At 38.0% G+C, this 144,179-nt stretch overlaps 2 protein-coding genes and 1 long non-coding RNA gene across 4 annotated transcripts in view; 2 read left to right on the forward strand and 1 right to left on the reverse strand.

Annotated features, from left to right (window-relative positions):
• Window positions 1-25,838: 25,838 nt before the first annotated feature.
• LOC116411060 lies at window positions 25,839-45,178 on the reverse strand. Its single transcript, XR_004222796.1, has 2 exons — window positions 41,073-45,178; window positions 25,839-26,259 (listed from the first exon to the last, which is right to left on the reverse strand). It is a non-coding gene; the product is annotated as an uncharacterized LOC116411060 (long non-coding RNA).
• Window positions 45,179-45,764: 586 nt separating this feature from the next.
• lin28b (lin-28 homolog B) lies at window positions 45,765-104,535 on the forward strand (the record flags this gene model as incomplete). Its single annotated transcript, NM_001142018.1, is given in 4 exon segments — window positions 45,765-45,939; window positions 46,624-46,820; window positions 77,178-77,362; window positions 103,382-104,535. Coding segments are annotated over 4 exon segments (762 nt in total).
• Window positions 104,536-136,781: 32,246 nt separating this feature from the next.
• The window catches only part of hace1 (HECT domain and ankyrin repeat containing E3 ubiquitin protein ligase 1), a 63,672-nt gene continuing 56,274 nt past the window's right edge, over window positions 136,782-144,179 (forward strand). The window contains exons 1-3 of one of the 2 annotated variants that reach the window (XM_012963123.3): window positions 136,782-137,080; window positions 139,146-139,200; window positions 142,016-142,105. In XM_012963123.3, the coding sequence (XP_012818577.2) occupies window positions 136,801-137,080; window positions 139,146-139,200; window positions 142,016-142,105 (425 nt within the window). In that variant the 5' untranslated portion in view covers window positions 136,782-136,800. 2 annotated transcript variants of the gene reach the window in all.

Below are 144,179 nucleotides of genomic sequence, written 5' to 3' on the forward strand. Positions count from 1 at the left end.
AAATTGAACTCAGGAGTGATAAACCACAGTTAAGTTATTTTTTAACAAGGGGGGCAATCACTTTTTCACACAGGGCCATGTAGATTTGGAGTTTTTTTTCTCCCTTAATAACGTAAACCTTCATTTAAAAACTGCATTTTGTGTTCAATTATGTTATCTTTGACTAATAGTTAACGGTTTTTGATGAGCAGAAACATTTAAGTGTGACAAACATGCAAAAGAATAAGAAATCAGGAAGGGGGCAAATAGTTTTTCTCACCACTGTATATATATTACCCCCATTAAAGTTGGTAGAGGGTTTATGTTTCACCCCCTCCCCCCACACTCACCCAAAGATAGGGAGTCCTCCTTATTTAAATAAAGCAAAATTATTCCATTCAAGGCTTAGTGTAATTACATATATTTTAAACGAATATTATTTGTTTACATTTTGCCATCGCTTACCATTGTAAGTAAGCATTTCAATGTATTCTCTTTTGTTCTTTATTGCATCTTCTCCATTGTGAACATTACATCAAGAAAAGCTCTCTAACTAAAATGCAGTGAAATACATGGTCTGACACCTCATCTCAGCATATTTTCAAAAGAAAAAAAAATCACTAGACTTTTGTATTCTCTCACATTAGGAAGCCTTTCTAACAGTCAAAATTAATCAGTTCTTGGGGGAAGAATAATAGTTAATGATACCTTAGGGAGCTTCACTTCTGTTAAGAATGCAAGGAAAAATATATTGTCCATACATATATTTTAAGAGAGGATGTCTTTCAAAGGTTGCAGAAAAGAGATTTTTGCTGAAACAAACAATAACAATAGTCTTCAAAATGTTTAATTTAGTCAAAATACTAAATAATAAATGTTCCATAATGAAACCAATGCAGATACACTCACAAAGATTCCCTTACAAAATAAACAATGCATGACATACTCACATAAGAAAAAGGAATATGTCCTATGCAAAATAGGTAAAAAGTAAAAGTAAAATATGTGTTTTATTAATAGAAACAACACCATTTTTGCAAGGTACCTGATCCCCAGTGCATATTTGGACCTTTAGTGGATGCCCCCCTGTTAGGAAAAGTAAAGTTTTATCAAATCTCCAAATGTTAGGCTGTTATGCAACAACCATGAGCTCCTCTAAGCAACTCAGTGAGATCTAAAAATGAAGTTAATTAATGTCTCAAAAGCAGAGGAAGCCAAGGAAAGATCTTAAAAACCAAGGAAACTTCCAGAGAAATCTGCTAGTATAGGAGGAAAACACTTATATGACTACAAATGACCTTTAGGGAGGTTTGGCTGACACCAAAGTGGTTGTTGCACTGTTCCATGGTGCCACATTGCTTTCACAAACATGATCCGTAGGGAAGAGCTCTCATTGTAATAATAATTGTCAGCTCCTGATTAATATAAATAAGGAAAAAAGCTAATTTAGTTCATACAGTTTCTAACAACTTTTTAATTAAATATCTTTTTACCTGCAATTAAAAGTCTTTCTGCACTTTAGCAGTCCTCTTCCTTTCTTCCCCTCTCCCCCTTTCAAGGCATGACCCAGTGCAATGAAAGTCCCATTGCCTAGTTCTGTTTAAATAAATCTGCACCAGCCCAGGAAATACAGCTATTAAAGAAGCAGCATTTAAAGTAATGACCAGATGGTATATTACCCCAGAAAGGAAACGAATGGGAACAAATTTGATACTTCTACCCCCTCAACTTGCTGGAATAAAAATAAATAAGTGCTGGAATTTTTTTTTAAAAACTGGAGATGCCCAGTAGCAGTTTAATATTGGAAAGATATCTTCCAGATAATACACTGCATTGTTAACAAACCTATAAAGATCCCTATTTGCTCTACCTACAACAGAATTAAATAAGCCATTAAATAATCTCTTGGCGGACATTTTAGCAGTGGCAAGAATCAATTGGGCAAAACATTGGTTGTCAAATACAATGAAGATGAATGGTACAGTAGACAAAATAAACTCAATACAGAACCTTTTATATTTAACAGCTTTATGAATGGATTAGGTTAATAAACACAAAGAACTATGGTCACCGTGGAACACCTATTGCAAATCTGTAGAACAGACATTGGATTGTTTAGATTAGAACATAAAGCTATAGTACCACTTGTTCTTTTTCCCTTATTGCAACTTCCTATACTAACACTACCCATCCCCATCCATACATTAAAGTGATACAGACACCAAAAAACTACTTTTCAACATATTAATGTACATGAAATGTTACCTATAGGTCATGTGCATTATTTGTCTCTGATAGGGCTGCTTTTGTAAGTAATTGTTACTTGAAATTCCAAAACCTGACTGTTATGCTACCTGAGTGTCCCTTCTCAGCCTGTCATTTATAGCTTCTAATGTTAATGGACTCCTGCTGCACACATATGGCAGCCCTTTCATAAAGGAACATAGGGTCAGATAGGTCATGTAAAAGCAATGGGCAACTATCTTTAAGGCAAAATTATAAATAGCATGCAGCCAGTGTTATATAAAATTTAAAAAAATGTTTAATTTTTGGTGTCGGTATCTCTGTAAGACACGTATGCTATACATCATCTTGAAGTATGATGCTGTATTGACATCTATGTCTGACTGATGGTTGTATTTTATTGCTTGAAAAAATATGCAGCGATATATAAAGTACACTAAGGTATAATAGAGGTGCTACTATTGTGAAAACTTAACATGAAGGGCTGGATGTAGGAAGCAAAGCATAACGGTGCCACACATGTAAGGTTGCCACCTGACAGGTAAAAAGGGTGCTTGATGCCACTGTTACTAATAATAAAGAGAGATAAAAATAAAGGAAGGCTGTTATTTTTTTCCATAAAAGGAGGCAACCCTACACATATAGCATTTGTGTTGTGTGGAGTTTTATTGTCATGGATTTAATAATGGATTGGGCTGACCATCCCCATAATATGTTTTCACATGAATGGGGAAGGAGCCCACAAATCACTGACTGACTGACACTGATGCCATTTTCTGCTTGCCATCTGCATTTAACTGCATTGAGACTGCCTAGCACTTTAAATGTGACTACTCTGATGCTTGTCTCTTGTCACTCCCACCTGCATCCTAATTCCCACAATTAAGGAAAGAGCTGTATCTTTTTCCTCAGTTATGGGAACAGATAACAGATAAATGCAGCATTTAGACATCCACTGTGCAGCTACGCTCTAATATCTCATTCCAAAAAAAATACTGTCTACTAAAAGATGTCACATCTAAGGAAATAGCCACATTCATCTTGTTCAGGGCTTGACTAATGCCACTGGGGGCGCTGCCTGATGCTGTACAGGTCCTGCCAACTGACCGGCCGCTGTCCTGCTGTGTCCTGTTGAGTACGTGTGGCCCACCCTACAGTCTCATTTCTTTGAAAAAAAATCATGATGGTCATGCATTTAACCATAGAATGTATGGCCATTTTATGTTTTTTGCAGGAGATTCAGCTATGCAGGATACAGAGTGAAGCAAACATCATTGAAGAAGAAAAAACAATTGTTGTAAACTGTGTGGGTGAGCTAATGCTTTCAATTATACTTTTTCTTTTGTGGTCTTACTGGCATGTCTGTGGTTAATATAGTTATTTTCCATTTTCTGAAGTGATCTTACTGGCATGTCTAGGGTTAATAGGCTCATTAGCCATTCTCTGCAGTGATCCTTTGCAAAGGGCCTAAAGTCTTTAGCATGGCCTGAATTTTGCAGAGACACCCCTGCTCATACATAGTGTCGGATGGGGGGAAACAAAAGCTGTCAGGGTTTGTGGTGATGACTGAATTTATGTGTGTGGTGGGCCCCAGGTACCCCAGTTCAACACTGGGTAAATGCAAACGATTCATTCAAAATCATTATATCATTGTCCAAACCTTCAGAAATGAATTATCTCAGACCCCCCAAAACAGACAGCTGCAGACAATATAAACCCAATTCTTTATTCTTGCATACAATGCCATTATTGTCTGTCTTTTCTCCCCAAAAAAATTGGACCCTACCAATCTATTTGCAGAAACCAGCATGGGCTGTGTCTAGCATTCAGATTGTGGCCTGGTATTGTTGGAGGCATGGGCATTAAAAATAGCTGGACATGGCAAAGAGTAAGTAAAGCAACAACAGGGACAACCCATAAATTATACTCATAGCTGTAATAACAGAAAGTTTTTATATAAGGCAATGCAAAGTATGCTGGTAAAATAAACAATTACCTTTATTTGTTTTCTTTGTAATAATAAGACTGTTCACTAGACTGGATGTTAACTTTCTGGAATATAGATCCCATACCAAGCATCTCCCTGTAAAAAGAAATATGAAAAACTATGAAAATCTAACATATGAATGTCCCTCTGCTGAGACCTGCCAGGGCTATCTGATCTTGCTGCACCTTGCATTGCCAGACAACAACTGCCACAGTACAGATCAAAAAGCAACCAAAAATGTAGTCAGGTCCCCGACAGCCAGTCCTGTATAATGTATGATCTGCAGCAGGCAAATGGTCAAATGCAAATATTTGGCACAGGTATCCCTTTCAGCCATTTAAAAACCATGGGTGTCATATACAGACATGCATTAGATGGCATTTTCCAACAAGATTCCATTTTTGGCTTCAGGAAGAACCCAATAATTAATAGGTCATACCTGGCCACCCTAATCTTTTTATAGGACATAATTTAATACACCCTAATTGTATTTTTGTCACTTAAAATTAGGCAAGCAATAAATGTAATGTTTAAATCAATGAGAGATTGTGTCAGAATTGTGACTTGTATTACTGTACACCGAACTCTGCATGTCCATAATGTGAATCACTAAGCAGCCTACTTTTCAGGATATCTTCAAGTGCAAAACCATAAGGCCTTTATAAAGGGAACACTGATTAATAAATAAGGGCTATTGTGTAGAGCTGGTAGTGGCTCACAATATGTCTATGGAAGTGATCTGGAAATTCAGAGCAATTTTACACTGAGCCTATGAAAGGAAATGGGTTAAGTTGGAGAGATGTGGCTGTTACCATAGCAACACAAACAGGCCCCCTCTTGCCTTGTGATGAACTGAACTGTCGATGCTTATAGATTGGCTACGGCATGAAATAATGTAGCTTAGGAGAGGAGATAGCATAAAACACAGAAATATGAATGACATTAATACTTCGGCCATGAATATCAAGGTTTTTATCTATTATATCTATCAAATTTTAAAGCAAAAAAAAATTCTGAATTAATAAGGAGCTAGGTAATAATTTTGTAGCTATGTAACTCTGCATATGCTCTGGCAATATCATAATTATTGACATTGTGGCATATCTGTTGTTTATTTGCTTGTATGGTTTTGTTCCTGAGAGCAATCATTTGATTAAAAGCACTGGTAAAATAATGGGAACAAAAAAATAGAATTCTATACCAATTTAATATTAGTTTAATGAAATTCGCTTCAATAAAGCATGGCATCTCTGAACAAGCATCGTAGCACAAGAAAGCCCTTCTATGTCCTTTAGCGCCTTTTGTTCTTCAGTCATTGATTGCCTGCTTCAACTACTATTGTTCCATATTAGCGCTTGCTCACTGATCCAGCCTCTCAAGGGGAGCCTGTGCTTACACAGAACAACATTATAATGGAGACGAGCCAACACTCACTAAACATGAGGATTTTGTGTCAATGCACCTTATTAGCACTTTCTCATTTATAATCTTCAGTATAAAAATATTTATAAATGTATGAAATACATAAATGCAGAAATATTGTAAGCTTTTCCTGCACTACATACATGTTTTAGAAAGTGGAAAAATGGATGAATTATCATCTATTTTATTTCAGCTCAAATAAAAGGTAATTTGGTATAATACAATATTCCCTCCATTAAATCAAATACATATATACCTGAAAATAATGGAGTCTGTTATGTTTGCCCTAATTGACATATCCTCTATAGACTTCAGGCCACTGGCCATTTGGATGTTCTCCCCATACAGGCAGGTTAATTGCTTTCTGATTAAATGTGACAGTTGTGTGTGTATGTGAATATAAAAAGGACCTTAGATTGTAAGCTTCACTTGGGCAGGGACTGAAAAAAACAACTTCTGCATACAAATCTGTCAGTGCCAGTGTCAGATAAATGTGTCAGTGTGATATATATATACAGTACATATATATATATATATAAATATATATATATAAACACAAACAGAATTGTGGTTGTATAGCTATACAGGTATAGGACCCATTATCCAGAATGCTCGGGACCAAGGGTATTCCGGATAAGGGGTCTTTCCGTAATTTGGATCTCAATACCTTAAGTCTACTAAAAAATCAATAAAACATTAATTAAACCCAATAGGATTGTTTTGCATCCAATAAGGATTATATATATCTTAGTTGGGATCAATTACAAGGTACTGTTTTATTTCCACATAGAAAAAGGAAATCAGTTTTAAAATTCTGAATTATATGATTAAAATGGAGTCTATGGGAGACGGGCTTTCCGTAATTCGGAGCTTTCTGGATAACGGGTTTCCGGATAAGGGGTCCGATACCTGTAATACGTACCTCACCCAAAACCAGAAATATGACAGCACCTGCTACATGTAAATACAAATACAGTACATTGCCAAATACAGTATATGTTTTGCTAACAGTATTCAAAATTTTTTTTTTTTCATTTAAACTACATATTCTATGTATTCTCTAGAAGCAGCAGAAAAACTATGCATATTGAGCATAGGGTTTTGTGAGTGATGATTTAAACAATGTATGACTGCCCCATCTTCTTTTATTAATACACCAACCTGTATAATCTTTCTTCTCACTACTTGTTTGTGAGCTTTGTTATATTACAGGTCAAATAATGATTCCCATAGTTCTCTCTACAGTGATGATCTTGATGACATTGCTTTTAACCCGTCTACTGTGTTTAACGCTGTGTTATATTTTTGTGTCCAAAGATGACTGGAATTGAACTTAATGACACAAGACTGGAATTGTCACACTAATTTAAGTTGTTAAATATAGCTTATAGGATTTGTATTCCCTTTTTAATAAAAAAAAAATCTATACAATGTAGGGATCTTAAAATGGGGCCTGCAGTTTCAAGGGAATTATATTTCATATATTCCAAAGTGTGCTGTCTGTCTTGGAGCACAAATTAGTTTTTGATGCTGTTCTATTACAAAGATAAGAAAAAAACTTGCCAGATATGGCAAAAAAGTGTTACTTCTAACTAATAAGGAGTAATTTACAAAAGTGCAAGAGCACTAAGGGGAATATACAGGGACCACTTCTGCCCGGCTCTGGTTGTGCTTTTCAGAAGAGGGGATGCCTATAGGGAGGCCTAGCGTAGCCACATACCTCGCCGACATCTTCTTACCAACTGAAGACTCTTCAGGTCTTACATTTGTGTTAGTAGCCACAGAATGACACTGCCTGGAATTAGACAACTTGTTATCTACAAAACCCCCCAGATCCTTATCAGTTAATGATCCCCCCAAAACACTACCATTTAGTGTATAACTTTATATGTATAACATTTATATGATTTCTGCCAAAGTGCATAACTTTGCAATTTTCAACATTGAACCTCATTTTCCATGTTGCTGCCCAGTTTTCCAATTTTGTCGCTCTGCAAAGTGACAGCATAGCGCATGAAACATATAGTTTTGCAAAGTGACAGCATACTGCACAGAATTTGTAGTTTTGCACAACAGTATTAGAAATAGTACTTTCTATGCCCACTTCCAGGTCATTGATAAACAAGATAAAAAGTAAAGGATCAAGGACAGACCCCCTGCGGTACTCCACTGGCCCAATTAGAAAATATTCCATTTACCACCATTCTTTGCAGTCTATCCTTCAGCCAGTTCTCTAGGCAAGTACATATATGTTCCAGGCCAGTATTCCAAGTCCAAGTAGATGACATTCACTGCCATTCCAGTGTCGAGATTCCTGCAATCTGTGATGAACAGATTTTAAAAAACATATTTTTTAGCAATTTATTTTTGGGGAATTACATGTGATTTGCAATTATTTACTGTATTTAATTCAAAATGTAAAAATGTTGGGGCTCTTTTTTTAACTGGACCATGTAAAAATGTTCCATGAAACAAGGTAAAGGGGCTGTGTGGACATTATACTTTGATTACTGTACAAATGATTGGAAACCTCTTTCTATCTCTGTAAGATAAAGGCAATCATTTTAGTGGACAGTACAGAACAATGCCTGTTTTAAATAAAGCTTATTATAAAACAGCTGCTTGAATCAAGTTAACATGGCTGCATGACTAAGCGGCATTTAATTAGTTCTTTTTTTTGGGCATTATTCAAATAGCCTCCTGTAAAATGTTCACTGAGGATTATAGGTACCTGTCTTTGCTATCTTCTGAGTAAATGGCTTTTCTTAAGAGGGAATCATAAAAATATTTGAAGCAGAGAAGCAAGATCCTTTGGTGTGTGGAGACAGAGGGAAGTACAGAATCTGGAGGCACCTCACACTAAATTTGTTATACAATTCAGTGTAAAAATGAAACTTGATAGACAGGCTGTGCAAAAAGTGTTTTCAGTATATTTAGTTAGCCAAAATTGTAATCTATAAAGGCTGGAGTGAATAAATGCCTAATGTAATATCCAGAACACTACTTCCTCCTTTGCAGCTCCATTCAGTAACCAATCAGTGACTTGAGGGGCAGCCATATGGGACATAACTGTTTACTTTTGAATGTGACCTGCATGTTCACACCTTAGATTCAGGCTGTAATCCCCTGTATTTATGGCACACACAGACAGCATAGGGCAGGCAGAGTATGGCACACATAGGCAGCATAGGGCAGACAGAGCACTTCCTCTGTGTACCATACTCTGCCTGCCCCACCTTGCCTATGTGTGCCATACTATGCATGCCTTACCCTTCTTGTGTGTGCCATACTATGCCTGTCCTGTGCTGCCTGGGTGTGCCATACTCTGCCTGCCCTATGCTGCCTGCATATGCCATACTCTGCCTGCCCTACCCTGTCTGTGTGTGCCATACTTTCCCTGCCCTATGCTGCCTGTGTGTGCCATACTCTGCCTACACTATGCTGCCTGTGTGTGCCATACTCTGCCAGCTTGTGCTAGGATCGGTCTGGAAAACCATCAGTTAAAGCTGGTCAGAAGGAGCCAGGGCCAGATCACTATATGATAATTCTCCTATGCCCATTCTGAAATGCCATTGTTTTCTGTAAGCAGAACCAGCATTTTATAGTGTCCTCTCCTTTGATGGGAACACAGTTGCGAACATGACGACCAACATTTGAGCTCTAGAACTACATCATTGTAAATCATGGCTGGTGTTAAATGTTATTTGCACACTAACTTAGTCAAGTGGATAACTGTTCAGATTTCTATGTGTGTCTCCATGGCAACTGAGATGCCTGCATTCCCAAAGGATGTATGTGACGAGGGGGCAGGTAGTTGAGGGTTAGTTATTACCACATGACCATACGCATCATCAGAGCAGAGGAAAATTTTAAATAATGATACATGCACTTTCCAAGCCCAAGCAGAGAAAGCTGAAATTGATGTCCTCCAACCTGTGAATGGAAATGTTCCAGCCACAGCTGCTGGGAAAGTATGCAAGATGGACATGCTGTGTAAAAATGTACAGATTCATATAAAAGTGCCTATAATACTAGTTGAGTTACAATCAATTGCAGGAGACATTCTGGACTGAGAACTACTGCAGAGGGCAACTGGAGCTGCAAAAGTAGGTTAGTTACAGATTGTTTGAGTGTAAAATGGTATATAATTTATTACCGGCCTCATATACCAGCACTGGGCATTTTTGCACCTGGGCACTAACTACCAATCAGTAGGTTTGTTTATCCAGTTGTTGGAAAACAATAAAATCAAACATGGGTTGCCATGGGTTACTGCCCAAGGGCAATTTTCCCAGAGTAAGTAAATAAGCTGCAGAAGCAAGTGTCTCTGGCCTGAGAAGGACTGCAGAGGAATAGCGGAGTTTATACAGAAGTTGCTTTTTGCATGTATGTATGTATGTATATCTTTATTTATAAAGCGCTACTTATGTACGCAGCGCTGTACAGTAGAATTCATTAATGCAGACAGGGGGGTTAAAGATAATGGATAAATACAAAGTACAACAATAAATACAATAAATACAAAGTGCAGTTGCAATAAGAGTCAGAAACACAAGATGAAGGAGGTCCCTGCCCCGTAGAGCTTACAATCTATATGGGAGGGGTAACTAACAGACACAAATAGGCAAATATAAGTGCTATAGGTCACAGTGGGTGACATTACAGTATAAGTGCCAGTTTCCAGATCAGGTGCTGGGCGAGTGCTCCATAAGGTAGTCTTTAAGTTTAGTTTTAAAAAGACTGAGGGAGGATTCTCTCCGGAGGACATCAGGGAGGGAATTCCAAATGTAAGGGGCAGCAAGGCAGAAAGGTTTAAGGCGGGAAACAGCAGTAGTAGTGGGGGGTGCAACCAAATGGTTGCTCTGCGAGGAACGAAGGAGTCGGCCAGGAACGTACGGAGACACCAGGGAAGAGATGTAGTGAGGAGCAGAGGAATGGAGGGCTTTGAAGGTTAAGAGAAGGAGTTTGTAAACTATTCTTTGTTTAACAGGAAGCCATGATAAGGCCTTTAGCAGGGGAAGGGCCTGAACTCTCCTGGATGAGAGGAGGAGAATTCTGGCAGCGGTGTTTTATATAGACTGTAGGGGGGAAAGATGGGAATTAGGGAGGCCGGTTAGCAGCAGGTTACAGTAGTCAAGTCGGGATAGGATGAGGGCATGCATGAGCAGCCTAACTGTTACAGTAGAAAGAAAGGGCCGGATTTTGGCAATATTGCGTAAGAAAAAGTGACAGGTTTTGACAGTGGTGTTAGTATGGTCAGAGAAGGAGAGACTGGAGTCAAAGATCACCACCAAACAACGCATGGAATTGACAGGGTTGATGAGGGTGCCTTCAATAGAGATAGAAAAGGGGGGAGTAGGACCAGGTTTAGGCGGAAAGATCATTAGTTCAGTTTTTGTTAGGTTGAGTTTGAGGTGGCGTTGGTTCATCCAATTGGAGATAGCCAGGAGGCAGTTAGAGATTTGAGTCTCAGTTTCAACTGTTAATGAAGGGGTCGAAAAGTAAATTTGGGTATCATCAGCATACAGATGGTATTTGAAGCCAAATGAATGGATAAGATCTTCCAAAGACAGCGTGTAAAGGGAGAACAACAACGGCCCAAGTACAGAGCCTTGGGGTACCCCCACATTAAGAGGAACTGGAGATGAGATTTTGTTAGCGTAGGAGAACGGTTAGAGAGGTAGGAAGAGATCCAGGATTTGTTCCAATTACAGACTATTAATCAAGTAGCATAGGTTCTTTTGCAGAAAGCAATTTATTGACAAAAAGGGGCTCAGACAGAAGCCTCCTTAGCAGGTAAATTACACATTTTTCTGATTGGAAACTGGTAAGTAACGTACTACACTCTTTACCTCTGTCCTGCAGGAAATCAGTCCCAGCTGAAGGACAACCAACACTTAAGGATATCAATCACAGCTGAAGAAGGACCAACAAGGAAACTGATAGGTACACAAATTGTGACCACATTGTCCTAGTATGTGACCGAAACGTTGATTTTGCACAAATAAACAGACTTTGACTATTTTTTTTTTTACTATTTTTTTGTGCTGGTTTCATTTTTTCTTTATGTTCCACATTTTTTACATGGCGCTCAAGAAATAACTTTTATGGTGAGTGCCCTCCACGACTATGTTTATATATATACATAGTGCCCACACTTTTCTCCAAATGTTCTATCAAGGTGCACTTTCAAAAAAATGCATATGTTTGGTAAGAACCAGCATTCTCAAGTATAAAAACAACAAAATGTCTTTATTTCACATATCACTTGTGACCAACGTTTCGGTCCACATTAGGATCCTTGATAAAGGTGAAGATGCCTAAAGAACAGGTATCTTCACCTATAAATAAAAATAAAATCCTTTTTTACCCTGACCAAGATAAAAACACACTTAGCAGCATATATTACCCTCTGGAATAATAAAATTACATTTCCGCATACACATTTTTTCAAGAATTGATCAGCCAATTCTCCTTGAAAAAGCGATTTTGCACAAAACACATAGGAGTTCTGATAGAAGTTGTGATGTTCCTCTTTGTTTGTCCTTCACGTGATCCATATTTTGGCAGCATTTTGGATATACAGAGCAGCGATCAGGACGATCTGCTGCTAACCTGCAGGAGGCTCTACTTGTAGGCTCTAACTCCAGGCCAGATATTTTAAAATGAGCATCTACTTTGAGGCCACTGGGAGTAAGCAACATATTGCTCATGAGCCACTGGTTGGGGATCTGAATGAAAAATTAGCTATCCAGGGTATGAAGGACAGTAAAAACCTTATTGCATGAGCTTTCTTAATTAGGTCTAGACAATGCATTGTAGCATGTTTATTACTGCAGGAACATACCTTGCCATAAACAGGATGCTACATATATTTAAGGACTATCTCTTAATATTGTGATAACTAGAGCTCATATTGAGGCTAACTTTTTATTTACAAACACCAGACTTAAGCTATCTGTTCAGAATGTAACTGGCTGGTTAGCCAACTGATATTTCCATAAAGGTAACAGGTCTAACAGTATCATGGTCCTGCCAAAGCCCTCTGATTTCAATATTTGGAGCCAATGGTCAGCACACCACTGTCCCTAAAATAACCACCCTAGCAGACTGATCCTGAAGTACCTGTAAAAAGCTGTAACTGCTAGTTTATCTTGTTTTTTTTGCATCTGATCCCATTAGAGGGCTGCAGCACATCTCCAAGTCTGCTGGACCCTCTTTCCATAGTCCTGCCTCCTTTATGTCTCTCCTGGCTTATATTATTTTGCCTTTTCTCGCCAGGGGCTTTCTGGTGTTCTTTGGAGAACTGGCATGCCTTACGGATGACCATGTAGGGTACTTTTGGAGTGGTATCTTCCATCTCCTACTTTTTGTTTGGTACTCCAGTGATTTACTGACTTAGAGCTGTACAGGCACCTCATATCAGGTATGATTTCACCATTACGCAGTGCTTCCCAATGAAATGGGGACTGGGAGTGGGACAGAGAGGAACTAGAAGGCCTGCCTTGTTTTAGGAGAACTAAAGATTGAACTGATAAAGCTACAGCCTAGCTTGTGGGAGAGCAGGAATGTGATGGAGTGCAGGGGTGCATTAACTTTTGGAAGGTTACTGAGGGAAGAATCTTGCCAATGGCTTAGTGGTTAGTTATTCTGCCTTGCAGTGTTGGGGTCTTGTGTTCAGTGGTATGTTCTCCCTTTCTCTGTGTAAGTTTCCTCTCACATGACTAAGACATACAGATGGGTTAGCTGACTCCTATTAAAATTGGCCCCAGCGTGTGTGAATATTATAGGGACAGGGACTGATGTGAATGCTGAACAATATATGTAAAGCAATGTTCTGGGCTTTATAAAGATTTAATAATAAATAGCATCTCTGGCTTGTTGATCATCCTGGCTGGCATCCCATAGTGCCCCACTTGTGCTCCGACTGCTTCCTTTGTTCGGCAGTGATTATTAGCTGCTGGTTAGTAGGGTTTCTTTGTTCAGGTAGCATCTCTAAAACCCTTAAGCCCACCAAGGTACTCCACACCATTTTCCCAACTCCTTTCGCTGGTAGCTGTCCCTGTCCTGCAAGTTATGTCTATTTTTTAGGCCCCCTTTTGCCTATTGATCCTGCCTAAACTAGTTCTGTTCAGGGTTTCTAAACCCTCTGCCCATTATCAGCATTTGCCGAGGCTGCTCCTTTGCTCATAGTACAGCCATTCTATTCCCTGGAGTGTGGCTGTCCCTCTCCTTCAGCTGTTGTTGTTTTTCCGTAGGATCCTCTCAATGGTTCATAGCTCCCTCCCCCCTCCACTTGTGGGGTAGAAGCCGCGCTCTTTATTAAGAAAACCAATAGAGAGCTCTGTGTTTGTCCTGTCCATTCTGTGAGGGTGTAGGGGGCGCTGCCACCCGGGCTCATCCCCACCCCTGTGTCCGCATGCGCACAGTGCAGGTGCACCCCTGTCCTCTCTCTGTGAGATGGTAGAGCTCAGATCATTTGTCCCCTGGGCAGTAAGTAATTCATTTGTGCTTGTCCAGACGTAGCTTCTGTTTGTTGCTTCTTTTGCTTGCTTCCTGTTGTACGACCTTCCCTTTCTATTTCTGCGGCTTACATTGATGCGGGTGTGTTGTCTTTGTATATATATTCTTATTACTTTCTTCTTCTATCACTCAGTGGTTATCTTAGATATTTGAAGCCTGAAGGAAAGCTCATAATACACTGCCTCGCTTTTCAATTGAATGGAGCCACTGTTTGTTACGAATCCAAATCAATACATTCATGCTGTGTGCAGTGGGGGCAGGGCTCTTACAAATAATTCAAGGAAGGACCCATGTGCACAGCTAGAATGTAAGCACTGCCAATATTCCATAAGAGCTGCATTTCTTTGGATGGAGCTAAACAGCATGTTCTACTACAGCCACTCACAGAAGTGGTAGTGTCCAGTCTAAGTCTGGTGATGGGGGGAGTTGTAGTTTTACAGCTAGCCTGTTACAATCTGGACACATTTTATTTATTTTGTTTTAATTTGGAAAGTATAGAAAGCAAAGGAGTACATTATGCATGTATAGTTTATTTGCTGGAGTTTTAACTACTTAACAAAATGAAGTGCATTTTCTACTTATTAGTGGTCCTTACATTGAAACATTTGTGATACAGGCCCTCATTGACATGTGACTGCTAAAGCAGATTTATATGCAAGATTATCAAATTAGAAGGTCAGAGGAGACTAACAAGGCTGGAGGTCATACAGCTCATTTTCAAGCAGTCAGTGGTGAACAAAAGCTCAAAAATATTTGGAGAGGAGGCCTATGTTTTTTTCCACGTAAACACAGAAATACACTTTTTCTATACAACAAAGGGTCTTTTGCGTCCTTAGAAAAAAAAATATTTCTGTGTAGATGTACATTATTATGACTTTTGCTGCAATTGTGTTGATTTGTGCTTTTAGCATACTGTTCAGCTTTCTAGTTATAAATCCATGTTTAATTTGATACTGTTTATCAATTATTGAATAAAATAATCTACTTCTAGTAAATAAGCAGTGATGCAATGTGCAGTATCTCCTAGTGCAACTTTACATTTTAGTTAATGCGGTCTGTGATTGCTTGGAAATAGCACAAGAGTGATGATTAGTTTTCTATAAAAGAATACTGGGCAATGGTATGGTTGCCATATTGATTTTCTCTAAAAACAACTTGTCTTATTTTTATGAGCTTATATTCGTAAATTCGTTTTAATATTATTTCTGTTTTGCATGTTTATTTCTGTTTTTACATGTTCCCTCACAATGTCCTATATTATACCAATTTGCACACATTATATATTTTATATATACATATATATATATATTACACACATATATCTTAAAAAATATTAGTACCAGCACTCCCTATAAAATCCATTTTTTTAATAACACATTGTACAAATGTCTGATGTTACGGTCCTTATTAGGACCTTTTTCAATAGAACCCTTCTCCTAATCATGACATCAGGACCAAAACATCAAACATTTGTACAAATGTGTTAAATAAAGAAATGGATTTTATATGGAGTGCTGGTCCTGATATCAGTTTTTGACACTATTTTTGACTTGATTGTGCACTCTGCTTTTGTATTTTTTTAAACATTAGAGTGCAGGTACAGAATGAACTGATATAATTATATATATATATATATATAATTATATATATAATATATATATATATATATAAACCACAGATGGTAACTTGGAATGACTGTTTGCTGAATTTCTCTCTATATATTTTTGTATGTCTATATAATAGAATATTAATTCAGTGGAGTGTTTCTTTGTCTTCTGACATTCTGGTTTAAAAAGAACTTTTGGGTTTTTATTTTTAACCTTAACATCTACATGGCAATGCATTATTTCAACAGTCAACCTCCTGTTACTTTGCTACCAAACCTAGTAGGGTAGTTAACTGTTGAATGTGATAGTACACTGCTGGCACATAGCTTTGAAAATTAAAAATAAAAGCACAGAAAGATTTTCTTATGCCAGAGCCATCCGCTGGAAGACAAACAAAAACTCCACTGGTAATATCCTATTTTGTCTGAAGGGGGCGGGATGAGATACCTAAATTATATCTGACTTGGGATCTGGATCATTTTAGCTAAATAAGGGCATTTTTATTTAAGCTTCATAAGCATCTTAGCAGCCGTAGAATTAAATCAGGACTGTGACTAGTCCAAAATTAAATGTGCAGTATTATGATAATTAATGTTTTTCATTGTATCCACTTGTATATAACATCAGTGTTAAAATACTTTATTTACACAAGATTATGGAATTTATTAACTCTTGCTTCCTAGGAGTGAAGGTTTGATTCAGAAAGGCAGAAAACATGTTAATCGCTTAATTTAAAAAAACTATGTCATCTAGACTATTTCAAATAATTTGCATATTAAGGCCCACTCATTGTGTGGTTGAAATAAAAGAGAAACATTCTTTGCAGTTCTATCATGTTTATGAAAAGAGCTTATTGTTGTGTCTCTAGCCTTATACTTAATGAGGAATGCAGATCACCTGCTCTAAAGTAAAATTTATTTATAAATAATTGACCCTGTTTTCTTTCTATGAGACAAAAGGACAGGTTTATTCAAATTCAAACTTAGGAATTGTTGATTATCTTCCAGTTTCATCACATTTGTTGACAGTCAGAAAAAATGTTCTAATAAACTGGCACATTTATCAAAGCATTCACTGATTTGATGACTGTCAGTTTACAACAATGCATCAGAATGTGTTTGACTACTTTGAAAAGTTGATGGTCTGTATATAGTTGATAGTCTGTTCCAGAGATGTTAAAGCTCAGAAGCACTGCTAAGCTCTAACACCCTACCAAATCCTCCAGGAAATTAACAAGCATTGAGCTCAAATTAACACAATGTAAGTTAATGGGGGGCATAACAATTTGGAAAAGATCTTATACAAATGAGAGCTTGTAAAATCTTAAGTGATTAGTGTATTTTACAGTGGTTAAAAATAAAAATCTATATTAAATCCTCCTGTAAAGATCTAAACATCATGAGCATGTGTGTGTTTTATTTTTATTGAATTTCTAAATCAGATTATAGATATAAGTTTTATGTGATTTATATCATATATTTGCTTGTAGAAAGTCAAAATTATTTTAAAGATTGGCCTCATATTTTGTGTATATTTACAGCATGATTGTAACAAAAAAAATTGTAGAAATAAACAGAACACCATCACTGGAAAATTTACAGCATAATCATCCTTATTGTAATTCAATTATAAATGATATCTGGCCCATTTGGTAAGATTAGCCGTATATTTAATAATAGAAGTAGACCTTCATATTATTCTACTGACTGCTAAAATAAGATTTATAGAACTTGTGTGGGTTTTTTTTTTCGTTGTTGTTAAATGTGATTGCTCTTAATAAAAAACACACACACACATACACTGACATACTAGGATGGTTAGCAGATTTTTTTTCCTTCTGATTTGTCATTATCATCAATCCGAAATATTACAAAGAATTGTTTTTAATAATAAAAATATAAAAAAAATTGAATAACGGAACAGTGTCATAGTTAATGTAGTTTGTCATTTGCAGAGCAGGAAGGAAGGAAATTGTTTTTCATTTGATAAAAATATTAAATTTTCTGCAAACAAATCAGTGACCCTAAATTGTAGGCCACCTAAATTGATGTTAGTTAAATACCAAAACTTTACGGTTTTACATTCAAGTTTAAACAAGTGTCTTGGAGAATATTTTGGTTGCTTAAATATACAAAGCCTTTCTAAACTGTACTCTTAAAATGTAAGTGTAAAACATTTCATAACAGCAAACCAATTTAGTTTTTAGAAAAAATTGTAGCACACAGCAAAGATTAAAATTGGTTTAAACTTAAAAAGATTTTAGCAAATTGCCTAACTTTGTTCATAATTGTATTTAGCATGAAAATTGTATTGCCTACAGCACTATGAAAATACCCCACATAAATAGGGTGTAAAAAATGTTCATGAACTGAAAATTATTATTTAAGTAGTGTAGATATATATCTATATATTTTTTTCTTGATTCATCTGTATGTTAATAAAAGTTTTTCATGTTTATCAAATTATAATTAACAGGGACTTATGAACCTGGAATATGCAAAGCAGTTTTCTGTTAAATCATATACTCTATGTAATTCCATATAAATAAGTAGATTTTTTATTTTACAGAATTTTACAGCAGTTTAAACCCTCTAAAATGTTACGTACAGATCTTTGAAGCCCAAGTGTATTAATAAATAATACTTTTAAAACTCATTTTCATTAAATGCCCTCTAAAAATAGCTTTAGTAAATGAAAAAAAACATTTTCCTTTTTTCTTATTGGACATTTAAATTTTTTAAAATGACTTAATATTTAAGTTCTGATATGCTGAATCAGTAAAATAACTTTTATAAGCACAATTAAATGTCACCTGAAGTAAGACTTTTTTGTCAGTATAACCAATATATTTTTAATATTTATACTTTGCATATGGTATCATTTCTGGTTAGACAATTCAGGGAGTACCAATGTAATTGTTAACCCTTACATTGTTAGTTTTGCCATTGCGATTTTAAAGAGAAGCAAATGAATAATACTTTTTACTGGACTCCATGATATTACAACCAAAGACATAATTCAACTCAAAAACACTGTACACTGGTGATAAAAACCTCAAATAATATTTGCTAACACGTTTGAAAAGACCCCAGATAAAATCTGATTATTTCTGATCAGTAGTTTGCTTCATGGATGCTTTATTGGATGCTGGCCGACCTTAGATCACATTAAACTACTGAATTAAGTTTTTACTTAGGTGACAGTTTTAAATGTTAAACTCCTGTGTAATTTAGCATTTTTCTTATAAGGTATTTCTGATTATAAACAGCACTGTATTTCCAACAAAAACTATCAGGATTAGAAAATTCTAGTCCTACTTATATTCGAAACACAGATTAAAGATGTATTTTACAACACTAAGAGCACAAGCAGTAAAAGGAATATATTATGTTGCAATAAAATGGCCTAGAAATCTGCACCTATATTTACAAAAAAAATATGTTATATATAAATATATAATATATATTTTTAAACTGTTTACAAAACATTTTTCATATAGCTTCTCAATACTTGACAGGCATTTGGAAATGTTTTCTGTTACCAATATATTTGAAAGTTGCTTAATTTATGTATTATCAGGAGATTATATTATATAATCTATATATATATATATATATATATACACACACATACACGCACACACATCTATATATATATGTCCTGAAGATGGCTTAAGTTTTGAGCCTAACTGTTGAATAAACACCACTTTTTTTGCTTTACATAAGCCCTGAGAGTGCGATTTTGTTGTGCTTAACTATTATATCTATATAATTCACATTAATAGTATATTTCAGACTAATATCTAGATGTTGTTCTATACCAAAACTTATTTTATTTAAATATATAAAATATATATATTCCTAAATTTGTCTATAGCCTGTGACTATTTCTTCACAATTTTCTTGCCAAAACAATTAGAGAAGTGCTGAAAACTGGACAATAAAGAGCACAATTGTTACCTATTTATACTGCATATAACACTTGTAATTACAAGTTTGTAATAACAAGAAAAATAGAAGCACCTGCAATCATTCCAGTATTGGAAACAATTATTAAACAATAATGGAAAAATAAATAATTTAAGATTCAAGCAATTTAATCTTGTTGCTCCTACTAACGTTTAATTTAAAGGGATACTGTCATCAAAATCAAAAGTGTTAAATTATGCCTAGCAAATGTGAAAATCGGGGGGAAAAAATGTTTTACTTTACTGTAGAAGAGAGCATTTCCTGGTTCTCATGAGCCTTCTTTCTAATAAAAAACAAAAATTCCAGGACTCAAGAATCCTAGGTATGCATAGTAAATTTGGGTTGAAAAAAAAAAAAAGACAAAAGTTCATCAAGTTCAGTCCCACCAAATAAACCCCAATGCACATATATACCCATTTTTTAATGCAGACTGATATATACACTCACATATGTAAACTATATACCAATATCTATACTTACTGTAGGTCTTGAAGAGGTACTAAACCATGCGGCACTGCTCAACCAAACTTTACTCAGATGTTGCTGGACTACAAATCCCAGAACATTTTAACATATAATGAATGTTGAGGCATGCTGGGAGCTGTAGTCCATCAACAATAGGGTTATATTCTTTAAGCAATATTGCACAATAAAAATTTTCCAAAACTTTCCCCCAAAATCTCTAGGGCCAGCGGCTGCCTTAAAATGCAAGAAATCCTCCAATGAGAATATCAACTGATCTGTGTAAATCTGGCTCCATGTTCTTTGTTCCTGCAATTGGAGCTGGAAGCATTAAGCACAGTTTCCCAGCACTGAACAAGTCTGTCCTTTATCCCCATGTCTGATTCCAGTGTCATATAATGAAGAAAAAAAATGACATAATTATCTCTATATGTAAGATAACAGCAAGATGCCTGTCATAGTTCTGGGAACCAGCATTCTCATTGGTCACTTGTCTTGCACTTCTAATGAGATTTTTGGTCCGTAGAATGCTCAATGGTGAATTTTCTTGCATCCATAATTACGGTTTTCGGGCAACTTCTATAGCAAAACTAGGGGGCGCAGTGGGATAGCGTTATGATTGGGTTTACAACCCCTTTAAGATCACACTAGCCTTGGACATTATATACAATAAAGATCCCTGCAGGATCAATAAACCTTTGAAGGCTGATTTACTTTATTACACTGTTGCCTGGAGATGCCAGATTCAACCATTAAAGTTGAAAAGATAAGACAGCCTTGGTAAGGCAGTGCTGAACTTTTAAAAACATATTAAAAATGAAGGTAGCAAATAATAATAATTAAAAATAATAATAATAATAAAATATGTGTATATATTAGATTCAAAAAGAAAATGTTGGATGAAGTGTCATAGCAGTATTCCAATATTTACTCTGGATTTTAATATCGTACATAGTTCATGGGTTCATGGGTCCATTGACCCTACCAACATAAAAGCAGACTAAATGTGAGGTAGACACTTTGTTATTGCACTTTTTTTTATTATCTTTCACTATCTTCCATCCCTCTCTTATTTTATAATGTGGTCAATGATTTAGATTACTACCTACAAGATTTTCCAGCAGAATCCTACACTGAAATTTGTTTTTTCAAAAATGGAAAAAAAAAAATGTATATTTAATTTTGAAATTTCACATGGGGCTAGCCATATTCTTAATGTCTCAGGTGCCACAGCCCTGTGACTTGTGCTCTTAAAAACTTCAGTCACACTTTACTTTTGAGCTGCAAGTTGGAGTGATATCACCCTCCTCCCAGCAGCCGATCAGCAGAGCAATGGGAAGGTAGCAAGAAAGTAGCTCCCAGTAGATATTAGAAGAGCACTCAATAGTAAGAAATTCAAGTCCGGCTTGGGACTCCTCTAGTTACATGGGAGTAGTAGAAACAATAGGTTATTTGAAAGCAGTTGTAATGTGTGGCGCTGGCTCCTTTTGAAAGCTCAGACTCAGGCACAATGCACTGAGATGGCTGCCTACACACCAATATTACAACTAAAAAATATACATTTGATGGTTCAAGAATAAAATTTTAATGGTAGAGTGAATTATTTGCTATGTAAACAGTGTAATTTAGAAATAAAAAGTACACCATAAAAATCATGACTGTATCCCATGACAAAACCCATTAAACATTGAATTGCAATCTTACTTACAATATTACTTACTACCTACAATATACTAAAGGTTACATTAATGGTAAATACTCGTAGTGAGCAGTGAGGGTTTTGTGCAATAAGAGTATGATTATGTAAAAATCCTGTTATTTGTGTTGCTTTAGAATAAATTACACACAAATCAAAGAATTCCTGTTTTCTGTTTCTGTCTACTTTCAATAAAATGCTTGGCCTGCTTTGTATTACTAGTTATAGGGTATACATATATTATAAGGCATACCATGCCTACTTTCAATTACGGCATTGGTAATAATTTTTGCATAGTTTGACTAGCACAAAGATCAGATTTTTAGCAAATCTTATTATAGATATCAATAGATTTGCTAAAAAAATCTGATCTTTGTGCTAGTCATACTATGCAAAAATGTTGCTGGTTCACTAACACCTATATAAGAGGGGATGTAAAGTCTTATTTGTAAATTACCAACAATGGCATACAATGTTAAAACAACTATTTTTCATATCTGTTAATAAATCTGTACCTTGTTTTCAGAATAGTTTTCTCAGGTTTTTTTTTTATCTCCCATTTGCACATAGTCCCAATCCTAGTTCAGCAACTTCTGACTGTTCTGCTCACTGGTGATCCCCTTAAAGGGGTTGTTCACCTTTACATTAACTTTAGTATGATTGTAGAGTACTATTCTGAGACAATTCGCAATTGGTCTTAATTAAAAAAACTGCAAATAATTTAAAAAAAAAAAATAGATTTTTGTTCAGCAACTCTCCAGTTTTGAATTTCAGCAGCTATCTGGTTGCTAGGGTCCAGTTTAACCTAGCAACTAGGCAGTGGTTTGAAAGCGAGACAGGAATATGAATAGATGAGGGCCTGAATAGAAAGATAAGGAATAAAAAGTAACAATAACAATAAAATTGTAGCCTCACAGAGCAATAGTTTTCGGCTTCCAGGGTCAGTAACCCCCATTGGAAAACTGGAAAGTTAGAAACAGAATGCAGACAACGCCAAAACTATACAAAATAAAAAATGACCAACTAAAAGTTAGCCTGAAAGTTATAAATAACTTTATAAAAAATCTTCTTAACTTGACAATATTGGATGTTTAATAAATGTAATATAGGCCACTAACAGGGAGCAAAAACCCTTTGCCCCTCATCTAACCGTAGGATAGAGATGGCACTGGAGCAAGCACAGTATTTTTAATAAAAAATTTTAATGAAAAAGTTATTTTCACATTAACAATTACGCCATCTTCAAAAACATATTAAACATTCGCAATGTGCAATTAAAATACACAATGCAGTAACAGTCTAATGAAGCATGTTACATTGAGAAATGCATTATTTTCTGTTTATGACTTTTATTGCATTCCCCCTAATTCTATGAGTCAATGGCACTTCTCACCTGTTTTAACTGGCTGGATTTTTAATTCACTACTAATATAACCTCAAATGTAAGACTGAGGAAGCACACTAACCAACTATTTTATTTTAAAACTTATTTGTAAATAATAATAGTAAAGAATTATTAAATATCCACTAAAGTAAGGGTACATGCTAATACAAACTTCCTTGGTGTCGTAGCAGATTTACAATAAATTTTGAATCAAACAACTATGCCTAATGAGATCTCAACCCTAACAAATGCAAAATATTTCATAAATTTATATTGTCCTACATACAATTGATGTAATCTGCAATAGCAGTGTTCTGATCCAAATCCCATCTGAAACATTTCAACACTTCAAGTGTTATTGAGTAGTAGACAATTTTGTTACCATTGGAAGCTATTCAGTTAAGGGCTGTTTTCATAAACCTTTAAAAAAATTTCTATGGGACACATTTATTAAAGGTCAAATTGTTTTCAATGGGAAGATATAGTTTTTTTTTTTCTTATGGACTTTTTTTTTTTTTTAAAGTTTTGTAAAGGCTTTTCCCAACATTCTGAAACTTTTCTCCAGAATCGAAGAAAATTCAACAACTTGGTACATTCACCAAGGCATTTCCTTTCTTCACCCATTGTTGTTTTCTCTCCAGGAATGTTCTCCACCTCGGCTAAAAACCTCAAAGACTACTACATATTCAAATCCGTAGGAAAAGTGAAAAGTTGGGAAAATTTTTCCAAGCTCCAGGAAATTTATCACAATACAAGTGTATGGGAACTTCCTGTAACTCAGTAAAACAGTTCTCATGGTAGAGAATATCCAGGAAAATCCTTATCATTGTTTATTTATATAGTGTCTGTAATGCTTTACAATAATATAGAACTGGGTTTATCCAATAATTTAACAAACTAAAGTTACAGAATACAAATAGGATCTGAGGATCATGCTCACAAGAGCTGGCAGCTTTTTTTCCCCCAGGTTTTAAAACATGAAAAATACTTTTTTTCCCCAATGTTTGTTAATCTGCCCCTTAAAATCATATAGATATTATGCAATATTTTTCTTGCATAACTTCTTTGTGTAGTTTGTTTTATTAATATTTAACGTTTTGGGGCAGATTTATTAAAAGTCTAACATTTCTCATTTTTTTTATTTTTTATTTTAAAAATAAACGTTTCCACAAATGTCTTACATTTACTTAAAAATCAGAACTAAAAAAGGATGCACAAGAAAAGCCACGAAAATTCAGAATTTCTCAAGTTGTCGTATGAAAACTAAGACTTTTTCGAGTTGACACACAAAAAAACAGCATCAAAAATCCTAAACCTCTATAGTTTCAAAGCAAAAAAAGGATCCTCCAGGGACAGGGACATCTGCCATTCACTTCTACATGATCTCAGCAAGTTTTAGCTGCCGAATTGTTGGATTTGGATTTTCAGCCGTTTTGATGCATAGTAAATCAAAGAAAAGTCGTGATTAATAACATGTCTCAGTCTGCCTCTTTAGATTATAAGCACAAATTAGTAGTGCCTTCAGTATTTCTGAAGGCATCAGGAGACTTACCTACATGACATTAACACTGATGTCATGTAGGTAAGTCACCTTCAGTATTTCTATTTTATTTGTATGTTTTATGTATAACTCATCTAATGTACACCACTGTGGTATTACTTTTCCTCTTCACCCAGTTTTTTTAGCAGCTGTAGTGCTGATGACCAAGGTATCTTTGAAGACTATGAGAAATGTCCGAACAGAAGCAAGTGACTAAACTCTTTTTACACTAACATACAACACTTTATGCAGAGGTTAATAAAATTTCCTTTTAACATTCATATCTCAGCCGTGAACAGGGCTGCTATCAAAAACAGCTATTTCTACTGTTGCACAGTACAAGTATACAATCAGTCTTCTAATTCCATATTGAACATTACAACAGCAGTGACTGCACCTTTAACCTTTGTACCCCTTGTACTTCCCATGGCTGTCTTGGATGTAAAGTAAAGATTGCAATTAGCATGTGGTTGCAGAATATCCCTCCAGAAGACCTCCATTAATACAAAAGTGCATACAAACTTTTTGTAGAGATTAATATAGTTTCCTGTGTTGGAAATGACAAATACAGGAAAAAATGCTCATGCGTAAGGGCCCGTTGCATTATAGGATGTTATTTTCTTAAATTTCTTAGAAAGCAGTTTTTTATTGTACACATGAAGGAAAACAAAAATGTTCTGAAATTTACACATCCAAACCTAGAAGACTTTGTAGAATGCTTTAGTGTTAATTTTATTTTCTCATGGTCTTATGCACCAAAATTCAATATATATCCAAATAAAAATTATTTTATTTTATATTTAGTATTTATGAAAATTAACATCTATCACTTCTTTTTTAGACTGACACATGTTATAGATAACAAAGAAAAATAACAATATGTTCTGATTTAACAATTTATAAAACATAATTGTTACATTGAGGAAAATTATTATCTGAATTGTTACTTTCTGCATGCAATTTCCATTGGGGATTACTGATTCCAATGGGTGTTAGTGCTCAAACAAATTCAGAAGAATGAATAAATCTCTTTGATAAATGTTTTAATTCTGTAACATTTTTCCTGTTTTTTTTTTAATTGGTGAAATTTTCCTGACAGTCGGGAAAGTGTTGTTAAACAGATTGATCTGTTGGAAACATTCTGGATTCTCTAGTTTAATAAATTTGCCCCACAAGTATAACAACTCCACTGCAATAAATCATAGACAATTCCACTCACTTTTGACACTGTTAAGAGCTATGGTCTATAGTTCTGGGTTAATTGCTGCAGTCACCAGTATATAACAACCACTTGCTCTTCGCTGGATTAATTGGCTTACTTTACTGTTTACCAGTCATTTGTAATACCACATTCGCTTTAACATTGTATCAGGTGCAGGGAAGTCAGGCTTCCAACCCTGTGTTGATCCCTTGAGGCCTTTTAGTATGTAATATGGAAACACAGTACCTGGAAAGAGTTAGAAAAGAAGAACTTAGCTTTAAAATGAAAAGTCTTTCTATAGATAAGCGTGAAGATACGTACTTTGCTATATATAATTCCCTCAAAATCTCCTTGTGGGGTAAAAACACAAACAGATCAGAGTGGAAATTCTAACACTGAATCCTGGCCACAAATAGGTTGAGTTTAAGTATAGCCCCAAGATTGTCTCACAGGCCAGACAGTCAGACAATTATTTGTACAAATTTACAACAGATGTTAATGAGGATATTCATGGCCAAATTGCGCTGATGATTGCTACACAGTGGTGGTCCATGCAGTTCCATTTCAACAGATGATTCCAAACACACTTTGATTTAGGAAATCAGTCGCCCTGGGTTTCTTTTGGCCAATAAACAGTGCTGTATAATTTAACAGAAAATGGACTGAGCATATTGGTTACTGAAGTTCATTAGGATCAGCAAACCATTATGTGTCTACTCAGAACAACACTGATGTCATGTAGGTAAGTCTCCTCACAGTCAGCAGAAATGGTAGATGGCAAGTGAATTATGTAAAATGAGTGTGTGATCATCAGAATCTCGTTCAGCGTGATAATTTTTCTTATTTTGTTCTGTATACATAGATATTATCTTAAATATCTAAGCTGAAACTTGTTTGTGTGATTGCAGCCATATGAGTAGTTCGCATAAATCCCATCATATACAGCAAAGTTGCATATGTGTGTCCACCCTCTTTTAACAGTCCTCTTGCTTAACATGACCATAGAACAAAAATCCAGTTGGAGGGATTGTGATGGATCTGAAGAATTATGCTGTGCAGAGAGTGAATTAAATTTAAAAGTAGCCAAATTAGCAAACACATAATTAGCAAGTAGAAAATCATACTTATTTGCAATCAGAAGGCAAACTAATTTAGGAGCTCAGTGTGGCCTCTCTCTCTTTCTAGTCTGCCTATACCACATCTACAACCCAATAGAAGGCATCATAGAAGCAAATCAGGCTGCCCCCTCCCACATCATCTATTGTTAAAGCACCGTGAGGGGGAGGCAAGCTTTAAAGGTTAGCAGTCTATGCTTTAGAGACTGCAGAACATAGCAAACTATTCACCCATCCCCCGTATGCAAATACAAAAGCTTTCTGAATAAAATCTGCTCTAATTTTATTTACTAGGTCCAGAACATTGCATCCTTGGCACCTCTGCATTATACTGCAAAGCATTCCTGCCCAGAAAACTACAATACAGCAAATGGTCCTCAATGCTTGTTATAATAAACAAAGTGGATTTTCACTTAAACTTGTAGATATATTTACTTGAGTTTTGCACTCTGTAATATATGGATATAAATTTCCCCAAAGGCTGATGCCCCACGGAACGTGTTAGTCGCCCACAATAGTAGAGATCTATCGCAGGCGACTAACACACTCCAAAATGCTTTTCCACAGGCAACAATAGAAGTCAACTGTGGAATGGCTTTGCATTGCTGGAAGTTGCCTGCTGGAACTTCACGCAAATTCGTAAAACCAAAACAAAGTGATGCAAAGGCCTTCCCGCCAGCGACTCCTTTTGTTCCTGGTGCAAAGGCAGTTAGTAGCCCACGATAGCAGAGATCTATCACGGGTGACTACCACACCCCGTAGGACATCAGCCTTAAGGTCCCTCTAATTCTATCCAAGCAGAGACCACAGGTAAAGTGATATGCTTCTGTTCTACATCGCAGACATAAAACTTTTAGAGGCTACAAAACTTCAACTGCTGGATGTCCTCATAAACAGGAAGAACCTGAAATGCAAGTGTATTAGGAAGGAAAGGAAAGTCACAGTGTATGCCATTTCTTACACCATGCCCTCTGCTGGCTGTCTGTAAGGGTACTAAAGCATTGCTATTTCATTTGGATATAAGGAAAAAATACCTTTGGAAGGTAATTCAGGCGACTTCAGAAAACAAAAGTGAGGCATATGTTCTCCCAGTGGCGATTTACATTGTTGCTGATGGAAAAGCATTTTTGGGAGATTTTTAGCCTGCAGTAGCACAGATTTAACTGTTGGTAACAAACCTTCACTTGCACCATCACTGTAACAGATTACCAGTGCAGGTTCCACTTGGCTTTGCTATATGGCACTGTCTCTTGTCTGGCCTTCAATTTTCTTACTTGAATATATTAAATAAAAAATAAAAAAGGAGGTATATTTTTCGCTAGTTCCATAATAGATGAGGTTGAAAGGAATACAAAAGCTTTTTTTTTTTTTTTTTTTAAATATACAATTGTATATTAATTTAACAGCTTATGACCAATGTATAATACAAACAACACCTTCATATTAATATCAGGTATTGTAAAGTGCTAAAAATAGATTTGTTTCTCAGCATAAATATGAATGTCATGTTACATACATTGCATACCTCACATTATCAGGATGATCAAGCGCATATTGTACTCTTTTGAGAACATGCTTCAGGCAGTGTATTTCTATTTGTGTAGATAAACATGATAAGAGATTTATCAATGCTGGCAGGATTTTTGTCCTAGGCAACTATCAGACAAAGTCATAACGGCATTCAGATTAACTGGGAATGCAGACTAACAGGGAATACAGCCAGGATATATGCGGCTGCAGACACCAAATTTTGGACTGGCTTTTAGTATCACCTGGAAGGTAGCACTACCCGAGGAGCTTTTAATTCCTGGCTATGTTTTATACACATGGCTGTTCCTGGTTTAACATGGGGGAAATTAGATAATTACTTATTGTTTCCATTTAAAATTTTCACCATTTATAAAGCTCTCCTTGTTGAGAATCTACTAGTTATTATATTGTCATATCATTTACATGAGAGGGAAAGTTGTTTTAAGGTAGGGATCCCCAAACTTTTTTACTTGTGACCCACAATACATATAGATGTAAAAAGTGTTGGTGAGCCACACAAGCTTGAAAAATGTTCTGGGGATGCCAAATAAGGGCTGTGACTTCTATGGCTATGGTAGCCCCATGTGGACTGCTGGAGGCTCTGCTTAGACTACAACTGCAAATTCCATGCCACCAGCTACAATGTAAATCGCCGGTGGGATGGCATATGCGGCGGCAAGATTTGCCAAAGTCGCCTTGAGAGGAAACTTTGGCGACTTTGGCAAATTGCGCCACCGCCTATGCCATCCCACCGGCGATTTACATTCTATCCGGTGGGATGGCATTTCAGGGATATTAGTCACCCGCGACAGGGAAGATTTGTCGCACAGCGACTAATCTCACCATGTGTCACAGCCCTTAAGGGGGTGGTTAGCAACATGTTGCTCACAAGCCACCATTGCTCGGTATGTACAGTACACAGCAGTGTAAAGAGTAAAAACATTAAGATTATTAAGACCTTAAAAAAGAGTTTTGTTGCTTATTTATTTGACTTTGTGATGTACTAAATTTGCATTAAGTGGATAGGCTATAATACTGTATTGTATTCCAGGCCAGTTCAACTTGAAATAAAGGAACTCAATGTGATAAATGTGATCCCTAATTTTTTAAATGGCCACTATTACTTTCCAAGTGTTTTTTTTTTTTTGGGGGGGGGGAGGATGCATGACACTAAAATATATAATCTGTCTACTTCATGTATGTATTCAAACATTCCTGATCTTAATGATCTCTGAAGAACAAAAGAATGCTAATATTTTGCCAACACCTGCTCTAGATCCACATTTCTAATTTAAGACATTTGTAAGGAAATTAATACAGTCAGGCCAAGAAATTTCCCACTCCCCCAGCATAAGGGCACATATATCAATATACTGATCATGCTTTTGATACTTTATCAATGATGGATTGGAGGGAAGGGGATTAATCAAGAGCTATCAATAATTCAACAGATCTGCATCCTTTCTGTCACAAAACTTGCTGGGAGCGATTGATTTGAAATTTGAGCACTGTACGGTCAATGATATGAAGTACATGTCTCTGATGCAGAGTAGTCTAATTAACCTGATCATCAAGGGCCCATAGTTACTCAGTCATTTCTATTGACCTCTTTGTGCAGTATAAGCATGTCTGAGGTATAATAACTTGTCCTCTGGTTACTTTTTTGCCATGAAATATTAATAGGTGGAAAGAACACCTTCTATTGTACAGGGAATGCAAGGTTTTCTGATGTGATACCATCTATTGTATGGCAGACTGTCAGTGGTTACTTTGCCCTGTCAAAACAGGGCAATGGCCTTCAACTTTGATCACTACTGGATTTCTGCATTTATGATGTTTTAAAATTGGTAAGTTTTTCTTAATTCTAAATAGAGGACATGAAAAAACACCTTGATTGTCAGCTTACCATAATTCTTATTCTGCAGTTTCATGCTAATTGAAGCAATGTTTCACAATTATAAGGTCAAACAGACACAAATGTCCATGGTACTGACCTGAGATCTGACTTCTAGGTGCTGCAGAAGATGATTAGACCTTTCAAGAAACTATCCAAGGCTCCAGGTCAGTTCATTCTGCATGTATGTGTTGGCTTAATTTCCCATTAACCCATTTTCTGGCAAATGCTCTAAATAGAGCAGTGATTCCACATCTCATTTATGAGAAGCTGACAATTTAGTTAGTGGTAGGCAATCTATGCTACTTTTGGGTATATTTAACAATATTCAACCTTCTACTTTTTAAAAGCTGTATAATGCAAATATATTTTATGCTATAAATGTAGATAAGGCAGATTGTTAAAATTTGATATATTTAAGAGTAGAATATTATACAAATTGCTGTTTGGTAAATACACAACAAAAGGTTTTTACAGTATTTCTTGCTTTTTGGGGGTGGGGGGGACCACAATAAAATATATGAGTAAGTATCGGAACCCAAGGTGTCGGTCGAAATTTCACTGCTTTAAAGATGATCATTAGGTCCTATGTCTGGGTCCAGACACAGTAATCAGTTCCTTGGAGTAGCCCAGGTTTTAGCTCTGCTGCAAGTGTTTTAAGTAACAGCAGCCCAATGATACAAAAATCCATTCTTGGTTGTCTCTTTGCAATCTAGTGATTTCAAATTCAGTTGTATATGCACAGGGTTTGTTCATTAGTACATGGCTCTAAATGCATGGACCTTGAATAGAATGAACTGGATAAGGTATGTTGCAGCATCAAGTGGTTACCTGTCAACAGGGCTGCCCCCCAGGTGCCCCTGCTGACCTACCACCCTACCTCCCTGAGTTTGCATATCTTATACTTAAATTTGCTGCAATCAGGGGAGGGAGGTAATCGGGGGAGCAACAATGCTTTGGATCAGGTCTGGGTCGGCGGGGTCCACCGGGGTTTTTTTACAGTGTCCCAAAAGCCCAGTCCTACCCTAGGCATGAAGTACCACACCATTATTCTTGATGAACTTAGTGAGATATAAAGCAGAGCAATATAATGCTAATCACTTGCCGTATAACATTAAAGCTCATTTACAAACACAGCCATCAATGTAAAGCACATTGTTGTGCATATTGACACAGTTCATTAAGGTACTTGCTCCTAAACACATTTCTATTAAAGCAGGGGATCCCTGAAGCTTTCACCACCCTGAAGGTGACAGAAACCCCAAAATTCCAGAACGAAAACTAGATACTTCCCACATGGAAGTGATGATTGCAGAATGTTATTTATGCTGCTCTATGCTGCAGAATGTGATTTATGCTCTATGGTGTAAAGGGAAGTAAGCAACATGGCTGATCATTGGTTAACTAGAAGTAAACACTAAGGACAATTTCCTTAAAAGTTCCTTACCTTCCAGTATTCCAGAGCACCTAGATAAAACGTATTAACACATATAGACCATACTATCAACATTCAGATGCAGTGTCAAGTCAAACCCAAGTACTTAAGGCTACAAGGTACAATGCCAGATCTAAACATCCCCCATATATATCTACACCCTCCCAAACTTGATCAGTTAGGATAAAAAGTATGATTGACATCTTTCAGAATGCAAGCCAGCACCACAGGGGGATCATAGTAGAAAACATGATTCTTGCCTTTTAAAGAACTCCAAGCAGGATTATCATGGGGATCCACAGACTCCATGCAGAGTTTTTCACTTTAACCCTACTGCTGTCAAAGGCACAGAAAGACAAGTTACTTTCAATATATTTTAATCCCTCGTCAAGAATGATGTTACCTAATGCACCACATTGCTGTTGATTATATTCAGTGTGATTCATTAGGAATAGGATAAAACAAAACAGAGAAAAAAACATTAATTCCATTCTTCACAAAAAAATTGTAGAATAGTGTGATGTAAGTCACAACTGTTTATCTATTGTCCTTGCCATTCAGGGGATCGATTGCACTCCAGCTGAGCATTAATGTTCATTGCAGTAAATAGCAGTGACAGCAGGACTAGAACATTAAATAGGAAGTTTGCCTCTAGTACAATATATATGACTGACAAACATGATCACACTCAGATGTTAGGCAGCGACAAACAGTATAATTAGTAGAATGCAAATATATTCATAGTGTTTATGAATTAGTGTGCATTTTATATTTTCTACCAAATGATACATAGTATTATTATAATCAAATTTCAGAATGTACCTAATATAATACAAAAGGTAATAAGTGATTAAGAATGTTTACTGCATGCTTACTGCTTGCTGAGGTACCCTGGAGCATAAAGGGACCACTGAGATCTTGACTGATGTGCCGTTTCATTGTATATCATAGTTACATAGTAAGTTGGGTTGAAAAAAGACATATGTCCATCAAGTTCAACCATAATGCCTATATATAACCTGCCTAACTACTAGTTGATCCAGAGGAAGGCAAAAAACCCCATCTGAAGCCTCTCTAATTTGCCGCAGAGGGGAAAAAATTCCTTCCTGACTCCAAGATGGCAATCGGACCAGTCCCTGGATCAACTAGTACTAAGAGCTATCTCCCATAACCCTGTATTCCCTCACTTGCTAAGAATCCATCCAGCCCCTTCCTAAAGCTATATAATGTATCAGCCAGCACGACTGATTCGGGGAGGGAATTCCAGAACTTCACAGCTCTCACTGTAAAAAATCCTTTCCGAATATTTAAATGGAACCTCCCTTCTTCTAAACGAAGTGGGTGCCCTCGTGTCCGTTGGAAGGACCTACTGGTAAATAAAACATTAGAAAGGTTATTATATGATCCCTTTATATATTTATACATAGTTATCATGTCACCTCTTAAGCGTCTCTTCTCCAGTGTAAACAGACCCAACTTGGCCAGTCTTTCTTCATAACTGAGACTTTCCATACCCTTTACCAGCTTAGTTGCCCTTCTCTGGACCCTCTCTAACTCAATAATGTCCCGTTTGAGCACTGGAGACCAAAATTGAACAGCATATTCTAGATGGGGCCTTACCAGCGCTCTGTAAAGGGGAAGAATAACCCCCTCCTCCCGTGAATCTATACCCCTTTTAATACAGCTCAAAACCTTGTTTGCCCTTGCAGCTGCTGCCTGGCATTGCTTGCTACAGCCAAGTTTATTATCTACAAGGACTCCAAGGTCCTTCTCCATTATGGATTTGCCTAGTGCAGTCCCATTAAGGGTATACGGGGCTTGCATATTTTTACATCCCAGGTGCATGACCTTACATTTATCCACATTAAATCTCATCTGCCACTTAGCTGCCCAGATTGCCAGATGGTCAAGATCCTGCTGCACGGATGTCACATCCTGGAAAAAATTGACTGGTCTGCAGAGTTTTGTGTCATCTGCAAACACTGATACATTACTCATAATACCCTCCCCTAAGTCATTTATTAAACAAATTAAACAAAAGTGGACCCAGTACAGAACCCTGAGGGACCCCATTGAGGACCTTATTCCAAGCAGAGAATGTACCATTAACAACCACCCTCTGTACCCGATCCTGTAGCCAGTTTTCTGTTTTCTATCCATGTGCAAACGACTTCACTAAGACCAATAGACCTTAGCTTAGAAAGCAGTCGTTTGTGGGGAACGGTATCAAATGCTTTGGCAAAATCCAAATAGATTATACCTACTGCATCCCCACTGTCCAGCCTCTTACTTACCTCATCATAAAAAGCAATTAAATTGGTCTGACATGACCTGTCCTTCATAAAGCCATGCTGATTACTGCTCATAATGGCATTCTCCACTACATAATTTTGTATGTGATCCCTTAACAAGCCTTCAAATAACTTGCCCACCACGGATGTCAAACTTACAGGCCTATAATTGCCAGGCTGAGATCTTACTCCCTTTTTAAATATGGGAATGACATTCGCCTTCTTCCAATCCCTAGGTACCATACCTGATGAAAGAGAGTCTGAGAATATCAGAAACAAGGGCCACTGCAATTCTGCCCCTAGCTCTCTCAGTACCCGAGGGTGTATTCCATCTGGCCCAGGTGCCTTGTTTACATTTATCGTGTGTAACCCTTTAAGCACCATATCCTGTGCCAGCCACTGTGTAGTTGGAGCTGAGGCAACAGTGCAGCTATTGGGTGGGACTTGGCCCACTGGCTCCTCTACTGTATACACAGAAGAAAAGAACTGGTTAAGCACATCTGCCTTTTCTGTATCCGCTGTAACCATATTGTTATTATAACTCAATGGGGCCACACCCTCAACCTGCATCTTTTTACTATTAATATACTTAAAAAACTTTTTGGGGTTAGTCTTGGCCTCGGCCACGATGCGCTCCTCATTTTCTATCTTTGCATTCCGGATTGCTGTTTTACAACACTTGTTATAGTGTTTATATTCATTAAACGCAGCTACTGTCCCCTCTGACTTATATTTCTTAAAAGCTTTCCTTTTTTTCCCTATTAACTTCTTTACCTCAGAGTTAAGCCACATAGGGTGATTCTTAACACTTCTTGAATCCTTGTTGTGTGGGCCCCAGCAATGTTTAGTTATCCCACTAGTAGCTGCTGTTGTGACAGTCAGTATACTGTTCTTTAAGCATTATGACGCAATATAGTGAAAGGCAATTTGGCAGCTAAAATTGAAGGTGCAGGAGTCATAATCTCCATTAGGATGCATATAGGATCATAATTTAACAAAACCTACTGTTTTATCTGATCCTTATCTTCAGATCTGCAAGATCAGTACACAAACAGATTAAGGACAAGTTATGGCAATGTATCACAAAGGAAGATCTCTTTAATTTGTAAGATTTTGCAAGCAAGGCCATCTAGTATTTCTGGTTCATTATGTAACTGTTATTTATTAATTGTAACACCCCCGTTATATTATTGTACAGGGCTGCATAATTTGCTGGTGCTTTATAAATATATGATGAAGATTCATAATAACATATACCATTGTGTGTGTGTATGTGTTTTGCCTTTAAGACTGTTATCAATGATTAAAGCACCATGTTTTGGATGGTGGCAAATAGTAACTTTATTAACTTATTGCTTATTACCACCTTCTTCTTCTTCTTTTTTTGTACAAACCTGCACCAAGTATGGGCAAAATGTGTTTTATACGTAATTCCAAATCATCAAGTGCAATATGGAGGTATTCAGTCTTCAACTATCACTTATCTTAGTATTTTGGACTATTACACCAAATCCCCAGTGCACAGACAATTTTTACTAACTTCAGAATAATAAGCATTTTTGGCACATCCATGTGCATTCATTAAAAATCTCCTAAGTGGTAAGATGTTTTACCAAGTGCACTGGCATCCTACTCATTTGCATTAACTCTTTGAATGTATTGGCTGCCATGATTAACACAATGCATATTATTCAGCAAGTGATGGGGTATGTAACAGCAGCATCTAAATCCAGTGTTTCTCTTACTTCTGATGTTATTCTGCCATACTGTGCATGAGCATTCATGAAAAGGGGCTGGAGAAATATGCAATTGAAATGCTAGGTATTTTAAAATGAATGCATATAGAAAAAAATGCTTACTTATGACAGCATTGGTGTGCCTTAATTGAAGGTGAGCTTCACTTATAAATAATAATAATAATAATGCAGAGTTACACAAAAGACAGAATGCTTTCTGTTTTCTGACTTGCATAATTATTTTTGATTTCACCTGATTAGGTTGTTATGTTATGTCTAAATAGTTTAATTGTAAGTGATTCTCTCGGTCTCCCTTGTTAGAGGTTTATGCTTACAAATCTATGCATTATTTTTACATTTGTAATAAATTTATGCTTTTAATAATCGAAGAATGTATCCGCAAGCCCCCTTCTATACATTCCACAGCATTCCCTCATTTAAACCAAAAAATATGAAGTTATTGGTTGACTTTGGCAGAACTGTAAAATTAAGCAAACAAATGAAGCCATGCCTTCAGTTCACATTGCCAACTTAGCAGGGAAACAACTTAGATCTTGCCACACAGGTGAAGGAGTCTTACAATAAACGTTGGCTTTTGTAGTATAGCATATGTAGAGTAACCAAAAAGAAAGAACCAGTAATGTTATGTGGGAGTGAGTGTGTTAAAAGCAGCCCTCTATTTCTGGAGCAATTGTTTTGGGGTATATTTCTTCCAAATTAGGGCTTTTTTAGCTTCCTGGTTACTTTCTAGATTGTATCACAGGCCATTTACAGTCAAAGGCTGTAAAAAAAATGCTTCCTTTTATTTAATAAAGAAATACATTTTGTGTCTGAGGAATTTAGGTTAACCCTATGGAGAAGCCACTATAAGACAAGACAAGAGAGTCATCATAAAGTCAGTAGGCTCTAGCATTTGCCTGGTCTCTTCTTTATTCATTTGAATACAATTAATTCTATCAACAGCCAATAGACCATTAATGCTACACAAATAACTAGGACAGCATGAGCAAAGGAAATATGCAATTGCATGAGCAAGTGCATGAGCAAAGAAATATGCAATTGAAATGCTAGGTATTTTAAAATGAATGCATATAGAAAAAAATGCTTACTTATGACAGCATTGGTGTGCTTTAATTGAAGGTGATTGCATTAATTATGCAATTAAAAAATCAAAATTAATTATTTTCACTTCCCTCTGGCTCCCTCTCTTGTCACTGCTGATCTCTGCATAAGCACTGTACCCAGAATTTGGTGAAGTGCTTAATTGTAACAAATATGTAACTTTTTTTTTGTTTACAAATGTACATTGGAAAGTTACATTTTCTTTATTATAGGAGATCTCCTTTAAGTATGAAAAAACTCAGAAATTATTTACATCTAGTAAGTGTTGTAGAGGGGCAGATTTTTCAACATTTGAATATTAGTTTTTTTTTTACTGTGATTCAATTTTTTTGCAGCAAAAAATGTATTTTCAAATTTGAGTTTCCAAAACTCATATTTTTAAGAAAAAAATTGCAATCTGAACATTAAAAACCTATTAGGCGTTGTATTTCAAGCTGTAAAAGTCAATGGGAGTTGTATTTCAAATTTCAAGCTGTTTTTTAAAATAAGTTTTTAAGAGCAATTGGAAGTTTGGCAGACTCATGAAGGGTAGCATGTGGTTTCACTGCACTAAAGTTGTTTTTTCACAATTCTAAGTGGTCCCAATTTTTTTTAATAATTAATACATAAATGTGCTCTGCTTTTAGTTTTCACCACATCCTCCACTAGCTGCAGCTTACAGAATTTAGATATATCTATACATTAAAATATTCATAATTTATAAAAGAAATTAAGAATTAAATGTTTCAACTAAAACAAAGTAAAATAGTAAATGAAATAAGTGAAAGCTTCTCTTTACTGGTCAACCAATTTCATACAATCTACCATACAACCATTCTGGTTCCAGGCTGTTACAGAAAGAAAAACAAGAATTTTATTTGACATTTATTTAAAGTTTATAATACTTTTCAGTAAATTTTAATTGCTTTCAGTAATCATCTCATATAAAAAATATTTAGATAAACAGACTTTTCATGATGACAATAACTGCTTCGGAAGTTTTTCCACATCAGTTTGTTGGGAAAAAAAGTAGTCAATTTGTTTAGAAAAGATGCCATTGGATTTGAACAAAGCCAGGAGTAATGGCTATACCAGAATCTTTTCTGTTTAGATATATACCTCATATCTTTTGGCTCATTTCACTTCAACACTAGTTTTCTTTCTTGCACAGCTAGACATTGCAGTATATTATGGACACAGTTTTTAAGAATTCATTGTAACACCGATTTTTTTCCTCTTAATACTGGTATATAAATGTATTTTTAGTTGAGATGAATTAAAAGGAAGCCTATTGCTTCACTACACTTCAATGTAGGCACAAGCATTTTGTACCAAAAATAACAAATTTACAAAGTTGGTGGTTCGTGCTGCTTTTTTACATAACACAAATATAGTAACAGCAACAACACCTGAAGACCACACTACTGTTTTTTTGGAAAGGCAGACACTAGTTGCTGCATGGTTCCACACATGCAGCAAACTGTTTCAGGTTCCATGCATCTATGCAGTATCTACATAGAACCTTGCCAACTCATTATGTTTTAAAAATGAATGTTTAAAAAACATAACTAATTTGGGGGCTTCACTGTCACCTGTTGTCTCTGTCCAGCACTTAATATTTAATAGCGAGCTGTTGCTACTTTTCTAAATAATTCTGGGTTTCAAAAGTTGCTGAGAAAACCCTGTAATTTCCACAGCAGTTAGAATAATAATGATCTCCCTTGTTTCCTTTCTGTTGTGAGATATTTACTCTTTCACATTATAAAGGATAAAAAAATATTGATTGGCACTTTGTGGGTGTACATAAACACAAGTTGTTGAGGCATTAAGTTATCTTGTTGAAAAATGGCTACCATTAGTATAGCACTGATAAAAATGGGATTTCTTTTCTTTTTTTATCACAATCCTCAAGCAAAACTTCAAGGTAGGATGTCACAGATGAGTAATAAAGATCACTGATATGCATTACTAACATACATAATGCCTGCCGCATGCTGTGACTTATTTGTATATTGGTCTAATTTAGCTTCTCAGATAAAATCTTTTCAAAAATAACGATTCTACCAAATGAATTAAATTATTAATATTATTTTAATCTTTAAATCGTACATGGTCCATTTTCACGATAATATAAAAACCGAAGATAATTGCAGTCTCAAAGACACATTTAAACTGCACAGAAATTGCAAATGAGGCATAGAAATGTGCAGAAACCATGTAATCTCATGATTAGTAGGTTTTTGTTTTTTTTTAAGAAATGGTTTCATTTGTAAAATATCTAACACCTGTGTAATAGGTGTTTAGTAACATCTGGAATCACAGTTTTCAGTTAAAATCACCCTAACCCACAAACACAAATCTGGTTTTAGTTTGAAAGGCTTGATTTCATTTCTTGTCTGCTGCATAGGGGACAATCAAAGACTGAGGACACACAGGAATCTCCCACTATCACTGATAATTTAACTATTGCTGATACTTTTAGAACATATACTTAATAGTAGTCTTTTCATAGGTAACATTTTGTGCTTTAAAATACACAAATCCAAATTAAAAAAAAAACTGTGGGGAATACACCTAAAGAATTTATTATTATTATATATTAAATCTCTATTGACTTAACAAGAGAAGCACCAAGAAAGTATGGTGTCATATGCAATATGTCAGATGGTGTCAGATGCAATATGTAAATGTGCATTACTGCAGTTAAATACATGGCAGTAGGAAAGACCCAAATAAATGCTCAACTACACTTTTGCTTTTGGTCCTTAAAAGTACATTTTATTTGTTCTACTGATGTTTAAATACCTTTACTGAATTAGTGCCCATCACTTTTACTGGATGGCTATTCCATATATTCATTATCTCATTTAATTCTGCCTCCATCCAACTTCATGATGTGTTCCCTAAATACACAAATAATTCATTAAAAAAGGCAGACAGCAATATATATATATATATATATTTATTTATTATATGCTTTTTAATGCTACACTATACTTGATATGATGTAGAAAAAAGTTCATGAAAGAATGTAAAACCAAAGATGGAAAGAACTTGTACATCCTGCATCTTTCCAATATAAGTTTTTTTTAAAAAAAATTTATAAATGTAATTGATGTCAAAAGCAGTGCTGTTAATAGTAAGCAATCATTACAATGTATTTACACAATCCCAGCATGTTTTATATCAGTTATTGTATCAAACATAAACAAATGAACTAAAACAGGTGGATTAGCACATGCTAAATTTACAATATAGGACATGTAAATATCTGGATAGAAAATTAAAATATATAGCTAGTATTGTTGTGTATTTATGTTGGTAAAATGTGAAAATTGTCTGTCAATGATAAAATAAGGACTATAACAATATTATCTCTATTACTAAATCTAAAACAAAATACCAGTCTACACTAGTAGAGCGGTCCCAGTGTGGATGTACAGAAGAGACAGCCTACAGACCAATCTTAGCAAGCCATTCTGATAAACATCCCACTGGTAATGTGGCTGTATTTCTCATTCGCAAGGAAAGGCTTGGGCAGAAATAGATGCAGGCATGCAGTGGCATATGGATGAATCAGCGGTGCAGGCGCATGGGTACTACCATTTTCTGCTAAATAACCAGCAGCACTAACGCAGGGAGATGAAGTTCATTCTCTTCATGTGACGTGTTTGCTTTTCAGAGCGGCAGCGGGTTTAACCCCATCAGTGCCGCCTTGTATCTCACCCAGCCAGCTTGCATTCATTTGCTGAACAAATGCAAAAGGTACAAGGTCCAGATTGAACGCGAGGGATCCTGGGTAGTCAGAGCCCGACCTCCCGCGCACGCAGTACTGTGCCTTGGCTACTGGCGAGGAATGCCATGTACAGACCGACACGAATTCGAATCCCGTGAAATTATGGGGACATTCATAGCATGTAAATGTCATGGTATTAAAGGAAATCCGAAAAAACTCACCCTGTTCTGTCCAAGGATCTCTTGCTAAAACGTGTTAAAGGATTGAGTCATTGTATATGTACAAGCTAATTTGAGCAGGTCGCCTTTCTATCTATTCTCCGTGTGTAGTGCTAGGGATTATTATAAAACGGGTGATACTACCTTGGCAGTTATTGGCGGTGCCCTGTGATTGACAGGGTGGCGGGAAATTAGTATCCATTTAGGAACGTTTTCAGTCACTAACATGAGAGAGTGCTTACCGGCGCTAATTGTTCTTTCTGACATAATGACACACGTACTTATGATGCGGAATGCTATAAGAGGCTGTATAAACGCACCTCGAGTGGTTTTTTTCCGGCGTAATTTCGGCTTTCTACACAAGGCAGAAAAAGCGGGAATCACCCAGGGCGGGTCACGTGCTTCGCGGTGTCGCACCGGTCCGAGCGTACGCTCACTAAAGCACGCACAAATACCAAACACTGGGGAACAGTGACCGGCTTGGAAAGAGCTCCGGGGCCGATGCCAACCCTTGTGAATACCCAGCGAATTTGTGTCACAGCTAGCTTCTATTTAGTTTGTTTTTATAGGAAACGCTAGTCACTATAGCCTGAAGGATGGCGACCGACAGTTAATTTAGACTGGTTAAATGCATACATATTATACAAAGGAAAGCTCACTTGCCACCATGAGACCAGTCATGTTGAACCAGCGGCTATTGCACTGCAGTTCCCAACATGCACTGAACATCTGAGGTTCATGGCAGTTGTAGTTCCAGCCAACTTGATGTTGGCGTCCTTGTGTTACAGCATGGCGGAAAATGCATAATGGACACCTGTATATCAACTATAGAGTATCTTAAAACGGCACCATCGTGTATGCTAAACAAATGACACCCTTAATGAACCGATCAAAAGAAAAGCAGGAAAAGCGTTGTGAGACTTAATATTTGCTTGCCCTGAGCATGCATTTCCTGATAGGAAAGGTAAAACAGTCTCGCAATAACTGAGAAAACAAACAATAAATTTGAAAGACACACACCCTTACTCTTCTATCCACTTTAAAATCCATGTATTCCAGATAGAACTAAACATGGATAGTATCCTATTTTCCCTGCTGCAAGTACTGGGACTATAGGAAAATCTTATCACATTATACTACTCTCTAAACTTAGGCATTATTAATGCAAACCACAGACCCCCAAACAGTTTTGAAATAAAATTTAAAATCATTGGAAAGTATCTGTAAACATTTTCATTTGAAAGCATCTGTCTGGCTGTTTACATTTTCCACACTTCTGCTTCTGAAACAATGTAGCACCATTGCATTTACATATAACTTTAAAACTACTGATGTAGAACTACATTTTATTTCTAATAAAAAGTGATTGCTCATTCCTTTGTTTCTGCAGCATGCATTGTGTCTCTAATAATTTGAGTGTGATCCCACTAGTTCCATTAGTGGCATTAAATACAATCCCAGAATTTAGAAAGCTTCTTAGCATTTCAAGGGGTCTTCTGCCCAAAACTATTTTTTCTTGATAAAAGATTTTGAAAGCAGCCACTATCCACTATGCATTAAGCATTTTCAGTGGCTTTAAATGTATTCGAAAATATCATTGCTACAAAATAGCAATATCTGCCTTTCTACATCCTGTTTCTGAATCCTGTAACAATGTTGCAAACCAGCTGATAAAAAAAAAAATCTAGAAGAAAACCGACTTCTATTACATTGTTTTAAGAGACTTTAAACAATGAACAAAACAGAAAGAAAAGGATAAAGGGGCAATGGCTTTGCCAGATTAAAAAAAAAAACATTAAAAATCTTTACTGACTCTAGCTGGGATAGTTGCTTAGAATTAAATTTCTTTCATTTGGCAAGAACAGATTTTGGGTAGAGGACCCCTTCATTTTGCATAAAAGGCACATAATATTTGAGTTACACATTTAGCAAAGCTTTTACATATATGTAGCATGTTAAACTACCCCCTCATGTGAAGGGCAATTACTATTTGTAGTAAATAGCTACATGTCCTTGGGAGGACTGAAGATATGACCAGATATGTTTATATACAACTTTGTTTGGTCTTTACGGTGAACGTCTGTTGCAAATACAATAACGTGTTTATATAGGCGTAGGGGTAAGGCACATCCTTTCCTATTGATTAAACGATCAGAAAGGTTTTAGACAGTAAATTCTAGCAAAGATCTATAGACACTTTCTATGTTGTGCTCTTGCACTAGAACAATACATTTACGTTTAAAAACCCTGTTTAAATTTGTTTAATCTGCTACCAAAACGAACATTTCCTTACCGACAGGAAATATTAGTATATAGCTACAGACGATACGATCTAGTCCAATCGACGTCCGCGTTTCGCCAAAATGCGCTCAAATTAACATTTCCAAACTGCTCTAAGTACACTTACACTGCTTGACTCGAGGAATGTTTGAGATATACCAATAAATCTGTATGAACAGGGGTATGGGAAGGGACTGCCGTGGTTTCCTTTCAGCCCCGTGTTTTTCCCAGCGCCTGTTTGATAGCAAATGTGTATTCCACGTGGGAACAGCGCTTTGAGCTCAGGCTCCGCCTCTATATGGGAAGGGCAGGTCATTATAGGACAGATATTGCCAACACAACCTATTGAGAATTTACGGTTCAAGACTGCAAAGGAATTTCGGGATTAGGCTTCTGCTCCACTTATCCAATTGCTGTTAACTTTTTTCTTTTCTTTTTGGGGGGTGGGGGGAAATGTTGCTTGGCACACCCGGTCTCTTCACACATGACTTCTTGAATATAGCCAGCAGGATGACGGAGGCTACCTGTGTGACTGCTTTCCTAGGGGAACCCAACTTTCAGCCCCCAAAAACATTGTCTGTACTAGATAAATAACTGGATATTTACTTACATCCAATCCATGTTAATGGATCCGGTTCTGTAATAACCTGCAGTCGGTCCCAGCAGAGACCTGCCAATGTAACTAGGGTGCAAAGAGGTCAAATGAACTAACAGCTGATAAGCTTCTAGCTACCCACTAAACATGCTTTGGACCGATCCTTCTGACTAGGCTGTCCCTAAAGCAAGACCATCTTTGCCAAGGACAGCTTTAGCGGACATTGTTAGTTTCGACTGCAGAATCGCTACTAGCGGGAGGCAGTTCTCTCAGTGAAGTACTACTTGTGTTCGGATAGAGAATGCCTGGCGTTCTGAAAGGTATTAGCGCCCTTCCCCCATAGTTGGGACTCGCACATCAATTGAGACAAATACCTCCTGGCATTTGGGAAGCAAGCTGTAGTGTTTGACCTCAAACTGGTAGGTCAGGAGCAGAGTTACATGTTCTCATCTTGGCCAGTGTACTTTCTGGGCTGGTTTAACTGCACCTAGAAATAATGGGCTTCCGTTTTGACAAGGGATCCAGCTTGTCCTGAGCTCTGAATTTGATGGCGAATGAATCTAGGTATATAGGTTACTGCATTAAATGATTGGCATCTCTAAAGGATTAACGCCATAAACAAGTATGATAGTTGAAATACCAACCCAGTTTCAGTGCATCTAAGGTGAGCAGGCTACCTTAATACTAGAAGTCTCATGGCCTATAATTTGGAAGAGAATTGTCTCAACATAATAGCAATATCGGGTCAGTGCGTAATAGATGAATGAAGCAGTGGCTAAAGGCAGGCCAAAATATATTGCCTTTGTTTAAAGCTCCTATTTGTAGACGACAAGTAAAACCCTATATAACATACAACATTCTTATTGTATGAATGGGATGATATAGGCACATCTCCAATAGATGGGTGCGTGCTCTGTCGCTCATTTAGCCCATTGTCCTTGCCTATTTCTAGCCCCCCTCCCCTCCGGTGACTCCCAAAGAACAATCCACGTTGATGAAGGCTTTTTCATCCCCCTCTCCCTTTCCAATGCTTGGCTCTTATTTAGGAAGTCATTAATCACATCCCCTCCCCCGGAAAGAGATGGCGGAGAAACCTGTGAAGTCTGATCCAGCACCCGCCTCTTCCCCACCCCCTCCTCTAAAAACACAGGGAAACCTCCACGTTTAACCCCACTGCTGCCACACCATGTGGCCATGGCACGGTGGTTAATTAAGTGCAATTCCCACCAGCAAATCATTGAGTCACCCTTTTCCTGGAAATTTCTCATTCTACATATCACAGATTAAAGTGGGCTATGTGATACACAAATGTAAAGACACGTTTATTGCACTGGTTATTATGTTTAGTAAAGCACACCAAAGAATCAATAACAAAGTATTTATACGTCAATGAATAAATCCCATCATTCCCATGTATTGTCAGCTGATATACACTAGTCATATAGCTGTCAAAAAGCCGTAGTACAGGCGGGGCATTATTTACTATACCAGTAATCTAGCAGCATGCACCGCCGATAAATGCGGGCAAAGTAACGCTACGTTATCTCCATACCGATCGGCGCACTGCAGGCTTGTGCACGAAGAGCAAATATGCACAGCCTCCTTGTAGTAAAATGACTTGGCTCGGCGTGTGCGTGTGTAAAAGCTTGGCGTGTTTATAAGGATTTTTTTCCCTCGTTCATTCATAAATGTTTTCCGTGGCAGCCTCGGTCGAAGTGGTGATTGGCTGCGCCCAGCTCTTGCCAGCCCCTTCAGGATCAGTGCTGAAATTAGCAGCAAGAAGGCATGTAATTGACAGAGTCACGTGTGCTGGAGGGGCCAGCGAGCAGAGAGCCGAGAGAAGGGAGCAACACAAGAGGGAGAGCACGCTAGACCATGCGAGCTAAATTTGGGATCGCTTCAAATCAGGATGCCACATTGATGCTACAGATCACCCCCAGCAAAAAGGAAACTTTTCATCTTTCGTCTCTAGAGCAGGAGGCATCATGGCCGAAGGTGCATTAGACGTATTCATTCCTGCTGTTTTCTGGGCTTTTTCCTTTCCCTCCGCGGATCGGCCGGTAGAGGGGCACTAGATTAGGAGGAGGGGGCACCTTCCAGCTGCTAGCAGATCACGCTTACCCTCGTATCGTGGTCGAGAAAGCAAGCACTGCTGTATTTTTTTTTTGGAGGCTTTTGTTTGAATTATCGGCTATGATCGTTTTTGCATGTATAAGTCATCCTAGGGTTTTTGTTTTCTCCACCTGTAAGGTTCGCGTTTGTTTTTCCAATTAAAGTCCACACTTGCAAGGGATGTGCACTCTGAAAACAATGTGTGATCCAGTGCATGGGCAATAACAAGTTGTGCAATAATCCTCATACCTCGCTTCACCTCCCTCCCTGCGCCGCCCTACACCAGGGCCGTTCTCTTTTTGAAAGTGCTTTATTCTCCTTCCCCTAGTATAGAATGGCTGGAGCACCGAACTGGCTAGCTGCGTTGCAAGCACATGGGTTTATAAATAAACACGCGGCGAGCAGAGATTAAAGGGTTTTTTTAAATGCCCAGTGTCCCAGTGGTGGGTTGCGCACAAGAACTAGAAGATGAATGCAAGTGTTAATGTGTTATAGTGTGCCATATTCTTTATGTTTGCTATGCTTTCGGAACTGATGCTTATTGTTTTCTCCTCTATTCTCTCCCAGGAGGGGCTGCCAGAGGTACAAGAGAAGAGCAGGGGAAGCTGCCAGAACAAGAAGAGGAGGAGGAGGAGGACCCCCAGGTCCTGCGTGGCTCAGGCCATTGCAAGTGGTTCAATGTACGGATGGGCTTCGGTTTCATATCTATGACTAGCCGGGAGGGAAGTCCCTTGGAAAACCCTGTCGATGTTTTTGTTCACCAAGTAAGTCTCTTACCCCCTCCTTACTCTCACCACCCACAAGGAGAGGGGAAAGCCACCCGCTTTGGAGTTTCTCCCCATTTCCTGGTGCAGCAGGAATGTGTGTGCTTAATAGACACTTGCTCTTTCTATGAACTCCACACTTTCATTGCATGCAGACACTGCCTTTACCTTTTTTATGGGCAATCGTTAACTCTGCGCTCCTGTCATTCATTGTATCTGCAGGACTGTTTGCTCTGCCTTCAATGGGTTAATCAGTGCGCCCATTTGTTTTTAAAGGAATCTCTTTTGAGTTCAAGTGAAACAGCCAATGAAGAGCACAGTCTGTGACTCCACCCTTTATCTGCTCTAAAGGGCTTGTTAGTTATCTAATTAAGACCATTAGATGTAAAATATGTTCTTATCATTCTAGCCATAATTGTCATCTGATTGCAGCTGGGTTCAGTGCTCAAGGTTGTTTCAGTGTTCTTTTTTAAAAGGTCTTAGGTAAGGTCCAATTGTAGCTCATTTTGCTTGCCTTAAGCAGTAAGAAAGTAAATAGCCACATTTGTTTAGGGCTGTGCGTTTTTCCTCTGTCTAGATTGGGAGCAGCAGGAAATCTGGTGTCAGCTGCTCTGTCTCTTTAAGGACATTGAAGTCAAGAAAGCATGTGGCCAGAGGCAGTTTATGTTTATGCTTTAACTAAGGAGTTGGCTGTTCTCCTCCTGCACTTTCTCCTGTGTGAAATCAAAGCTGCACTCCACAGTTTGCTCCATAAAAAAACTAAACAAAACCTAGGTTGCCATTTTCACTGATTAGATCTGCATATAGATATAATTGTTTGTGTAAAATGTCATGGTATTAAGTGTAATACCAAAAAAGCAAAAGCGTGCACATGTGATAATCCATTCTCAAATTGTGTCAAGAACAAGTACCTATAAGTGTAATGCCATGCGTTACAGCAGTCACCTGCAACTGTGCCTTTTTAACTGTTGCTAAGTCCAAGATCCCCCTACAACAATCAAATATTGTGATTTCTGAACAGCTGCAGTGACACAGCTTCTAGATTTTAGTTTTGCAATGTGATCTTCGTGTTGTTGACTATTGTTGAAGTGTATTTGGTATTTATTGCAACATTTAGATTTTTCAGTTACTGTTTACCTGAAATTAAACTAAAGCTACTTATAAAAATTCTACAGTGTAATCACAGTTGCTTGTACAACATTGAAAATGAATATGGCTTTTTGTAAGTTAAGCTATTATTGGAACATTAGTAATTATGACCCTGTGCATTAGTTCCCACTGTCATTTTTCAGATTTGCATTTGCAAAACTGATGATGCTGTGATTCTAGATAAAGCAACCCTGAAATTTGTTGTTCTGTCTTTCTATACCTTGAGCACTAATTGTGGGATCTGACAAGGGGAAGCAATCTTTATTGTACACTTTACTTCCTGTTGTGCCATAGACAATAGAATAAGGGCTGTTTGTTGCAAGCAAAGAACAGGGAGCTGAAGTGACAGTGGAACATCCTTGATACGATTTTTTTTTTTTTATCATTGAACCTCTCTTCACCTACATTTTAAATTATGCATTTTACTTCCCATTAAGGAAGAGCTTGTTTTTTGAAAGGCAAACTCTTATTTATACTGCTGCTTTGCCAGGCTTATTTAGATGGTTCAAAATGTCTTTCCATGCTATGTGTTGTAGAGGAGTGTCTTTTTGTGCTCAACCTTGACAACAACCCAGTTTAACACATAACAGTTTAACATATAACAGTTTAACATATATATATATATATATATATATATATATATATATATATATATATATATATATATATATATATATATATATATATGTTAAACTGTATATATATAAATAATTTTTTTTTTTTTTTTCTTTCATTTCATTTTTCCTTTCACCTTGTGTGTTGCTTTGATTGGGGCCACGGTTCAAACTCAAAGAAACAAAGCTTTGGTGACATGGATCCTGATGGGTCACATGGGGACATCTCCCTCCTATTTGCTGTGTAGCATTTCCTCAGGCCCGCTCTCGGTGCTTTGTCTAGTACAGAAAATAATAGGTGTAACGCGTGAAACCAAATGAATGCTTGGATTAATTTTATGGAAAGAGCATGCTGCATTTGTTTTTCCATCCTTGTTTTTTGTGATTTGAATCATATGGTCATATTTTTAATCTCTTCTTAATATTTAGTTACCTAAATTTTTGTCAGATCTGATTGCAATAAGTCTCATGGCTCCTTTATTCATCTGAACCTCTTAAGTCGTTAAATTTTTTTTACGATCTCATAAATTTAGTTTTATAGATGAATAAACTAAAAATGAAAGGAACTTCCTCTCTATGTAATTGTATCTATTTCTTTTATACCTTTTCTCACAAATATTTATATATAAATATTTTTCATCATACTGCTGTAATAAATACAGTAAATAATGACCAAATAATGTTAACTACTTGAAGTAATATAAGTCACAAGTTCTTTTGTACTTTTCCTCCTTGACTTTCATGGTACCTCAAGACCTTCATATCTTTTTCTGTTACTGTTTTAATTATTTCTGCATGAGGGTTCAGATAAAAAAAAAAAAGTACAGTTTATTATGTTTGTTGGTTTATGGCTAAGCTTTATAATATAATGGAAGAGAGGTCATTAGCAAAAACTGTAAAAAAAATTTTAAGACCACTGTAGGATAATGCAGCTACACCATTTTCTAAATGTCAAATTAAGTAGTCCTGTACAAATATATATACTCTCTCTCTCTCTCGCATTTTACAGAATCTATTATTGGGAAAACAATATTTTAGCATTAACTGTGTAAAAATACCAGAATTCTGCATGTAAAAAGACACAGCTTATTTTCAAGATGTTTTGCAGTATCAAGTTCTAATTTCTTTAACTAATTTACTAGCATAGCCCTGAATATTTTATCTTTTACAGTCAGATTAATCTTGTGTATCTTGTGCATCCAGTATATTTATAGAAAGCAACTTTTGTTGTGAACCTACTACATGCTGCTCTAATAAATGCACAAAATTACTTAGTGATACTGTCATGTACTTTTTTATTTCTAAATTACACTGTTTACATAGCAAATAACTTACCATTTAAAATGTTATTCTTGAACCAATAAATGTATTTTTTAAAAGTTGTAATATTGGTGTGTAGGCAGCCATCGCAGTGAGCTTTTAGAAGGAGCCAGCGCTACACATTAGAACTGCTTCCAGATAACTTATTGTTTCTCCATGTAAATGGAGGAGTCCAAAGCTGGACTTGGATTTTTTACTGTTGAGTGCTATTCTGATATCTACCCCTTTTAGGAATACAAGTGTCAGGGAGCTGTTATCACCCCCTCTCCCTTTCCTCCACAGCAACCGATCAAAAGAACACTGGGAAGGTAGCAAGATATCACTCCAACTTTCAACGGATCAGTAAAGGGTGACTGACGTTTATCAGAGCACAAGTCACATGCCTGTGGTACCCTAGGAATATGACTAGCCCCATGTGAAATTTCAAAACAAAATATAAAAAACATCTGGTTGTCCTGCTTTCATTGCAGGATTCTGCAGGAGAATCTCTATTAACTGATGCATTTTGGAAAGAAAAAAAAACATGTTTTCCCATGACAGTATTCTTTTAAGATAAATGGTCAGTATTTGATTTACTTCTTTCATAAAAAGGTTTAAAGGAACAGTAACACCAAAAAATTCAAGTGTGTAAAAGAAATTCCAATATAATGTACTGCTGCCCTGCACTGGTACAACTAGTGTGTTTTCCTCAGAAACACTACTATGGTTTATATAAAGAATGCAGCTGTGTAGCCATGGGGGCAGCCATTCAAAGGAGAAAAGGCACAGGCACATTGCAGATAACAGATAAAACACTATTGTATTCTACAGAGCTTATCCGTTATCTGCTTTGTAACCTGTGCCTTTTCTCCTTTTTTCCAGCCTGAATGGCTGCCCCCGGGGCTACACAGCAGCTTATTATATATAAACTATAGTAGAGTTACTGTAGCAAACACACAACTTTTACCAGTGCAGGGCAACAGTACATTATATTTCATTTACTTTAAAACTCTTGAATTTTTTGGTGTTACTGTTCCTTTAAGTATGCCGTAATCTGTACAAACCTGTTGACAGATGTTGGACATTTTAGTAGAACTGTAGATACTGGTTTTAGGGATAGCTACTAGGGGGGAGATTTCTTAACGCACGAACGCTCCAAATGCGTTTTTTTTGTAATCGTGTTTTTTGCGACAATTTCGTACCTAGTGCGACTTTTTCGTCGCTTTCACAACTCTTTCGTACTTTGCGACAAAATTTTCGCGACAAAATCGTATTGTCGCGATGAGTACGAAAGTTTCGGATTCCTTTAAGCTTCGGTATCGTGACTTTCCTTGGGCCAGGTTGGAGCTGCAGAGTGCCATTGAGTCCTATGGGAGACTTTCCTTGGGCCGGGTTGGAGCTGCAGAGTGCCATTGAGCCCTATGGGAGACTTTCCTTGGGCCAGGTTGGAGCTGCAGAGTGCCATTGAGCCCTATGGGAGACTTTCCTTGGGCCAGGTTGGAGCTGCAGAGTGCCATTGATTCCTATGGGAGGCTTCCAAAATCATGCACAGAAGGATCAAAGTCGGAAAGGTTTTCCTGCATCTTACGATTGTTCGGTATGAAAAGTTCGTGACTACTGTGCATATGCCTGTCGTTTAGTCGTTGCAAAATGAAGCAGGAAGGAGGAAGACCTCCGCTACAGGTACCCCGGACTGGTGCTGTTTTCTCATAACAGGGGCACCAGCCCGGGGTACAAGGTAAGCGATTAAAGTCACTTGGGGGTGCCTAACATTTTGGCACCCCCAAGTGACTTAGCCTTTCCTTGTCCTTTAAGCTCAATACAAAGCTGTTGGCATATCTGAGTGGGCGTAAGGTGATTTGGTTGGGGATTGAACTATTGAGTGACTAGTCATTTAATTACAGGTATGCAATCCCTTTTCTGGAAACCCAGTATCCTGAAAGCTCCAAATTTTGGGAAGGCCATCTTAGACCCCCAAATGTAATGTGCGATCACATGTAAAGAAGTACTTTGGCATTTACTTTTTTGTTGATAGTGTACCTTTTAAGTTGGCTTTGGGGACTATTTTGTCTTATTGATTTTGCTAAAATAAGTATAAAATAATGATGATTTACATACAGATTGCAACTGGTATTTCAACTTGTTAGTTTAAAGTAATGTATTAATTCATTTTATAATTAGTGTGGTAAATTGTAAAAATGTTTTAATGAAACCAGTAAGCAAAATTTAATTTAAGAACATGCCAAAGATATATGTGAAAAAATCACAGAAGCTAGAACAAATTGGCTGCTAAATGTTCCACCGTTTTGATAAAAATACATAAATACATGCTCCTTCCATCTAGCAAGTGAATAATTATATATAGCTGCAATGGTGCTCAATGGCTCCTATATTAAAAATGGGTACTTACATCTATATATGCCGTTGCTTAACATAAGTTTAATAAGCTTGAATGAATTCCAAAACTTTCGTACTCGTTGCGACAAATACAATTTTGTCATACAAGGTACAAAAAAGTTGCGGATATTCACAAAAAAATTGCAGAAAATATGCACAGTTCTAAAACTTAGAAAAAATACCAATTTTTCCCATTCGGATCCAAACTTACTTTGATAAATGTGCCCCTTAAAGTGTTAATTTTATATTGACTTTGAAGTGTACCATAAAAACGGTTCTGGGATTTCTCTTGTGCTAACCGTTGAAGATAGTATTCATTTATATTTGTATACAATATTACAAAATGCATAGATAATATAGTTACAGATCCTGTATGTGTTTGCTGTGTGTTAGGTTACATCACCAATGGCTTTTTGTTTTTTGTAAAAAAAATTTCAAATTGGGTCGTTACTTACTGGGAGGCAATAATACAACAGCCCAAGAACCCATAATAAACTAAGAGCAGTTAACTTTGATCAGTATTGCACAGTTGGGTTGGAATACCTTAGATTTTTAACTCCACTAAGGCAAGATATGGTGTGAAGAGGTGAACATTTTGTAATGGATGGCTTCATATATTGATGCTGTATAAATAGGTACAGTAAAGAATGTGAAAATAAGTCCAGTTTCTGTGGGTTACTGCACTAGTGTGAACTTGCGCCTATATTTGTAGATAAACCTTAGTGTTGTGTGAATACCTTTTTCGTAAACACCAATTACATGTATATATAGTAATAATATACCTAAATATGTGCTGATTGGTTGCTTTGAAGATTTAAACCATATAATGTGAATAAATAAGGTGTGAAGTCAATTATAATGAACTGTGAGTGCTTTTAATTGATCAGAAAATATATAATATAATTAAATACTGATTTCCCCCTTGTTGCCCTTCTGTTCAGTTTACAATGCAAATGGTCTTTGTGGTTTAAAGTGACACAAAGGGGTATATTTATCATGCTGTGTAAAAAGTGGAGTGAAGCATTACCGGTGATGTTGCCCAGGGCAACCAATCAGCGATTAGATTTCATCAGTTGGAAAACGAAAGCAAAGAATCTGATTGGGTGCTATGAGCAACACAGCATGATCAATATACCCCAAAGTGTTTTTCCTTGTCTCTCTAAATTTTATTAATCTTTTAAGTCATTAGTTAGTAACCCATGGCAACCAATCAGCTGTATGTTTTTCAAATAGCTGACCAGTAAAATGCTTTCAGCTTCTTGGTTGCTATGGGGTTACTAGATAGGTAGAAAACTTTAGACCATTTGTTACATTATGCCCTTGCCTCCACATATAATAAAATACCCTACATTTGCCTAGGTTTTGTAAGCCATAGCAAACAAGAAGATGTTTGCTTTTAAACAGGTAACTAGGTGCTGATTTGTTATTATAGGTTATGGGACTTTAGGGGCAGATTTATGAAAATGTGAGGTTAGAGCTCACCACAGAAAAATGTATTCCTATGAGATTTTTAGAAGCATATTTATCAATATGTAAAAGTTAAAGTTCCCCATTTGATAAATGCCCTTCTAAAAATCCCATGGAAATGAACAGAATGTGGGCGATATTTTTCTGCGGTGAGCTCTAATTTCACATTTTGGTAAAGCTGCCCCTTAGTGTAATTTAAATTGTGTGTAAATGTTAAACACAAATGGGGTTGAGAGATATGTGATAGAATTCTGAACAAGTGACCTGCAAATGATGACATTTACTGTATGTTTCTTCACCTGGGCAAACATGGTGCCTTTTATTACATAACCCCATTAATGTCTTAATAAGTTTGGTATACCCAACCGAAACTCTGAAGTTTCTTTGAATTCAGAGTTTATAAAAATGTCCGGTGTATATTATTTCTTGGGAGAAGTTTATGCTAATGGATACTGCACCCTATTAATATATATGTTTGTGCATTGTTCTGACCACACTGGCTTGTTGATGCAGTCCTCTCCCGATGGCGTGCATTGGTCTCCATTATGATCAATCCATGGCTCGACGGTCAAACAGTTGGATGAACATGATATGGTCCAGCACGTAGGTGGCCATATTGAGCAAAGATCTGATTTTATGGTGAAGGTTTATGACCACATGAATACTTGTAGCACTATGGTCTGCTTTGCATGAATTAATATCACTCAAACATGAGGTTCATTACAGATTATGATCATTTAGTGCTTCTTTTTAGGTTGATAGTAATGATCATTGGCATGCAGGAGTTTTGTTCAACAAGTAAATGCCTCTTTGCCAAAGCCCTTTTGGGCTTCCACAATATCCTATGTATGTAAATATCAACTGCTACAGTGCATGTCCTGTGCCTTTCTTTGCATAGTAATAATCTTATTGCCAGCCAATGCAATTAATATTATGCAAATAAATGAGGAAAAAATAGAGTGCTTTAGTTGAAGCTTATACTTGGTTGGTTAATACCCTTGATTTATAATAAAATATGAAGGACAAGATCAGTCAGGTCACAGGTCTTCTGTCCTGTTGACTATTTCACCTGCCATTTTTTTTTTGTTTTAAAGTTGTCTGCAGGTAGAATGTATTTATAAAGCAGATTAAATGTTGTAATTTCTACAGATGATTACATAATTTTTATGTTTTAGTGTTAGTACAAAATGTATAAAAAAAAAATTGTAAAAAGAATTGCATGGCTGTTGATAATGCATATGCAGGTATAGGACCCGTTATCCAGAATGCTCGGGACCAAGGGTATTCTGGATAAGGGGTCTTTCCGTAATTTGGATCTCCATACCTTAAGTCTACAAAAAATCAATAAAACCTTAATTAAACCCAATAAGATTGTTTTGCATCCAATAAGGATTAATTATATTTTAGCTGGGATCAAGTACAAGGTACCTTTTCATTACTACAGAGAAAAAGGAAATCGGTTAAAATTCAGAATTATTTGATTAAAATGGAGTCTATGGGAGACGGGCTTTTCCGCAATTCAGAGCTTTCTGGATAATTGGTTTCTGGATAAGGGATCCCATACCTGTACATTTATCAGCATTAAAACTTGTATTGACTGTGGGGATATGATGATGGCCAAAATTATGTTCCTTAAAATAGCATATTAAAGCAGTACTCCTCAAAGTATTAATTCCCATTCCGATATAATAAAATGGTTATCTCAATGGTTGTATCAATTTATTTATCTGCAAGGAGTGAATGTAAAATGTGTTTCTGTTTTAGGTTCTTTTGTATTTTTTTCTTTTACATTCACACTGAAAAATCTTAATTTACTGCAGTTTATAATGTTTACCTTGGTTACCAGACAAAATAAACGATACAGAATAAACCTCTAACTATTAATCAGCTTTCAGACAGTCTCCTTTTTAAATGTGTTCTGTTAAATTAGGCTTATAATCTTTGTTTCCTCTACCATTATTGCACATTACTAATTAAGTATATTAATAGATATCTTTTGATATTAAGTTGATAAACTGCATTATTGGCTTGATAAACTATATTCCATCAAAAATCTATGCCTTGTTTTGGACAGGTGGGTAGAGCAGGCAGTCTAGCTACAGTGCAGAAAGAGTTAATGTTCCTCCCCCCTCTCCATTGAAGAATTTTGAATGAGAGGAATTTGCACCCTTTGGCTCAGGTTGCAGAAACTCTTGATCAAACCAGGGTAGTGGGGGCCATAGTTCTTCCCAGAATACTGTTGTATTGGGTGTTTTTAAAAACACCCAGGGTTCCACGTAGCGCTTATAACAAACACAATAGGGCTTTAGAACTTTATCATGCACACATGAACATGCCACAACATAACTGCCAGAGGAAACTACTTTACTATATCTGTGTATTAATTTGTTTATAACACATATTACATATCTCTAAATAGAATACAATATTGCTTTTAAGGCACCTTAGCATATCTCATCTCAGATAAGAAAGGAAACACACTGTGATATGCCTTGGTAACAAACATTTTCTTTAAAGTGTTAAGATGATAGAAGGTGATTCTGGGAGTTGTAGTTCATCATTTGTTAATTCCTGCTGTTCTGCAACAGCTGAACAGCTTTATTTTTATCATTGTGCTGAAGTGTTTAGTAGGGTTTCTTTTTAATTCTTCATGTTAATGTAAATTATCCTTTAACATTTTCCTATATTGTTTTAATATTGTGTGGTATATATGTACATCTATTAATGTACGATTGTTGGTATTTTTGTTGAGTTGGGGATGGGTTGCATCTGCATTTATTTACAGAGCAATGTAAACATTTTAATTTACATCTTAGACAAGCTCTACCCCTATATCCCTAATGTACACAGCAGTGATTCAAAACCTAGGGACTACATTAGTCATTTCATTCTCCTCTTTGGCTTCTGAAGCCAATGTATAAACCTGGGGAAAGTGGGGTTAAAGATTACCATTAAAAAAAGGGGCAGAAATAATGATGACTTTAGCCTGACCTTTTAAAGCTGTTAATACCTATGAAATAGACCTAGGTTCTAGAATGCAGTTTTTACATTTGCAGAATGCAGTTTTTACATTTGATGCTCATCTAGTAACAAGTAAGGTTAATTGGAGGGAGTATAATGTATGTGTCACCCATGAGTGGTCCTGTGCAGACAGTACCAAGTTTTTCCTACCAAATGTTTTTCCTTAGAGAAAAGAGGAAAACAGTTCTTTCTGTTTCGCTGTTCTGATCATGTGATTTCCTTTTAGTGAGTCACATATGGGGTTGAAGGTGAATCATAGAATGATTCAGGCAACAAAAATGTCTTTTGCTGTTAAAATACCTTTTCTGGAACATAATACCATTCATCTTTTAAAAATTCACGGGTATTCTTTACAGCCCTACTTCAGTTTTCAAGACCTACTGTAGTGTTTTTTTTCCTTCTCAGTGCCTCTCTCTAATTGTATTTTTAGTATGCATCTGTATCTGTTTATTATGGTAGCCGTCGATTTGGTGTGTGTGCCTGCATGTATGATCGTTTATTCTAATTTTAAAAACAGATGCACTTATGTCTGTATATTTAGAAAAGATGTGTATTCATTTTGTCAGACTAACTGTTTTTCATAGAAAAATTTCAAGGTATATATATCCTCACTCCTCAATACTGTTTTATACTGAGAATTTGGATAACAAACAATTCTGAATCCTGGGTTTGTAACCAAATACAGAGGTGTGTGACTTTTTAAATATAATATATATAAATGTATATATAAATGCACATATATGTGATGCATACACAAACATACACTTGCAAATTCAAGCAAGACTGAATTTATTTGCCTATCCTTTTCACTCTTTGTACTAAAAGCAAACATTTAGTAGTTATGGATAAGACGACACTGGTGTAAATGAGCTATCATTGCTGTCATCTAAAATGGTTTGTTCCTGTTTAATTCCATGTCATTCTAGCTCTCTGTTTTTTTGAGGGTAGTGAACGTTACCATATTTTCTCAGAACTCGCATGGCAACTACAGTGGGGGAGGGGTCCCACCCACCAAGCTCCTGATGGGGGCTGGGATTCTTGCTAGAGAACTGTGGTGATAAACACTTACAATTTTTAAAGAGCACTAACATATCATGCAATTTCTAAGATGTAATGCCATATTGTACAGGATGGCATGCATATCTTGGCAAAGATTATAAGCTGTGGGAAGCCTGAACCAAAATAAAATAAAAAATCATAGATTAATACATTCAAGATTTATTTTGGCATGATTTAAGATAAGATTCAGCTATGCCAGTTTACAAGAAAACGTCATGTTATACTCTTGTTCATGTAAAAACATGTAATTGTGTTTATAATAATTTATTTTATAATTTTGAGTGTGTAACAGGTTAAAATGTTGTACCTCCATCCAATAGTCTTATACTTTTAAAAGGAATGATTAATAAGCAAATAAAAGGATAAGCTTAAATTCTGCTTTCCTCTTTGTAATAATGTAATGCTTTCCAACTGGTTTTGGATTTTTCTTCCCCCTATTTCATGTTAATAAAATAATGGAGAATTCATGTTAATTTAGAACACTTTATTCTGGTGTGTTGTTTCCCAGTGTTAATCTGATAACATAAATTTTCTAAACAAAACTGGGTCATTTGTATTTTATAGTCTGTATTATTCAAATATGGGTTCATTCAGTCTGTATTATTTAAATATTTGTTTGTTTTATTTATCACTTTCATGGTCAATTGCTGGTGTCTAATGGCAACTATAAGTTCAGTTTCTAAATTTGATACTGTTCTTATGCCAAGAGGCTTTTTTTTGTAAAAGAATAAACCAAATATCTTATTCAAAATACATGGAACTTTCCTTTGTGGCTTCTGTTTCCTATTTAATAGCTTAATGCTGTTGCAGCCTTCAAGGTTGAAAGCAATTTGTATGGAATATATAGAAAAAGGCATGTAGAATTATGATCCTTAATTGCAAATGATGCTGCTCAAGGAATTTACAGGTTAGGCTTTGGTCAAATAGTTATTTGCATTGATAACATATGATTCTCTGGCAGACTTATTTGCCACCACAAAATGAAATGCAAATAAGCGTCTGTGTTCACCAGTGTTCTGTAACATCAGCATTGAGCAGGCAGATTTAACACCCATTTTGTCAGTGTCCAGTGTTAAATTTTAGAGGGGGCAATTTCTCTTGTGAAATCTTGCCTATAATATTAACTGATGGCATTCAGTGGTGTCCACATATAGTTACCCTTTTAAAAAAGGTTTGTTTGCAGGGTTACTTTGGGAGATGTTTCGCCAGACTATTTTGTTTTCTAATTTATAACAGAGTGCTATTTCTTGAGCCAAACATAATTATGCATTTCACCTAGTTCTGTCTTTGTTTTGTTTTAAATCCTGAAACAGTAGTAAGTCTTTTAATATTGCTTTTGTGGAGTTTTCCTTATAGTGGAGTGTGGACTTTTTAGCACTTGTCAATGAGACTATAAGGGCATTTTAAATGATGCACTTTGTGAAACCTAATGATGAAGTAACATAAAGCTAATATAACATAAAATAAAGTGTTTGACACATTGACCAAAAAAAAAAAATATTCTGCTATATCATGACATTATGAGGTTTTTACTTTTTGTTTGTGTTAGAACAAGAACTTTGTTTTATGTTCATGTAATGCTTTTAAAAACAAAATATTTTTCATATTATCATTGTGTAGATAATATCACACAGATATAGATATAATACACACTAAGATAAGGTTTGCCAGGAACAAACAAATCTCTTCTTGTACTGTATATCATGATAGAATACCTAGAGGAAATCAGTGCAGAAGTTCTGCTATCACCCCAAAGTTTATTTATTTTATTTTTTGTGTTCATAATTTTAGTGCTGGACAATATTCTGTTAGCGGTGGTCAAAACACATACAGTTGCCTGTCACTGCTTTCCATGGCAAATCAGATCACTCTGGCCCTATCTCAGGGATAGTGCATAGTCGGTGCAAGGCTTTCTTAGGCTTTAAATTAGCTGTTCATGTGCCCAATATGGGTGCAAGGAATACCTGTGATTAGGGAGAATATGGCAGAGCAATCTGCATTTTTGAAACCGGTACAACAATTAAGGAAAAAAGGTAGGATCACTGGGTGGTACCATTGTACAAATTGAAACACCCCAGTATTAAACTTTTTACTTGTTCATTAATTATAGAAAAGGAGCCATAAATCGGTGCCATTATACAGATGTTAAACTCTAGGGCACATACTCTGGTAAGTATTAATCTCCAGGAAAATGTAAAGGTAAAGCTTCTAAAGCTAATGAATGACAGTACATAAGGGACTTCTGGCAGAGATGGGATTTTTCATTGCTACATTCATTTTGCCATTCTAAAGGTGGTGTTTATTTGTTTTAGATTAAAGAGTTTAAAGTAGTATGAGCAGTGTTTGTGTTGATAAAATACAGAAAGCCTCTTAAACATATGCGAAAAAAAATATATTGTCTTCAGATCAAGTAGTGAAATGCTTATGTAAAAATTCAGAGCTTTCTGGATAACGGTTTTCCAGATAACGGATCTCATACCTGTATATTTACATACATAAAAAAAATGTCAAAAATTGACTTCTCTGCTATGCATAAAAGCAGATCTCTCTAATTATGTTTGTGTGTGTGTGTGTGTATATATATATATATATCTATAAAAGCTCTGAATTACGGAAAGTCCATTGTAAAAATGAAACAACACCTTATACTTGATCCCAGCTGATATAATCATTTATTGGAGGCAAAACAATCCTGTTGAGTTTATTTAATGTTTAAATTATTTTTTAGTAGATCTAAGGTATGGCAATCCAAATTACAGAATGATTCCTTATTCAGAAAACCACAGGTCCCGAGCATTCAGGATAACCAATTCCATACCTGTAAATAAAGTCTGAAATTGGTAATATGCTTTAAATCCAAAAACTTTGCAATATGAATGGTTCTGTTATTACATATTTTATAATATATTTTTCTAACTAGAACAAGATCTAGGGGTTGATTTACTAATCCACGAATTCGAATCCGAATGGGAAAAATTCGGATTGGAAACGAACATTTTGCGGCTTTTTTGTATTATTTGCGATTTTTACGTCGCCGTTATGACTTTTTCGTAGCCGTTACGACTTGCTCGAAAAGTCGCGACTTTTTCGTAGCAGTTACGATTTGCTCGTATATTGTCGCCTTTTTCGTATTGAGCAAGCGTAAACGGCGGGCAAAACTTTTTCAGACTGATTTTGCATGATTTTGGAGCCTCCCATAGGACTCAATGGCACTCTGTAGCTCCAACCTGGCCCAAGGAAAGTCACGATACTGAAGCTTGAATGAATCCGAAACTTTCGTACTCGGCGCGACGGATACGAAAAAGTTGCGACAATTCGCGCAAGTCGTAACGCTACGAAAAAGTTGCGACAATTTACGAAAAAATCGCAAAGTACCGATCATTATGAAAAAAACACATTCGGACGCTTTTCGGATGTTCATGGATTAGTAAATGTGCCCCCTAGTCTACTTTCTTGCAAAACCGTCAGAGGCCATACTATCAACTCACCAGAGTAGGAACTCTGGGGAAATAAGTAGGTGTGTGCTTGCAACAGACAAGTTCCTGCACTGTGCTGTATAGACTTGCCTACTTCTTTCTCTTTCCACTCTGGTTTGTAGACCATAGGCCACTAGCAAAGTGAATGGATCTTGTGCTTGATATGGCATAAAGAACAAGATCATTTATACAAAAGAAAAATTAATGTATGTTACATAGTGCTTTTTTTTGAGGCATGCTATCATCAGCAGGGCATTGTGTTTCAGGCTTCATCTTTTACGCGGCAATAGTGAATGATTTGCTTTTAAATAAAAGTATACATATGTTAGTATCCATTTCACTGAATTACAGAGCTTTATGCAAGAACCGTTTTTAACCTCAAACCAATCAAGATCTTGTCTGTCTTGATTCTATTGGTTCTATATAAAATGCATGAATTCTTCTGCCTTGCGGACATTGCTTATCCGTTTTTTTTTTTAATTTTCTCTTTACCATGGCACCTAGCATATTGATTATTTAACTAAATGGTACCTGTGTTTGTGAATCTTTATTTAAATATATTACTGCAGAATATGATCAATCTGTGCCTATCCAATTTAGCTCGGCAAGGATAATGTTTCCTTTCCAAAATCTATTTTCCAGTGCATTTTTTTGTATATGTACCTGTTTAGGTACCTGTCCTGGCATGTTATATTAGTTTCACAAGGGGTTGAAAGGCACTCTAGTGTTCTGTTAGCAATCTTGACTGAGTACAACTGCAGTAGCATGCATGAGGGGTTGCTGCATGAGAACAAACCCTTTCTTCTGTCCCAAGTTTGCCTAGCTTTAAAAAAAAAAAAAAAAAATGTTTTACATTCACAATTTTTTTAAGCACCGTATATACTCGAGTATAAGCCGAGGTACCTAATTTTACCTAAGAAAACTGGAAAAACTTATTGACTCAAGTATAAGCCTAGGGTGGGAAATGCAGCCGCTACTGCTAAGTTTCAATAATCAAATTATTTAATAAGAGGACACTCACAAGTGTCCTTTTATTTTTTTCTGCATTATTGACAGGGCTGCCTACAGCTAGTTTATGTTTTAGAGTCATCAATGATTATGTTCCCCAATGAAACTGAAGATGCGTTCAGATTTGTTTTGTTTTCTCTTGGACAGAGGTTGATCTTAGTAAAGTGTCTTTTCCACCTTCAACTGTTATATTATTATCTATATGTAACAATATTGTGCTATATATATCAAGAAGGTAGGAGTTTATGTGTATTACATAGCTACTTTTATGGGGTTAAATAGGGGCAATGAGTGAGCCTCCATAAAACAACAATAAATCAAAATGTTTGCCACAAGATTCTTTTATACACCTTCATCCCACTACCATTTGGAATTAGCAAAATATTTGTGCAGATGGGGACCTCTCAGGCTCCACGTGCCTGGTGCTATTGCAAACCATATACTAATAATTATAGAGGAAGAGGGCACTGCAGCTCCAAGGGCCTCAGGTGTCAATGTGGCCCATCAAGCCAAAATTAACAAAGAAGTTGAATAAACAAGTAAAACCTATAAACTTCTGGAAGTTTTGGGGTGCTAAAATTAATTTGCTGTGGGAAAGCGTGAAATCAAATTATACCACTGAATGTACCCCCTGTTTTTTGTCCCTGCTACAGCTACATTTCTACATAATTGCTGCTTGAGTCAACTGCAGTCTAAACATTAATAAAAATGTTTTTATACAATTAATCCTATATCTTCAATAAAGTGTAAGAGCTACCTTGTGGTTTAATACCTTACAATAATACCATATGCAAGGGGAATGCCAGCTGCACATGTTCTGGCACAGAAATAATGCATAGCTCATGGACACTAGGGCTCTGCATGCTATACTAACTACTCGCACCCCCCCCCCCCGTGGACGTCTGTTCTGCCCTGGCGGGCGTGCACTCGCTCGCACCCCACCCCCCTCCCCTGCACTCGCTTGCACCGCACCCCCCTGCCCGTTCATACTGCGCAAAATAAAAATAAAAGAATAAAAGCAATATCACCATGGTTGGACGCATCCTTGTTGAAGCGAAGCATGCCTTTGACGCCGAGTATATACGGTATTGATGCCTGCATTATTCCAACTTGAAGTTTTTTGGCCAAATGGCTTCATATCTTTAAATGTAAACCTTTCCACCTAACCAGAATTAACACATGCATGTAAATTAAGGTGATGAGTTGGAAAAGAAGCATCCACATAAATGAAAATATAAATTACCAACCCTATTTCACAAGCCACTGCCATCAGCAGTTTCAGATCCAAGTTTTTGTTCTCTTTGATCATAATTAATTTATATCATCTTGATATCAAAAACAAACAAACAAAAAAAAAAACAGTGGTTGTCTTTTATCTGCAATTGCTAGTTCTTTAGTCACTTATAGTGCCCTCCATTTATATATTGCTTATTATTGCTTATTGCTTATGTTTATTTCACCCTAAATTAAATAATAAATCATTAATCAGTTTATTGAGGAGTACCTAAAGTACCCACAACCCATAAAAACATTTGTGGAGGTAAAGGGGCCCCTTCCTCTAGTCAATTTGTGGTTACCACTTAACACAATGGATGCATTTGGCTTAATGCATACAGATATCTAGCAAATATTAAAAAATATAATATAACGAACATATAAAGAGCATTCAATTAGGGTTGTGAGAAACCATCAACTCTTTTATTTATTTAAATGTTAATGAATTTGTTTCAGGTAGCACAGTTTTATTTGCTGCTATAAGTAGCACCTGTACTCAGCCTGTACTCAGTGCTCAAACTTTCCTTGTCAGATAATATATATATTTTGTCATTGCATCTTATAATGACAGTTTCAAACATAAGTTTCAGCTTCGTCTTTCCTGTTAATAACAAATTTATCAAAGTGTGAAATTAGAGCTCACTGCAGTAAAATTCCTCTACTCATCTTTATCACCTTTTGACAAAAAGAAAAAAATGCTATACAAATAGGGTAGAATATTACTGTAGTGAGTTCTAATTTATTTTACTCAACTTGCACTAATTACAGATTGTCTTCGCTGTTCTAAGTCAGGCTACAACTGGGCTCATAGGCAGGACTATATAATTTTTATATTTTGATTTTTTTATGTATTATTATGTATTATTTTTTCATAATTTTGATATATCTGCACATGTGCTCCATATGTATGTAACAGTCTATTGGTTGTGCACTTGTGGTCATTTTTCTAATGGAGCTACATGTAGGGGTTTGTGAATTGGCCAACAGGTGGGTGCTCCAGGCGCTATTATATAGCACTATTGATTCATTCAGAGGGTTTGGTAGCTTGTGAGCATAAAATGGTTTATGGCATGGTTTACATCTGCCCTTCTTTGTTAAAGGAACAGTAACATCAAAAAATTAAAGTGTTTTAAAGTAATTAAAATATGATGTGCTGTTGCTCTGCAAAAAACTGGTGTTTTTGCTACAGAAAAGCTACTATATAAATAAGCTGCTGTGTAGCCATGCGGGCAGCCATTCAAGCTGGAAAAAAAGGAGAAAAGGCACAGGTTACATAGCAGATAACTAGTAGATAAGCCCCATATAATGGGGGTTTATCTGTTATCTGCTAAGTAACCTGTGCCTTTTCTCCTTTGAATGGCTGCCCTCATGGCTACACTGCAGCTTACTTATATAAACTATAGTAGTCTTTCTGAGGCAAACACACCAGTTGTAGCAATGCAGGGCAACAGTACATTATATTGTAATTACTTTTATACACTTTCATTTTTTGGTGTTACTGTTCCTTTAATAGACTGCTACGTCATACCCTGCACCCGCATCCCTACAAGGGACACAAACTTTGCTTCCTTTCCATTATGAATATACATTGGGCGTACTGCAAGCGGTGTGAGTTATAGTTACACCTCACCTTACTGACTTAATTTGTGAAGTAGTATTATCTCTTGTCATACAGATTGCTATGCATCGGTGCAGGACACTTGAATCTGTCACTGCGTGCCAGCTGACCAGCCCTATAGTATTTCAATCTTGCTTCACACTCGATGTGCCTATATGTCTAATGGATGCAATGTCTTAGACGAGTGCACCCTACAATCCCACACAATTGCTAAGCAGCGATTGTCTTGTGTAACTTCTTGACTTGGTACATCTGGGATTGGGCACTGCTAGAGCAAGTGACGCAATTCGCTCAAAACGATGATTGAGAGACCTCACACTGTTACAGTGTTTCAGACGCACATGACTCTGTTCCTCAGGAGCTTACATAGGTGATTCAATACTGTTCTTCCTGACTTGCTTTGGTGAGTCCTGCTATTGTTGCTCTGTTTGTCCCTGATATGACTTATGAAACTTATTCCCTATACCAGTGTTTTTCAACCTTTTTTGGGCAAAGGCACACTTGTTTCATGAAAAAAATCACGAGGCACACCACCATTAGAAAATGTTAAAAAATTTAACTCTGTGCCCAGCAGCAGTGCCCCCCTAGTACATTGGTGCCAAGAGCAGTGCCCCCCTAGTACACTGGTGCCCAGCAGCAGTGCCCCCCTAGTACATTGGTGCCAAGAGCAGTGCCCCCCTAGTACATTGGTGCCCAGCAGCAGTGCCCCCCTAGTACATTGGTGCCAAGAGCAGTGCCCCCCTAGTACATTGGTGCCCAGCAGCAGTGCCCCCCAGTACATTGGTGCCAAGAGCCAGCCCCCCTAGAACATTGGTGCCCAGCAGCAGTGCCCCCATAATTCAGTGTGCCCCGTGGCCCCCCCTAATACATTGGTGCCCAGCAGCATTTTACTCTTCGGCGGCTTCAGCAGCATCTTCCCCTCACGCGCGCCGCCTCTGCACTTCTGCCTACACGTGACCGCACACAGGCCCTTTTATAACGGTGCGCCCCGTGCGTACTGACGTCACCCGTACACACGGGGCGCAACCAATGACAGGGCCCGGATTTTTTTTTTAAAGTAAAAATTGCGGCCCTGCCTACGGCACACCAGGCAACATCTCGCGGCACACTAGTGTGCCGCGGAACAGCGGTTGAAAAACGCTGCCCTATACTTTAATGTTTAAATGCTTCTCGCAACATTTTGTAATTTGATACGTGTTGAAACCCAATAATCACTTACATGTAATTGTAACACTATAGTTTCACCTATTTTCACTCCATTTTATTATTTCTTTGCCTCTCTTTGCTCCATCTTCTCCATGCTGTTTGTTTACAGTGGTTACCATGGTCACCTTTTGGCGTCATTTTCTGTGGGACGGTTCTTAAAGTGTGTGTTGGTATTAAGTCTTTTGGTTTTTCCCTGCAGAAGAGTACTGTTTGTACTCGAAACATTGGGAGTTTTTTCAATAAACTTTTTTTTCTTTAGCACCAAGTCCCTGATTATATATATATATATATATATATATATATATATATATATATATATATCAATCCAAATGGTGTCCGCACTCCAAGGCTCAATATTCTGCGGGGTGCTAGCCAAAATTATGTCTGTATAGAAAATAATCATCTGTGGCCAGCACACCCTTCAATGTTTCATCAAAAAAATTTTAATTGTAGATATATTGTTAAAACCAACATGTTGGTTTTAACAATAGATCTACAATTAAAATTTTTTTGATGAAACATTGAAGGGTGTGCAGGCCACAGATGATTATTTTCTATATATATATATATATATATATATATAATATAATTTTTTGTCCCTGATGAAAGCTCCATTTAGAAGCTGAAACGTCGGACTGAATAAAAGTTTCACACTTATTTTATGAGACTGTGACTTCTTCATGAAAAACCTGTGAGTGCTGTCATTCCAATCCTGTGTATCTACGCTTTCTGCATGAGGTTTCGTACAATATTATCGGTACGTGTATGGCCAGCTTAATGGTTCGGCTGGCACAACATTGACCACCACTACCTACAGGAAGACAACTGACAGGAACACATTATTGCACCACTCATCTGTAGTAATATGTGTGGCGACTATATATACATACCTGCAAGTGTATGATATTAATATAATTTAATTGTATGAATATACATAGTACACAAGATATCTGTATAGATTTAAACAGTGAGTCAGTCAGATGTTAATTAAGGAGTTGCTTCAGTTGGGAATGCTTTGAAGTACCTTTGTGATGGTTACCTTGGGATTTATTAAAGGTGGGTGATCAACACCAAGATATCCCAGGAAGCTGTCTGGAGGTCCTTTTGCATCTCAAAGTGGAACTATTTGTATAGTTGTTTATGGTGAGACAGCATCCTTATGGGAACTAACTGACTGACTAACACAATAAGATTATGATACCTGATTATCTTGTCAGCCAATCCGAACACATCCCTACTTTGGTCAGTGAGTGAGTTTCTAACAGTATAACTTGTAATGCTCTTATACTCAAGAGTTTTTGATAGACACATAGATTGATAGAAACATAGACACACACACAAAGATTATATGTTCGGTTAGGAAGAATTGCTTTGTCTCTGGGCTGGATAATCAAAATAATTCCGCTTCATCTCTGGAAAAGAACGGTGGTTGTTTCCTTTTACCTGGTTGTGGTAAATATTGGAATCTCCGGTACAGGTATTTGTAATAATATACTATATCTACACTATACAACATCATCTTGCCACCCACCACACCTGTTAGAGTATCCCGTATTCCCAGATGGTACATATGGTTAGGAGTAACTCGGATCCACTCCTATTAGACCAACAACTTGATGATCTGACACATAGCTTTTTACAACGCGGCTATAAGCTTTAAGATTTTCTAACATGCAAAGATAAAGCTCTGTTACTCACACAAAATGATACTTAACGCATCAAGGACAGATCACAATTCCAACCACAGAAAGATAGATTGACTTTCCTCACCACGTATACCCCTGATAAAAAAACGTTTGTTAATTCAATTCTTTACCATTGGTCCATTCTTGAAAAGGACCGCACTCTTCCCCCAGTTTTTAGGACCCCTCCACGCATCGCGTACAGAAGTGGCAACAGTCTACGTGATTTGATTGTAAAAACTGATCCTAGTCATTGTTACCAGTTCAGTACCCCTAACACTTGGCTCCCCTCGACTAGACTTGGCTGCTATGAATGTCCTAAGTATACTACCTGCATCTTCGTAATAACTGGACCAGTCTTCAATCATCTACACACGGGCCGTACCATACAAATCAAACATAGACTTACATGTACCTCAAAATTTATCATCTATTTAATTAAATACCCCTGTGGTTTGCTGTATATTGGTAAAACTATCACCACTTTCAGGGACCGAATGGCCAACCATAGGTCAGCCATCCGGTCTGCAGTCTCGACAGGAAAAGCGGATACCCCAGTTGCGGCACATTTTTTGTCCCATAATCACACACTCGCTAGGTTACGCATGCGATTATTGATTTTGTCCCCCCAGTTCCTCGAGGTGGCGATCATGAGAGATTACTTCTTTAAATTGAACTCAAATGCATAGACTGAACACGATTAGCCCCCATTGACTAAACAAACTGGTTTCCTACTCCTCATTCTATTTAAAATATGTTTCTCCGCACATCATTTATTTTGTAATATGAGTGGCAATATGCCACTATGTTGTTTTCCCCATCCACATATTGTTGCAAATGTAACTTTTACCATATAATTCTTTCTTGACAGCTGCCTTAACTCAGCCTCATATTGAAGATAGAGACCGATACATTAGTTTTTGATACTTTCTTTATTTTTGTGTATGTTTATGTGACGCTTATGTTGCAATTTTCTGCTCACTAAACTTTGCTTTCACTCCACCTTCCTTTTCAATCAGCTGTTTCTATACCTACGGGACCCTCAGCTGTAGTTATGTGCCTGCCTCTGTAGCCTACCCTTTCAGCACCATACTGCCACCTGCTATAATCCCTAACTACTGCATGCCAGCTACTAGCACCCCGCCGCCTAAAAACTCCCGTTGGACCTCCTCCCTGGCACGTGGCAAAGATGGTATACCTAGGAACGCTGTATTGATGTGGGATCTCTGTGACAGGATGAGTGTCCCAAGATCATACACGCTGACCAGCCGTCTTCTGAGGAGAATCACTCTAGCTGACATTTAAACCACTGCATCATTTTCCCCCTATGCTGTGCCTTGCTGCTTTCCCCAATGTGGGTATGTTGCGGATTGGTTCATTCTACACTATTAATTCCAGCTTACAATGCCAGTAATTTGTTCGGGTCTTAGACTTTTGCTTTCAAGCTAAAGATACTGATGATTACGGCTACTGATGCCTACTTGTAAACTTATTTAATTGCGATGCCATACTACTTTTGCTGGTAACTCCGCCTAGCGATGCCGGACTCATACCAAATACTAATGCGGTTCCGTGCCACTGACCCTGCTAACGCGGCATTTTGTGCTGATTTCATATTTAATACCTTTTGCGGGTTTGTGCTTACGAAATGCAATAGCTGTCCTGTTTTTCATGCTATAATTTGACTACACTTTTAAGCACCGATTGGTGAGTTCAGTTCAGCTATGTAGGATCTCCAGCTCCCTTATTTCCTTTCAAACGTATCTTTCTCCCGCTATTTTAGTGCTCTCAATACTCACTCTTACTTTTTTTATTTGTGTTTATTTTTTATATTTTTTTATTTTGATGCTCATTCATTTTTGTCTGTTTTTGACTTAATTAGCTTGCAATTTTTCTCACCTGATGATGTCACTGTTGTTTTCCCGCCACTTTGGGCTTTTCAAGGGGGTGGTTTCCACTCACTGTAACTGTGACAAAGGCTGTGGACACAGCTAAAACGTTAGTTCCACGTCACAATAAGTTACCAATTTTATTTAAGTCCTGTGAGTGCGGAATCTTTATGGTGTATGTGATATCTGCTATACTGCACCCAGGCACATTGGCTCCAGAATTATACGTGAGTGCCTTTATTACCATCCCTATATATATATATATATAATAATACATACACACACACACAAAGGATGGCACACTGCTACATATCATACCTCAGGTGCTCAGTAAAGAGTTCCAATAGTACAAAAAAAGACCAGCAACACTGGGATTTCTTTTGAAAAAAGTGAAAACGTGTATTTAAAATAGTATGAACAGCCGATGTAACATTTCAGTCCCCATTGGGACCTTGTTGTAACACACATCAAGTCAAAAACCAGCAAACCAATAGGAAATTACCTCAAGGTGAACTGCTGCAAGTGGCTGAAGCCATAAAGCAAGTGAAAGTGCTGTAAAGTGTTCAGTGTTAAGTGACATCAGTACAGTAAAGTGGCTCAGTGAAGATCATCAATCTAAAAATCACATGTATACATAGTAATATAATATCATATACAAATTGCAGTGAAAAGTTGCTATTTAGCAAAAGATACTTTTTCAAACATGTATCTACATATATATATATACAAAAAGTGCACGTGCAAGACGTTACCACATTAAAATTCAAAGTTAGATATAATTTTTGTTACGCTGCACAAGCTGATTAGCCTATTAACTAACTTTATCATCCTAGCTATTGGGGGGGTGGGTGCCCAGTCTCATATAGTTCAACTATCTAATCTATACTCGTTAACAAATATCTTCACCCGATATCCCGATATCGGGGAGCGTGTAGGCTAATTTGATCGATTATATTGGCGGCAATGGGGCAGTTGGTTCGGGGATCGCATCAATGAGCTGATGCAGTCCACGATCCGACTAGATTTTCTAACCTGCCCGATAGAGATCTGGCCGTTTTTAGGCCAGATATCGGACGGGCAGGCCCGTCTGTAGTCCCCATACACGGGCCGATTAGCTGCCGAATCGGTCTAAGGGACTGATATCGGCAGCTAGGATCAGCCCTTGGATGGGGACCTTAACCCTTATAAAGCAAAGATACATTAATACGACAGTCGTACAATACAGACCGTATTAAATAGACAGACTTAAAGTGATACTGACACCAGAAATTAAACCTTTTTTTATAACATTGTCATAACATTGCCTTTGCATGCTATTTATAATTTTGCCATAAAAGTATTTGTCCAAGCTTTTACATTCCCTATCTGATCCCCCATGTTCCTCTATGAGGGGGCGGACATATTTGTCCAGCAGGAGGCCGTTACCATTAGAAGCTGTAACTGACAGGCTGAGAAGGGACAGTCAGGCTGGCAAAACAGTCAGGTTTTGGGATTTCAAGTAACAATTACTTACAAAAGCAAACCTATCAGCAAAAAATGATCAACATGACCTATAGGCAACTTTTAATGTACATTCATATTTTAAAAAGTTGTTTTTTCGTGTCAGTATCACTTTAAAATCCATAATTGTTTTTAGCATACGTAAGACAAGTTAGTTCATAAGAAACAGATCAAAGATAATGAGCTATTTATACCTTTGGGGGCCACACAGTTCAGTTCATATGTCCAAAAAGATTAGATACTCTTTGTAGTAAAATCTGATCTATGTCCCCATCTGACACACAATCGATGGACATACACTTAAGGGCTCTGTCACACGGGGAGATTAGTCGCCCGCGACAAATCTCCCTGTTCGCGGGCGACTCATCTCCCCGAACTGCCATCCCACCGGCGACAATGTAAGTCGCCGGTGGGATGGCACACGCTGCGCATGCGATTTCGGCAAATCGCCGAAGTTGCCTCGCAAGGCATTTTTGGCGATTTGCCGGAATCGCGCCGTCGCGTGTGCCATCCCATCGGCGACTTACATTGTCGCCGGTGGGATGGCAACTGATGGCAACTCGGGGAGATTAGTCGCCCGCGAACAGGGAGATTTGTTGGGGGCGACTAATCTCCCCGTGTGCCAGAGCCCTAAATTAGGAAGCAGAGTGTTGGGCTTGAAGCGAGTGCTGTGCAACTCTTTTTTTTTTTTTTTTTTTTTTTTTTTTTTCTTACCCTTCTTTGGATTAGGGTCCAGGGCCTCCCTGAAAGTTGCACAGTTACATACAGATTCTCTCCCTTAATTGTCTACATGTTTTACCGCAATAGAGCAGCCCACATGGACATTTGATAATATACACTAAATTGCAGGAGATACATGTCAGTCTATGCCTAATAGAGAAGGCCTTTCCCGTATGTGGGTGAAAAAATGTATCAATAATCAGAGTGTTGCACATGACACAGTTGCCACATTTATAAACCCCCAGCTTGTTCACTCTTATTTGTGGGGTATATTTACTTACAGGATCAGCTGGAGAAAGGAGTTCCTTGAGTTTCCTATTCCTCCTGTAACCAAATTGAATCCTTTTGTGATTAATTGCCGTTAGCTCAATATCTGATTTCACGAGGGGCCAATGCTGTAATACAGATTTTTTTAATCAACGGGGCATGTGCATAATAAGTAGTCATGTAAAAAATTGACAAGTCATCATTACTATCCTTCTGTATCTTCCTTGTATTACTTATCAATGCCTCCCTATCCAAAGATTTGGCCTATATCATAGTATCCGTAACTAGTTTGGTTGGATACCCCCTCTCCAGGAATCCAGGAATGATGTGTGTTACAAGGCATGGTTGCCTTAAGGAAGGTCCCAATGTGGACAAAACGTTACGTCAGCTGTTCATGCCACTTTAAATACATGTTTTCACTTTTTTCACAAGAAATCCCAGTGTTGCTGGTCTCTTTTTGTACTATGTCCCTAAGGGTGGCATTTACTATGGCTTGTTTATTTATTTATTTTTTCATGATTCACATTCTTCATGGTTTGAGGTTTTCTGTTTTTATTGACGCTTGCATTTGTCCTTGCACCCTTAGGGCTCTGGCACACAGGGAGATTAGTCGCCCACGACAAATATCCCTTGTCACGGGCGACGAATCTCCCCGAACTACCATCCCACCGGCGAAAATTTAAGTCGCCGGTGGGATGGCATACGCTGCGCAGGCGATTTCGGCAAATCGGCAAAGTTGCCTAGCGAGGCAATTTCGGCGATTTGCCAAAATCAACTAATCTCCCCGTGTGCCAGAGCCCTTACTCACCTCACACATGCATCCTTTTGTCCCCCCTGCAAACAGCCGCCTTTTACACACGCCCCCACCCTGGACACAGCAGTCTTTTTCCATTCTTACTCTCGTGTGCAGTGTTTTCTTCACCATATCTTAACACATCCCCTTTTTTCATCCTCCTCAAGCCTGTATATAGCTTCTTCCCCCTTCCTTAGTCACCTTAAACCTACCACTTTTACAAACACTTCAGAATAGGCCCAGAATTGCTATACAGGTATGGGATCCCTTATCCGGAAACCCGTTATCCAGAAAGCTCCGAATTATGGAAAGCCTGTCTCCCATAGACTCCATTTTAATCAAATAATTTAGAATTTTAAAACTGATTTCTTTTACTCTGTAGAAATAAAACAGTACCTTGTAATTGATCCCAACAAAGCTATAAATAATCCTTATTGGATGCAAAACAATCCTATTGGGTTTAGTTTAGTTTATCTTTTAGTAGACTTAAGGTATGGAGATCCAAATTACGGAAAGACCCCTTATCCAGAACACCCTTGGTCCCGAGCATTCTGGATAACGGGTCCTATACCTGTACTTGAATATTTCCGCAACAGAGTTTAACTGCAGGTTTTTTTCAATGTTTCTTTAACCTCTTTTGTGTCTTCTCACATAAGCTCTTCAACTGCAACTGTAAACTTCAAAGATTAATAGTAAACAAGACTTTCTTTTAGTTTTCACCAGTGAAATTCTTGTTTTGTCCCATCCTAAACATTTTCACTTTGTTCCTGAAAAAGAGGTGTTGAAACTGCTACTCTCCCATGAAGGCTATAGTTTGCTATTTGTCTTTATTGCATTCAACTGAACGGTTTTAGTAGTAGTGACAAAAATGCTTAAGGGTTCCTTCCCTAAGGCTTTTTAAAATGTGATCACCTTTGTCGTTTTTTTTAATTAGTTCCACACTGGAACACGTGTAATAACGTGTTCCCATGTGGATCTAATTAAAAAAACGAACCTATTCTCTAATGTGCCCTCGCAGGGCCACGATAAACCACTGAATGCAGGTGAAACTTTATCCATTATCCAGAAAGCTTAGAATTGTGGAAAGGCCATATCCCATAATGTCCATTTTAATGAAATCATTTTTAAATTTTTTTTTTACTTTCTCTGTAATAATAAAACATAACCTTGGAATTGATCCCATCTAAGCTGAACAAATTTATATTGGTGGCAAAACAATCCAATTGGGTAAATTTAATGATTGAATTATTTTTCGCAGCCTTCAGGTATGGAGATTCAATTATGGAAAGTTCCCTTATCCGGAAAACCCCAGGTCTCAAACATTCTGCATAATAGATCCTATACCTGTACAGTAATATTACTTAAAATTTCAGTGTAAAATGTGCTGAACAGCAGCACACCTGATGTTATGTGAATTACAGTGCCTATAAATATTAGAACAGGTATGAGATCCAATATCTAGAAAACTGTTATCCATAAAGCTCCAAATTATGGTAATGCCAATTTTAAGCAAATTGAATTTTTTTTTTTTTAATTATTTCCTTTTTTTCCTCTGTATTAAAAAAACAGTCCTTTGTACTTGATCCTATCTAAGATATAATTAATCCTTATTAGACAAAAAGCAATCCTGTTGGGTTTAATGTTTAATTGTTTTTTTTTTAGTAGACTGAATGTACTCTTTATGTGAAATCCCCTGGTCCAGAGCATTCTGGATAACAGATCCCAGCTGTATTATTATTGTGATTGAACATTGTATCATGGTGGATTTATTTTTTTTATTTTCTTGACATTAATCAACAAATATATGCTTTTATGTCAAAGTGAAAACAGATCTCTGCAGTGACTTAATGTTATTACAATGAATTAAAAAAAAAACCTTTAATAAGAAATATCATCTGAGTTTTTCTAAATATATGATGATCTGCAGGCTGTGAATCTGCCACTTGTGACATTAGCCTAAAACTGGTGTTTTTGCTTCAGAAATGCTACTATAGTTTATATAACAAGCTGCTGTTTAGCAATGGAGGCAGTTGAAATAGGGCTAATGGTGGCGACACACGTGGTCGCACGAAAGATCGTACAGATCGGCAGATAAGGAGGTAGAAACAATAGGATTTCTACCTCCTTCTGCCGATTCAGCCCTGACGGCAGATTTTGCTCAGACGCCTTCTATGGCGCCCGATCAAAATCTTTTAACCTGGCCGATATCTTTTAGCCTCCTGCGATATCGGTCGACTCGCCATACACGCACCGAATATTATCGGTGCGTGTATGGCCAGCTTAAGAGTGTTCCAGGGGGAGAGTAGATGCCCGCGGTTAATCTTCTTGAAATACATTTCCACCAGCAATAAATGCAACTTCAGAAAGCAAAGCGACATTTATGCCTTTCCACTGGTGATTCACTTTTACTATTGCTCCTGGAAACATTTTGGCGAGATTAACTGCAGGCAACTAGTCTCCCTACAGGACATCACCCTAAATAGCAAAGGTTAAATAGTGGATATAAATAGTGGTTAACTGATAACACCATTATATTCTGCAGAGTTTATCTGCTATGTAATCTAAATCTTTTCTTCTCTGAATGGCTATACACACAGATGCACAGCAGCTTATTTATAGGCTGATTATCGTCTGTGGAAAAACGCAGGCCAACAGTCAGCCCCTGCGATGGAATCAGCCACCTTCTTTGTCTGCACCTGAACCATTGTATTTGACCAGGTGTACGCACATGGCAGTATAACTTCTTTATGTATATGTGTGTGTGTGTGTGTATATATGTATATATATATATATATATATATATATATATATATATATATATATATATAGAATAGAAAATAAAGAAGCCGCTCTCACAGGACTTATGTGAAAAAATAGAGATTCCTTTAATGAATGGTGGACTGACGTTTCGGCTGAACACATCTGCCTTTCTCAAAGTGGCAATACAGAGTGAATTCAAACCATAAATACCCCTAGTGGCGGGAAAATACAGACAACAGATGTGCAAACGTGACGTCACACTATGCAGTATACAAACACCCATTGTTATTATGTGGATTACATTAACATATGTATAGAACGAAACTTATACAAGACAGCAACTGGAAAAAGTTATACAGTGTTGAGATATTCAAGTTGAAACATATGAGTAAAACATGTTAACTGTAAAGGCTACAATGTAGCGCAGGAGGAGCTACCAGTCAGTCTCAAGGGACAATACATATGGAAAGATACTAGACACACACAACAAAACACCAAGTGATAACTCCCATAAGAAATAAAGTGTATATATCAAGGAAACATAAACAACACAGAGAAAGAAAAACAAAGCAGAGAGCACGAGTTGGTATGTTACTCACTTAGATTCTCGGGATGCTCACCGTCTGTTCCGGTGAGTAACATACCAACTCGTGCTCTCTGCTTTGTTTTTCTTTGTTTCTCTTTCTCTGTGTTGTTTATGTTTCCTTGATATATACACTTTATTTCTTATAGGAGTTATCACTTGTCTTGTGGTTCAAACAAATATTAGTGTATTATAATTGCATTTACAACCAACGTTTCGGTCCCTTTTGGGACCTTTTTCAAGGTCCTTGAAAAAGGTCCCAAAAGGGACCGAAACTTCGGTTAAATAAAAGTTTATATCCAAAAAAGACCAGCAACACCGAGTTATATTCCAAAAACAATCAATTGTGTATTAAAAACGCATGAACAGCCAACGTTACGTTTCGGTCCCCATCGGGACCTTTCTCAAGGCATATATATGTATATATGTGTGTATACACACATATATATATATATATATATATATATATATGTGTGTGTGTATATAAATATATATATGTGTATATAAATATGTATTTTTAAGAAGACTCTTCCTTTAAGAGGCTAAATATTCTAATCTTGTTTTCTTTGTTTAGAGCAAACTGTACATGGAAGGATTTAGAAGCTTGAAAGAAGGAGAGCCAGTAGAATTCACATTTAAGAAATCTTCCAAAGGTTTTGAGTCATTACGGGTAACAGGCCCTGGAGGGAACCCATGCTTAGGAAATGAAAGACGACCCAAGGGGAAGACCGTTCAAAAAAGAAAACCAAAGGGAGATAGGTATGTCTTTTTTTATTTCTCCTCTTGAATTCATGTTTGTCCTTAGCTTTTCTATGTTGTCAAAATAGTTGTGAAGTATATATTTCTGCAGAAGATTATCACAGGTTTCTTTGGCAGTTTGATATTTGTCATGGCAGGTTGTTTTATTCTTGGCTTCTGACTACATTAGTGACTCACCACATTTTCAGTATACCTTACAGATTAATCTTATGATCTAGTAATAGCAATGACTATAACTTTTAACTATTAGGGTTTTTTTGGTGCTAAGAAAAATGGAATTGGAATTATGGTTAAAAAAATGAATGTCTGGTATTTATCGAGTTGTATTTGCGTTTGTAAAATTTGGGAATTTGATTTTATTCAAACGAGTTTACCACTATTAAAGTGAGCATTCAATATGCAAGTTTAATCAATGTAATCAATGTAATCAACTTAATCAATTTAATCAACTCGAAAATTGATAAATAAGCTCTTTAATATTTTGTGCATATAAAATTATATTTATCATTTCAAACAGAATTGGGAACAGGGAGTGTCTGCTGAATTCAGGAATTTTTTCCATGGTTTCTTAAATGGCTTTTGAACAGAAATGTGGCTTGGACATTATCCCCTTGTTGTTCTACTGAAACAGAAGAATAAAGACTGGGTTTTGCTTTTAGCCTAGTATACCATAGGCAACTTGGTTGCTCAGATATATTCAATCCCAATATGGGAATCACTAAATCAGTGTTTGTCTCTTTTGCTGGAGCTGGGTAGAGGAGTGCGAGCTCCATGAATTTATTGCAGTGCATCCAACATTTAACTGATGTTCGGCACTGGCTGTAAGTCTGAATAATGTTTTAAGACATGGTACTTCTTGGGCTAGTAGATATAATTTCGGAATTTGTGACATACAGTGGATATAAAAAGTCTACACACCCCTGATAAAATGTCAGGTTCCTGTTCTGTACAAAAATGAGACAAAGATAAATCAGTTCAGAACTTTTTCCACCTTTAATGTGACCTATAAACTTGGTTTTCTTCCCTCCACCTAAAAGATTTCAGTGTGTTTTTCAATTGAGTGGTACAGTTTATAGGTCACATTAAAGGTGGAAAAAGTTCTGAAATGATTTATCTTTGTCTCATTTTTGTACAGCACAGGAACCTGACATTTTACCAGACTTTTTATATCCACTGTAGGTCTTTTGAGACATAGCTGCATCCATACAGGGACACTGCAGTAGAATTTAACATGGTTCTTGAGTGGTGCGTAACAGTGTGTCTGAATTCAACTTTGCTGTCTCTTACTGTATGCTCTGTTCATGGTATAAAGGTTTCCCCTTTATAATTTTTAGGTATCTTGAAATGTTTTTAATTGCAGTATCGAGGTTTCAAATGGGTACAGCTGTAAATGCTTAATAGGGGAATCTAGTCATAGGCACAGATTTTATATATATTTTATATATGTGTGTGTGGAGTACCTGTACAGCCTGCCTGCCAGTTGCCGCTGTACAGTACTGTGCTACACTATACATTATCATATTCCAATACAATTTATACAGTGCCTTTTACCACCACCGTCAAAAAATAAGTAAAAATATGTAACAATGCTTTTCAGTATTGTATTACATTGTTGTTAAGTATAATGCGTTGCCTCATTTTATCCTCCGCTCTGATATTGTCTTCACAGTGGTAATACAACATGCATTTCTTTAACCCTGTCTGTAAGCTGGCCCTATAACTGTGTTTATACTGTTTTGGTGCTGGCACAAGAAACAAATGAGCACTGGCTGTTTTCTCTATATCTGCTGATATGACGGATCTGTTTTTGTTGTGAATGCAGAATTTTGCAAATGGAGAAGCAGCTGCAGAATGAAATAATATACTAAGATCCAGCTGCAGTGTTGGATGTATTCAGATCTGTTCTTTTCAGTTCCCTTGCCCTCAACCCAGTCATTGGTATTTGTGATTATTCATATTGTTGACAGTAGGTAGAAATAACTCAGGTATATTGTCCAAAACAAAGCACCCTTAAGCCTTTTAATGCTCCTAATGTGTAGAGTTTTCAATTCTTCTGTGAATATTCTTTTTTTCCTTTTTATCTAATTTTTTTTATAAGACAAAATTGGTGTTTATATTACATGGATTTGGGGATTGAGAATTTCCTAGCCTTAAAGTCTAGATGTGTATATTATCTGTAGATGTGTGATTTCAATTCAAGAATGGTAACCTCAAAACAGCAACATATGGTAAAGGAAGAGAATCCTTTTTTCCTCTCATTAAACCTTTTCTTCTCTGACAGTTTGCATGTGCAAATATTAGAAGAACATCACCCTACACTTGTATAATATAGAGGTTGCTTAGCAACCTGAAAATGCTGTTCTTGCATGATCTGCAGTGTCAGGTGGAGCTTTTGAGACCTCTCAGTGCTTGTGTTGCTAGGTAACCAGAGGTAATCTAGAGACCCTAGAGGAAAATGGATACGATTTAAATTGAAAGAGAATATTGCACTGTGGAGGCCAATATAACCAGCAACCTGTTGCCACAAACTGATATATGAGCAGTTGCAGTTTTGTAGTCATCATGCTTCTTTCCTGGTAAAAACATGTATTTTCTATACATTATCATTTCAAATGAAAGCCTCTTGAAAACATGCATCATAGTTTCATAGTATTTCAAAATCAAACTCTGTCATACTGTAAAATACAATTTGATTTACATTTTTATCATTGTCCTAGCTTATTTGCTACTTTTTTTTTTTTTTAAAGCAGAAATTTACTGTTTATATGAATAATTTCTTTTTGTTTGCTTCATTATAGAATCTTGGTAAGTTAACAGGCAAATATTGCAGATTTTAGAATGCAGAAAACTCTATATAGCTGATATTAGATTTCTAGCCTTGTAGAAAAAGCCATGTGACTTGCCGCTGTAGTACCCTTATAAAATGTTCAGATGTTCTTCCTCCCCCACGCTACTGCATGTGGCCTTTTATGCCATCTTTCAAGTAGAAATCCTGTGATGCCTGCTGGGGGAGGGGAAAGATAACACTATTCATCCAATGCATAATGAGATTCAATTTAACCCTTAAATGAACGACTTAAACACTAAATACAAACATAAATATCTCAGATTAATTATAGTTTATTATAGTATATGTAGTTTCTTCATATCTACATAGGCAGCAGCATTTGTAGTTGGTTCATTTTTTTACATTTAAAGCTGGTATGAACAATAAGACCAAAGTGTATTTAATTATACTGATGAAAAATTAATACTCCTAAATTAATAAACAAAAAACGCTATGAATACTTACAGCATAATTAATGTGGAATGGGCATTCTATTAGTTTAGTATAGAGGGAAGGCACACTCCATACAGTACACGAGCAGATTAAAAGCAGGCCTTACAAATGGAATATCCTTCTTCTTTATTTATGAAGTTTAGACATTGTGTGCCATACCCTGCAAAGTGAAATGAAATAAATGCATGAAGTGTAATAACCAAGTTTGGTTCTTTATAAATATGTTTTAATAATGTAGACCATAAAAGGATCATGTTTTCTGTGAAAACTGAATGGCCAGTGCCTTTTGTAGGGTGGGTATGCCATCAGCACTGGTAACTCTTTTTAGACTGAAAATAATTGATTTTCTTTATTCATTTATGATTATTCCTAAATATGTAATCATGAAAAAATGTAATTGAACAAAGAAAAAATTTAGCACAATAATGTTCACATTATATAATATATTATTAGATTAGATTCTTCCTATCTTTTTATAAGCACAGTTTGTTTTGAATATTTAAGAACATTTAAAAAAAAATAAAAAAAAATCAATGCTCAGAAAATGTTTGACTTTTCAGTGGAGGGGTCTACCACTAACCAAGAAGTTTCTATTCTCCACATGTGTACAAGTTATACACCTGACATTTTATACGGCAAGCAAACACAAGAACACATTGCTTTGAACAAATGAGCTTGTGCAAGTGGTACTGTGAAGTACTAGAAATACAAAGTTAAACATATTTTATATATTTAACACAACATTTCATATTTCTGTTTTGTCCTGATTATGCTCACTCAGTTTCTCATTTATTGGACTGCAATATTACATTTCTGGTCAATTTATTTATATATTTTCTCATTAAATAGCACTGACACATTTCTGCAGCACTTTACAGATATTAGGCTTTTGCCGAGAATCTGCTCTTTTATGTTTGCGTCGGCCACTGTGTTGGAGTATTTGTATATGTTGGCTTTCTATAAATGTGTCTTTATAATAATAATGAGGTGTATTTTCTCTCCATCCATATTCACCTGTACCAAACTCAATATATATGTTTTGTTATTGTGTTGCCATAGATTAAGATTCCAGAATTAGCAGTTGGCATGTGACAACTACATTTGTACTGATATAACACAATATACCCAGTGTGTTAACAGTGTAATTTTTTTGTGTTCATACATAAAAAAGTTATTAAAAAAATAGAGGAAAAGATTTATTTGTCTGAAATTAAAAATGCTTAGTAATCCTATATTAAGGCCTAGGTGCGAGACGTGGGCCACTTGCTGCAGGAGTGTGACTGGCAGAAAATCTTAGCAGCTTACATTTTAATAAACACATCACTATTGGTATCATCATACAAGGCATTTTTAAGGGGCACATAGTCCATGCTGGACTATTTAGAAAATACAATTCAGTGCAGTTTTGTGGCTGGGGAAATAAATTCACTGTCTTACATATATAGTGGCATTGCCCCAAAATTAATCAGATTCTAATTGAGGGTATATCCTCTGTCCATGATTGTAAGCACTGTGAATTTGATGGTAAGAAATGTTACACAAGAGAATAAAAAATATCTAGTGTTATATTATAGCCTTATAGCACATACATTGATTGCATATTTTAGGCACAAAAAGAAAAGACAGTAATGTTGATCCACTTGTTTTCACTCTTCAAATTTAAAGGGGTGGTTAGCCTTTAAAGGAGAAGGATATTCATTTTGGCATTTTACTGCCAATAGATTAGCCATAGTGCAAGCTAGAATGCTATATTTATTATGCAGAAGGCTTTACCATATCTGAGTAAATAGCCCTAGAAGCTACCTCCATTTGTTTAAGATGGCAGTTGCCATTTTAGTTTGGTCTCAGTAACTTCTGTGTTGCAGCTCTAGCCGGTGGTAGCTTCGATCACACATTCGGATGGTAGGGGGAGTGAGTTCTTACAAATTCTTATGGGGGGGTGGGGCTCCTACATTTGGCACCCCCCTCTGATTTTTACCTTTCCTTTAAAGGAGAAGGAAAGTTATGATTCCAGGGGCTGCCAAACCAGTGATAATAATTACTACCCGATAGCCCTGATTGTATGAGTCCGGAGTACTTCTGTAGGAGCACTACATAGGTTGGTTCGGGTCACAATCTTAATCTTCTTCTTGGGCCAGTGCGCATGTGCAGTAAAAAGCAGCCCTTTTCGTTTAAATTTGGCTTTTTTTGGCTGTATTTAGACCTTTCTGATAAAGCTTACTTAGTTTCCCTGCGCGCGCATGCGCAGTAGAGTGAGAAGCCGAACTTTTAACAGAAAAGTCGGCTTTTAACTCTACTGCGCATGCGCCGACCGCTGGCATTTTCAGAAAAGAAGCGCTGCGCTCCAGGTACCCCGGGCTGGTGCTGTTTTCTCCGTACAGGGGCACCAGCCCGGGGTACGAGGTAAGCGATTAAAGTCACTTGGGGGTGCCTAACATTTTGGCACCCCCAAGTGACTTAGCCTTTCCTTCTCATTTAAGTTAACTTTTTAGTATGGTATAGAATTGCCTATTTTAAGCAACTTTTCAATTGCTCTTCATTATTTATTTCTAATAGTTTTTGATCTATATACTTCCAAATGGGGGTCACTGACCCCAGCAGCCAAAAAGCTATTGCTTGGTAAGGCTACAGTTTTATTATTGTTACTCTTTATAACTTGTTTCGCTATTCAGGCCTCTCCTTTTCATTTACCATCCTCTCATTCAATCTGCTCCATGGTTGCTAGGGTAATTAGGACCCTAGCAACCAGATAGCCACTAAAACACCAAACTGCAGAGCTGCTGAACAAGAAGTGAAATGACTAAAACAAAAAATTACAAATAATAATACCTGGGGGCCCATTCATGAAAGTACACTTTTTTTTTTTTTCCAGAAAAAAACCCCGTATTTTTTCTAATTTATAGAACTTTTTGCAATGACCACAATAATACGTTAAAATTACGCAACTTTCTAGTGGTTTGCGTTAACTTCCACGAAAAAGTTTTATTTTTCGCAAAGACTACGACCATTTCGGAATTCATTCAAGCTTTGGTATCGTGGCTATCTTTTGGCCAGGTTGGAGCAAGAGAGTGCCATTGAGTCCTATGGAAGGCTTCTAAAATCATGCATTGAAGTTTAAAAGCCAGAAAGATTTTCGCCCCTAAAATTATAGTGGTTACTCCGAATTTTTTCCAACTGTGCTTTTAACCAGTGAAAATTCATGCTTTAATAAAAGGCCCCCCTAGTAATTACTGTTAACATGTATTTATAAAGCACTAACATGTTTTGCAGTGCTGTACAATAAATGTAAAATTAGCTTTTTACTTTGTTTTAAAAATGTTTTAAAAATAAAGTTTTCCTCTTTGCTGAGCTTTATTTCTGTGTAGTACTATTAATGGGCATAACTATAGCTATTACCTTTACTAGGATTCTACAATGAAATTTTGGTTTCACATTAGAGTGTAGAAATATAAGTGTAATGAGCTCTCAATCAGGCTGAGGCAAGACAAGGAAACTACTAGCTGTTTCTTGTCACTATCTAGAAATAGATGTCATTCTTTCTAAAAGTTCCTCTAAGTTGCTGGCCTTAGGGCAAGGTCACATGGGGTAGATTGCCTACGCTTAAAAAATACTTCTAGTTGTGCCTGCACCCAGAATAATTGATTCCGTCCAGGTATGGGCACATGCAGCCGCTATCTTCCAACAAATGCGAGACTTGGCGTTTCTAGACTGAAATCCACTGTGTCTGCGCAGTGTTGAATAAAAAAATGTTTGAGATGTTTGCAATGTATTTAATTGCACTTAGGGGCACATTTTACTTATCCACGAACGCTCCGAATGTTCGTTCGATCGGTCCAATAGTATTTTCTGCGACTTTTTCGTCGCTTTCGCGACCTTTTCGATGCTTGCGCGACTTTTTCGTTTTTTTTAGTGCGAAAAAATCGGATCTGTTTACAATCGTTCGGTACGAAAAATTTTATTTTCGGATCACCAATACGATATTATGACTAATATGATTTTTTCGGAAGCATTTTCGAGATATTTGTGATCTTCAGAAATGTTCGTTTCCAATCCGAATTTTTCCCATTTGGGATTCGAACTCGTCTTTTGATAAATCTGCCCCTTAGTCTTTTATGATACAACCAAACAATGAATTTGGGCTTGGAATAGCTGCTGGAACATTATTTTGGGGTGTGGCCTGATGTACAGAGAAAGAAAACTGTCACCATATGCCTTTATTTTTTTTTTTTTTCTTAAGACGAATGGCACAGGAGGCGTGTCGCCGGCTGTGGTGCTTTCAGAGAGTATCGCAAATGTCAAAACATCTTTTCCTAGCTGCAGCTGCCTCCTGTTTGTATGAATGGAAAATGCACTGCCTATAGACGATATTAATGCTGTCAGGCAGGGATCGCTCAGGAATGCTCACTTCTGCCAGTGTGCCTCTGGAATACTTACGGCCTGTTTAGAACAAAAGGGCAAAGGGATCTGGCAATCTAATGCTATGTAAAGCATGAAAAAAAAAATGTGATATCTATATTGTTTAAGGGGCTTTTGCCACTATATACATTCCATTGCAGAATCTAAAAAGGGATTTTTACATTTCTTATTCTGTAGTTCAGTTAACTTCTTTTTGGATATTAAAGGAGAAGGAAAGGCTAAGTCACTTGCGGGTGCCAAAATGTTAGGCACCCCCCGGTGATTTTAATTGCTTACCTTTTCCCCCGGGCTGGTGCTCCTGTTAGGAGAAAATTAGCCAGGGTAAAAGGTGAGCGATTAAATTCTCTGGGGGGTGCCAAACGCAATTTGCCAAAGTTATCATGAGAGGAAACTAATCGTGGTGCCGCGTATGCCATCCCACCGGCGATTTACATTCTAGCCGGTGGGATGGCATTTCGGGGAGATTAGATGCCCGCGACAAGGAAGATTTTGACTCGCGACGACTATACTACCCATGTGTCACAGCCCTTAAAGGAGAAGAAAAGTTATAATCACAAGGGGTCGCAAACTAGTGATAGTAATTACTACCTGATACCCCCTATGGGCCCCTGATTGCATGAGTCCGGGTTACTTCTGTAGGAGCACTACATAGGTTGGTACAGGTCACAATTTTAATGTTCTTCTTAGATCTTCTGGGCCAGTGTGCATGTGCAGTAAAAAGCAACCTTTTTCTTTTAACTTTGGCTATTTACTCTACTGTACATGTGTACCTGACCACAACAGTTGAAGAAGATTCAGAAGGTGATAGTGACATATTGCTCCTGCAGTAGTACAAAGACCTGGTGTACTTTTCAGCAAAAATGAGCGCTGCCTTTGGTATCACAAAAGTGATTATAATCATCGGGGGGCTGCCTAACATTTTTGGCACCCCCCATCCCAGTGATTTTCACAGAAATATGTATACTAGATATATGTATATACTCTCTTCATGTACAGAATTTGAGGGAACCAAGTGAATGTAGCCATTGCTACTTTTGCTTTTTTTTTTTTTTTTTTATAATTTTAGAGATTGATTTTGTTGCGGGATATTTTCTTTTTTGCTCTAAGGCTTCTCATAACTGGCTTTATCCCCTATTACCCCTCACTTTTAAAGGAGATGTAAAGGTTAAAAAAACAAATCATATATTTAGCCTTAGACTACTATTCTCTACACTTTACACAACCTTAATTTTTAATATAAGACTAATCTTAATCCACCGTATCCAGCACTTCCCCCTGGTGTTTTGCATGTTTCATGTTTGAAAGTTCTTCAGAAGGGGTGGAAACCCCCACCCTCCTGGGAAAAAAAGCCTTCTCATGCACAGGCTGGCTCCTGCTGCCTCCAGGCATGCGCAGAAGGGCTCTCCACTTTGACAAGACTTGTCGGAGAAGTGAGAGACCTGAACAGGAAGTGGGGACGGAGCTTCATGCTGAACAAGGAAGGAAAGGGCTCGAGTAGCTTGTAACTCAGCAACCAGGTCAGAAAGAACAGAGAGACAAAGGTAGGCAATCTGGGAAGCTGTTTAGAGTAATTTTAATAATAGAAAAAAAGGTTTACTTATTCTTTAAGTCACACCTACTTGCTGGCATATTGTTAGTTGATTTGTACTATGGATACACCGAATCCAGGATTTGGCCAAGATTCAGCCTTTTTCAGCACGATTTGGATTTGGCCGAATCCATGCCTCTGCCCGAACTGAATCCTTAAAATTACATAGAACAATGCATCAGACAAGACAAAGAAGAAATAAGGCCTTGCAATATTATTTCATTTAAAAGATTCAAAGTACATTAAAGGACCACTAAACCTGAACTGCACCTTATCCTTTAGCAGTACAGGTATGGGACCTATTACCCAGAACCTGGGGTTTTCCGCATAAGGGATCTTTCTGTAATTTGGATCTCCATACCTTAAGTCGCTATAAAAAATAATTCAAATAGGCTTGTTTTGGCTTCAATAAGGATTGATTATTATTATTATTGATTGATCTTAGCTGGGATCAAGTACAAAGTACTGTTTTATTATTACAGAGAAAAAGGAAATCATTTTTAAAAATTAGAATTATTTGCTTATAATGGAGTCTATGGGAGCCTTTCCGTAATTCGGAAAAAGGGTTTCCGGTTAACGGATCCCACACCTGTACCATTTTTTTTTTTTTTTTTTAACATGCAGTCACAGTCCACAGACCAGAAAATATGATGGGGTATACCTGCAAGGAAAGGGTCTCTGGGGCTGCTCATGTAAGCGATGTGTGACCAAAAACACTTCATGTAATTTGAATTTACTTGAACTTTTGTTGTTTTGCTGGAATTTAATGACATTTTTTGCTTGACTGTCATAGGCAGTTTGCCATTAACCACATTTATACTTAGGCATAAAATGATATGTAAATATGGGGAATCTAATATTGTGGGTTTGTGTCTTATTTTGCATATCCTATATGTACTATATTCATTTTAATATTTAATTATATCTTAATTATTTCTGCAATATTTCTGCATCATGATTCTATACAAACTGACAAAATAAAGAACTAAATGTTCTTTCGCATTCCATGCAAAATGTGCTATTCTTTCACCAAGCTGCCCTAGTGTTGCCTTTACTTCAACTTGCACACAGAAAATGAAAGCCATGGTATTTGAAGAATGTTCAGTCATTTCAATAGCGAAAGGAACATCTTGTTGTTTTCAGCTACTGCACAAAGGATATATGTATATACTTGTTTTATTCTGATGGTTGTTTTTTATTTTATCTGATATTTTGAAAATTTGGAATGCCTTAAGATGGATAAATAAATTAAAATAACCTTTTCATTGACTAGAAAGTAAATACTGTGAGGTAAATGACTTTAAGCACTTGCTGAGCTTTTTAGTGGCCCTAAGCAGCCCCCATAGATTTCTAAGTAAATCACGTAAATCTAAGTAAATCAAGTGCTTGTATTAGGTGTTGTGAAGCAATAGTAGCCTGGAAAAAGTGTAGTGATGCATTTCCGTGCTACTGTATTTGCTATCAAGTGCTGATTATAAGCCCTTGTGCATTTACGTTCAAGGCTGTGGGGTTGGTTTGTGTCCATTTTTTTTTTTTTTTTTTTACTAAAAATAAAAACATTGGTGCTAAATGCACTGAAAGTAGCCATGTGCAGTTGCTCCAACAATGCTATGCAGAGATGCAACCTATTGTGTTTTGAATACTTAAAAATCTCTGGTTTTTCACGGTGAGGGCAGTGAGGCTGTGGAATGCCCTTCCTAGTGATGTTGTAATGGCAGATTCTGTTAATGCCTTTAAGAGGGGCTTGGATGAGTTCTTGAACAATCAGAATATCCAAGGCTATTGTGATACTAATATCTACAGTTAGTATCTACAGTTAGTATTAGTGGTTGTATATATAGTTTATGTATGTGGGTGTATAGATTGGTAGGTGTGGGTTGTGTGTGCTGGGTTTACTTGGATGGGTTGAACTTGATGGACTCTGGTCTTTTTTCAACCCTATGTAACTATGTAACTAACTATGTAACTATTTAGATGTCTCTGCAGTTTTTGTCCTCTGATAGAGAGCTTGCAGGATGCTGTATTACAGTCTTAGGGTTGTTAAAGCAGCTTTTACTGCTTCCATAGCATGTTAGATATGTTTTCTCTGCATAGTTGCATCCCACCCTTTCTGGGGTTAGTGCTGAATTGAGAGGAGTCCAAGTGGATCTCAAATGTGCCTTTTTTTAAATTAGACCATGATGAAAAGATTAAATATCTTTGCTGCTTCTTTTTAGCATAAATTCTTGAAAATAATGGTGCAGTGACTCTTCTCACTCAAAAACTGGCATAATATGACTGTGTGAACTGTCAACCCCATCCCTAGAGGTGAAGTGTTAATTGGAACCAATTTCTTTACGAATGGTCCCTTCCTCTTCAAAAGTATAATTTGTGCTCTAAATGTACAACTGTAGTCCTTATAGCAGGGGTGGGCAAGCCACGTCCGGCCGTTGGTCTTTTTAATCCGGCCCACTGAGGATTGGTGTGTCTTGCTTTGTCCCGACTCAGCAAGCCTCATCACGCGAGACTTGGCGTCAATACTGCATGTAAGCGCTGGCCCAGCCCCTCTGTCAAATTTTAAAAGTCAATGTGGCCCGTGAGCCTAAAAGTTTGCCCACTCCTGCTTTATAGTCTTCCACCCTCCAAAAACCAATATGCAGGTTAAGTTTTTATGAACAGATTGTTGAAAACAACTGTATTCACCTCCCAAATCCAAATGTCTGATTGAATGCCTCGTAAAATATATATATATATATTTTTTTAAGTCTTGCTTAGTTTAGCACAGAAACGGCGTATTTTGTTGTTTCCATAGTAAAACATTAACAATAGTAAGCACTTACTTAATAACGCTCTGCGTATGAACTTCATGGCAGCAGTTGTGATAGACTTTCTTTTGATCCCATGAAATCAGTTTGTCTGGACACACAAATTTGGGTTGCACATGCCATTAATCAGTGTGTAGAAGAGATTACTGACTGACAAGTAAGTGGTAAAAATTGCCACTCCTTCCGAAATGCTTTATAGATTGTTAGTTTGGCTTATAAGCTGGATGAGTGTATCAGTGCAGTTTAGTACTTCATCTGTACTGGAAAACTGTACATGATCTGTTCTTTGGACTCGAGTTATAAAATTGCTCATCACAAGGGAATTTAACTCGTGTTGATTGCTTTAACTACAATCCAGTACTGAATTTATCATTGTGCATGCTGCTTTGTGCAGCCTATTCCACACATATTATAGCTTCAGGTATGTTGCTTTAAGATATAAACTATGCTGTTAAAATGCATAATTTATAAGGATATCATTTACAGTTTGGTGCATAAAATAGGCCTTACTGTATCATATATATATATAAAATTATTATGTTAAAATTATTACTAATTATTAGTACCTCCTATTGTAAAATATATTGGTGGACCCTGAGGAATACTATATGAAAAACAAAAGAGTTTGAGTCATGAATAACCTCTAAAATACATCCATTGTGCTTTTCAAGGGTTATCAGTTATAGTTAGTGCCTAATTAGATCAATGTGTCACTGAAACTTGTGTATTACAAAATATGTCCCCTTTAGTAAAATAAAGCTATTTGAAGTTCCATGACCTGTAGAAAAACCTTTACTCTACCGTGACATTAAATATTATGTTTTTATAAAGGATGGTATATTGTTGCAAATGGAATAAAAATGTGGTTGTTTTACCATTGGCTTGCCCCTATCATGCCAACAGACATGCATTGTAACAGAAAGTGTAGAACTCTTTCCTTCAAAGAAGTAACAAGATATCTGTGCAACAGTTAACTAAAGAAAGTAGCAGCTCTATAAGCAGAGTAGTTTAGTTTATTCTTATAGGCAGGATTCATTGTTGAACACTGTGAGGATTGATGCTGCTGCAAACAAGTACTTTAGTCTGTAGATACTGTCAGGTGTTTGCACTGCCAATACTGCCCTTACTAAACCTTGTTCACACTCAGTATTGTTATTTACTTGGGGAAAATCCTCCCCAAATATTGCTAGTACTGTGCTAATTCAGTAAACAGGATGTTGAAAGTTCTTGGGGTAAGGCCTCACGGAGCGTTGGCTCCACTGCTGTCAGCCTGGCATTGAGAGAAGCAGATCCACTCTGAAAACAAAAGGGGGGACAGATTGAAGGAGACAAGGACTAGAATTAAGCTCAACAGCGGATCAACAAGACAACCAATATCGCAAAAGCTTCAGATATTGGTCCTCTCGTCAATTAGGTGGATCAAAACATTTTGATCAGGCACCGTTGAAGGCGCCCAAGCAAAATCTGTGTTTAGGGCTTAATCGTTAGGTGGAGGTAGAATCCCTATTGATTCTACCAGCATATCTGATGATCCAGCCCTGAGTGTCAATAGAGGGAATGAAAGATCATTATTGCTATGCGTATGGCCACCTTTAAGCAGAAGGGGCTAATGGTGCAGAAACTAGGTGGGGAGGTTATAAGATGACAGAGACATATGAAAGCAAACTCATTGTGAAAAATGCACAAAACAAGGGGATACTGAAGGAGTGAACAAGGCTAATGAGCTTTCTTAATGTATTGGTATTTATTATTAAATGTATTTATAAAGAAGGGTTTGTACATTGTACATAGAGTATCTACATAATTACAACTTATACAAGAAGTACCTGCTTTGCGAACCTTACAATCTAAAAGTTCTCCAATGATATAGAGAAAATAGCCCGTGTGACCAGCTTATGTTTTCATAATCCTTTTTTTTTTTTTTTTTAAATCAATTTGACTACAGGTTCACTATTTATTTTTTTAACTCTCGCCACAGAAGTTAAACTGATTTGTGTAATGTATTTAAAGTACTAAGATAATGTTTCTTCACGCAAACATAGATTTTTTTTTCCCCAGACTTTCTAAAAGTACTTACTAAACTATGTTTCAGGGTGGGAGAACACACTGAAGAAATTAGCTTGCTAATTAAAACCAGCCATGTTGTATGGTGGTGTATTGATTGCGTAATACATGGCAGAACAACATGGCAACACTAATCTGGCTTGTAAATGGATTAATGTGGTAAATATGTTTGGATATTCTACAAAACTGAGAAACAATTTACCATGTTTAATTTGTGTTAAATCTTGTGCTAATGTAGAGTAATATTAAGCATTGTTTTTGTGAAATGTTTAAAATTCTATTTTTCAGTTTTCTGGCGGATAATGTTTTTATTTAGTATGTGTTTGAATAGATGTATTTAATTTATAATGCATTTTTTGAGAGACATTCTTTAAAGTTGATCAGTTAGAGCATTTATATAAACTCATTAACGAACGTATAAAGTCAGCATTCAGAGATTAGAGCCATTTAGACAGTGTAGTGTAAATGAAGTAAAAAAGTGAACCTGCATATTATGGATGCAAACCTTAATGCCTAGAAATGTGTTTACAGTGTACCTTATGTAAGATGTTAATCCTCTTTTTGTATATTTTATTTTTTTCAAGTTGACTACCTCTTCTATTAGCAATGATTTCATATCTGAAGCATTATATCTTGGTCTTCCTAATACATTCATGAGGGGAAATGTTTCCTTTGTGCAAGTGTTGCCCTTAAATCTAGATCAGTTAAAGGACTATATAGAGACTTTGCTTTAGTTAATGGAAAACTGTCATGGGAAAACATGTTTTTTTCCAAACTGCACAAGTCAATAGAGCTTGTCTAAAAAAAAAAAAAAAAGAAAAAAAATCTCCATTGAAATCCATTTTTTAAAATTTTAATTTTAAAATTTCACTTTGGGCTAGCCATATTCTTAATTTCCATCGTGCTACAGCCATGTGACTTGTGTTCTGATAAAATTCAGTCACACTTTACTGCTAAGCTGCAGGTTAGAGTAATATCACCCCACTCCCAGCAGCTGATCAGCAGAGCAATGGGAAGGTAGCAAGATCCCAGTAGTTATCAGAATAGCAATAGTAGGAAATCCAGGTCTAGCTTTGGACTCCTACATGGAGCAGTTCTGAAAGACATCCTAATGCGTAGAGCTGACTTTTTCTGAAAGCTCAGAATCAGGCACAATGCACTGAGATTGCTGCCTACACACCAACATTACAACTAAAAAAAAAAAAAAAAAAAAAAATATATTTGTTGGTTCAAGAATAACATTTTAAAATGAGTGAATTATTTGCTATGTAAACGGTGTAATTTAGAAATAAAAAGTACACCATAAAAATCATGACCGTATCCATTCATTTTTGTTGGGCATGTTTATTTAAATGAAATATTGATCATATATATTCTTATGTTAGGCAGGAAATATGTTTTAATGTGTTGGCATTCAACACTTTTTGTTATCAATGGGGCAACTTTTTATAAACAGAGACTTTGTACCTTGTTAACTAACCTTATGGGAAAACTGTATGCAAAGCTGGTATATAAGTCAAATGTCTTCAAGGTGTCTACAAAATGGAACACTGTAGGCACTGAGTACTTATGCAAAAAACATATTTCAGCTTACTTTTTAAGATAAATTTACAACTAAAAGTTTTTTCTAATCAGTTCGATAAACTAAGCTAAATGAAAACTAAAGTGAAGGTAAAACTTAAAATAAAACTTTAAGAAAGAAATTTAAATAAGGATTTCGGATTAAAACATTTTAATTTAAATGTAACAAAATTGTGTTTGTGTATTAACTTTTATTTATGTTTATCTTAAGTTAACTTTCCATGCAGTAAACTGCTCTTGCTTGGTTGTTTTTATTCTATAAGAAATACACAGATTATAGCCAAAAAGTTGTATGTTTCCATTTTATTATTGCAGTGCACTTGTTAATAATAAGAATGTAATATATAATTGTTGTTTTAATGAAGATTTTAATTTTATTTTCTTTGGTATGAATGTAAGCTAACTACATAACTGTTCTATTGTATGTATGTATGTATGTATGTATGTTTCAAATGTTAGGTTTTTTTCATTAATGTTAAGAACAAAATAAACATTATTTGGTTAAAAAATAAGCAAACTTTTTTTTCCTTCATAAAATTAAAATATTCAGAACAATGAATTTATTTTCTAAACAAAAAAATGAAAAACTAGTATCTGTTAAATGCTCCACAATTTGGATGGATGAATACAATATACAAGCTGTATTTCTCTTTCTGTATGAAGTAGGTTCTTAATTATTCAACTTTAGCAAAAACTTAAGGGTACTAGAAACTTTTTGGACCTTCCTGTTAAACTATGCAGATGAAAAATTGTAACCCATGGGCGATTCTTTTTATTTTTAAAATACTTTATGTAATGCAGAAAAGCCCATCTACTATTTAAAGTATGAAGCAGAAGGAAATTTTAAGAAACTGATTGTGTTATCAGTGGGAATACACATAGAGGCAGATTAATAGAATTAAATAAAAAAGTTGAATGCACTTATTTAGTTAAAAAAACCTCAAAATTCAACTTGATCTTTTGAAAAAACAACTTGAACAAGGTAAAATCACATACTTTCCCTCATGTTCAATACGTCTGCCAAGTTTTGAATTAGTTAAAAACTCAGATTCAAAATTAATTTGAATTTTGAAAATACAACTCCAGTTGTATTTTGAACATGAACTTACAAGCTTTAATTTTATATTTGAATTTGACAGTTTTTGCCACTTAATAAATCGCAAATATTCCAGATACTGAATTCAAAGTTGTGATTTTGACATGAAAAACTATAAAATATTTAATTTCTAGTAGATATTATATAATGTATTTTTGGTAAGACAAAGAAATGTGCAACTGTGCATTGAGAACTTTACATTTACACTTGAGCCCCAGTGATGCATGACGTATGTGTAGCTATCGTTATCATTGCATTGTGGACTTTAATGAAAAAGGTTACATATGCCCTTTCACAATAAAATGCTCTGTAGCCTTTTGGCCATTTACCACCATTTCAATATATGCAACCACGTGCAATCAGTTACTATGCTAAAAACAAATCTTGAGCAGAAGCCATAGTACAGGAGTTTACTTATTCCTGTCATCGCATACTGTACCTGGAGCCAGACTTTTAGATAATATCTACTTAACAGCCTGATGGTACATATATGCAAACTTTTTTCTCTTAAGGAGTAGCAAAATTAACTCCCAGCATTACCTGTGGAATAATATTCTGTCAGCCACAGATCTCTTAATTTGCAACAGTACACTATTATAGGATGGGTGAAGGGAGAAGCTTTCAAACATTTTATCCCAGGAAATGTGTCAAAAGGCAATCCTATAGTGCTTCAGGTAACTACAGCATGGTTTGTGTACTTGAAATTAACAGGTAGTTGGCTGTGGGAAAGGGTACAGATATAGGTACTGAGGGACAGGTGTGCCAGAACACTGCGCTATATTAAACTGTCTGACTGTTTAATATTATTTTAGATGCTCCTCGCATTTGCTCTCTCATGATATCATTCAGAGATCTAGCTGTAATTTTATTTAAAAGATGGGGATCCCTTATGGTGTGCTGTAGTATCCTATTTTAAAAAGAAAAAAAAAAATAACTTCTACAAATATGGTAAACATGTAAATTGTCTAATTAGTTGTGGGCATTTCTGTGGATATTCCCTTTAAAATCAGATGAGCATAAAATCTTTCTGTTTTGTCAGGGCCCTTATAGAGAGCTTATTATGCCTAAAACCCACCTGATTACAGGTGGGGATAGTAAAAAAAACCAAAAAAAACAAAATAACTTTCTGGTATACTGCACCAAAAGTAGTAATGCTTTTACTGGGTACTACACAAATATAGTAGATAAGGGCTCTCCTACCAAAGGCCCACCAGTGTTTCAATAAATTCATTCCAGGGACATGTGGTAGAGAAAATTGCCCCAAAATAAATACATTTGGGCACTATGGTGGCAAATGATTTAATATGTTACTGTTTAATTGCTGCTATTGCCTATAAAGGTTCCTTTAAAATGCAGCTTTTACTGAAAGATGGCGATACTCCTAAATTTACATAAGATGTGTCTGTATCCCCTTGGGCAGTTGATAGAATTGTCATATACACACCACTTCAGAGAGGGGCAGCTGTATAAGAGACTTGGCGCGTTGGGGTTGGGTGCGGACATCAAGTTGGCAGGTTAGGGTGGAGCATGGGTCAACTTTTTGTCGATCTGCAAATCACTATGATGCATTGTGCAGCAGAACAATAAATTAATAGACCAAACAGGGTTAATTACAGACTTTAGCTCTTAATCTTAAATGTAAAGGATAAAAAAATTAAGTGTCAAAGAAACAAGAAAGATTATACACCCGAGAATCTCGCAATTCATGAGTATGTATGTATGTATATATATCTTTATTTATAAAGCGCTACTTATGTACGCAGCGCTGTACAGTAGAATACATTAATACAAACAGGGTGTTAATAAGATAATAGATAAATACAAAGTATAACAATAAATACAGATAAATACAGCTGCAATAAGTTAAGAGTCAAGGACACAAGAGGAAGGAGGTCCCTGCCCCGTAGAGCTTACAATCTATATGGGAGGGTAACTAACGGACACAAATAGACAAATATAAGTGCTGTAGGTCACAGTGGGTGACACTACAATATAAGTGCCAGTGAGTAAGTCTAAACAGGGGATCCAAAGAGTCTAATAAGCAGAAACCCCCAGAAGGCAAGAAAGCACACCAATACCTGTGACATACCCTCATCACCTCTCAAGAACAGGACTTTCTTTTCCACAAACAAAAAAAATCTTCTGTGCAGATTATGTTTAAGCTTTGGGGGCGGTGCAGGGTGCACTTTGCCACCCTTTGTAAATGAGCCCTATATTCTAGCAGGATATGCTATGAGTATTTTTGGCAAGAGTCTTTACAAGAGTACATTTATTTGAATGGGGAAGGTACTGTCTATGGCAGAAACATCTGTAAAAACTTACCTATTAAAAGGAATGCATATTTGTTCTGAGCAGAGATGTTCAGTTTGAATGCCACAGTTGTCCTTTTAGATGACCACAGTGGTCAAAACACACCCTCCCCCCCCCCCCCCATAAGACTTAAAGATGCAATATATCTCTTGCTCTCTGCTAACCATACTTTTCACCTGTTATAATGTGTTTTTTTCATTTCTTGAGTTAAACCGGACAAACCAAAATTAAAAGTCTGCCATGTTTTGTCCTTGTAAGGCAGGGATCCCCAACCTTTTTTACCCGTGAGCAACAATCAAATGTAAAAAGACTTGGGGAGCAATACAACTATAAAACGTGTTCCAGGGGTGCCAAATAAGGGCTGTTATTAGCCATTTGGTAGCCCCTATATGGACTGACAGCCTACATGAGCCTCAGTTTGGCAGTACATCTGTTTTTTATGGAACTAAAACTTTCCCAAAAACCAGCAATTCAAAAATAATAATCTGCTTTGAGGCCACTGGGAGCAACACCCAAGGGGTTGGTGAGCAACATGTTGCCCCTGAGCCACTAGTTGGGGATCACTGTTGTAAGGTATCAGATACCTGTGCACTGATAAGCAGGAGTCCATTATGCATGGGGAATATCTTATGATCTATCTTCCAGTGCCCAAACATGTAGCAGCTTCTCTTTCCTCTGCCTAGTTTATGAAGCCATAGATTTGTCATGATTAAAAAATAGGTAAAAATGTATGTTAACCACAAGCCGTGTTCATTGATCCCCTGTTGAACAAGCTGGTGTACTGCCCCTTTAAAAAGGTCTACTGATGGAATGTAGCATGACTTATTGTATGCACAAAACATTCTTTTTTAGATATGAAATATTTAGCCACTTTGCTTGCCTCTGGAAAATTATTCTGCAGTGGTACTCAGGGCTATTATTGTGCCTCCACCAATTAGTAGATCCATGGATTAAATTCATGCAGAGCTACATACAGACTGAGGCACAACCCTGTTCTTCATTTTAGGAGCACAAAGACTTGTGCATCAGGCACAAGAAGGGGGACAAAGCACAAAGTGTCCCTGCTATGGTAAATGAGCCTTGAGGTGTATGTGGTAATGTAACGATAAAACCTTGACTCGGATACAGTATTTGCCTTCCACATCTGTCAGGCGTCACTGGCCAATATCGGCAAATAGAACAAAGCTTTTTCTCAATTTTATTTGGTTGTAAATGGTGAAGAATCCTCTCCGTTCAAACTTTTCTTTTTCTTAATTAAAGTCTTTTCTAAAACCTTGCAAGATGGTGTATCCTACAGTATCCATAATAGTCTTGTGCCTATAGAAATCAAAAGGTAAAATAATGTAATCAGCAGGTCTTTTGTCTACCAGTGACATTGAATTTATTGAACTGCAGGCTGCACTGTTAAAGATTTCGATGTTTTATGCTGATGGAGACATATTTAGCAAATTTCTACTTTGTATTTATATTTAGGTTTAAATTTTACTAGCCATTTTTACACAGAGTTCTAAAGGAGAGGGTGTCTTCACCCAAAATGTGTTTTTTTTTTTTTATGAGGCTATAGTTAATGTGTTTTTTTTTCTGCTTAGATTTTTTTTTAATGATAATGGTAAATATGTCAGCCTGTATCTGCCAACTTGGTGTTTGTGTGGGTTTATTACTGAAAGGATAGCATTTAAATACATGATAATTGTGTTTATTTTATTGCAGTTCATTGATGTGTGTCACTGTCACTGAATTCTAAGAGCTTTATTTCCAGTAAAAATATCAATTTCAGCAATCTTTATCAGGGTCTGTACAGACTAATGTTAGAGCTACATTGTAATAAACACTTACAGAATATGCAATGTAGTGAACTTTTCATATACTTTAGTTAACTATCTATAGCACTTTAGCTAAAGCTTTGAATTGAGGAATAAATAGGTTATTTTTACGGTTCTTATGTAGAATAAATATTTGCTTTACTAAAGGTGTAAATGGATTTTGGTTGGTACTAACTGTTTCAGGTTATGTAAGATACTAATTTTAAGTGTATAATAAAATTTCTTGTTTTCTGTAATATACAGGAATATTTATCTGTGGGGTTCACTAAAATGTGCAACTTTTAGGCATTTTAACTTTAGGAAAGCAGGTTGTAGGCAAAATGTGTAGTCCCCATAATAATGCAAAAGAAAAGGTTGGAATTCCTAAGGAATCGGATAAAAGTGAATAGGACAGACTTGACCAGGGATTAGTGATTTAGTTGGCCAATTAATATACTGCAATTGTATTATTATTGTTTTAATTTTATTGTTATTAGTAATATTGGTATATTTGATTTATATAGCGTGAACTCATTTACACAATGCACATTAAACAAAACAGGGGTCATTCATTCATGTGTAAAGGGGGGAGTGCATTTTCATAATAGCTTTTTGGACAAAATGCCCTTTTTCTATATTGATATGGTTAAATGCAGAGGACATAGTTTTCTGTTTGAATGAATTATGTTGTCACAGTCATTTAAGTGTTTAGTGGTGAGTACAAATTTTCTTGTTTGCTGTTCAAATATAATTAAGAATAACTTAAAGAACAGAGCTTTAACATAGATGGGGTAACTAAAAAAGAGGCAATAGATGGGGTAGTAAAAAAAGAGGCAAGTCCTTAAGAAATGTAAGTTGCTTAGTTTTCAATCTTTTTGAACACCTGGCATGTGGCTTGGTTCTTTTTCCATGATAACAGAGTTCTCAGATAAGTATAGTACCTTACCACAAACAGCCATTCATTGATACTGTTAGGGGTGACTCGTTATGTGGCTTTTTCTAAATATTTTCACAACTGCTAACTAATATTGCCTAAAATGGACTTTTACATAAGGCTGAATTTTCTTGATATGCATAAGGCAGAATTGTTGCATTTATATTTATTTATAATAGAAATTGTAGTTATAGTTTTTCAGTTATTTAGCATTTTTTTAATACTGTTACCAATTTATCTAATTTAGCAATTTTTTTAAAAAAAGGATTAACACATTGTTTGCCAAATGCTAAAAATATAACATTGGTAATTAATTCAATTATTCAGATATCTCAAACTTTCATTTTAAAATTAAACTTGTAAAATGTAAATGTAACCTACTTTTATTCTGTCTATACCTATTGTGAACATATTATCTGATTCTTTATTTTTAAAAAAATTGGAAAAATTAGACAGTATACATTTGTCCTGTGTCCAAAGAATCTTAACCCGCTAGATTCACTAATGATTTTTAGATTTATTTGAAATAAATTAGATTGATTAGAACTAATTATTCTGAATTTGTTATTCAGATAGATAGGCTAGGAAACCAGTAATTTGGTAAATATGAATCAATATTAACAACATATGAAAACATTAAAAAAAAAAAAAAAATCTTTGTCCATAGCTTTTTATAAGATTTAACATTCCAGATCAGTAAAAAGAACTACTATGTAACGTGTGTGTGTGTGTGTGAGTATATATATAATTTTTTTTTCATTTTTTTTTTTACAAATCCAGTTATATATATCAGTATTTATAAAGTACTATCCAGTTGGATTTACTGCATGTAGGTTCCAAATTTTTCATTCAGGATTAAGAGATCAAACTTTGATTACTTTAAATTGACTTTTTAAAACACTATAGCAAAATAAAAATAGGCTTTTTCACTTAGAATTTATTTTCATAAACTCAAGTTATTTTATACCAAATAAAAGAGCACGGCAGGCTTGTCCGCATTATTGCTGCTTTGCTGGTTTTTGTCTAGAGATGTAATGTTGCCCCCTTGTGGAGTTAGAATTGATGAGGATAAAGCAACAAAGTCGGCTTTCTTTGTAAGCTTCTTGCTGTCATTCTGTTATGTTGGTTTTAGTTCTTTTTTATGTACAGTGATCATGTTTGAAAATCTCCAAGCAGTATTTGTATTATTTAAGGCTCATCCAACAGCCAAAACTATGTGACTGGATGTGGTATTAGAATTTGCATTACTACCTCCCTATTTGTGCGAACATTTTACAATTAGCTTTCTTGGCAACATGGCTCATAAAAAAATCGATGAAGGTATTGGAGCAAAGTTGGAAATTTTCAGTTTGTAACATAAAGAGGATTAACACACACATGTAGTTGTACTTATAGCAGTTGGGAAGGTATAAACTGTGAAAGCCCTATTTCTGTTCACAAAATATCCACAGTTCCCAGAACAGAACCTAATGTAGGTGATTTGTTATTTAAATGTTCTGTATTTTAAGCCAAAACATCTAAAATTTGGATTAGTAGTAATTAAGACTAAAACTACTTAATATGACTACACTGAAGGCAATGGTGTTGGAGTATGGAGTATTTGAAAAGCTCTGTTTATATTTGTTTAACATATTTTTAGATATATTGTATAGTAAAATGTGTGTATGACGTGGTCGAAATGTTGGAATTTCTTTTGTTTGTTAAAGTCAGTTACTGTCACCTATTAAATGTGGTGAGTATTCCTCCGTGCTTCATATATAATATAATATAGATAGATACATTTCAGCATAAAAAAGCAGCATATCTGGGTGGAGGTAAACCAATTGAATAAAATGCTGCTCTCAATAACATTGTAGGCAATATGTCATCAATTTTACATTGCGTGTTGCCTGTATATTTTTCAGTACCTGTACCCACCTTTCTCTGTCTTACTAAAATCATTATTTTAAAGGGGACCTGTCACCTTAAGAAATAATTCCAAATTGTTTTCTATTGTGTTTGTCAAGCAAAATAAACTTTACTTACACTATATAAATTATTTTAATCTTATTTTCTTCAGCCTTGGAATTCACAATTGCAGCAAGCAGGCAGGGGCCATTTTGTGGACACTTATCAAAACAGGCATAGCATCCTGCCAAAATCTTGTTTCTGTGCCAGTATGGGGGACCTGATACCTATGTCCATGCACTGGTTACATAATTACATGGTGAGGAGGGAGGGGGAATGTAAGGAGTGCAGCAACATCTAAAAAGTTCTGAATTGAAAGTGAAAGTAACTGCCAGCCCCACCTCTATGCCTAAGACATAGAGGTGGGGCAGGCAATATATGATTGACAGCTGGGATTTTTAAATGCTTTTATAATGGGTATGGATGTGGTAATAAAAAAATGATTTTGGGTTTCATGTTTAATTTGAAAAGGTTTTTTTATTATACAGCTTTTTATGTCTGGGTGACAGGTCCACTTTAACTAAAAATTAATAGTTTTATGGAGACCAGTCTGACATCTTTGACCCACCAATGAGTCAGCATGGGGACCTTTGACTGTACAGGTATAGGATCTGTTATCCAGAATGCTCGGGACCTGGGGCTTTCTGGATAAGGGATCTTTCCGTAATTTGGCTCTCCATACCTTTTAAGTCTACTAAAAAATCATTTAAATCCAATAGGAGTGTTTTGCCTCCAATAAGGATTAACTATAGAAGGTATAGGATCTGTTATCCAGAATGCTCAGGACCAAGGGTATTCTGGAGAAGGGGTCTTTTTGTAATTTGGATCTTCATGCCTTAAGTCTACTTAAAAAACAATAAAATCCAATAGGATTGTTTTGCATCCAATAAGGATTAATTATATCTTAGTTGGGATCAAATACAAGGTACAGTTTTATTTTTACATAGAAAAAGGAAATCAATTTTTAAAAACCTGAATTACTTGATTAAAATGGAGTCTATGGGAGACAGGTTTTCAGTGCAATTGCCAGAGTCTGTAAATACTGTTTGAAAATTGTGTTTATGTTTTCCTCAATTACTTCAAAATCTTTATTACTTTAATAATGTTTACATATCTAAACTATATTCCCCAGATCCTTAGCTGGCCAGGTCCCCTCGGCTGAGTGTGCCAGATGCGATTTAGCCAGTTGGATTAATGACATGCCAATTAACAAGGAAGGGAAGAGGCTTGTGCAGAAGTGCTGGATGCCTATGCTTCCCTTCCTGTGTATTACATAATTTAGAGGTGGGCAAGGACCTTTTATACTGTCAGAGGGAGAGAGAGTTTGGACAGCAGAGAGGTTGTTCACTTTGGAATGGTTAATATCTTAGAGGAGAACTGAATAAGATTAGGGCCACTACTGGGACACTGCATGCATGGGCTTGACATGAAAAAAGCACAACTTGATGGTCACAGAAGTGATGGGACTTTTGGCATAGTTGACAGTATGAGTTGAGTATAGGTATATCAGTGGCGGAGTTTTGCCATTGTGTGGTCAGGGGCATGACCACACATGCAAGGGACTATTTCTGTTTTTGTGTGACCCCCCCCCCACTGACCAGTGGGTTAATAATTGGGGCCCCCAGGGGAAAGGAGCCTGAAGCTTTGTAGTATGTGTCTTAAGGGATTCGAAAATATGGTTATTTGGCCAGCCCCTCAGTATGCATGCAACATTTCTATTACATGTATTGTGTTTTTTATTTTTTTCTATCCTCTTCATTATTAATAAGCACTGAATAAAATTTCTGAATATGCTCATGTTTGAAAACACTGTATCTTGCATGTGGTATTTGCAGTGGTTTTTCTGCCACCTTATCTTGTAATATCTTGTTAAATCTAAGCTTGTAATATACAAGCTTAGAGATTTTAACTTTATAAAATTCACACAAGGTAGTCTAGGACCTTTTTCTGGAACAATCATGGTACAAATGTAAAATAACATGTAACACATAAGCAGAATAAAAACTATTTTTAAAATGAGAAATGTGTAAACAAACACTCTTCTGAAATCCTGTATAGTATTGTTCAATTCTTTATTAACACTAATATCTTTAAAAAAAAATAGGGAGAGTGATAACTGAATCTTGTAACACATTTTAAAAGTTCTTAATCTGGTGGAACTAAAATCATTATTTGTTCTTTCCTCTTTTCCTTTTAGATGCTATAACTGTGGTGGCCTTGATCATCATGCTAAAGAATGCAATCTACCTCCTCAGCCAAAAAAGTGCCATTACTGTCAAAGCATAATGCACATGGTAGCTAACTGCCCACATAAAATAGTTCCACAGCATCCTACAACTTCTCAGGGAAGATATGAAGCAGAACCACAGCCTTCAACTTCATCTTTTCAGAGAGAAGGGGGAGTGGCATTTGGCTATTCATCTCCATCTTATTCTCAGGAGGGAAGATCAGAGCTCTCAGAACGTTCAAGCAGGTCACCACAAGAAGCTTCCTTAAGTAAGATATCTACATCGCCTGAAGAACAAAGCAGAAAGGGGCCTTCTGTTCAAAAAAGAAAAAAAACTTAAGGCTTTGTCCTGGTGTTTCCCTTAAACTTCACCCTTTCTGGGAAGTTCTACCTCATACAAGTACAGGGGAAGTCATTTCATTTATCAAAACTGACCAGAAATTTTAACTACTGTTAAAGAACTGTGAATTTAAGAAAAAAAAAAAACGAAATCATGAAATGGACAAATCACTCCAAGCAAAATTAAAATGCAGGGTGTTTTTTTTTTTTCCTTTTGTGTCTTCATATCTCTATTGTTTTTGCCCTTAATACATATCACATTATAATTTAAAGGAAAAAGGCATCTAAAATATAATAGTGTGTGTATGTATATAAAATAAATGTGCGCACACTGTAGCACACACCAGGCTCTACAATGGCAATTCCCTGGGTGATAAATCGAAAAATATAAAAATTGCTCTCCAATCAAAACTAATCAACAAAGCAAGAGAGAGAAGTCAGATTTATGAAAGCTTGTTTAATGTTTCCACTAGGATAAAGGCTGACAGTAGAAGCAAGAGTATCACTGGCTGACTACCATATGAAGGCCTGACAAAGGTCGAAATCTAGAGATATAGGGGCAGTTGCAGTGTTCTTGTTACTAAAGTTGGTTATCTATCCTGTGTAGTTATTTTCTTCTGAGTGTGGCTCTGTGTACTGAGATAGGGGGCAGTGGGGGTGTGTGTGTGTATAATATATATACAAACACACAGTTATCCTTATCCTCTTCATCAAATGGAGCATAAAGCAATATACTCATTGTTTTCATTTTTTAGATTTTTTTTTTTGCTAAACACTCCTGCTAATTTTTTTTTTACTGTCATAATTCTATTGTGTACACAAAGTTTATAAATTTGGTGTGTTTTTTCACCATCTCTATTAATCCTTCCTGAACAGAAGGGTATTTTTCCTGACCTTTTTGACCCACTGGAGTTGTAACTGACTCCCCACCAAAGCAATATTTTGAGCCAAATATGCTTTAGGTGTCCTTAAACATTATCTTTACATGTAAAAGATCAAAAAACACACAACGATTATCTTCTGTGATGTTGTATTATGTCCTGTGTTTTAATAATAATGGGTACTGAATGAAAACAATGCAAAAGCATCACAGTTGTATCTAAATCATATTGGCATAGTTTCGTTGTATAAAAAATTAACCTTGGCAGTGGCAGCAGCACAATTTTGATATGTTATAAAGCTTAATATAAACAGGGTCTTTGGAGCATTTAGGTCTAATTGCATTCATGGAATTTCTATGGAGAGGCAAATCAGTTATACACAGAATAACATGTATGTGTTACAAATCTAGATTATTTTGGCATTTACAGGCTTGTCACGGAATGGATCAAGTGTAACAGTCTTATTTTTTTCAGAAAACTAACTCTGTGCTGTGACACCCTTTGCAGGAAGTTTAACTAGCTGTTCTATATTTCAAGATAACTTAAAGACCATTGATTGTAAATTACTTCAGTCATCTGGTGCCCATGTTTTGTCCTGGGTGGGTAAATTGCTAAATTCACTACTGGGACACAACTCTTTAAACGTGAATTTCAGGTTAAAACAAAATGGTGTTTTTAAGAGTAATCATTTATTTTATTTTCTTAACCCTTTCCAAGAATTTTTTTTTACATTTAAGGGCCAGCCCCTACTGGGCAGCTGGCTTGAGCACAGAACTACTGAACTGGCTCTAATTGCCGGCCTGTCTACATACTGCAGAACAGTCCATCACTGATCTGGTGGAAGAAAGGAGCTCTCCTTTCAGCACAAACCTTCCAGTGCTCTTACTACAAGCAAGCCAATCCCTGCCCCTGCCTGCTCTTACATGCTGCATCACTCCTGAGCAGTAAGCAAGCAGCCATCCTTGTATGTGTACAGAAATGACAGGTCTTGCTTGCTGATCAACAAAGAGCTGCAGAGCATGAGACCAGCAGGGCCTGGTATTGACTTGCTTTTATTAAGGGCCGTGAAATGTAGATGCAAAAGGGACAGGCCCCTCCTTCCTCCAGATAGGTAAAACATTGTCAGGCAGGTTGGGGTTAAGGGGACCAACGCTTATGCAGCATTTCGAAACGATACTTTGGAACTAGAGCCAGTTCAGCAAGCTGTCAGACATAGGGTGTTTTGGCTCGCTTTGAGACGCCCTTAGTCTGTGACAAATTTAAGATAGTTAAAAAATTAAACAGATTACTAAAAATGCCTTTATTGATTATAAATGTTGTTGCTTGTGGATTTTTCCTGCTAAACCTACTCCAAATTCTCTGTGCCAAACTCTAAGAAAAGTCTTTCTTTTTGCTCTTGTGCAAGTCAGCACTATAAAAACTGAATATTTAAAATGATGTCATTAGCAATAAATAAATCCAATGGGATTGTTTTGCCATTGATATAGAGTTATGCAGCTTAGATACCACCAAGTACTGTTTTTATTACAGATACAAAGGAATTTATTTTTAAAATAATTTGCTTAAAATGGATATTGGGTTTCTAGATGAGACTATCTATATCTGTATTACTAAAAGGAAGGACATATTCTAATTTAAGGTTGTTGTGTCTGAGGGTGAAGCATGTTTCCTGTCTTAGAAGCTCTTTCTAATGTAATTTAGAACAGTATGATAAATTCTGCAACTTCTGGTTACTAAATCCAATGTATCTGTGGATCTACTATCCTTTATCAGAAGGCCTGCATTTATGAAAGTGAAAACCTCTTCTCTGCATACTGAAATATGTATAAGAAATAATCATTATTTCTTTTTTATGTAGATTATCAAACTGTGATTTCCATTTTACTTTACTGGAACGAAAAACATTGAAACACAAAAATCACAGTTTTAACAGCTGTCAGTACATCTAAGCACATATTTTGTCTATTGTAAAAGGGCTATAATATTGTTGATGCCAGCAGAATGTTTGTTCGTTCTTCCTACATAATCGTACAATAAATTTATGCTGGACAGTACCACCATATGGCCCTGAAAAGTACTGTTTCACGTTAATGTATGTAGGAAAATGGTTAGTATAATAGACAGTGTTCAAAAATGCATCTCTGCTCTAACAGTCATGTGATTTTTCAGCTTTGTAGTAGACCTGAAAAATTACCCAGAGACTTATGTTTAATGTGTCATGGAGATTTTTTTTTCTTCACAATCTCTGTTTAAGATAGCTGCCATTAAAAAATGACTTAACTAAGATGGACCAGCAATTGCAGTATTACAAATCTTGAACAATTTAGTATTGCTGCTATTGCTTACAGAGGTTATCTGTTTCTACCAGGCACAAATCAAGTCACTACACTTGAATTTCATTACTGTATGATGCAATGTTTAACTTTTGACGATATTGAATGTGATGTATCGATTAAATACTTCCTTGCCTTAATGTAAGGAAAAGCTGTCATATTTAAGTTATGTAGACGAATCAAGGTGACATTGTATAACCTGGCAAATGGATATAAGTGACTGTGACTATGTGGTATGGTCCGTTGCTTTGGTGCTAGAGGTTATGCACTACACAAATGAACAAAATTATTGTGAAAATCACTTTGAATTTTTAAACCAAAGTTTCCTCATTTTCTACAAATAGAATTTTGAAGGTTTTTTTTTTTTTTTTCTCAGTGGACATTCCCTGTTTACATAATCATGATTCAGAGCTCACGACCATCTAAAATTTCTAGGCTCTTCCATGCCTCTTTTTAGGGGTGCTGTACATAAATCCACCATAAGCATTTACTCAAATATGGCCGGAAGTACAAGGAGCACATATCAAACCTATGTATTTTTGTATATGAGAATATTGTCACAGTTTCAGAGCATACTCAGGACAAAGAACTTTGCTCAGGGAATATACCATGTAATAATGTTTTTTTCCATTTCTGAATCGTCTACAGGCCTATATCAGAACAAACCAAATAGATGTAGACTTTTATATCTTGTGTAATAAGTGTTATATACTGGCATTAGTAACTACCTCTCAAATTCAACATAAACCCACAATTCTGATAATCAGATTTCATATTTTTTGTGTATGTTTGTATGTATTTCATGTTATTTGTAAAACTGTGTTCATATTTGGATTACTTATGTGAATACTTGTGAGCTCTGTTTTCATTTTCGTTTTCACAATGTTTACGTAGGTATTTTTTTGTTATTTTATTCTGTTTACAGCAAAAGGCTACCTCATATTACCATATCACATTTTATGCTGCTTCAGCCTTTTAGGTTAATGTCACGTCAATGGTACATCTTTTTTTTTTTTTTCTTTCTCTCTTACATTTTAAATATCATTTTGAATCAAGTTAAATGTGTTTTGTTTTTTTTTTGCCAAGAATGCTTGGAATCAATGCATTTGGAATTATCCACAGAAGACTACTGCAAACATGTTAGATTTATAACATGCAGAGTAAAAGTATTCAAAGCTTGAGTTTAAAAAAGGCCTAAAAGCACAGTTGTGTAAATTACCTTTTTAAATTTACTACAGTCTTCTACAGAAATGACTTGTATAGTTTTCTAATGATGAAGACATCTGAAGTTTCAGAACTCCATTTTGTGTTTTGAGACTGCTTTAAAACAAAGTGGGAAGATATTAGCATTTTGCAGGAATGCAGACTTACATAAACCTGAATGTTTTCTGCATGCTAAAATGATGAAAAATCAGTTATATGCGGTTAATATTATGTCTTTACAAGAAATAGTTGTAAGTACAAAGTTTCAATATTAAATGAGCTACAAAGGTAGCTCAATTTTATTGTGAATTTTAACATGCAATATTGCATATTGATCATGTTCCTTACCTTTTTGGCTTTTTTTTTTTTCAAGAGAATTTCAATGCATTGTTTCTGAGTATTGTGCTTTTGTAAGCCTTGAATATGGCTTCTGTTGTATGAATCTCTGTGGACATTGTGTGCTCAAAACTGTATTGTTAGCACATCCGTAAAATCTTTCTAAATATATTATCGGTTTGAAGTGTTTAATAGATACTTTTGTCAATATTAATTTTGAGATTTAAATCTCATCTAATTTTGATTGTTTTAATTATCCAAACCTAGAAACTAATATTCCCTTGATTTATTTTTTCCTTTTAAGGTAGCATCCTAATAAGTTTGTTTTTTATTTTTATTATGCAGCAAATAACATTCTTTATTAAAAAAAAAACGACCTGAGGGATCTCAATAAGTCTAAAATAATTTAAATTTAATTTATCTCCTGTAAGAAATGTTTATCATAAAAGTTATATATGTGAAAATCACCCTTTTATAAAATAGATCAGGGTCGGGGCATAAATTATGTGCATATGCACTGGGTTGATGTGTTGATGTCTATATGAACAAGACATAGTTTAGAAAAAGCAGACCTCTAGATATATTGAGTTTATCTTTCCTCATTTGCTGAACAATAGCAATAGGTTGGTCTATCAAGTAACATCATTTTTTTTTATTATATCGACAATAAAATAGTGATGTCACTATTACGTTGTGACTGGAGACTTAACAGAACTGTTTTCATAAAGTGTCTGTATACAGTGCTAGATTGTTCCCCTGCCCAATAGACTAGTAATTAGTTAAAAATAATACCTAAACTAATTGTGAACTAGAAGAATGTTTCCACCAGCATCTATTAAAGAAGCACTTGGGAGAATTTTGTTGGGTGTTCAGTGAGAACAATTTAAGTAGGAGGAGGTTTATAGATTCAGCAATACCCAATTAAATATAAATATGTTATTAAATAATCTTCCCCTTTTTAAAACCTCAGCAGCTTTGAACCCTCCAATGTTCCTTTAACTTTATTCTTCCTACTTTTTTTCTAGGGCAGACAATTTTGGTTAATGGTACTCTGTAGCTCATGTTCAGTAACAGCTATATGGGTATCTGATTTCTGTTTTGTAAAAGTGTGCTATGATACTGATAATTTCCTATTGATTTATCCTACTTTCGGTAAGATCAACAAGGTGTAACCACCTTCAAAATATTTTTTTTTTAAAAAAGCGCTGTGTACAATGTTGGCGCTTCAGTAAGATTAAATATGACTACCTCTTGAATTAATACTTAAGTAAAATTTGACTAGAGAACCTAATTGTGCATTAATTAGCTTGTTTTAAAGTTTAAATAACCACAATAGAGACCAAAGTAAACACTGATTTGTTCCCTATATATTACATATTATTTCTTATATAGTTTCTAAATTAACTTTTGTAGATTAGACTATCTTCCCCATTCTTATTATAACACGTTTACAAGATTATAAACCAACATTGCTTGAATTGTATGTACACTTTGTGTTAATAAAAAGTGGAAAAAAAGTCAGTTGAAGTTATATGGGTCATTTTACCTGTTTACTGTCTTTTTGATGGACTAAAGCACTGATTGCCTTTCTTTATATTATGTATTTTAAAATTTCATTTCATGCCTAGTGTCTTTTTTTATATCTGTCAATCATGAATATTGTGAGGTTTTAAAGGAATTACTTGATTAAAAACAAATAAAACATTTAACTTTGGCATTTAAATGTTCATGAAAATGTTGTTTTTTTTAAAAATGTTAAAATGAATGCATTATTCTACCAAACCGCATGACATGTGCCAGTTTACTAATGCATGCTTTTGTTTCTTTACTGGGTTTGGTTGCCCAACTCAGACATTAGGTAAGAGTATCCTTTTAGTTGACACATCTGCATGGTCGGCTATTTGCTATTTGTAACATTAAGGGGGGCATTTACTAACCAAATACCAAAAACAACATATTACCAAATACCAAAAACAAAGTCCACGCTGTAGGGACTGTAATATAGAGCCAAAATTAAAGGGCAGCAGCTGAAGTGCCAAGACTGGGGCTTACGGCTGTTCCCTAACAAATATTACAGTATAAATATGCAGCCTATTGTACTATTTCCCTTTTATCACTCACAACTAAAATTCTACTGTAGATCATTCAGTGCTGACCAGAGCCCTAAATTGCAGAGAATAGCAACACAACCTGGATTCAGAAAGGGCTGAGATAGAAGAGATTATATTGCTGGTGCATGCTGTATAATTAAAACAGGAAAAAGGAATACAAGAAGTAAGTAGAATTTTTTTTTTTTTGTTAAAAATATATGGGGTTGTCTGGGCATTTTATTGTCATAAGCAGCAACCACTATACTGGACAAGAAGAAAAGCAATACTGAAAGAAGCTGTCCGATGACTACCTTCGATATGCTGACGGCACTACACTTATATTTGCAAATAAAGATAACCTTAAGCCACTTTTGAGGAAAATTTAAAAAAAGGCTTTGTGCCACATGGATTTCGGTGCTAAAATACACATTTTTGTGCCAAAATGTTTGTCCTACAGTGGATATAAAAAGTCTACACACCCCTGGTAAAATGTCAGGTTCCTGCGCTGTACGAAAATGAGACAAAGATAAATAATTTCAGAACTTTGTCCACCTTTAATGTGACCTATAAACTGTAACCCTTAAACTAATACTTTGTTGAAGCACCTTTTGATTTTATTACAGCACTCAGTCTTTTTGGGTATGAGTCTATCATCATGGCACATTTTGACTTTGCAAGATTTGCCCACTCTTCTGTGCAGAAACACTCCAAATCTGTCAGATTGCGAGGGCATCTCTTGTGCACAGCCCTCTACAGATCACCCCACAGATTTTCAATCGGATTCAGGTCTGGGCTCTGGCTGGGCCATTCCAAAGGTTTAATCTTCTTCCGGTGAAGCCATTCCTTTGTTGATTTGGATGTATGCTTTGGGTCATTGTCATGCTGAAAGATGAAGTTCCTCCTCATGTTCAGTATTTTTTGGCCAAAAAGTTCAACCTTGGTTTCATCAGACCATAACACCTTTCCCACATGCTTTTGGGAGACTTCAGATGTGTTTTTGCAAAATGTAGCCTGGCTTGGATGTTTTTCTTCGTAAGAAAAGGCTTTCGTCTTGCCACTCTACCCCATAGCCCAGACATATGAAAAATACGGGAGATTGTTGTCACATGTACCACACAGCCAGTACTTGCCAGATATTCCTGCAGCTCTTTTAATGTTGCTGTAGGCCTCTTGGTAGCCTCCCTGACCAGTTTTCTTCTTGTCTTTTCATGAACTGTCTTCACTGTATTCCATGGTATATCTAATGCATTGGAAATTCTTTTGTACCCTTCTCCTGACTGATATCTTTTAACAATGAGATCCCTCTGATGCTTTGGAAGCTCTCTGTGGACCATGGCTTTTGCTGTGGGATGCAACTAAAAAAATGTCAGGAAAGACCAACTAGAGCAGCTGAACTTTATTTGGGGTTAATCAGAGGCACTTTAAATGATGGCAGGTGTATGCTGACTCCTATATATAACATGATTTTGAATGTGATTGCTTAATTCTGAACACAGCTACATCCCCAGTTAGAAGAGGGTGTGCACACTTATGCAACCACATTATTTTAGTTTTTTTGGTTTTCTTCCCTTCACCTAAAAGATTTCAGTTTGTTTTTCAATTGAGTGGTACAGTTTATAGGTCACATTAAAGGTGGAAAAAGTTCTGAAATGATTTATCTTTGTCTCATTTTTGTACAGCAGAGGAACCTGACATTTTACCACTTTTAGACTTTTTATATCCACTGTAGGTCATGAAATACTGAATTCCAGTTAGTTTGCGTCTACCTTGGCCATATACAAATCACCAGTAGTGTTAGGTGCAGCTGACTTTCAGACAGGTTTTGTAAATGCTGCCACCACAGTGGAATTTTAATTCTACGCTGGTTATACCTGGTCATTAACACTATAAAGTATAGAACTGTATTTTAGGTCCTGTGCTTATATACTTGTAACTTAAGTTGCTTTTCCCTTATTGCACATTTCCTTGGATTAATTCTGGTCCCTTAAAAAGATAAAAAGGGGGTTTAGCAGCAGATACTATATATCATGACCTGAATAAATGAAAACTAGATCTATGCCAGATATGCAGTGTACAGGTGGCTCTGTTACTTTATTACAAAAGATAAATAATCATCTGTGATGGCACAGACGCTTTATAAATATTTTTCTGAATGGCTTGTGGTGACGAGGAAATCATTATCAGGTTAGTATTGATTAGCGGCAGTGCTATGTTAAGGGCTGGGGCTGGCCTTGCAATAATTTACTAATTTGCAAATATTTACTATATTGGCATCTGTGGGCCACCCACCTAAAGCTGCCACCATTTAGTGGACAACTTGATATCATCTCCCTAAGCTAAGACTACAAAGGATTTTATAAAAATAATAAAAACATATATGATCTTGGTTTATCTAATAAATGTAAACAATACATAACTCATCTCCTTCCCATTGGGATGGCACAGTTTATTTGTATTCTATTTGCTGCCATTGCCCACCATAAATTACTATAAACCCTAAATTAATCTGGAAGCTACTGGCAGTAAAGTAACTCGCTGGAGATGATCATGAATCAAAGCTTACCTTAAGAGTTGCAGGCAGGAAGATGACTCTTTCATTTCTTTGTATTTCAAGGATAAGCTATCCAATACCTAATATGAAAAAGGTGTCTTAAAAAAAATGTGTCTGTTTTTGAAAGTGAGGTTTTTAAAACGAATGTTTATCTATTTTTCAATTATGCAGGTTTATTTATTGTGAGGGATTTCCATGTTCTGCACTACCAGAGACATGCGGTGCATTTCTATAGTAACTGACTGCATCGTCTTCTTGGTCTGCAAAAATAAAGGCCCTGTTCTCCTTTTTTCCTGTGTTTGATGAAGGTTTTCAACAAGTGGCAACAGATCAAGAGGGAAGAATGAGATCTGTTGATACAAACCTTACTGCATATAAACCTGCATGACTGTACATGTATTAAAAGATCCTCAAAACAAAGGCATCAAATGAAAATGTACTGAATTCTTTATTATAGCTGAATCACTGCTTACGTTTTCTCCATAGAAATGAAAATACATGCTGAGATTTTTACTTTTTATAATGTATTAAAAAGCATTTGAACTGGAAGAACTTTATACGTGTTTAAAAACCTTCCTTCTCACTTAACCCTAAAGAAAACAGTAAATCAGCTGCATGCTACAGTGCAATGAGGGGACCTGCAGAACCAGATACACTAATTGCAGACATCTGTTTGAATCTCAAAATCACATTGGTGTAATTTTGGGTTCTAGTTATTGCGTTTTCTGTTCATATTTTAAAATTCTAAAGGCCAATAAAGTTATCTCCTCCATATAAGCAGTTCTGTCCTAGAACCTGCTAATATAAGCCTTTGAAACCTACTTGTAAGAATAAATGGAACATGTTGAGTTTCACGAGTCTAAAGAGAAAAAAAAGAAACATTTGCAAGACAGAATAAATCAAGCCACAAAAAAAAACCCCATATCATGGTAGTTTGTTAAAAGCAATTTCACCTAATTCCACCATTTCCTTCATCTCATGAAAGTCTTAATGATTTAGTTGAATGTTCCCTATTTCCATTGAATAGAAGCTCTGGAGCAGGGGAAATCAAAGAATGTGCACTTCACTTCTGATTAGTAATAACTCATATTTGTGGATACAGTGAACTACTTAAAGTGCTAACTAGTTTTTATTGCCCTCGTATTAGGATGTAACTGAAGTATTGTTCTCATTAGTGGTTGTGTAAAGTGCTTCTCTTCCTAATTAAAATCCTTACAGAAGTTCATGTCAAGGTCAATGTGAACAAAACCAAATGTGCATTCTTACTTTGGTCTGTTGTAAATACATCCTTCTTTCAGAGCTTTTGCAAATTTAAAAAAAAAATGTTGCCTACCAAATCTGGCTAAACAGGCCTTCTAAAATAAAAAAAAACTAGAGATGGAAAGTGCTATTCTACATACAACTACAAAGTGTAAAATAAATATATAAAGAAAAAGAGATAATAAACAGTGGGCAGTATTTATGTGAAAGACAGCATGATTTTTTGACTGAATACAGCTAAATCATGTTCATTCCAAAATCACTTCATTTGGTCTACATTCTCTCTTTCAAAGTTTCCAAATGATATTAAAAGCTAATTTACTCCAACTGTGTGCTAGTGCCATTCATATTTTGTAAGGGAAATAAAATAACAGAAAAGGATTTGCTTAAAGGAGCTGTGTACTCCATTTTTTCAACATTAGTGCAAAATATAGGGCTTGTGCTGAACATACTTTTTTTGTTTTAATTAATGTGTGTTTTTGTCTTTACATGCACTAAACTGAGCAAAAACTTCTACTTCCTGTTTTTCCAAAAACATAGCAGTTCACTGAAAAGTCCTCTGCATAAACAAACCCCTTCTACCCCTCAGCTGAAGGCTTTGTTAGACTGATATACACAGCAGTTCATTATACAGAGGGCTTCTCAGCAGACCTCTGATTAGTTTTGATTGTGCTTACAAGAACAGGAAGTAGAATATGACTTCAGAATTTGCCCTGTTTCGTGCAAGGAATAACAAAACCCTTATATATCTTATAATCAAAACAATAGGCAAATGTATGTTCCCAAAACCCCTATTCAATAAATGTTGAAAAATGTGGCCGCTTTAATGCAGTAGCTTTCACACAGTATTGCTGCAGAAATTGCATTATAAAGTGTTCTTATACATTAGTTAGAGGCAAGTACTAAGTGTAAAGCTTCACAGGGATAATTTAGTAGTCCAGTACAATTGTTACACCCCGAAAACCATGCCCATTTTACAGGAACAAACTCTTTTCCATGTTTGGAAAGGCAGCAAAAGCACAAAGTGCACCAGAAGAAAGACAAAGATGCCATTTCCTGACATATGGTGGCCCTAAACATTCCATGACACACTGTGGCACTTGCATACCATGCCAGTAAGATCACTACAGTAATGGCCAATGAGCACTCTATTAACCCCCATGACTTGCCAGTAACATCACTGCAGAAATGGGCAATGAGAACTCCATTAATTCCATACTTGCTGGTAAGATCACTGCAGAAATGGCCAACATGCACCAATTAACCCCAGCCTTGTTAATATCACTGCAGAAATGGCCAATCAGAATTCCATTAACACCGGACTTGCAAGTATGATCACTGCAAAAATGGCCAATGAACACTCCAGTAAGGTCACTGCAGATATGGTGATTGCACAGTCCATTAACCCCAGACTTGCCAGTTCGATCACTGCATTAATAGATGGATTGAAAGCATTACCTCACCCAGGTAGAATACCACAAACACTGCCCCCAACGCTGCTTGTCTCTCTCTGCCTCATGCCTCTCTGCCTGCCTGAAACAGTAAAACAAAAGATGGCTGTGAGTTCCACAGTATTTTTTACAGAGTGGTAAAATAGTTACTGCTCAGTAAAAAATAGAACATTCCTGATTAAAGATTTCTCTCCCACAGTGGAACAATTAATCTTGAAATTGGGATGAAAATGTTTCTGAGAGGTGCCGCTGAGCTCTAACACCCCATAGAGCAGAATAATGTTCAGCTGCTCAAAGCAACTGAACACATTCTGCCAATCTGACATTTCATTGAATCTATTCATTGAATTTGATCTGAACAGGAAAGTTTTTAAACTTCAGGGGGTATCATTTAGGATACCCTTTTTTCTATTTTAGTAAATCTGCCTGCTTGTGGGCCAAGGCTATCTTCTATAACATATAATAATTGCTTAACTATAATGTCTAATAATTTCAAGTGTTTCTTACAGGAGCATTTTTTACCATTTCTAGTAAACTGGGACTGAAAAGAAAATCCATTTACACCAACTTCCTACTGCTTGCAAAATGCATCACAGTGATACACTGCTAACTGCAGTTCTTGACTTATGATCCTTTACTTAACTCATGCAGGATGTTTCTGTGTTATTACCCTGAGTTCAACAGTCATGAGCAATTACCGGAGCCACTTCCTCATCCCATGCCTCACACAGACACTCAAGCATTCATTAAAAAAAGAACTCCTTTATTTCCTGAAATATAACATCTCCCAATTTATAACAACAACAAAAAAAATGGCTAAAAAAGGGTAAATTAAAATAGCATGTCAGGGAAGTGTTTGCGAACATTAAAAAAACCTTTTTTTTTTTTTTTTTCTTTTTGAAATCTCTCTGTACCGAAGTACTTTAGTAAGAATAAAACAGTAAACATTAATCTTCATTGTCCTTTCCAGCAAGCAACGCCCCTTAAAAAAGCTTTATACAGGTATGGGACCCTTTTATCCCAAAACCTGATATCCAGAAAGCTCAGAATTACAAAAAGGCCATCTCCAATAACTGAAATTTTAAAATGTATTACCTTTTTCTCTGTAATACTAAACAGTACCTTGTACATGATCCTAACTCTGCTACATGAATCCATATTGGTGGCAAACAATCATATTGGGTTTATTTAATGTTAACATGATTTTTAGCTGACTTAAAGTAGACTGATCCAAATTAAGAAGGAAACGTACAAAAAGGATAGTTCAGTTAAAGGCAAAAGGAAAGAACAAAAGATAAGATTGTTATAAGACAGTCTGTGACACAAGCTAGAATGGAGTACAGGGGTAGATTTAATTAGAAGCAGTCTGACAAAAGAGCCAACTGAGAATGTATGAGTTAAGGAGTTTATGCACCATGGGATAAACAAAAGGATCAGTTAGAGAGTAAGGATGAGATCCAGGATAGTGCTGTCTCCCAAATCAGAAAGGGTACAGAATGATCAATGGTGTGAAACGTCGCAGTTGGGACCAGAAGCGTCAGAAAAAGAGTAGTGGCCTTTGGATACAGTAGCAAGCAGATCTTTCGTTTTAGGAGAGTGAGAGCTAGATAATACATAAGGGCATAGATATCAAAGAGTGAAATTAGAGCAAGCCACAGTCTGCCACGCCACTCTATACATTCCGATGTGATTTTTAAAGGCGTGTTTATCAAAGGGTCAACTCTCATTTTTTCACCATTGATGAATAGATCTTTAAAAATCCTATAGAAATGAAGAGAGCAGTTAAATTTTACTCTAGTGGACTGAGGAAAGCTGTGTTTCACTCGTTAAGAAATAGGGGGAAGAGGGGAGTTTGGTTGATAACTGGAAGGGAATGTAGATGAAGGAGTTTTATGCATAGGTGTGATGACAGTGTGTTTGAACTGTGACTGGAATATAGACAGAGATGGATGAGTGAGGGTGGGGGCAAGTATAACTAAATAAAGGATGATTGTGTACTAGTCTCAAGCTTTGGCAAACTGTATTGATTTTATCTTGGAAATAACTTGCAAAGTCCTGTTAGGTGATTGAAGAGGCAGCAAGGGGGTAGGTAGATGCAGTAGGGGGTTGTTGAAGTGTCATTTGGGATTGTAGGACATGTGAGGAAAAACAGAACTTTTCTGCAGAAGACAAGGCATCCCTTAAGGCTTGGCATTTTTGTATTTATTGAACCTAAGGTTAAAGTTGGTAATTATCTAACAGCATTGCAGCCTACAGCAGTGCTTTTATTGGTGCACTGTGTGCCAAGGCTGTCTACAACATGGGCAGTATACAGTGATATGGGTGTAACATTACCCAAAGCAGATGACTGTGTTGATGTATTATATTGCAGCAAGATTAGGGCAAGTGAAAAAAAAAGAGGCTGAGACATTCTTTGGTACAGTATGTGATTTTATTACTACTTTGTTTGGTGATGTGGGGGGACTGAGGTGTTTCTGTGGCCGATCCTTAAACTATAACTCTCAGTATCTCTTGGGGTTCCTGAGAGCTGAAGTAAAACACACCCATATGTGTATCATGCTTTGGTTTTAAACCCAAAGGGGCATGCATGATGATGTCATCACGTGGTGACATTTTCTGGTTGCGTGATGATGTCATGGGCAGGAATATTGCATCCGTGGGATGCAATTTGGAAGGTGTCTGCCTGGTTTTCAGAATGTTAAAACTGGGCAGAGAGTTTTGACCGAAACAGCTCCTTGAAAAGACAGGCTGTCAGGGTTGCCACCTTTCTGGTTTTGACCCAATCTGGGGGTAATGCAGAAATCTGACTTCATTTCTACAGTGATATTACTGGCATGTTAATGCAAAAACCTGAAACTCTGCAGCCAGTGACATAACTCTAAACTGTTGCTGATCTTTGTCACCCAGCCTATAATCCTGGATTTTCATTTTAATGTCTCTTTTGCTGCCAGGTTAGGCAAATTCTTACAAGATGACACTGTGACTACTCCAACTTTATATAACTGTTGCCACCTAGAGACCAAGAGGACAGAGAGCACAGTTGTTTGGAGAGTGCAGTTGGGGCTGGCACTATGTCTCTCATGAAATGCTTAGGGACCACCATTGGGGGTGTAGAGGTAGTGGGTGTGCTACACACGATAATTAATAATTATTTTTCAAATGTTGGGAGGTATGGAATGATCTTAGTGGCAGTTCTGGGGTTAATTTAATACTCCCAGTACAATGCATGGATATCTGATTTTTCATTTAAACCTTTGTTTCCTGGCCAAATATTGTGCTACTTTTGAAATGGCTTTTTGCTGGTTTTGTTCCTGACATTGGCTGGTTTTGAAGATTAGACCTGGCAACTCTGGTTTGAAAGGGAAAGTGCCAGTGGTAAAAGATGTTGGCAAAACAGGGAAAACCATGAAAAAGAGAGTCGAAGAAGTTACACACAGATCAGAGGTGAGTGAATAAAAACTTAAGGAATCACGCCTTTCTCTCAAATAAGATAAAAGAACCTGGAGAAAAAAGGGGAAAGTGAATACTGAGGGAAATACTCCATCGAAAGTCTCAATGGGCACCTGGATGAAGGCAGAACTGAAACAAAATGTAACCTTAGAGGTAGAACCCGGATCTCAGAGCGATGCTAAGGGAGGCACCCCTTATGCAATGATATGCAAGAAATACACTTGGTTAATATAACATCACAGTTTATTGATGCAATTATATACAACTTTATGTATCTATGGTAACATTGTTATGTAACATGACATTCTCAATAAAAAAGTTAAAACTCAAAAAAAAAAAAACCCAAAAACTTAAGGGTATGGGCATTTTGATGGGTAGGGTTGAAGGTATATTTAGTAAGCCCAAGGAAGGTTAATTAACCCCTGGTAAAACTGACTATATGTGTGTATGTGATAGGGACCTTTAGCCCCCATTTATAATAAAAGGCCTTATAGCAGCCAATATAATGTTAGCATTTACAGAACACCTATTTGGTTGCAATAAGTGACTATCCCTATGGTAAACTTGCACCTTCAATTGCAAGCAGGACAAAGCTGTTTACCCTTTCTTCACTAAGTGAGGATCTCAGGTAGTTTTTTACTCTTTTAAAGCAAGAAAAGGATCTTTTAGCACTGTAGTTTGTTGCCAGTGTGCAAAGAAAAATGCGTAATGCTACATAAACATTTGGGTAAATCACTTCCAGTGAGTCTTCAACAATGGTTTTGAGTAGCTGAGGAATAGTGATGTACAGGGCACCAATACTTTTTAAATAAGAGCAGAGGTGCAAGCATTCATTAGGCAGTTTGTCATTCATGTCATTTGGGTACTGACTGCACAGATGATGTGCTTGGGCAAGCAAATCCTCATTGCTAAGTGTGCTCATATTTTCAAACAAGCTGAATGACTGTTCAGTGATTTATAAGCCTCTGCTCTCCTTCTAAGCTCATGGGGCAGTTTATCCAGGATAGGGAGAAAGGTGTTTACTCTGAATTTATCTCTTTGGCTTAGTTGTATGTGTCCTTGGGGGCTGACATCAAATGGCAGTCTTATCTTTCTTGGTCTTGCTGTAGATGTATCATAATCTTGTAGCCTAATCTTTCTTGCGTTAATTCCCACCGCGTGCGTTATTTCCTGCTGTGTGTGATATATTTTGCCGCTAGCTATATTGGCACACAATTTTACACACGTAACCATTACTTTCGGAAAACTACTGTTTTGAAAATGACCATTTCCCTGAAAACTGGAGGATGCATCACTCTAGGGCCAACACATACTTGAAAAAATCCCACTGCAAACTCCATGTTGTGTTGCCAAAAGCTCCCGAACCATAATTTTAAAAGTACCGCCTGCCCCAAGTAGGTGTTAATATTCACACAGACTAATGCGATATTTAGCGCGTTTAACGCTTCATATGTGTTTGTGAATCGTGCGTATTATTTCTATGCGAGAATTAATTAACGCAATGCTTTTGTGCGTTTTTTGCACATGCAATATGCGTCTTAACGAAGACTTGACTTTGATGAATAGGGACTTAATTATCGCATGCTTTTTATCGTACTTTAGTGAATCAGCCCCATTGAGTAATTATTTGCTTGCTTTGCTAAGTTTATTATAACTTCAAGCACACTGGAGGCTACAATATAATAATATGGTACAATACATTTTTGGACAAGTATGATGTACTGCCAGAACCAGTGTTTCCATATTTTTTGATATGCTCTGCCAAAAAGGGGTAATGTTCAGCTATTGCTTCTAGAAGCATCAAGTAATTGCCATTTGTGAGTTACCCAAAGTTTTCATCTGTGCCTCTGAATGGCAAACCACATGATGACAATGTTTTCACAGCCGTGACAACCCTTTTTAGGATATTCCTCCAATATTCTATTTCTTGATTTTGCTTCTCAAGAAAAAGCTGGTCAATTCTACCACTAATTTTTGCCCTATTTTGTCGAACAGATGCATTTTTCCAATTATTATATCCTTCATGTGCTAACTTGCCGATTCCACTATATAGATAGCAAGCAGCACAAAAATTCTTCTTACTCTTAATAGAATATACTAACAATGGTCGTTGCATAGATTCTCCATTGGGCCATTAACTTTTAAAGAGTGTATCAGACATACACCTAGTTTTGTGAGGATAGTGCCTGACAGATGATGAAAAGTCTACCTCCTTGTTCTGATACTTTTAAAAGCTAGGAAATCTTTCAGCTTTTCATCTTGTTTATCCCAGTCAACAGGATCAGAAGAAAAGTGTAGCTCGTCCTCCAAACTCTTATTTCAGAAAGCCTTAATGAAGTTAGTGCTGAAGAGATTTCCTCACATGGTTGTTTTTCTGTTACTTTAGCAGTTGTCATTAAGGATGAATTATCTGCTAGTTCCATAGAAATATCTTCATCATGTGATGTTCTCTCTGTAATATCTGTTGTTCTCAAATGAGATGAAGAACAAGGTGACTCAGAAGATTAAGCCTCTTCAGGTATAACATCAAGATCTTCTCTCCTAGCTTTCTCAAAATAGGTCTCCATTTTTTGTATATGCTCCAGTTCACTACTTTGCCTTTTAGCTTTTCTGTTTGCAAGCTTGCGATATGCAAACCCACTAAGCTTTTTTCTTTTGTCAGCCATGTCACAGGAACGCTAGAAGAAAATACTCAATAAATGAATACAATGGCCTCAGAAAAGTTTCTTATATCACACAAGTCCCCACTGCTGATATATTTTATAGTAACAGTAGATAAGGGTTAAAAAAGACATCCATGAGTTGTAGCTAGTTATATAGAGTGACAGCCAACCACTTAGTTCCAATAACTGGCAATGACCTAGAGAAAACCTGTGCCATCTAAATATTCTGAAGGGGCTGTGAAGATGTGGAATTCTCTCCCTGAATCAGTGGTACTGGCAGATACATTAGATATGTACAAGGAAGGGGAGTTACAGGGGGAGCTGGGAAGTTGTGGGATCCCCCCCCCCCCGAATCAGTGGTACTGGCAGATACATTAAATAGGTACAAGGAAGGGGAGTTACAGGGGGAGCTGGGAAGTTGTGTGATTCCCCCCCCCCCCCCGAATGAATCAGTGGTACTGGCAAATACATTAGATAGGTACAAGGAAGGGGAGTTACAGGGAGAACTGGGAAGTTATGGGATCCCCCCACCCCCCGAATCAGTGGTACTGGCAGATACATTAGATAGGTACAAGAAGGGGTTGGATGGGTATTTAGCAAGTGAGGGAATACAGGGTTATGGGAGTCAGGAAGATTTTTTTTCCCCTTTGCTGCAAATTAGAGACTTCAAATGGTTTTTTTTTTTTTTTTTGTGCCTTCCTCTGAATCAACTAGCAGTTAGGCAGGTTATATAGGGGCGTAAAGGTTGAACTTGATGAATGTGTGTCTTTTTTCAACTTAAAATATGTTATTGCATATATGTACAGTGGTGTGAAAAACTATTTGCCCCCTTCCTGATTTCTTATTCTTTTGCATGTTTGTCACACTTAAATGTTTCTGCTCATCAAAAACCGTTAACTATTAGTCAAAGATAACATAATTGAACACAAAATGCAGTTTTTAAATGAAGGTTTACGTTATTAAGGGAGAAAAAAAACTCCAAATCTACATGGCCCTGTGTGAAAAAGTGATTGCCCCCCTTGTTAAAAAATAACTTAACTGTGGTTTATCAATTTCAATTTTCAATTTCAATATCAATTTCTGTAGTCACCCCCAGGCCTGATTACTGCCACACCTGTTTCAATCAAGAAATCACTTAAATAGGAGCTACCTGACACAGAGAAGTAGACCAAAAGCACCTCAAAAGCTACACATCATGCCAAGATCCAAAGAAATTCAGGAACAAATGAGAACAAAAGTAATTGAGATCTATCAGTGTGGTAAAGGTTATAAAGCCATTTCTAAAGCTTTGGGACTCCAGCGAACCACAGTGAGAGCCATTATCCACAAATGGCAAAAACATGGAACAGTGGTGAACCTTCCCAGGAGTGGCCGGCCGACCAAAATTACCCCAAGAGCGCAGAGACAACTCATCCGAGAGGCCACAAAAGACCCCAGGACAACATCTAAAGAACTGCAGGCCTCACTTGCCTCAATTAAGGGCAGTGTTCACAACTCCACCATAAGAAAGAGACTGGGCAAAAACGGCGCAAACCACTTTTAAGCAAAAAGAACATTAAGGCTCGTCTCAATTTTGCTAAAAAACATCTCAATGATTGCCAAGACTTTTGGGAAAATACCTTGTGGACCGACGAGACAAAAGTTGAACTTTTTGGAAGGTGCGTGTCCCGTTACATCTGGCGTAAAAGTAACACAGCATTTCAGAAAAAGAACATCATACCAACAGTAAAATATGGTGGTGGTAGTGTGATGGTCTGGGGTTGTTTTGCTGCTTCAGGACCTGGAAGGCTTGCTGTGATAGATGGAACCATGAATTCTACTGTCTACCAAAAAATCCTGAAGGAGAATGTCCGGCCATCTGTTCGTCAACTCAAGCTGAAGCGATCTTGGGTGCTGCAGCAGGACAATGACCCAAAACACACCAGCAAATCCACCTCTGAATGGCTGAAGAAAAACAAAATGAAGACTTTGGAGTGGCCTAGTCAAAGTCCTGACCTGAATCCTATTGAGATGTTGTGGCATGACCTTAAAAAGGCGGTTCATGCTAGAAAACCCTCAAATAAAGCTGAATTACAACAATTCTGCAAAGATGAGTGGGCCAAAATTCCTCCAGAGTGCTGTAAAAGACTCGTTGCAAGTTATCGCAAACGCTTGATTGCAGTTATTGCTGCTAAGGGTGGCCCAACCAGTTATTAGGTTCAGGGGGCAATTACTTTTTCACACAGGGCCATGTAGGTTTGGATTTTTTTTCTCCCTAAATAATAAAAACCCTCATTTAAAAACTGCATTTTGTGTTTACTTGTGTTATCTTTGACTAATAGTTAACGGTTTTTGATGAGCAGAAACATTTAAGTGTGACAAACATGCAAAAGAATAAGAAATCAGGAAGGGGGCAAATAGTTTTTCACACCACTGTATATTTTCTGCACATATCTCTAAAGAGGATACATTCACAACTCTCCTTTAGTGGTGTACTGAATGTCCTTAAAGGAGAAGGAAAAGTAAAAGTCGTGGGGGTGTGCCAAATGTTAGGCTTACAGAGCCAGCTTACAAAGTGGCACCCTCACAATCAGCACCCAGGGTCCCACAAATTTACTAACAGGCAGCTGTTTAGAACATTACATCCACTGTCCACATATGTCTAGAAGATTCACCTTTTACTGGCATAGGATTATGTATGTTGTTCAAGTTCAGCAACAGCTTTATATAAGCAGACAAAAGACCAGGTCCATATGTGATATAAAATAACCCCCCCCCCCACCCACGTTTTTTTAGCAGACAGCTCAGCAGCATTATTATTATTTTTATAATAAATTTAACCAACTGAACTGAGGAAAAAAAGTACACAGGTCAGAACTGTAACTGCGTCCCTGCCTGCTGCTGTACTAAGCAACCTGCACTTTCAGAGATTCACATGAACGCACGCTCTTCTGTGCGCGCTGTGCATGGCTCCCAAAAACAAGTAACAACGCATGCGCATGGCGTGATGACATCATCGACCAGGAAGAAGATGCGCACGGCAGTTCTCAGGGAGTTGGGGCGGTTGTGACTAGTTCCCATCTTCAGAACGGACCGTCCCTCTAGTGCAGTGGTGGGCAAACTGCAGCTCGCGAGCCACAAGTGGCTCTTTAGCCCCTTGAATTTGGCTCTTCCAGGTGCGGGCTCGCATGTACAGTGCGATTGCATTTTCGTTGCCCATAGCAAAAATCAGCGGGAGGGGTTGGTCTTTGGGCTACAGGAGACGCGGTGCATGCGGGGGGCGGGATACGCAGTGCAAGGGAGGCTCACTTGTTTCATGCACGAGTGAGCCAGTGACAGTCTGCAAAATATTTGGCTCTCAAAAGAAATTTCAATCGCTGTTTTGTTTATATTTGGCTCAGTTGACTAATAAGTTTGCCCATCACTGCTCTAGTGGATAGGAAATAGACGATTCGTATAACAGTGAGCTAGTTCCTATCCCTAGAAAGGACCTAAATGCCTCTAGTGGTGAGGTACCAGAACAGGATAGGAATTAGTCCATTCTATACTGACAAAGCTAAATGCCATCCAGTACAAGGACCTTCAAAGAAAGGTCCCAAATAAGGATAGAATCTAGTCTATTCTAAAAGAGCTGGCTATTTCCCATCCTTGTAAAGACCCACACAATATATGAATCTTTTGGTATGTTAAATAGATAGAAACTGATTTGCAACTCATTAAATTAAATATTTTTTGAGATATTACTTAGTTATTCTTATATAAGATGTGTAAAATCCATCATCCTGTGTTCAGCTGTTTTATTGCTACTTCATATGAGGTCCAGTACAGGGATAGAAACTAGTCAGTTCATATATAAACAAGCTATTTGCTATCCTGTCTAAGGACCTTCCCTAACAGTAAAGGGACCATCTGTATTAGGCAAATACCTGACAGGTCCAGTATAGGGATAGGAACTAGACCCTTTATATATGAACAAGCTAATTCCTATCCTGTCTAAGGACCTTCTCTAACAGTAAAAGGACCATCTGTATTAGGCAAATACTTGACAGGTCCAGTAAAGGGATAGGAACTAGTCCCTTCATATATGAACAAGCTAATTCCTATCCTGTCTAAGGACCTTCTCTAATCAGGTGTAGAAATAGCACCGGCATGCACTGAACGGACTTCCAGGATAGTGGTTGTAAAACTTCAAAAAGCTTTATTCAAGGATCCAGACCTGACGCGTTTCGTGTGTTGCCACTCATATTTATAGGTACCTTTACCTATAGTAGTAGTCTTTAATGACTACCACTTCCATTCCTGGCAGAACAATAGGAAAATGCATCAAACGATAGAGACAAAAGGAGTCGGGATGTGAGGATTCCAACAGCAGCTGTAAAATAGGAGAAAAAAGAATCAATTAACACATTCTTATCTAAATAAATTGAAAAAACTGATGCCACTGAACAATTACTCCCAGCCGCCATCTTCTTAATCTTCGTGAATGGAGTGGCGTTCTGGCGCATGCGCAGTTGTAGCAAATTTCTGGGTTTGAAAAATATGCATTCGCCTAAAGAGACAGGACGTGCCGAAGAGGAGAAAGTAGATAAAAACATGGCGGCTGGGAGCTCCGCTGCACTCACTCTGCTTTTCCGGGCACTATTTCTGGAGGGAGGAGGATTGAGGCATAAGACTGTGCGGGGGGGGGGCAGATGGGGACTTAACATCAAGGGGGTTGAATTCTCCTTTAAGTTATAATAAAAAGGGATGAGAAGCCATAGCCCACTACAGGAGGACAAGGGATTTCTCAAGACTGGCACGGTGACCAACCACCCCATCGGCTTTCAAAGATACAGTGACTCCCCCTCCCCCACTAAGGGGCAGAATGACCCACCGACATTCAGAGGCACAATGACCCCCCACCTTACCCCATTGAGATTCAGTCACAGTGATCCCCCCTTACCCCACAGACATTAAGAGGCACAGTGCCCCCACTCATTCCACCGATTCAGAGGTACAGTGACCCCCCACCTTACCCCAAAGAAATTCAGAGGCACAGTAACCCCCCCAACTCCACAGAAAATCAGAGGCACACTGATATCCCCCCCATAGCCCATAGAAAAACAGAGGCACAGTAATACACACCCACAGAAAATGAGATGCACAGTGATACCGGCCCATAGGCCAAAAAAAATCCGAGGCACAGTGATACCCCCCCCATAGGCCAAAGAAAATCCGAGGCACAGTGATACCCCCCCAGCCAATCACAGGCACAGTGATCCCCCCACCCCATAGGCCAAAAGAAAATCAGAGGCACAGTGATACCCTCCAGAGAAAATCAGAGGCACAGTGATACCCCCACCCCATAGGCCAAAGAAAATCAGAGGCACAGTGATACCCCCCCAGAAAATCAAAGGCACAGTGATACCCCCCCCAGAAAATCAGAGGCACAGTGATACCCCCCCATAGGCCAAAAAAAATCTGAGGCACAGTGATACCCCCCCCATAGGCCAAAAAAAATCCGAGGCACAGTGATACCCCCCCATAGGCCAAAGAAAATCCGAGGCACAGTGATACCCCCCCCAGCCAATCACAGGCACAGTGATCCCCCCACCCCATAGGCCAAAAGAAAATCAGAGGCACAGTGATACCCTCCAGAGAAAATCAGAGGCACAGTGATACCCCCACCCCATAGGCCAAAGAAAATAAGAGGCACAGTGATACCCCCCCAGAAAATCAGAGGCACAGTGATCCCCCCCCCAGAAAATCAGAGGCACAGTGATACCCCCCAGAAAATCAGAGGCACAGTGATACCCCCCCAGAAAATCAGAGGCACAGTGATACCCCCCTAGAAAATCAGAGGCACAGTGATACCCCCCCAGAAAATCAGAGGCACAGTGATACCCCCCTAGAAAATCAGAGGCACAGTGATACCCCCCCCAGAAAATCAGAGGCACAGTGATCCCCCCCAGAAAATCAGAGGCACAGTGATACCCCCCCCAGAAAATCAGAGGCACAGTGATCCCCCCCCAGAAAATCAGAGGCACAGTGATACCCCCCCCAGAAAATCAGAGGCACAGTGATCTCCCCCCCCAGAAAATCAGAGGCACAGTGATACCCCCCCCAGAAAATCAGAGGCACAGTGATACCCCCCCCAGAAAATCAGAGGCACAGTGATACCCCCGTAGAAAATCAGAGGCACAGTGATACCCCCCTAGAAAATCAGAGGCACAGTTATACCCCCACCCCATAGGCCAAAGAAAATCAGAGGCACAGTGATCCCCCCCCAGAAAATCAGAGGCACAGTGATCCCCCCCCCAGAAAATCAGAGGCACAGTGATCTCCCCCCCCAGAAAATCAGAGGCACAGTGATACCCCCCCCAGAAAATCAGAGGCACAGTGATACCCCCCCAGAAAATCAGAGGCACAGTGATACCCCCGTAGAAAATCAGAGGCACAGTGATACCCCCCTAGAAAATCAGAGGCACAGTGATACCCCCTAGAAAATCAGAGGCACAGTTATACCCCCACCCCATAGGCCAAAGAAAATCAGAGGCACAGTGATACCCCCCAGAAAATCAAAGGCAGAGTGATACCCCCCCCAGAAAATCAGAGGCACAGTGATACCCCCCCAGAAAATCAGAGGCACAGTGATACCCCCCTAGAAAATCAGAGGCACAGTGATACCCCCCCAGAAAATCAGAGGCACAGTGATACCCCCCCAGAAAATCAAAGGCAGAGTGATACCCCCCCCAGAAAATCAGAGGCACAGTGATACCCCCCTAGAAAATCAGAGGCACAGTGATACCCCCCCCAGAAAATCAGAGGCACAGTGATACCCCCCAGAAAATCAGAGGCACAGTGATACCCCCCTAGAAAATCAGAGGCACAGTGATCCCCCCCCCCAGAAAATCAGAGGCACAGTGATACCCCCCCAGAAAATCAGAGGCACAGTGATCTCCCCCCCCAGAAAATCAGAGGCACAGTGATACCCCCCCAGAAAATCAGAGGCACAGTGATACCCCCCCCCAGAAAATCAGAGGCACAGTGATACCCCCTAGAAAATCAGAGGCACAGTGATCCCCCCCCAGAAAATCAGAGGCACAGTGATACCCCCCTAGAAAATCAGAGGCACAGTGATCCCCCCCCAGAAAATCAGAGGCACAGTGATACCCCCCCCCCAGAAAATCAGAGGCACAGTGATACCCCCCTAGAAAATCAGAGGCACAGTGATACCCCCCCCAGAAAATCAGAGGCACAGTGATACCCCCCTAGAAAATCAGAGGCACAGTGATCCCCCCCCCAGAAAATCAGAGGCACAGTGATACCCCCCTAGAAAATCAGAGGCACAGTGATACCCCCCCAGAAAATCAGAGGCACAGTGATACCCCCCTAGAAAATCAGAGGCACAGTGATCCCCCCCAGAAAATCAGAGGCACAGTGATACCCCCCTAGAAAATCAGAGGCACAGTGATACCCCCCCCAGAAAATCAGAGGCACAGTGATACCCCCCCCAGAAAATCAGAGGCACAGTGATCTCCCCCCCCAGAAAATCAGAGGCACAGTGATACCCCCCCCCAGAAAATCAGAGGCACAGTGATACCCCCCCCAGAAAATCAGAGGCACAGTGATACCCCCGTAGAAAATCAGAGGCACAGTGATACCCCCCTAGAAAATCAGAGGCACAGTTATACCCCCACCCCATAGGCCAAAGAAAATCAGAGGCACAGTGATACCCCCCCAGAAAATCAAAGGCAGAGTGATACCCCCCCAGAAAATCAGAGGCACAGTGATACCCCCCCAGAAAATCAGAGGCACAGTGATACCCCCCCAGAAAATCAGAGGCACAGTGATACCCCCCTAGAAAATCAGAGGCACAGTGATACCCCCCCCCAGAAAATCAGAGGCACAGTGATACCCCCCAGAAAATCAAAGGCAGAGTGATACCCCCCCAGAAAATCAGAGGCACAGTGATACCCCCCTAGAAAATCAGAGGCACAGTGATACCCCCCCCCAGAAAATCAGAGGCACAGTGATACCCCCCAGAAAATCAGAGGCACAGTGATCTCCCCCCCAGAAAATCAGAGGCACAGTGATACCCCCCTAGAAAATCAGAGGCACAGTGATCCCCCCCCAGAAAATCAGAGGCACAGTGATACCCCCCCAGAAAATCAGAGGCACAGTGATACCCCCCCAGAAAATCAGAGGCACAGTGATCTCCCCCCCCAGAAAATCAGAGGCACAGTGATACCCCCTAGAAAATCAGAGGCACAGTGATACCCCCCCAGAAAATCAGAGGCACAGTGATACCCCCCCAGAAAATCAGAGGCACAGTGATCTCCCCCCCCAGAAAATCAGAGGCACAGTGATACCCCCCTAGAAAATCAGAGGCACAGTGATCCCCCCCCAGAAAATCAGAGGCACAGTGATACCCCCCCAGAAAATCAGAGGCACAGTGATACCCCCCCAGAAAATCAGAGGCACAGTGATCTCCCCCCCCAGAAAATCAGAGGCACAGTGATACCCCCCTAGAAAATCAGAGGCACAGTGATCCCCCCCCAGAAAATCAGAGGCACAGTGATACCCCCCCAGAAAATCAGAGGCACAGTGATCTCCCCCCCCAGAAAATCAGAGGCACAGTGATACCCCCCCCAGAAAATCAGAGGCACAGTGATACCCCCCTAGAAAATCAGAGGCACAGTGATCCCCCCCCAGAAAATCAGAGGCACAGTGATAACCCCCTAGAAAATCAGAGGCACAGTGATCCCCCCCCAGAAAATCAGAGGCACAGTGATACCCCCCCCCAGAAAATCAGAGGCACAGTGATACCCCCCTAGAAAATCAGAGGCACAGTGATACCCCCCCCAGAAAATCAGAGGCACAGTGATACCCCCCTAGAAAATCAGAGGCACAGTGATACCCCCCCAGAAAATCAGAGGCACAGTGATACCCCGTAGAAAATCAGAGGCACAGTGATACCCCCCCAGAAAATCAGAGGCACAGTGATACCCCCACCCCATAGGCCAAAGAAAATCAGAGGCACAGTGATACCCCCCCAGAAAATCAAAGGCAGAGTGATACCCCCCCCAGAAAATCAGAGGCACAGTGATACCCCCCCCAGAAAATCAGAGGCACAGTGATCCCCCCCCAGAAAATCAGAGGCACAGTGATACCCCCCTAGAAAATCAGAGGCACAGTGATACCCCCCTAGAAAATCAGAGGCACAGTGATACCCCCCTAGAAAATCAGAGGCACAGTGATACCCCCCAGAAAATCTGAGGCACAGTGATACCCCCCTAGAAAATCAGAGGCACGGTGATCCCCCCCAGAAAATCAGAGGCACAGTGATACCCCCCTAGAAAATCAGAGGCACAGTGATACCCCCCTAGAAAATCAGAGGCACAGTGATACCCCCCCCAGAAAATCAGAGGCACAGTGATCCCCCCCCCCAGAAAATCAGAGGCACAGTGATACCCCCCCCCCAGAAAATCAGAGGCACAGTGATACCCCCCCCCAGAAAATCAGAGGCACAGTGATACCCCCCCAGAAAATCAAAGGCACGGTGATCCCCCCCAGAAAATCAGAGGCACAGTGATACCCCCCTAGAAAATCAGAGGCACAGTGATACCCCCCTAGAAAATCAGAGGCACAGTGATACCCCCCCCAGAAAATCAGAGGCACAGTGATACCCCCGTAGAAAATCAGAGGCACAGTGATACCCCCCTAGAAAATCAGAGGCACAGTTATACCCCCACCCCATAGGCCAAAGAAAATCAGAGGCACAGTGATACCCCCCCAGAAAATCAAAGGCAGAGTGATACCCCCCCCAGAAAATCAGAGGCACAGTGATACCCCCCCAGAAAATCAGAGGCACAGTGATACCCCCCTAGAAAATCAGAGGCACAGTGATACCCCCCCAGAAAATCAGAGGCACAGTGATACCCCCCTAGAAAATCAGAGGCACAGTGATACCCCCCCAGAAAATCAGAGGCACAGTGATCCCCCCCCAGAAAATCAGAGGCACAGTGATACCCCCCCCAGAAAATCAGAGGCACAGTGATCCCCCCCCCCAGAAAATCAGAGGCACAGTGATACCCCCCCCAGAAAATCAGAGGCACAGTGATCTCCCCCCCCAGAAAATCAGAGGCACAGTGATACCCCCCCCCAGAAAATCAGAGGCACAGTGATACCCCCCCCAGAAAATCAGAGGCACAGTGATACCCCCGTAGAAAATCAGAGGCACAGTGATACCCCCCTAGAAAATCAGAGGCACAGTTATACCCCCACCCCATAGGCCAAAGAAAATCAGAGGCACAGTGATACCCCCCAGAAAATCAAAGGCAGAGTGATACCCCCCCCAGAAAATCAGAGGCACAGTGATCTCCCCCCCCAGAAAATCAGAGGCACAGTGATACCCCCCTAGAAAATCAGAGGCACAGTGATACCCCCCCAGAAAATCAGAGGCACAGTGATACCCCCCCAGAAAATCAGAGGCACAGTGATCTCCCCCCCCAGAAAATCAGAGGCACAGTGATACCCCCCTAGAAAATCAGAGGCACAGTGATCCCCCCCCAGAAAATCAGAGGCACAGTGATACCCCCCCAGAAAATCAGAGGCACAGTGATACCCCCCCAGAAAATCAGAGGCACAGTGATCTCCCCCCCCAGAAAATCAGAGGCACAGTGATACCCCCCTAGAAAATCAGAGGCACAGTGATCCCCCCCCAGAAAATCAGAGGCACAGTGATACCCCCCCAGAAAATCAGAGGCACAGTGATCTCCCCCCCCAGAAAATCAGAGGCACAGTGATACCCCCCCCAGAAAATCAGAGGCACAGTGATACCCCCCTAGAAAATCAGAGGCACAGTGATCCCCCCCCAGAAAATCAGAGGCACAGTGATAACCCCCTAGAAAATCAGAGGCACAGTGATCCCCCCCCAGAAAATCAGAGGCACAGTGATACCCCCCCCCAGAAAATCAGAGGCACAGTGATACCCCCCTAGAAAATCAGAGGCACAGTGATACCCCCCCCAGAAATCAGAGGCACAGTGATACCCCCCTAGAAAATCAGAGGCACAGTGATACCCCCCCCAGAAAATCAGAGGCACAGTGATACCCCCGTAGAAAATCAGAGGCACAGTGATACCCCCCCAGAAAATCAGAGGCACAGTGATACCCCCACCCCATAGGCCAAAGAAAATCAGAGGCACAGTGATACCCCCCCAGAAAATCAAAGGCAGAGTGATACCCCCCCAGAAAATCAGAGGCACAGTGATACCCCCCCAGAAAATCAGAGGCACAGTGATCCCCCCCCAGAAAATCAGAGGCACAGTGATACCCCCCTAGAAAATCAGAGGCACAGTGATACCCCCCTAGAAAATCAGAGGCACAGTGATACCCCCCTAGAAAATCAGAGGCACAGTGATACCCCCCCAGAAAATCTGAGGCACAGTGATACCCCCCTAGAAAATCAGAGGCACGGTGATCCCCCCCAGAAAATCAGAGGCACAGTGATACCCCCCTAGAAAATCAGAGGCACAGTGATACCCCCCTAGAAAATCAGAGGCACAGTGATACCCCCCCCAGAAAATCAGAGGCACAGTGATCCCCCCCCCCAGAAAATCAGAGGCACAGTGATACCCCCCCCAGAAAATCAGAGGCACAGTGATACCCCCCCCCAGAAAATCAGAGGCACAGTGATACCCCCCCAGAAAATCAAAGGCACGGTGATCCCCCCCAGAAAATCAGAGGCACAGTGATACCCCCCTAGAAAATCAGAGGCACAGTGATACCCCCCTAGAAAATCAGAGGCACAGTGATACCCCCCCCAGAAAATCAGAGGCACAGTGATACCCCCGTAGAAAATCAGAGGCACAGTGATACCCCCCTAGAAAATCAGAGGCACAGTTATACCCCCACCCCATAGGCCAAAGAAAATCAGAGGCACAGTGATACCCCCCCAGAAAATCAAAGGCAGAGTGATACCCCCCCCAGAAAATCAGAGGCACAGTGATACCCCCCCAGAAAATCAGAGGCACAGTGATACCCCCCTAGAAAATCAGAGGCACAGTGATACCCCCCCAGAAAATCAGAGGCACAGTGATACCCCCCTAGAAAATCAGAGGCACAGTGATACCCCCCTCAGAAAATCAGAGGCACAGTGATCCCCCCCCAGAAAATCAGAGGCACAGTGATACCCCCCCCAGAAAATCAGAGGCACAGTGATCCCCCCCCAGAAAATCAGAGGCACAGTGATACCCCCCCAGAAAATCAGAGGCACAGTGATCTCCCCCCCCAGAAAATCAGAGGCACAGTGATACCCCCCCCCAGAAAATCAGAGGCACAGTGATACCCCCCCCAGAAAATCAGAGGCACAGTGATACCCCCGTAGAAAATCAGAGGCACAGTGATACCCCCCTAGAAAATCAGAGGCACAGTTATACCCCCCAGAAAATCAAAGGCAGAGTGATACCCCCCCAGAAATCAGAGGCACAGTGATACCCCCCCCAGAAAATCAGAGGCACAGTGATACCCCCCCAGAAAATCAGAGGCACAGTGATACCCCCTAGAAAATCAGAGGCACAGTGATACCCCCCCCCAGAAAATCAGAGGCCACAGTGATACCCCCCCAGAAAATCAAAGGCAGAGTGATACCCCCCCCAGAAAATCAGAGGCACAGTGATACCCCCCTAGAAAATCAGAGGCACAGTGATACCCCCCCCAGAAAATCAGAGGCACAGTGATACCCCCCCAGAAAATCAGAGGCACAGTGATACCCCCCTAGAAAATCAGAGGCACAGTGATCCCCCCCCCCCAGAAAATCAGAGGCACAGTGATACCCCCCCAGAAAATCAGAGGCACAGTGATCTCCCCCCCAGAAAATCAGAGGCACAGTGATACCCCCCCAGAAAATCAGAGGCACAGTGATACCCCCCCCAGAAAATCAGAGGCACAGTGATACCCCCCTAGAAAATCAGAGGCACAGTGATCCCCCCCCAGAAAATCAGAGGCACAGTGATACCCCCTAGAAAATCAGAGGCACAGTGATCCCCCCCCAGAAAATCAGAGGCACAGTGATACCCCCCCCCAGAAAATCAGAGGCACAGTGATACCCCCCTAGAAAATCAGAGGCACAGTGATACCCCCCCCCCAGAAAATCAGAGGCACAGTGATACCCCCCTAGAAAATCAGAGGCACAGTGATACCCCCCTAGAAAATCAGAGGCACAGTGATACCCCCCCCAGAAAATCAGAGGCACAGTGATACCCCCCCAGAAAATCAGAGGCACAGTGATCTCCCCCCCCAGAAAATCAGAGGCACAGTGATACCCCCCCCAGAAAATCAGAGGCACAGTGATACCCCCCCCAGAAAATCAGAGGCACAGTGATACCCCCGTAGAAAATCAGAGGCACAGTGATACCCCCCTAGAAAATCAGAGGCACAGTTATACCCCCACCCCATAGGCCAAAGAAAATCAGAGGCACAGTGATACCCCCCAGAAAATCAAAGGCAGAGTGATACCCCCCCCAGAAAATCAGAGGCACAGTGATACCCCCCCAGAAAATCAGAGGCACAGTGATACCCCCCAGAAAATCAGAGGCACAGTGATACCCCCCTAGAAAATCAGAGGCACAGTGATACCCCCCCCAGAAAATCAGAGGCACAGTGATACCCCCCCAGAAAATCAAAGGCAGAGTGATACCCCCCCAGAAAATCAGAGGCACAGTGATACCCCCCTAGAAAATCAGAGGCACAGTGATACCCCCCCCCCAGAAAATCAGAGGCACAGTGATACCCCCCCAGAAAATCAGAGGCACAGTGATCTCCCCCCCCAGAAAATCAGAGGCACAGTGATACCCCCCTAGAAAATCAGAGGCACAGTGATCCCCCCCAGAAAATCAGAGGCACAGTGATACCCCCCCAGAAAATCAGAGGCACAGTGATACCCCCCCAGAAAATCAGAGGCACAGTGATCTCCCCCCCCAGAAAATCAGAGGCACAGTGATACCCCCTAGAAAATCAGAGGCACAGTGATCCCCCCCCAGAAAATCAGAGGCACAGTGATACCCCCCAGAAAATCAGAGGCACAGTGATCTCCCCCCCAGAAAATCAGAGGCACAGTGATACCCCCCCCAGAAAATCAGAGGCACAGTGATACCCCCCCCAGAAAATCAGAGGCACAGTGATACCCCCCTAGAAAATCAGAGGCACAGTGATCCCCCCCCAGAAAATCAGAGGCACAGTGATAACCCCCTAGAAAATCAGAGGCACAGTGATCCCCCCCCAGAAAATCAGAGGCACAGTGATACCCCCCCCCAGAAAATCAGAGGCACAGTGATACCCCCCTAGAAAATCAGAGGCACAGTGATACCCCCCCCAGAAAATCAGAGGCACAGTGATACCCCCCTAGAAAATCAGAGGCACAGTGATACCCCCCCCAGAAAATCAGAGGCACAGTGATACCCCCCTAGAAAATCAGAGGCACAGTGATACCCCCCCAGAAAATCAGAGGCACAGTGATACCCCCCCCCCAGAAAATCAGAGGCACAGTGATACCCCCCAGAAAATCAAAGGCACAGTGATACCCCCCAGAAAATCAGAGGCACAGTGATACCCCCCCCCCAGAAAATCAGAGGCACAGTGATACCCCCCAGAAAATCAAAGGCACAGTGATACCCCCCAGAAAATCAGAGGCACAGTGATACCCCCCAGAAAATCAAAGGCACAGTGATACCCCCCAGAAAATCAGAGGCACAGTTATACCCCCACTCACTGATCGCTGTCTGCCAGGAGAAGCCATTAGCACGTCTTCGTGTTCGAATGTACCGCGCAATAATGGGGCATGCGCATTGGAGCGGTCACATGGTATTACCACATGACCGTGACGTCACGAAGGTCCCTTCAGAGGCTAGGAAGTAGCCGCTACCGGGTTGGGGGGCTGGCGGGCAAGATATTATTTAACCATTTTATGCGCCGCTGCCCGTTGCAAATAAAGAACAGGCGCCTGTTTGTCGCTCCTAAATCTTGTCGCCCTAGGCCCGGGCCTGGGGGCCTCTCCCAATATCCTGGCCTGCCTAGGATGGAGAGAGCAATGGAGCAACTCAATCGCCTCACTCGCTCTCTGCGCAGAGCTCGCACCGTGGAGCTGCCTGAAGGTGATGTGGAAATATTGGGAAAAGTGGATATGAGGGATAGGCACAGATATTAATGCTGCGTGCACTAAACAATGCTTTTGTTTTACTGGGTGTGGTAGAGCTGGAGGTTAAAAGTGCCTGTATTGAAATGTAATGATATCATGTTGTTTATATGGCAACATTCTTCTGTGGAAAGAAAACTAATGCGTCAAAGATGATCTCAGCGCAAATGTCATTTTAAACAACCTTTCATTGTACATTAATTGCCATTTTTCGTTGGTCTTACAGCTATGTGTAAATGTCATTGCAACAGAACACAGCAACATTTGTATATATCCCTTTTGGCTCTGTTCTGACTCTTGAATCAGTGTAGCAGAGCCAGGTCTGCAGTCTACATCTTTTCAGGAATCAAAGCTGTTAGTGCAGAGGAGATAAGCAGTTGGAAGGACACTGCTTGCAATAGCAATTACAAATGTTAAAATTATTGAAAAGTTTTAATTGGTGCATATTGGGAAGTATGCCTAGAAATGCATTTTCTTTTGTTTTTGGGTGGAGATTTCTTTTAAAAGAAGAGATATAAAAATATTCATTTCTAAACCAGTGCTAAGAAATCCAGTCAGGAAGAAAGTGACAGACAATTGCTCAAACAGATATGTTTGTGGACATGTGGAATATACTTTACTAAATAAAAACATTGAATTACGGATGAAAGCCTCAGATTATAATGTTATGATATTTATCCTCTGTATAATATTAAGTCTGCATGGCAATTATCACGGTGCCTTACAAAATATTTGCAATGTGGAACAAATTGGCACCATATTGCCTTGTGTATATAGGTCTCCGAAGGGCTTACCTGACCAATATATATGGCTGAAAATTGGCCATATTTTCATTGGCCAGGTTTATAGATCCCATCATGGTGATCATGCCTTCTTGATGCCACCTTCTCTGATGGCCTTTTTTTTCTATCATTGTGGTCAGATCTTTAGGCACGAGGGTCAAACAATTGGTTCAGCCCAATATCGCCCAGTTCATTGTGGGCATATCATAGAAAGATCCACTTGTTTGACCTCCTTTTGCACAATGCCCTGTAGTTCTCTCATTGTGTGAGATGGAAAGGTGTGTTATTTTGCGGTACTCTGATGGGCAGACTGAAGCTCAGCACCTTTAAAAACCCTAGGTACAGGTTTTGCCCTTTGCCACAGCTGAGTAGTCATTCAATACTATGGAATGGCATAGTCTGATGGTCATGTGATTTTGGGGAAAAGTCCATGGCAGATTAAAGCTCAATATTTTTTAAAATTCCAAGCTACATGTTTTGTCAAAAATTGGTGCTGATTAGTTCTGCAATACTATGTAATGCTTAAATCTAGAGCTGGGCGGTATGACCAAAAATTTATATCACGGTATTTTTCAAAATTATATCGGTGTCACGGTATTTGACGGTATTTTTTTTTCCATGCATGATAAGGTGTTAACCCCATTTCCTAATAAATTAGAGAATAATTACTGCAGTATTGAAAATCAGAGTCAGGCAAGCGAAGGATCGGCAACAGAAAGTCGTAAGGTAAATCAGGCAGGCTTAGTTTCCCCAGGCAAGGCCGCAGACAACATAGCACAGGAGGAGGCGTTTGATAGCTTTAAATACCCCCCACGCAGGCGCAGAACCGGCGCTGTCAGCACGTCGCGGACGTGCATGCTTTCACATGTACGCTTTGACATGTACGTGCGCTTTGACGGCGCGCACCTGGCCGCACGGGTGAGTACCCGGACATTGCGGTATTGCGGTATCTGAAAAATAAATATAGTTTTTTAAAAAAACACCGGTATTCGGTATTAAACGGTATATCGCCCCGCCCCACTTAAATCTGATCTGAATCTTGAATCTTTTGTGCATTGGATAGGGCCAATTTTTGTGAACCAAAAGTCTAAAGATAAGTCTTCTATTACATAAAGAAGTAGGAACCTTTTTTTTCTGAAGGAATATTTAAATCAAATAACAGTTTGAGAAAATTATTTTCCACTGGTTACATATCTTAAAACTGGCCAAATGTAAACTGTGATATTTTTCTAATTTTCACAGATAATGAAACTGCTGTTTACACGTTAATGCCGATGGTAATGGCTGATCAACATAGGTATGTATTTTTAGGGTTTATAGAAAAAGTTATATTGTCATAAAATAGATTCCCACGTTACAGCTATGTCTGCATAAAAGAGGACCTATTTTGTGTTCCAAAAAATCAGCCAGTAAAGGTGGCCACAAACCGTTCAGGGCTGAAACGGCAGATAAGGAGGTAGAAACAATAGGATTTCTACCTCCTTCTGCCGATTCAGCGCTGAAGGCAGATTTTGGTCAGGCGCCTTCTATGGCGCCCGATCAAAATCTTTTAACTGGCCCGATTGGCAAGTCGACCGATATCAGCAGGTTCCTGCGATATCGGTCGACTCGCCGACTTGCCATTCCCGCACTGAATATCGTACAAAACGAGGTTTCGTACGATATTATCGGTGCATGTATGGCCGGCTTTAGTCTTAAAGCCATTATGTATGTATATCTTTATTTATAAAGCGCTACTTATGTACGCAGCGCTGTACAGTAGAATACATTAATACAAACAGGGTGTTAATAAGATAATAGATAAATACAAAGTATAACAATAAATACAGCAGCAATAAGTTAAGAGTCGAGGACACAAGAGGAAGGAGGTCCCTGCCCCGTAGAGCTTACAATCTATATGGGAGGGTAACTAACAGACACAAATAGGCAAATATAAGTGCTGTAGGTCACAGTGGGTGACACTACAATATAAGTGCCAGTTCCCAGATTAGGTGCTGGGCGAGTGCTCCAAAAGGTAGTCTTTAACCTTAGTTTTAAAAAGACTGGGGGAGGATTCTCTCCGGAGGAAATCAGGGAGGGCATTCCAAATGTAAGGGGCAGAAAGGTTTAAGGCGGGAAACCGCAGTAGTAGTGGGGGGCGCAACCAAACGATTGCTCTGCGAGGAACGAAGGAGTCGGCCGGGAACATACGGAGACACAAGGGACGAGATGTAGTGAGGAGCAGAGGAATGGAGGGCTTTGAAGGTTAGGAGAAGAAGTTTGTAAGATATTCTTTGTTTAATAGGAAGCCACGATAAGGCCTTTAGCAGGGGAAGGGCCTGAACTCTCCTGGATGAGAGGAGGAGAATTCTGGCAGCAGTGTTTAATATAGACTGTAAGGGGGAAAGATGGGAGTTAGGGAGGCCGGTTAATAGCAGGTTGCAGTAGTCCAGTCGTGACAGGATGAGAGCATGCATGAGCAGCTTAGCTGTTGCAGTAGAAAGAAAGGAACGAATTTTGGCAATATTGCGTAAGAAAAAGTGACAGGTTTTGACAGTGGTATTGAAAAGGAGAGACTGGAGTCAAAGATCACCCCCAAACAACGCGCCGAATCGACGGGGTTGATGAGGGTGCCATCAATAGAGATAGAAAAGGGGGGGGATAGGACCAGGCTTAGGCGGAAAGATCATTAGTTCAGTTTTTGTTAGGTTGAGTTTGAGGTGGCGTTGGTTCATCCAGTTAGAGATTTGAGTCTCAGTTTCAACTGTTAATGAAGGGGTCGACAGATAAATTTGGATATCATCAGCATACAGATGATATTTGAAGCCAAATGAACGGATAAGATCTCCCAAAGACAGCGTGTAGAGGGAGAACAACAATGGCCCAAGTACAGAGCCTTGAGGTACCCCCACATTTAGAGGAACTGGAGATGAGGTTTTATTAGCATAGGAGACAGTGAATGAACGGTTAGAGAGATAAGAAGAGATCCAGGATGCAGCCTGACTACGGAGACCAATCGAATGCAGAATTTGCATCAGGAGGGAGTGGTCAACCGTATCAAACGCAGCCAATAGATCTAGGACGATTAGTATGGAAAAGTGACCTTTGGCTTTGGCTACCTGAAGATCGTTTGTAACTCTGCACAGGGCTGTTTCAGTAGAGTGCGCAGGCCGAAAACCAGATTGCAGAGGGTCTAATAGATTATGGGCATTAAGAAAGTTAGTGATACGGGAGAAGACAATACGCTCTAAGATTTTGGAGGCGAGCAGTAGAAGTGAGACAGGGCGGTAGTTAGAGAGACAGGACTGGTCGAGCAGGGCCTTTTTTAGGATGGGCTTGACACAGGCCTGTTTGAAGGAAGAGGGGAAGCGTCCAGAGGTCAGAGAAGAGTTAAAGATGTGAGTAAGAGCCGGAGTAAGTTCAGGAATGCAGTGTTTAAGCAGAGAGGAAGGCATAGAGTCAAGAGAGCAAGTGGTGAGCGGAGCCGACAAAAGAAGGTGGGAGACTTCGGAGACAGTTACGGGACCAAAAGAGTTAAGACATGCAGAGGGGGGCTGAGGAAGGAGGAGCTGGTTCATATTAGTAGAGGGGGGAATCTGATTGCGGATGGACTCCACTTTGTTCATGAAGAAATCAGCAAAGTCCTGGGGAGAGTGCATAGGGTGAGGTAATGGGGTCTGTGAGGGACGCAGAAGGGTATTGAAAATAGAAAATAGAAAACAGGCGTCGCGGATTGGATTTATTGTTATGAATAAATGAGGGATCAGAAGGTCAACTAAATATATATATAATCAAAATACTTTATTTAAATCCCCACTAAATAGTCCCTGATTAAAGTCTTTTTGATTTTTCTTATAGGTTCTTTTGAGTGCAATGCTATATATCTATAATTTTTATAAATACTGTTTGCAGCCTTTGGCAATACAGTTTACATTGTATGGGTCTGTAAGCTTTCAACCCATGGGTAGGTGTTATGTAACTGTCTTTTCCTCTAAATCTCATTACAACTCCAAGTTTAATTTCTGTATTTTATATTTTCCTTAGTGGCATCTTGTGTATTAAAAATGTTATTTTTGCAGAAACAAAAAGTTTTATTCAAAAATAAGGAACATTTTTACATTTCTTTTTCCAAGGTCTGTTTTGGAATTACTTTCAAATTCAAAGTTTGATGTCAACTATGCCTTTGGAAGAGTTAAAAGAAGCTTACTTCATATTGCTGCCAAGTAAGATTTTTATTTTCTTATTTCAGTGACTACAGTTTAAACATACTCTATAGAAAGCAGCTTTATAATGCTGTGTTTGTTAGGGCCCCACCCTTTAAAAGTTAACTGTTGGTGCTTTTCAGATTATTATGCAGTAGGCTGGTTAACCACTATGCCATTGATTGGGGGCAAGATTCAGTTGTATGTATGCATGTATAACTTTATTTATAAAGCACTACAAGAATACGCAGCGCTGTACAATCTTACAATATACACAATTACACACAGGGAGTACAAGTGTCTTGTATTTCATGTAGATAGTTTCTATTTTAAGATAATTTGGAATTGGTCGTAACATTTTTACCGTGGCCACTGCCTTCAAGAGAAAATTAAATAATTTTGGATCCTATATGTATGCTTCAGCATGACTGATGGGTGTTAAATCTTAGAGCAATTTTTTGCATAATAAAACAAAACATAATTCTAAGCAACTTTCCAATATGAATGTATTAAACATTTTTAGCACTTTAAAGGTTATTTTTAAATGTAATTGCTATTGAAAGCTCCTGGTTATGACTGTTTAATCAATGTTGCAAAAGCCAGTTTCTTAAGACAAGTCTGTCAATATGCTGGCTTGTGTTACATTGTTTCAAAAGCCAGTCACCAGGGCAGAGAATAGACAACACTGCTTTTGAAAGCAATAATATATACAAGTTACTTAAAAACCATTACAAATTTATAATGAATGTATTTCGCTAAGAATTGTTTTCTTTTGGCAAGAATAATTTTTTTTTTTGGGATGACATGTCATTTAATTTTTCTTTTTGTGTTTAACTCCACATATTTAGTCTGGTCCAGTTTAGCAGCAGAAAAATCCTCAAGATATTCTCATAGCCAATACTCAGAGTATTGGTACCATGTATATGATTACATAAGAGTACTGTTGTAAACACAGTTGAGCCACATTTGCAATATTTTTTGTTCAAAGGAATGCAAATTTACAGGGGTGCCAATATGGTAAGCTTCCACCAAGGAAGCTTACCATATTCGTATTCGTTAGATACGTTTTCTTTCCAGGCCCATCTGACTGGAACCAAGTGATTTTGGTCGCCTTATACAATAACTGTCTGTTCAGCCTTTGGACTAACTGAATTGAATCTAAATCCTAATTTGCATACGCAATTTAGGACAAAGAAGGTTTAAAGAGCTTTGTGCATGGTGAAAAATGTTCAACTTCTGTGTTTACATGATTAAAAGTCACATAATTTCAAGGATTCTGATTTGGTTCGGGCAGTGGCATGGAGTCATCCAAATCCTGCTGAAAAAGGCCCAATCCTGAACAGACTCCTGGATTTGGTGCATCCCTAATAGATAACTTAGGAGAGTAGGCCACCTATGCCTGTCATTCTAGTTTTCTTTTACAGGATGTGCAGTAAAAATGTATGCAGCGTTATCTGACCTTCTACCAAAGTACTTCTGGCAAAATTATGCGTGCATGTTGTGAAGCAACAGTCAGCAACAAGCAAGCAGACAACAGTTGTTAGGATCTGACACTGCTCTGCACTTGTAGCTGGAAAAATTGAGAAGAGTCACTTTACAGGAATATGCATGACAGTGGCTGCAGGTGAAAACCTGCTACTCAGGGCTGAAAACAAAGGCTTTGGTTAGCTAATGACATCACTGCAGCTCAGAAGCTAGCTGTAGCATCAAGGAGAGCTACCCATCTGCACTAACTAAAGAAGAGTGTAGGTTATATTCGATGGTCAATAGAGGCAGTGCAGGATCATCATCAGGGACAAAACACCATCAAAACCTTTGGCAGCAAGAATCGCAGGGATAAGAGCCAATATTATATGTGAATTATTTTTTTTTGCTTAAAAAACTATTATATATAATATAAAAACTATTTTTTGCCCACAGAAACATTTTAATAGTTACCCTTAAGGTGGCCATACACGTGGCGATCCGACGATGTTTCGTACGACCATCGGTCGCACGAAACATCGTAAGATCCGCCACACACCATTCAGGGCTGAATCGGCAGGTAAGGAGGTAGAAACAATAGGATTTCTACCTCCTTCTGCCGATTCAGCTC

Source organism: Xenopus tropicalis, chromosome 5, assembly GCF_000004195.4.
Source record: "Xenopus tropicalis strain Nigerian chromosome 5, UCB_Xtro_10.0, whole genome shotgun sequence".
NCBI classification, from domain to species: domain Eukaryota; kingdom Metazoa; phylum Chordata; class Amphibia; order Anura; family Pipidae; genus Xenopus; species Xenopus tropicalis.